The following is a 141389-nucleotide window of genomic DNA, read 5'->3' on the forward strand; positions in this document are numbered from 1 at the left end:
GATTTGAAGCATGTTTTTTTTTTGGGGGGGGGGGCAGAGCTTTGTGACGTCATATTTGAGGGGGGGGGTCTGACTTTTTGTGACGTCGCGTGACGAAGGGGGGGGGGGGAGTAAAAAACGTCAAAAATCGTCAAAAATCGCGTGACGTCATTTATGGACGGCCCCTTAGCACCTGTTTTGTTGCCAGAAAAAAGTGGAAAAACCCTATTCTCATTCAGCCCGTCAATGTAATCGCCGCAGTGTGCACGTGACCCACAATGCCCACAAAGCACGAGGCCGCTTGCATGCCCAGGAGCACACACGCACACACGCAATGTTGGCTCTGTGTGTGTGTGTAACTTTACCTATGTGTGTGTGTAACTTTACCTGTGTGTGTGTGTAACTTTACCTGTGTGTGTGTGTAACTTTACCTAGTGTGGGTGTAACTTACCTGTGTGTGTGTGTGTGTAACTTTACCTATGTGTTGTGTAACTTTACCTGTGTGTGTGTGTAACTTTACCTATGTGTGTGTGTGTAACGTAACTTTACCTGTGTGTGTGTAACTTTACCTGTGTGTGTGTGTAACTTTACCTATGTGTGTGTGTAACTTTACCTGTGTGTGTGTGTAACTTTACCTGTGTGTGTGTAACTTTACCTGTGTGTGTGTGTAACTTTACCTGTGTGTGTGTGTAACTTTACCTGTGTGTGTGTGTAACTTTACCTATGTGTGTGTGTAACTTTACCTGTGTGGTGTAACTTTACCTGTGTGTGTGTGTAACTTTACCTATGTGTGTGTGTAACTTTACCTGTGTGTGTGTGTAACTTTACCTATGTGTGGTGTGTAACTTTACCTGTGTGTGTGGTAACTTTACCTGTGTGTGTGTGTAACTTTACCTATGTGTGTGTGTAACTTTACCTGTGTGGTGTGTAACTTTACCTGTGTGTGTGTGTAACTTTACCTATGTGTGTGGTAACTTTACCTGTGTGTGTGTAACTTTACCTGTGTGTGTGTGTGTAACTTTACCTGTGTGTGTGTGTAACTTTACCTGTGTGTGTGTGTGTAACTTTACCTGTGTGTGTGTGTAACTTTACCTGTGTGTGTGTGTAACTTTACCTGTGTGTGTGTGTAACTTACCCCTGTGTGTGTGTGTGTGTAACTTTACCTGCGTGTGTGTGTGTAACTTTACCTGTGGTGTGTGTGTAACTTTACCTATGTGTGTGTGTAACTTACCTGTGTGTGTGTGTAACTTTACCTGTGTGTGTGTGTAACTTTACCTGTGTGTGTGTGTAACTTTACCTGTGTGTGTGTGTGTGTAACTTACCGGTGTGTGTGTGTGTAACTTTACCTGTGTGTGTGTAACTTTACCTGTGTGTGTGTGTAACTTTACCTGTGTGTGTGTGTAACTTTACCTGTGTGTGTGTGTAACTTTACCTGTGTGTGTGTGTAACTTACCCCTGTGTGTGTGTGTGTGTAACTTTACCTGCGTGTGTGTGTGTAACTTTACCTGTGTGTGTGTGTAACTTTACCTATGTGTGTGTGTAACTTTACCTGTGTGTGTGTAACTTTACCTGTGTGTGTGTGTAACTTTACCTATGTGTGTGTGTGTAACTTTACCTGTGTGTGTGTGTAACTTTACCTATGTGTGTGTGTAACTTTACCTGTGTGTGTGTGTAACTTTACCTGTGTGTGTGTGTAACTTTACCTATGTGTGTGTGTAACTTTACCTGTGTGTGTGTGTAACTTTACCTGTGTGTGTGTGTAACTTTACCTATGTGTGTGTGTAACTTTACCTGTGTGTGTGTGTAACTTTACCTGTGTGTGTGTGTGTAACTTTACCTGTGTGTGTGTGTAACTTTACCTGTGTGTGTGTGTGTAACTTTACCTGTGTGTGTGTGTAACTTTACCTGTGTGTGTGTGTAACTTTACCTGTGTGTGTGTGTAACTTACCCCTGTGTGTGTGTGTGTGTAACTTTACCTGCGTGTGTGTGTGTAACTTTACCTGTGTGTGTGTGTAACTTTACCTATGTGTGTGTGTAACTTTACCTGTGTGTGTGTGTAACTTTACCTGTGTGTGTGTGTAACTTTACCTGTGTGTGTGTGTAACTTTACCTGTGTGTGTGTGTGTGTGTAACTTTACCTGTGTGTGTGTGTGTAACTTTACCTGTGTGTGTGTGTAACTTTACCTGTGTGTGTGTGTAACTTTACCTGTGTGTGTGTAACTTTACCTATGTGTGTGTGTAACTTTACCTGTGTGTGTGTGTGTGTAACTTTACCTATGTGTGTGTGTAACTTTACCTGTGTGTGTGTGTGTGTGTAACTTTACCTGTGTGTGACAGTTACCTGCCCAGTAGCACACACGCACACACGCAATGTTGGCTCTGTGTGTGTGTGTAACTTTACCTGTGTGTGTGTGTGTAACTTTACCTGTGTGTGACAGTTACCTGCCCGGTAGCGCGCGCACACTGTTTTACATAAACTCAATTTCTTTACAAGTGCGTTGTCGTGCGTTTCGTTTGTTGTCCTCGGCCCGCACCTCTGATTTTGCACGGTTGGCGACGTACGGTGCGAAAGAAGTTCAACATAGATACAGTCGGTACAAAGACAGAGATCCCCCGTGTAGCCTGTAACAGACTGTTGGGGCAAGTGCTGTTAGCGAGCACATGAAGGCCGGCACGGCGCACGAGGGGGTGGGTGGCCAGCACCACGCCTGGCCGCCTTTCTACACACCGCACCAGGTACCAATTTGAGGCTGAGTCGACCTAGGGGAGGCCCAGGACCGGTTCAGATAATCGTCACCGGTGTCAGCCCTGAGCAGGATACGAACCCGGGTCGCCGGGTTTGTAGCGCAGCGTAGCGCTAACCGCGACACCACCGCTCCACACACACAGTACGCACACACAGTACACACGGTACACACACACAGTACACACGGTACACACACACAGTACACACACAGTACACACACACAGTACACACACAGTACACACTGACAGTACACACACACAGTACACACAGTACACACACACAGTACACACACACAGTACACACAGTACACACACACAGTACACACAGTACACACTGACAGTACACACACAGTACACACAGTACACACACACAGTACACACAGTACACACACAGTACACACACAGTACACACACACACACAGTACACACACACACAGTACACACACAGTACACACACAGTACACAATGTTGTTGGATAAATCGTCACCGAGGGAGTATGAATCCAGCAGTGGATCGACCACGGTTATCGATGACAGTGATTGTTCGCGACGTGGATTTTCCGTGTGTGATTATTTTTTTTTGCTATTTTAATATTACTTTCTGAAATGTTTGTTTTTTGCTTTTCGGTCAAATCTCGAAAAACCGGACACGCCTCTTGCCTCGGGGTGACACCGCGGATCTGACGGCACGAGGGAGGGGAGAGGTGGGGAGGGAGGGGAGGGGGAGGGGGGGAGGTGGGGGAGGGGAGGGGGGAGGTGGGGGAGGGGAGGGGGGTGGAGGAGGGGCTGGAGGGGGTGGAGGAGGGGGGTTGGGGTGGAGGAGGAGGGTTGGGGAGGGGGCTGGGGGGAGGTAGGGGAGAGGTAGGGGAGATGGGGGAGGGGGTATGGGGGAGGGGAGGGGGAGGGGGAGGGGAGGGGAGGTGGGGGAGGGGAGGGGGAGGTGGGGGAGGGGAGGGGGAGGGGGGGAGGTGGGGGAGGGGAGGGGGAGGGGGGGAGGTGGGTGAGGGGGGGAGGTGGGGGAGGGGAGGGGGGTGGAGGAGGGGGTTGGGGAGGGGGATGGGGAGGGGGGATGGGGGGGGGTGGGGGGATGAGGGGGTGGGGGGGGGATTTGCCGGCGCCCCGGGGCTGTCGATCTGACCCCGAAACTGGAGCCGGTAGGAAGGGAGGTGTTGACGGATCTGGTGGTGGCGGTTACAGCACCACCACCACCTACAACAACAACCGCCATTCGCCACTAAGTGGCGGTGACGTCACCACGACGCTTGTGCCAAGCCATGTGCACCTTGAGTCCACGTGAAGTGTCGAACGCCCGCTGGCAGGAGGTCACGGGGCAGACCCAGCAGGTGCCACGGGTCGACTGACCGAGATGACCGAGATGACTGGCTGATGCACCACCTGTGCCTCCGACTGTGCCAACTCGCTGTGCTTTAGCCACCCGGCGCTCACGCTCGTTGTTGTGAGCGTCGCTCCTCCGCCCTCCGTTGTTGCTGGAGGGCGACTGCCTCCAACTGCCTATTAGCGTCCTTCACGAGCCTCCTCCTCCACAACCACCACGACAGGAGAGGGCCCCCGAACCTACACGTGCCGTTCGCAAGGTGCGAGGCTTGCCACGGTGGCTAGGAGATGTCAACTCCCTCGCCTGGTGTGCAGGAGGTCGTGGATTCGATCCCGACCCTGAAGATGCCTGCTGCTGTATATTTGGAGTTTGCGGTGTCTCTCTCTCTCTCTCTCATCATCATCAATCATCATTACGGTGGATAGGAGATGTTAACTCCCTCGCCTGGTGTACAGGAGGTCGTGGGTTCGACCCCGACCCTGAAGACGCCTGCTGCTGTATATTTGGAGTTTGCGTCTCTCTCTCTCTCTCTCATCATCATCACGGTGGCTAGGAGATGTTAACTCCCTCGCCTGGTGTACAGGAGGTCGTGGGTTCGATCCCGACCCTGAAGACGCCTGCTGCTGTATATCTGTAGTTTGCGGGGTCTCTCTCTCTCTGTCTCCCCATGGTCGCCTGCAGGGGCGGTTTCTTCATTAGGGCGATTGGGCGACGCACCACCAATGTCATTCAACCACAGAGTTACACTAGCCGTTACTGTGCCTCTGGATATAGTCCAATCAGCGTCATGTCACGTTCTGTGGAGTACCGCCTCTTTTTGGGCGATTTCACTCTGGCTGAGAATCGCCCAGAGTGTTCCCATAGACTTACATTCAAAGATGTTTTTTTTCGAACGGCGGGCACTGCAATGCATTCTCTATGGCTTCCGGGAGGGCTCGCACTAACGTGCTTACGTCATCATACGTAAGCACGTTTCAGTCAACAATATTATTTGTCGCCACCTAGTGGAATCTTTAATAAAAGAAACTGAGTGGATTGTAATAATAGTGAGTATAGAAACAAACAGGATGTATTGTAAGAGTCACTATTTTCCATTAATATTAAAGAAGTGAAGTTGCCTTAACATGCTTAAGCTGTTAATTTATCCATTGCATGGGTGGACCTTATCCTTATCAATCATCCAGACATTTGCCCCCCCTGAGAGATTTTGCAGGAGCCGCCACTGGTCGCGTGGATTCTTCTCCGGGTCCTCCGGTTGTCAAACTCCGGCAAGACGCACGCGCGCGTGGCCTCGTCTGTATTCGAACCAGAGGTCGCAACCGGGTACCCGATACCCGGCTATCCCGATCGTCCGGGTACGGGTACCCGTTTGCGACCCTGGTGCGGCCGGGTACGGGTATGGGTAGGCCGTGAGTCACTGGTGAGTAACCGTTTGTCACTCATTTCCCAACGTCTTGTCTCTTCTCACAATTCAAGTTACTAGAATCAACCAACCCGCGCCTGCAACATGGCTTCATCCCAGAGGTCGCAATCGGGTACTCGTACCCTACCCGTACCCCGGCTGGGTACGGGTAGCCGGGTATCGGGTAGGGTACGGGTACCCGTTTGCGACCCTGGTGCGGCCGGGTACGGGTACGGGTAAAGAATCAAAACCCGTTTGCGACCTCTGATTCGAAGTGTCGTCTGATGCTTCGTGGTTTTTGCGACACCAGCAGGCGGCCAACTTCGCGAGCGAGCGAGCAAATACCGGGAACGAAGTTGCGGGGCGCTTCCTGCCAGCCGAGCGTGGAGACGACCTATTCATCTTCTTGGTTCTTTCGGTAAAGTCACGTAGAAGGGAAATAATAAAATAATAAAAATAAAACATAATAAAATAAAATAATTCTCACGACGTTTCGGCTACAACGCAAGCAGCCGTCTTCAGGTGAAGACGGCTGCGTCTTCAGGTGAAGACGGCTGCTTGCATTGTAGCCGAAACGTCGTGAGAATTATTTTATTTTATTATGTTTTATTTTTATTATTTTATTACTTCCCTTCTACGTGACTTTACCGAAAGAACCAAGAAGATGAATCCCTGCAGTCACGAAAGCTTTAAATCGAAAGCTCTATGATGGTTGTACCACTTGAGTATCCCCTCGTCCACGTGCTAGTTGCGTCATCCGACAGAGCATGGCCGTGTGGCTGATGGGATGGGGGGCTGAACGGGCGCGGCGCGGGCTGGTGAAGGTGATGGAGAGAGCTGCTTGTGGCACAGACGAATATGGAGCTGAGTGGACTTGCCGATGACCGCCGGTGTCGATACCGGCCTGTGGAGGAGGCTCGTGAAGGACGCTGCTGCTGCTGCTGCTGGGGCGTTTGGAGGCAGTCGCTCTCCCCTAGCAATAGCGGAGGGCGGAGGAGCGATCTCTCACAACATCATCATCATCCAACACACTGACTTCTGCAGACGTTTTGCACTGCAGGACGCACACATACACACACGCACACCTACCCGCACACACGCACACACACGCCTACACACACATGGCGAGTGGTGTTTGCACTGCAGGCTGACTCCCCTGTCATTACCTCCCGTGACCACTAGTCCCTTCACACTCACAGCTGACTCCCCTGTCATTACCTCCGTGGCCACTAGTCCCTTCACACTCACAACTGCCTCCCCTGTCATTACCTCCCGTGACCACTAGTCCATTCGCACTGCAGGCTCACTCCCCTGTCATTACCTCCCGTGGCCACTAGTGCATTTGCACTGCAGGCTGACTCCCCTGTCATTACCTCCCGTGGCCACTAGTCCCCTCACACCGCAGGGAGACTCTACTGTCATTACACGTGCATACTCTTGATGGGGTTTTACTTTGGATGTGCGCCTGTTGCATAAGTGGGGAGCGGCGGTACAGCGTTTAGCACGCTGCGCTACGAACCCGGCGACCCGCTCACGGACCAACACCCGTGACGTTGATCTGAACCGGTCCTAGGTCGATTCAGCCTCAAATACGTACCTGGTGGTATTTGCAAACACCGCCACTCGGGAGACAAAGGCGGCCGGGCGTGGTGCTGGCCACCCACTCCCCAGGTGCTGCTCGTTAACAGCACTCGCCCCTACAGTCTGATAATTTTTATTTTGACTGCAGAAGGAATCCGATGACCAGTGAAGCTCTTTTTCCACACGTGTCCAGAAGGACACCTGTCTGTGAAGGCTATAAGGGTGACCTTTGTCTTTTGTGTGTGCGTTGAGTGAACGTGTTACTGCGTGGGGGAGCGGTGGTGCAGTGATTAGCGCTGCACTGCGCTCCAGACATAAATCGGATCTGGAGCAGAAAATACCAGAACCCGTCACCCTGGGCGTTCCACCCCTAGAGCGACTCAGCCTTGAATGAGTACCTAGTGCGGTGTATGTCAGACATCAGCATCGGGGAGACAAAGGCGGTCGGGCGTGACGTTTGCCACCGGCCCCCTCGTGTGCCGGTGTTGGCTAACAGCACTTGCCCCGACAGTCTGTTAGGGCTATACGGGGAGCGGTGGCGCAACGGTTAGCACACTGCACAGCTGTACTCCCGAATTATATTCTCGGCCACGGCTAAGGGGCGCCTCGGTGGCTAGGAGATGTTGACTACTTCGCTGGTTTACAGGAGGTCGTGGGTTCGATCCCGATCCTGACGCCTGCTGCTGTATATTTGGAGTTTGTGGTGTCTCTCTCTCATCATCATCACGGTGGCTAGGAGATGTTAACTACCTCGCCTGGTATACAGGAGGTCGTGGGTTCGACCCCGACCCTGACGCCTGCTGCTGTATATTTGGACGTTGTGTGTCTCTCTCTCTCATCATCATCACGGTGGCTAGGAGATGTTAACTACCTCGCCTGGTATACAGGAGGTCGTGAGTTCGACCCCGACCCTGACGCCTGCTGCTGTATATTTGGACGTTGTGTGTCTCTCTCCCCGTGGTCGCGTGGATTATTCTCCGGGTCCTCCGGTTTTCCCCCTCCACATTTGCTACGTGTATATTTCCCCGCATGGTAAGCCATGCGGGGAAATGTATGTCGCCCAGGTCATTTGCGGCCAGTCGATTTCTACGAAAGAGTTACAGAGCTCACAATAGAGGTTTTTTTTGGGTTAGATCGCGTAAATATATAAATGTGCCGTTAAACCCGCCACAGCCAACTAGTGAGGTTTGTTACGTAAACAGAAGGTGGCCAATTCGTCACCAGTACAGCACCACACCGGTTGTGTTTTGGAGAGCCAAGCCACAACATTTACAATCCGAGTTCCGACGTTTCGCCAGTAATTACAACCAGCTTCATCAGGCGACAGCCAGATTTGTGGGCTTTACCTGGGTGAAAGGAAAGCAGCTCTGTTAGCGAGCGCCTATTAATGCCGGCACGGTACACGAGAGGGATGGGTGGGCAACCAACACCACTACGCCCGGCCGCCTTTGTCTCCCCAGTGCTGATGTTTAGACGCACCGCACCGGGTACTCGTTTCAAGTTGAGTCAACCGGTTTCGGATGATTCCCCGTCACTCAAATGTAGTTGGTCGCGAGCAGGGAGTCGAACTCGGGTGGCCGGGTTCGTAGCGCAGTGCGCTGAAGCGCTGCGCCACCGCTCCCCACAACACAAAGACAAAGATCCCCCGTAGAGCCCGAACGGACTGTTGGGGCAAGTGCTGTGAGCGAGTAGCAGCAACTATGAAGGCCGGCACTGTGGCGCACGAGGGGGAGAAGCGGGTTCGTTGGAGCAAGCGCAGCGCAACGCTAACCGCTGCGCCACCGCTCCCCATAAAAAGGAGTAGCTGCGTGCGTGTGTGTCTGGGCGTGCGTGCGTGTGTGTGTGTAGGCGTGTGTGCGTGTGTATAGGCGTGTGTGCGTGTGTGTATAGGCGTGTGTGCGCGTGTGGCTGGGTAGGCGTGCGTGTGTGTGTGTAGGTGTGTGCATGTGCGTGTGTGTAGGCGTGTGTGCGCGTGTGTGTAGGCGTGTGTGCGCGTGTGTGTCTGGGCGTGCGTGCGTGTGTGTAGGCGTGTGTGCGTGTGTGTATAGGCGTGTGTGCGCGTGTGGCTGGGTAGGCGTGCGTGTGTGTGTGTAGGTGTGTGTGTGTGTGCATGTGTGTGTATAGGCGTGTGTGTGTGTCTGGGTAGGCGTGCGTGTGTGTGTGTGCGTCCTGCGTGCAGGTATTTATGGCTGGGAGGGAGAGAGGCAACTGGGTAGAAGACGCAGAGAACTTCACGAAGGATGCAGGTGTTTCGAGTGCTGACGATGTCTCTCATCACTCAGGTAAGACTCAAACAAGTCAAAGGCTCACCATAATACATGGGGGGATTTTTTTGGGGGAGGGGGGCGGTTAAAACGCGTAAATATATCAATATTGCGTCGTTGAACTCGCCACCACCCGACACAGCCAGCTAGTGAGGGTTGTCACGTAAACAGAACGCGGCCAAATCGTCACTGGTACAGCGCCACCGGTTGCGTGTTGGAGAGCTAAGCCACAACATTTACAATCCGAATGCAACGAAGTCAAAGCTGCCCCGTATAGCCTCGGAACGGGTGCTCGGGGCAAGTGCTGTTTGCGAGCACCTATTGATTTGAGGTCGGCATGGCGCGCGAGGAGGCTGGGGGTTGGTTGGTGTGTAGCCGTAGCCGTAGCACGTGTCAGTGGTTGACAGCCGTGCAAGACCTGGGTTCGATCCCAGACTCGGGCGTCTAACGTTCTGTGTGCGTGGAGTGGAGTTTGTATGTTCACTCTCTCCCATATAATGGTTGGATCGCGTAAATAGAAATGTTGTGCCGTTAAACCAGCCACCACCCGACACAGTGAATCAGCAAGGTTTGTCACGTAACAAAAAAACACCGTGCCGATGATTGACTCGTTCAGCACACCGCTGTGATGGAGAGTAAACCCACTACTAACATTCACAATTCTAGTACCGTGACGTTTTCGCCGGTGGCGAGTGGTGGCGGGTTTAAAGACACATTTATATCTTAATTTGAAGCTTTCGTGACTGCAGGAATCCATACTCTTTGGTTCTTTCAGTAAAGTCACGTGGGTAGACAATAATAATAGATCACGAACGTTTCGATCGCAACGCAAGCGATCGTCATCCACCTGCTTGCGTTGCGATCGAAACGTCGTGATCAAATATTGTTTTCTACCCACGTGACTTTACCGAAATAACCAAAGGGTTCGGACACATTAATAGCACCGGTCAACACACTTTTTCTGGCATAAGGTATTCCAACGGGTTTAATGTAATTTTGGGGTGCTGATTCCAAATCTGGCATCGGTTTTTGTCTATCACATCAGGTTTTTGAGATATCAAATATTGCATTTTCAATAAAAACTGCAGAACTAAAAATATTCATTAAATGTGGATATCTACATAAAATGATATTATAAACACACTATCCTAAAAATACAGCACCATATTTCAACACTAAAGCAGTCACTGACTCGCAACAACTTGCAATTATAAGTGACGGAGTTATTTAGGGTAAAATCAATGAAATGGGGTATGCCGATAGCATAAAAATGAGATGTGATAGAGCAAACCTGAGATCAGATTTGGAATCGGCACCCTGAAATTAGTCTAAAACAGCTGCAAAAGTCCAGGCCAGAAAAAAATGTTTTGTTGTTGTTGTTGACCAGTGTAGTTTAGAGGAGCGAACATTACGGTCGTTCTGTTCGCTCCTCCCGCAGCTAAAGCAACACTCACGGCGTGCAAAGTCATTTGGGCGTTGGCGAAACATCCTTCTGAAAATTTAAATCAGATTTTTTTTTCTTAAATAAAAAAAAGATTTTAACTCCCGCGTGCCGATGTTCAACAACGCTGCAACCGGCGCACTGCATTTGTTTTGTTTTTTAAAGGCCGAGTTGATCTAGATGGAGGCACGGAATCTGTTTCAGACCTTTGAACTCGCTATTCATATTAAGCCGTGCTCGGGAATCGAACTCGGGGAAATCGTCGGTTAATGGTGCAGGGAGTTGAACCGCCACTCCGGCGCTCTCCATACGCTCTGTGTGTGTATGCAACTAAGCCAAAGATTCCACGTGTATCATGGGATCTCCCTTGTCACTATCAAAATACAAGGCCGTAATTATAATATATATTAAGGGACACACACATCCCCCCAAATTTTCAAATATGGTTAGAATGTCCCCCCTAATATATTTCTATAAAATAGATTTCTGTTTATATGATTGTGGTTATGGCTGTACTTTATTAATCCCTAATCTCTGCCATTACATACAATGAAACAAGAAAAGGTAAAAAATAAAAAAACAGGGCAATGTAATACAATACACTCTTAGACATTATTGTAACAAATTAATAAAAAGTCAATCCTACGTGTTAGTGAATTTTTTAATATTTTAGGCAGGAAATTCGTTTTCAAATTTAGATTTTTTTTCTGGGGGGGGGACCCCTAGACCCCCTGGAAGATTTGGTCCCCCCCAAAGTTGACCCCATGGCTAGTAATTGATTTGACAGCCGCAATGAAGACCGTGACTTTAATTAAATTTGGTTAGGGCAGTAAGAAAAAAATGTGTCGCCGAAATGACATTTCTTTCCACTTGGCAGGTGAGGACGTTCATTTAGCCACACCGACCCAGCCCCCTCGGGGAGGAGGGAGGGGGGTGCTGGGTGGAGAGAGGGGGACGTGGCTTTCACCAATTCTGGGCACATTGAGTGCTTTGTTTAAGTGATGGGAGGAGCCCTCGTCAATACTGTTCAACAATTAGTTTTTTTTTCTTTCTGGGTAGTAAGTGTTATTTAGTAATTGTGTATGCCTCAAAAGTACAGAAAATAGCTATTATTACACACAAACTTTGCTTTTGTGACTAGGACAGTAGAAATTTCGAAATGTACCTATATTCAATGAGAAAACGGGCGAATTTGTGTCATTCCTTCTCATTAAGTCCTGGTCACAAAAGCTTTGTGGGGAATAATAGCTTATTTCTGTACTTTTGAGTGATAAGCCATTTAAAAAAATAACACTTAGTACCCAGGAACAAAAATTGTGTGACATAGTGAATTATCGAACCCAGGGTTTCTTGCGTAACTGTGCTCCTGAGAATGCATGATATAGAGAAAAAAAACATCATCATCATCATCTTTTGATTTAAAGCTATCGTGACTGCAGGGATTCATATTATTGGTTCTTTCGGTAAAGTCACGTAGAAGGGAAACAATAAAATAATAAAAAATTTGAAACGATAAAATTCTCACGACGTTTCGACTGCAACACAAACAATCATATTGTTTCCCTTCTACGTGACTTTACCGAAATAACCAAGAATATCATCATCATCACGATCCACGTTAGGTGTCCACTGGACATTTCGTCATTTTGTTGTTTCCACTTTCCTCTCTGTCTTTCTCGCACCAATCTCTTCTCATGTCGTCGTCAAAACCGTCCGTTTAACATTTGACCTGAGTCTGTTTAACGTTAATAATACATGTGTAGTGACATAAGAGGGGAGGGGCTGCTGGGGGCTCTGGGACTCCAGGCAACCCAGACGCTTAAGCCCCTTGGCGCCACCAACGCGGGGGGCTGTGTGTGCTCTGTGGGATATCTGGGGGTGCACACAACCCCACCCCTCGTTGGGGACGAGGCATAAAAGGGCAGCTCCTTGGCCGATCAGGGCCAGTCGTAGCTCAAGACCCAAGACCCAAGACCAGCCATCTCAGGACCCTGGGAGGCTGTGAGGACCAGTGGTGGGACTCTGGAACTCCCGGCTCGACGTCCTTGTGAGGGCGAGTTCCAGAGCGTAGCCAGAGTAGTGTATCTAGGCTGTGTACCTAGGCTGTGTACCTAGGCTGTAACAGAGTATCAGGACTGTTGGAGTGTTGGATTGTAATAAAGAAGTTACCTCTACAAGTGTCTCCGGAACCCATTACACATGCAAACAAAAAAGATGAAAATTCCAGACAAACAATAATGAATGCGTATAACTTCAATTTGTATAACACCGCTATACATCGGAGACTGAACAGGTGGTGATGCACGGCGTATGTCTTTGGCTGCTATAAATATCCACATGATAAGCCACTTCTTCGTTCAGCTTATCATTTGTGGCCAGGCTGGTAAAAAATAAATGAAAAGTGTAACGTGCATATGTTGAACTTCTTTCGCGCCGTACGCACCAACCCGTGCTATAAACCCCCCAGAATCATCATCCTCGTTACTAACTAACTAACTATTAACAAATTACTTTTATTTTAAAAGGTAAAGCTCACTAAGCCATTCGGTTTATTTCAGAAGCGACATGGCCACAAATGAAAGCACAGCGAAATGGCTTATCATCGTGTGTAAATGTTTAGCAGCCAAAATAATTTAGACCAATGGTTCTTAACTTTAACTGCAGTATTGCACCCACGTTGGTTCTCAAACGTAAAAAAAATGTAAGAATGTTAATAAAAACTGCTCTAGAGGATCTTCTTGGTTCTTTCGGTAAAGTCACGTAGAAGGGAAGTAATAAAATAATAAAAATAAAACATAATAAAATAATTCTCACAACGTTTCGGCCACAACGCAAGCAGCCGTCCTCAGGTGAAGACCAGGTTTGTCGGGGAGACGCTGTGTTGTGGCCGAAACGTCGTGAGAATTATTTTATTATGTTTTATTTTTATTATTTTATTACTTCCCTTCTACGCGACTTTACCGAAAGAACCAAGAAGATGAATCCCTGCAGTCACGAAAGCTTTAAATCGAAATTTAATGCTCTAGAGGAGTTGTACACCCCGAGCTGCCACTGCTATTCAGTGGCCTGAAATCAAATGTTTCGTTCCGAATGACCGCTGCAAAGTATGATCTTGAGTTTTGATTATAGTGTGCTGATCTTAAAGGTGCTTTGAAAAAAATTGATACTCCTACTGATACTCCTGCTGTTATGGAGTGACTCATGCAGCCAGCTATGGCTGCAAAGTTTGGTAGTACATGTTTACGTATATCGTTTATTGTAAAATTAAATCACAGTTTCTATGATCACTGTTACATTGATTTTATAGCTTTATTTTGGTGATTTCGAAAACGTTTTGGTTTAGCCATATTTGTTTGTTGTAGTACAGAGTAAGACTGATAACTTTAATCTAAATTGTTTTATGGATGTTATTGTTTGACTTGCACCCCACTGGGATTTTTGCACACAGCATTAATATACGGTGCTTTATTCTGGAAGATTTTGCTGTTTTTTCCTGGACTTTTTTGTTTGCGTGTAGTCACTTTCAGATGTTTTTTGTTCATGTTTTTGTTTGTTGCGGTTGCACCCGATTCAAGAGCCGAATGGCTCACAGGGCGATACCAAATAAATGAAACTGAAAACTGAAATAGAGTTTGATGAAACAAAGTAGTTGTACTTAACGTGCCCGTTCAAAATTTGTGTTTCCGATTATTTACCTGCTAAAAAAAATCTGCCTATGTCTCGCATCGTGCAACCCCAGGTTAAGAACCACTGCGGCTACACTATACATTACACTATACACTACACCACGACACTACACTATACACTACACTACTAAGTTTCAAGTTTCATTTATTGGGTATAGCCCTGTGAGCCATGCGGCTCTTAAGTCGGGTGCAACCGCAACAAACAAAATATGAACAAAGAACATCTTAAAGCGACGACGCGCAACAGAAACATCCTGGAATAACCCAGCAAATCTTCCAAAAAAACCCACCGTATTTCAACGCTGTGTGCAAAAATCCCAGTGTGATGCAAGTCAAACAATAACAACCATAAGACAATTTAGATTAACCATATGTTATCGAAATCACCAAAATAAAGCTATAAAAACAATGTAACAACAGAAATCATAGAAACTGTGATTCAAATTTAACAATAAACGATATACATAACACGTACGACCAAACTTCTTGGTTCTTTCGGTAAAGTGACGTAGAAGGGAAATAATAAAATAATAAAAACTAAACATAATAAAATAATTCTCACGACGTTTCGGCCACAACGCAAACAGCTGTCCTTGCGTTGTGGCCGAAACGTCATGAGATTTCTTTTATTATGTTTTATTTTTATTATTTTATTATTTCCCTTCTACGTGACTTTACCGAAAGAACCAAGAAGATGAATCCCTGCAGTCACGAAAGCTTTAAATTGAAATGTTAGACCAAACTTGCAGTCATAGCTGGCAGCATGACACTCCCAGTGTATCATGTGTGAGTGAGTCAGTGGTAGTGTGAGTGAGTGAGTGTATGATGTGTGAGTGAGCGTATGATGAGTGAGTCAGTGTATGATGTGTGAGTGAGTCAGTGGTAGTGTGAGTGAGTGTTTGATGTGTGAGTGAGCGTATGATCAGTGAGTCAGTGTATGATGTGTGAGTGAGTCAGTGGTAGTGTGAGTGAGTGAGTGTATGATGTGTGAGTGAGTCAACGTATGATGAGTGAGTGTATGATGAGTGAATTAGTATATGATGAGTGAATGGGTCAGTGGTTGTGTGAGTGAGTATATGATGTGTGAGTGAGTCAGTGTATGATGTGTGAGTGAGTCAGTGTATTATGTGTGAGTGAGTCAGTGTAAGATGAGTGAGTGTAACCACTACACTATACACTACATTTTAAACTACACTACTACACTACTAGACACTACACTATGCACTATGCTATACACTATTACACTATACACTACTACACTATACACTACTACGCTATACACTACTACGCTATACACTACACTACAACACTACACTACTAGACACTACACTATACACTACACTATGCACTATGCTATACACTATTACACGATACATTACACTACGTTATACACTACTACACTATACACTACTACGCTATACACTACTACACTACTATACACTGCACTATGCACTATGCTATACACTATTACAATATAAATTACACTACGTTATACACCACTACACTATACACTACTACACTGTACACTACTACGCTATACACTACACTATACACTACACTACAACACTACACTACTAGACACTACACTATACACTACACTATGCACTAAGCTATACACTATTACACTATACATTAAACTACGCTATACACTACTACGCTACACTACTACGCTATACCAGTGGTGTTTTTAACCTTTACAGCAGCCGTGCACCCCTATGGTTCTCAATTCTAATTATAGATCTACTTTTACACTGCTAATAAACACACAGGGTTTGATGAAGGTGCCCGTGCTTAATTTGTCATGTTGATGATTTACCTTCTAAAAACAACATAAATCATCGGGCCCCGTCTCGCACAACCCCCACAAAGGGCATCTGACACCCCCAGGGAGATGCGTTCACCCCAGGTTAAGAAGAACCACTGGTTTATATAAGAGCCACCGGATTATATAAGAACCACTGCTCTAGACTGGTCTAAACGCACGTTGGAGGGAAAATTTGGAGGAACTCTAGAAAAAAATCCACAAGACCACGGGGGAAGGGAGGGGATAAGAGAGAGAGAGAAACTCTAAATATACAGCAGCAGGCGTCAGTCAGAGTCGGGATAAAACCCACGACCTCCTGTATTCCAGGCGAGGTAGTTAACATCTCCTAGCCATCGTGATGATGATGATGAGAAAGAGAGACACGCAAACTCCAAATATACAGTAGCAGGCGTCAGGGTCGGGACCGAACCCACGTCCTCCTGTATTCCAGGCGAGGTAGTTAACATCTCCTAGCCACCGTGATGATGATGATGAGAGAGAGAGACACGCAAACTCCAAATATACAGTAGCAGGCGTCTTCAGGGTCGGGACCGAACCCACGACATCCTGTACACCAGGCGAGGTAGTTAACATCTCCTAGCCACCGTGATGATGAGAGAGAGAGACACGCAAACGCCAAATATACAGCGGCAGGTGTCAGGGTCGGGACCGAACCCACGACCTCCTGTATACCAGGCGAGGTAGTTAACATCTCCTAGCCACCGTGATGATGATGATGATGAGAGAGAGACACGCAAACTCCAAATACACAGCGGCAGGTGTCAGGGTCGGGACCGAACCCACGACCTCCTGCATACCAGGCGAGGTAGTTAACATCTCCTAGCCACCGTGATGATGATGATGAGAGAGAGACACGCAAACTCCAAATACACAGCGGCAGGTGTCAGGGTCGGGACCGAACCCACGACCTCCTGCATACCAGGCGAGGTAGTTAACATCTCTTAGCCACCGCAACAGTTTTGTTGGTCACTCGTGAAGAATGACCTTGGGGGGTTGGAGGGAAGGGGTGGTGGGTTACCAGGTGGGAGAAATGTCGGGGAGTGGGGGGAGGGGTGTGCCAAATGGGGGGAGGTTGGTGGACAGGAGATTATGACGGGAGGCCTTGGGGCTGAACAAACGGTGGGGTGTGGAGCGAGCCGCCGTCTTGTGACCGAGCGTTTTTGCCCGCGGCGCTGCTGTCGAGCGCAAGGGAATGTGCGTCCGTTATTGTAGAGACCGCCGCCACCACCACCACCCATCCTACCTCGTCCACCCACCCCCACCTCGTCCTCCTCTCGGGAAAAGGTCTTGGCGATTCACTGTGCGGTCAGAACACCGGCAGATGTAGTCGCGATAATTTTAGCTCGGGTTCGCAATTAGTTCAAGTTCATTTATTAGGTATAGCCCTGTGAGCCATTCGGCTCTTGAATCGGGTGCAACCGCAACAAACAACAAACAAAAACATGAACAAAAAAACATCTTAAAGTGAATATGTGACTGAGTGCAAACAGAAAATACAAGAAAAGACAGTAAAATATTGCAGAAAAAAACACCGTACACCAACGCTTTGTGCAAAAATCCCAGTGGGATGCAAGTCAAACAACCAAAAACAACCACAAGACAACTTAGATTAAGGCCATCAGTCTAACTATGTGCTACAACAAACAAACATGGCTAAACCAATACACTTTTCGAAATCACCAAAATAAAGCCACGAAAGCAATGAAACAGCAGTGATCATAGGAACTGTGACGGAATTTTCACAGTAGCAGCAGCAGTACCTGCGTCGAAGCAGTCACCGATCGACACGTTTTCGTTTGCGTGACAGACATTACTAGCCGGCTGTGTCGGGTGGTGACAGGTCCAACGACACATTCGTCATTGCGCTTTATAACGGATGAAATCGGTCGCGAAAGCCTCATCCTCCCCTGCTACTACTGCTACTACTGCGACAACGACGACGCGCGGACAGATTTTCTTTAAACAAGATCACCTTTTGGCGTCCAAAGGTCTTTAACACCGTTTGAGACGAGGCTCAAAAGAAAGCTGTCTCTGGTTATGACCAATCAGTTTCAAAGACAATGCATTTATTATCAGAGTACGTTTTTTTTGTTTTCATTTTAACCACAAGCATTGTGGTTAATGCAGACATGATTCCTTGTAAAAGGTTTCAGTTTGGTGTTTAAACAACCGAACACCTGTTTTGTTGCCAGATGAAAGTGGAAACCCCTTTTCTCAAGATCAATGGGCTCGCATAATGTGCGTTGATTCATTAGCCAAATGTTGTCATCACATCTACGACGCCTCTATTTAACGAACGTAACAGGTGGACTTCTACACAAATCTGGCTGCCGCCTGATGAAGCTGGTTGTAATTACAGGCGAAACGTCGTACTCGGATTGTAAATGTTGTGGCTTGGCTCTCCAACACACAACCGGTGTAGTGCTGGAATAATTTCGATTTAAAGCTTTCGTGACCGCAGTCACGTAGAAGGGAAATAATAAAAGAATAAATATAAAACATAATAAAATACAATTCTCACGACGTTTCGGCCACAACGCAAGTAGCCGTCCTCATGTGAAGAACAGGGCTGTTGTAAAGACAGCGTCTGAAGTCTTTCCGACAGCCCTGTTCTTCGCCTGAGGACGGCTGCTTGCGTTGTGGCCGAAACGTCATGAGAATTGTATTTTATTATGTTTTATATTTATTCTTTTATTATTTCCCTTCGACGTGACTTTACCGAAAGAACCAAGAAGATAGTGCTGGACTAGTGACGAATTGGACACGTTCTGTTTACGTGACAACCCTCACTAGTTGGCTGTGTCGGGTGGTGGCGGGTTTAACGACACGTTTATATATTTACGCGATCTAACCCCAAAAAAACACCTCTATTATGGATTCCTTTAAACTGTTCACCGCGACTCCACCCGGCCAAAACAATGGCCAAACCCGCAACGGTCTGAGCGGTGGTATTAACCGGGGCGGCCCCGCCCCCACGGTGGATGCGAACCGCGACCCTCACGAAATCGGTGGCGAACAGCCCCCTGTCATTGGGCGCCCACGTGCTCGGCGATTTGGGTCTCAGGGACTCGCCCCCCCCCCCCCCCCCGTGTGTCCAGGCGGGCTGAGGCTTGCCCACCCCCTCGTTGTGTAATCGTGGGGGGGTCTCATACCGGGTTTATTGGGGGGCGTGGGCTGGTAGTCGCCCACCCCCTGCAGTCACAAGGATTTAATGAGCTACGCTCGCGTTAAATGCAGTGACGTGGTGGTGGTGTGTGTTGGGTGTGTGTGTTGTGTGTGTTGTGTGTGTTGGGTGTGTGTGTGGTTTTTATGGTGTGTGTGTGTGTGTGTGTGTGTGTGTGTGGTTTTTATGGTGTGTGTGTTGGGTGTGTGTGTGTGTTGGGTGTGTGTGTGGTGTTTTATGGTGTGTGTGTGTTGGGTGTGTGTGTGGTGTTTTATGGTGTGTGTGTGTGTTGGGTGTGTGTTGGGTGTGTGTGTGTGTGATGCATCTGCCAGTCATCTCAGTCAGTCAACTCACGGCACCTGGGTCTGTCCCGTGGCCTCCTGTTAGCACGGCTAGTGCGAAAGAAGTTCAAGTACACGCATACTTCACCTGGCCTCGCACAAAGCGAATCGCGGCTGTTGTTGTTGTTGCTGCTGTTGGTGATGTACGGCGTGAGCGTGAAGTGGTGGTATGGCCAGGTGGTGGTGGTGGTGGTGGTATCATCGCCACGAGGTGGACTGAGCACAACCAAGCTGCCATACCCAATTGTGGCCGTGCATCCGCGCGTGACATATTAATCATTGGGATTAGGGTTGAGAGGCCCTTTCGGTCACGGTGGTGATGCAAAAGACTTAGGGGCTCTCAACCGGCCCTCGGACTCATCGGGAACTCTAAGAGTTCTCAGCTGGTTCGACAAAAGCCAACTCGGAACTAAACTTGAATTTCTCTAAACCCACGTGTGCGCGTGCGTGCGCGTGTGCACGTCTTGAGGCAACGGCGTCACGTCTCGAGTTCTGTGGGCGCAATGACTGCAAGCAGCAGCGCTAACAGAGTGACAAGAGGACTCTGAGCTTAGGGTCATCACTGCGTGCCTGTGCGGGGAGCGGTGGCGCAGCGGTTGGCGCGCTGCGCGACAAACTCGGCACGACCTCGGTTCGATTCCCGCTCGCGGCCAACATTAGGTGACGAATATCCTGGTTGACTGAGCCTTAGCTGCGTATCCGATGCGGCGTGTAAACATCAGCACGGGGGAGACAAAGGCGGCCGGGCGTGGTGATGGTCACCCATTCCCTCGTGCGCCGTGCCAGCCTTCATAGGTGCTACTCGCCAACAGCACTTGCCCCAACAGCCATTGAAGGCTACCCGGTGAACCTTTGTATTTTTGGAGCGGTGGCGCATCTTTAGAGGCGACTACGTGCGGGGGGACCTTTGTCTGTGTGAGTGCAGCTGGTGGCGTCAGGTGAGAGGCATCGCAGAGGCTGGAAGGCGCCGTCTCCGTTCGTTGTTGAAAACGAACCTGGTCCCTTCCCCGCGTACGTCACAACGGTAGGTGTCGTTGTGTGTGTGTGCGTGTGTGGGTGTGTGTGCGTGTGTGTGCGTGTGAGGTGACTGGCAGTCAGTGTGCGTGTGGGTGTAGGTGGGTCGACTCAGCCTCAAATGAGTACCTGGTGCGGTGTGTAAACATTGCCACTAGGGAGATAAAGGCGGTCGGGCGTGGTGCTGGCCACCCACCCCCTCGTGTAACCGTTCCGGCCTTTATAGGTGCTCGCTAACAGCACTTGCCCCTACAGTCTGTTAAGGTTATATGGGTGATCTTTGTAGGTGGCGGTGGTGTGTCACTCCCCCCCCCCCCCCGTAATGAACATCTACGCCGGTTAGAAACATTGAGGCTGGCCTGCCTGCAATCTATCCTGGGTTTAACCAGGCTGGATTGTGTGAGGAGCTCACAAATCCTTGAAGGTTCTGACAAAGCCCCATGGGTGAGCTCCTCCGGCAGGCAAGGCTGCGTTGGCTGGGTCATGTAGCCCGCATGCCCAGCCACCGCATGCCTAAACAGCTTTTGTTCGGCCGGATAGAGGGGGCCAAACGGGCGCGGCACGGGCTAGAGAAGAGATGGAGTGATGTGGTACAGGAGGACGTGGAGCTGAGTGGACTTGCTGATGACTGGTACCAGCGGTGTCAAGATCGGCCTCTGTGGAGGAGGCTCGTGAAGGACGCTGCTGAGCAAGTTGGAGGCAGTCGCCCTCCAGCAACAACGCAGGTCGGAGGAGCGACGCTCACAACAACGAGCGGAGCACGGGGCGGTTAAAACACAGCAAGTTGGCACACTAGGGGGCACAGCTGATACATCTGCAAGTCATCTCAGTCAGTCAACCCATGGCACCTGCTGGTCTGTCCCGTGACCTCCTGGTAGCGGGCGTTCGACACTTCACGTGGCCTTAATGTGCACCTAGCCTGGCACAGGCGCCGTGGTGACGTCGCCGCTACTTAGTGGCGAATGGCGATTGTGGTTGTTGTTGGCGGTGTTGTGGGGAGCGGTGGTGCAGCGGTTAGCGCTACGAACCTGGCGACCCGAGTTCCATTCCCGCTCACGGGCCAACGCCAGTGACGATCATCTGAAACCGGTCTTGGACCTCCCCTAGGTAGACTCAGCCGCAAATGAGTACCTGGTGCGGTGTGTAGTAAACACACCCTCGTGTGCAGTGCCGGCCTTCGTAGGTGGTGCTACTCCCAAACAGCACTTGCCCAAAAAGTCTGTCGGAGCTAAACGGGGGATCTTTGTCTGCCTGTTATGCGTGCGTTTACCTGTGTGCATGCACATTCCAATGTGTATGTGTTGACCTGTGTACGTGTGTGCGCGTGTGTTTGTCTGTTCGTGCCGAACCCAACCGATAAAGTTTGAGTCAGACCGGGTTAAAGGTCGGACGGTGAGCTACAAGTTGACAGGCCCAGGGGCAGACGAACCTCCCATGGGACGTTTCTCCATCAATGACAAGGGCGTCATTCAAGTGTGTCAGGCTCTGGACAGAGAGGAGATCGCCATATACAAGGTGTGTGATTGTGTGTGTATGTCAACTACCTCGCCTGGTGTGCAGGAGGTCGTTTTGTACAATCCTGACCCTGACGCCTGCTGCTGTATATTTGGAGTTTGCGTGTCTCTCTCTCTCATCATCACCGTGGCTAGGAGATGTTAACTACCTCGCCTGATATACAGGAAGTCGTGGGCTCGATCCCGACCCTGACGCCTGCTGCTGTATATTTGGAGTTTTCGTGTCTCTCTCGCTTCCCCGTGGTCGCGTGGAGTTTTCTCCGGGTCCTCCGGTTTTCCACTCTGCACTTAATAATCAACATTCGGCTGCTTTAAATGTCCACGTGATGAGACACTTTCGTCGAGCTATCACTTGTGATGTCGACTGTCGAGGTCGCTACGGAAAAAAGAGCTTTGCAGTTTAATGGGGCCTTACCTGGTAAAATAAAAAGTTTATCTTCTTGGTTCTTTCGGTAAAGTCACGTAGAAGGTAAATAATAAAATAATAAAAATAAAACAGCCCTGTTCTTCACCTGGGGACGGCTGCTTGCGTTGTGGCCGAAACGTCGTGAGAATTGTATTATTTTATTATGTTTTATTTTTATTATTTTATTATTTCCCTTCTACGTGACTTTACCGAAAGAACCAAAAAGATGAATCCCTGCAGTCACGAAAGCTTTAATCTACAAATAAAAAGTTTAGTTAGAATATCCACGTGTGTGTGTCAATGTGTGGGGAGCGGTAGCGCAGTGGTTAGCGCGTTACGCTACGAATCTGACACTGCCCCCCTCCCCCCCACTTCCTCCTCACCCCCCTCACCCCGCCCCTTCCCCCCCACGGGTCAGATGTTCGTGCACGCGCTCATCAACGGGGTCGAGGTGGAGAACGCGGCGGAGATGGTCGTGAGGGTTCACGACGACAACGACAACGCCCCCGACTTCGGCCCCGGGACCATGCGGGCATCGGTCACGGAGGGCAGTGCCCCTGGTCAGTGCAGGTTAATAATAGGAGCTCTCTAACTGGTTAATAGGGGCTCCATAACCGGTTAATAGGGGCTCCATAACCGGTTAATAGGGGCTCCCTAATCCGGTTAATAGGGGCTCCCTAACCCGTTAATAGGCGCTCCATAACCCGTTAATAGGGGCTCTCTAACCCGTTAATAGGGGCTCCATAACCCGTTAATAGGGGCTCCCTAACCCGTTAATAGGGGCTCCCTAACCGGTTAATAGGGGCTCCCTAACCCGTAAATAGGGGCTCCATAACCTATTAATAGGGGATCCCTAACCCATTAATAGGGGCTCCCTAACTGGTTAATAGGGGCTCCCTAATCCGTTAATAGGGGCTCCCTAACTGGTTAATAGGGGCTCCCTAACCCGTTAATAGGGGCTCCCTAACCGGTTAATAGGGGCTCCATAACCGGTTAATAGGGGCTCCCTAACCGGTTAATAGGGGCTCCCTAACCCGTTAATAGGGGCTCCATAACCAGTTAATAGGGGCTCCATAACCGGTTAATAGGGGCTCCCTAACCGGTTAATAGGGGCTCTATAACCCGTTAATAGGGGCTCCCTAACCGGTTAATAGGGGCTCCCTAACCCGTTAATAGGGGCTCTCTAACCGGTTAATAGGGGCTCCCTAACCCGTTAATAGGGGCTCCCTAACCTGTTAATAGGGGCTCTCTAACCGGTTAATAGGGGCTCCCTAACCCGTTAATAGGGGCTCCATAACCGGTTAATAGGGGCTCCCTAACCCGTTAATAGGGGCTCCCTAACCCGTTAATAGGGGTTCCCTAACCGGTTAATAGGGGCTCCCTAACCCGTTAATAGGGTTTTCCCTAACCCGTTAATAGGGGCTCCCTAACCTGTTAATAGGGGCTCTCTAACCCGTTAATAGGGTTTTCTCTAACCCGTTAATAGGGGCTCCCTAACCCATTAATAGGGGCTCCCTAACCCGTTAATAGGGGCTCCCTAACCGGTTAATAGGGGCTCTCTAACCGGTTAATAGGGGCTCCCTAACCCGTTAATAGGGGCTCCATAACCGGTTAATAGGGGCTCCCTAACCCGTTAATAGGGGCTCCCTAACCCGTTAATAGGGGCTCCCTAACCGGTTAATAGGGGCTCCCTAACCCGTTAATAGGGTTTTCCCTAACCCGTTAATAGGGGCTCCCTAACCTGTTAATAGGGGCTCTCTAACCCGTTAATAGGGTTTTCTCTAACCCGTTAATAGGGGCTCCCTAACCCGTTAATAGGGGCTCCCTAACCCGTTAATAGGGGCTCCCTAACCTGTTAATAGGGGCTCCCTAACCCGTTAATAGGGGCTCCCTAACCGGTTAATAGGGGCTCCCTAACCCGTTAATAGGGGCTCCCTAACCCGTTAATAGGGGCTCCCTAACCCGTTAATAGGGGCTCCCTAACCCGTTAATAGGGGCTCCCTAACCCGTTAATAGGGGCTCCCTAACCCGTTAATAGGGGCTCCCTAACCCGTTAATAGGGGCTCCCTAACCCGTTAATAGGGGCTCCCTAACCGGTTAATAGGGGCTCCCTAACCGGTTAATAGGGGCTCCCTAACCCGTTAATAGGGGCTCCCTAACCGGTTAATAGGGGCTCCCTAACCCATTAATAGGGGCTCCCTAACCCGTTAATAGGGTTTTCCCTAACCCGTTAATAGGGGCTCCCTAACCTGTTAATAGGGGCTCTCTAACCCGTTAATAGGGTTTTCTCTAACCCGTTAATAGGGGCTCCCTAACCCGTTAATAGGGGCTCCCTAACCCGTTAATAGGGGCTCCCTAACCTGTTAATAGGGGCTCCCTAACCGGTTAATAGGGGCTCCCTAACCTGTTAATAGGGGCTCCCTAACCCGTTAAAAGGGGCTCCCTAACCTGTTAATAGGGGCTCCCTAACCGGTTAATAGGGGCTCCCTAACCCGTTAATAGGGGCTCCCTAACCCGTTAATAGGGGCTCCCTAACCTGTTAATAGGGGCTCCCTAACCCGTTAATAGGGGCTCCCTAACCGGTAAATAGGGGCTCCCTAACCCGTTAATAGGGGCTCCCTAACCGGTTAATAGGGGCTCCCTAACCGGTTAATAGGGGCTCCCTAACCCGTTAATAGGGGCTCCCTAACCGGTAAATAGGGGCTCCCTAACCGGTTAATAGGGGCTCCCTAACCCGTTAATAGGGGCTCCCTAACCCGTTAATAGGGGCTCCCTAACCCGTTAATAGGGGCTCCCTAACCCATTAATAGGGGCTCCCTAACCGCCGCTGCTGTTATCGCCATCATCGTCGTAGCACCTCCGATTAGCGCGGACGGCGACGTACCGGTGCGAAAGAAGTTCAACGTAGGTACAAATCTAAATTGGAAGCTCATTTCTTTAGGACTGGCTTCTTGTAGTCGTGTTTAGTCGTCTGGTGTCCTTCCCACGCGCCTCCGATTAGCGCTGTCGGCTACGTAACCGGTGCCGAATAAGCTGAACGTGCGGACGTCACATCGGGGATCCGCGGATGAAACGCGCCATTTTTTTTTTTACAAAATGTCAATAGGGGCCGTTTATAAATGACGTCACGCACCGAGGGGGGGGGGGTTCAGACATTTGTGACAATGTGTGACGAGGGGGGGGGGGGGGGTTGAGAAATGTGACGTCACGTAATAATGCGCAAATTTAAATAAATAGAGTTTTACTTAATTAAATAGACTTTTTAATAAATGTTTTCTCATACAACATCAGAGTGCAGCGCCACATTAAATACGCACTACGATGACAATAGTTTAAAGCGATTTGAAGCATGTTTAATTTTTTAAATGGAAATATGGTTGGGGGGGGGGGCAGAGCTTTGTGACGTCATATTTGAGGGCGGGTTGACTTTCTGTGACGCCGTGTGACGAGGGAGGGGGGGGGGTCAAAAACCGCCCAAAATCGCGTGACGCCATTTACGGATGCCCCCATAGCAAAATATCCTCATTTTTGTTTGCTCATGTGGCCGCGTGGCCCGTGTTGGCACGCGTTGGTTCGCGTAGGCTCCCTGGTGGCGAGGCTCTCGGCCTCGGACCGAGACGACCCCGGCACGGAGCACACGGCCCTCGTCTACCGCCTCGAAGCACAGGAGCCGCCCCAGCCACCCGACGCATTCTCCGTGGACCGGCTCACCGGGGAGGTCACAGCCAACGTGCGGCTCGACCGAGAGGTGCCGGCAACCACCACCACCACCCCCCACCCCGAACCCCCCCCCCGCCCACCATCGCAGACACCAACGGCGATTTCCGATTCGTTCAGAGCCTCTAGAGAGGCCCCGTCTCCAGTGAGCCGGATCGGAGCTTGACTTGCGCTGGGCCCTGAGTCGTTTGCAGAACGTGGAGGTAGAAGGGGGTGGGTGGGGGTCGGGGTACATGGGGGTGGGTGGGGGTCAGGGTCTGGGTAGAAGGGGGTGGGTGGGGGTCAGGGTCTGGGTAGAAAGGGGTGGGTGGGGTCGGGGTACATGGGGGTGGGTTAGAAAGGGGTGGGGGTCAGGGTGGAAGGGGGTGGGTGGGTGGGGGTCAGGGTCGGGGTAGAAGGGTGTGGGTGGGGGTCGGGATACATGGGGGTGGGTGGGGGTAGAAAGGGGTGGGGACAACAACAACAACCACAATACCTAGAACCACAGCAGCAACAACCCTGACATCCAACAACAACCACGACTTCCCATCACCAAATATCATCATCATCATCGCCATGCCATAGCATCCCCACTAACCCCGCACCCCCACCCTTAAAGTGTTTTTGGGGGGACCTACCCCATGGGTTGAGAACCGCCGCTTCCCCACTGGGGAGACAAAGGCGGCCGAGAGCGTGGCGCTGGCCACCCAAGCCCTCTGGCGTGTGGCCATGCCGCCCCAAAATCCCATCGAGGCTGTACGGGGGTGGTGGTGGTGGTGGTGGCGGCTGGCCACCGTTGTGTTTGCGCGCGCGTGGTGCCGCGCAGGCCGTGAGCGAGTTCCGGCTGACGGTGGTGGCCACGGACTGCAACGGGGCCCCCAGCGGCCTGAGCGGCACGGGGACCTTGGCGGTGCGAGTCGCGGACGTGAACGACAACGTGCCGACGTTCATCACCACCACGGTGAGGACCGGCAAACCCAGCGCGCCCGCCCTTGGGCCCAGGTTGGGCTCTGGCTCAAGGCGATGCGCTCACGTCAGGGCCGGCTCCGAGCGCGGGGTTCCTCCGGCCGCGCTCGGGATATCCACGAGGCCCCAAACCTAAGCTGAGCCACGGCCGAGCCGCTCGACTCACTCGTGTGTTTGATTTTTTTAATCTGGTGAGTGGCTCAAGCCTGAACCGAGCATGAACCTTAGGCCCAGCCTGAGCCGAGCCACAGCCGAGCCGCTCGCTCATTTGCTCACCCGAGCGTCTTTGGAAGTCTCTGAGCGGCTCAAGCCTGAGCCGAGCCTGCGCGTTCGAGGCTGAGCCAGAGCCAGAACCGAGCCGTTGGCGCAATGGCAGAGGGCAGTCAAGTTGGTTTTGTTTAACCAGGTGGGCAACTCAAGAGCCCAGGCATATAGAGCCATGGCGCGCGGAGCTGATATCGCTTGAAGGGCTTCTCAGAGGTCACTCGAAGGGCTTCTCGGAGGTAGCTCCGTGGTGTACGCTTCCATGTGTCACCGCCACCGCCGTCTCTCTCACGGAAGTCGCTTGAAGGGCTTCTTAAAGGTCGCCCGAAGGGCTTCTTGGAGGTCACTCGAATGGTTTCTCAGAGGTAGCTCCGTGGTGTCCGCTTCCACGTGCCACCGCCACCGCCGTCTCTCTCACGGAGGTCGCTTGAAGGGCTTCTTGAAGGTCGCTCGAAGGGCTTCTTGAAGGTCACTCGAATGGTTTCTCGGAGGTAGCTCCGTGGTGTCCGCTTCCACGCCACCGCCGTCTCTCTCACGCGCGCGACCGCCGGCCGCGCAGGTGTCGGCGAGCGTCGCCGAGAACGAGCTGGTGGACCCGCTCGTCTTCCTCTTCGTCTCGGACCGTGACGAGGTGGGCACCGACGGCTGGCGCGCCGTCTACTCCATCGTGGGCGGAAACGACGGGGCGAGCTTCCGCGTCCGCACGGACCACAACAGCAACGCCGCCGTGGTCTCCGTTGTCAAGGTGGGCGATCGTCGCGCGAGGTCGCTGGGACGGAGTCATCGAGAAGGCCTGGAGCGATGGCTCCGCGCTCTGATTGGTTAAGGGGTCGTCCATAAATGACGTCACGCACCTGGGGGGCGGGAGGGGGTCAGACATTTGTGACGATGTGTGATGGGGGGGCGGGGTTTGAGAAATGTGACGTCACATCAAAATGCGCAACTTTAAAAAAATATAGACAACACGTTCTACTTAATTAAATAGACTTTTTAATAAATGTTTTCTCCTACAACATCAGAGTGCAGCGCCACATTAAATACGCACTACAATGACAATAGTTTAAAGCGATTTGAAGCGTGTTTTATATTTGAGGGGGGGGGGGGCAGAGCTTTGTGACGTCATATTTGAAGGGGGGGGCAGACTTTTTGTGACGGCGTGTGACAAGGAGGAGGGGGGGATGTCAAAAATCGTCAGAAATCGCATGACGTCATTTATGGACGGGCCCCCCACTAACCCCCCCCCAACCCCCCGTTCCCCCGTTAGCCGCTGGACTACGAGCGACAGAGCTCGCTGGAGCTGCTCGTCGCCGTGGCTAACCGGGCCCTGCTGGTGACGTCGGCCGGGCAGCCCCCCGCGGCCTCCACGGCCACGGTGCTGGTGAGCGTGCGTGACGTGCCCGAGGGGGCCGCGTTCGAGCCGCCCCTCCTGGTGCTGAGCGCGCCGGAGGAGGCGGCCCCTGGCAGCGCCCTGGGGGAGTTCCGAGCGCGGGACCCCGACTCGCAGCATCACGGCGGAGAGATCCGGTGAGGAAGGAGGGGGGTGGGGGAGGTGAGGGGGGGGGGGAGAGGGGGGGAGCAGGAAAGGGAGGAGCAGGAGGGGCAGGAGGGGTAGGAGGTGGAGGAGGTGGAGGATAAGGAGGGGGGAAGAGGAGGGGGAGGAGGAGGTGAGGGAGGAGGAGAGGGAGGAATAGGAGGTGGAGGAGGGGGAGCAGGAGGGGAAGGAGGTGAAGGTGGGGAGAGGAGGAGAGGAGATGGGGGGGAGGAGGTGGGGGGAGGAGGAGGGGGAGAGGATGAGGTGAGAGAGAGGATGTGGGGGGGAGGAGGTGGGGGGTGAGGAGGTGGGGGGTGAGGAGGTGGGGGGGGAGAGGAGGTGGGGAGGAGCTGGGGGGAGGAGGAGGTGTTCCATAACTTTATGAACTGGACGTCTCTGAAAGAAGAAGCTGAAGAACTTCTGTAGCTCATGGGATGTCTCCTCTGATCCAGTTGGAATGGCGTGTGGCCAAGTGCTTCTGTCGTTGTTGACCTTATAGCATTCTTTGCGTGTGGGATTAAAATAATTACAGGGTGTTATAAGATTATTCAATGGGACGAAAAGCGTTATGTGTTACCTCCCGTGGCCACTAGTCCGTTCGCACTCACAGCTGACTCCCCTGTCATTACCTCCTGTGGCTACCAGTCTCTTCGCACTCACAGCTGACTCCCCTGTCATTACCTCCCGTGGCCACTAGTCCCTTCGCACTCACAGCTGACTTCCCTATCATTACCTCCCGTGGCCACTAGTGCATTCGCACTGCAGGCTGACTCCCCTGTCATTACCTCCCGTGGCCAGTAATCCACTCACAGCTCATTTCGGCTCTACTGTCATTGCAAACGTAGAGGATATTTTTTTATGGGATTAAAAGTGTTATAACGTGTTATAGGGTTTTTATGGGCTTAAACGCATTATAGTGTGCTATAGGATTTTAAAAAATGGGATTCACAGCAAAGACCAGTGGCACCACACATTTTAAAAGCGCTTGCCACCATATTCCAGTCGGAATGGCGTGGGGTTTCCTGCTTTCGTTGGTTGGGAACGTCAAACGAGTATCAAGCGTCTCCAACCGACTTTCCTTCGCTAGACTGCCGTGGGATTATATTATTTTTATTGGAAGCGCCCGGAAAGTAAGACCCATCCCCGCTACTGCTCACTGTGAGACTACGTGGGTGCCTCTGAGACCTCCGTGTCTCTGTCTCTCCCCTGCCTCTGTCCCGTCCCTTTCTCCGCGTCTACCGCCGTGGTGTAGCTACGCTCTGGGGGACGATCCCGCGGCCTGGATCCAGGTGGACCCCCGCACAGCCGTCATCTCCACGGTCGGCGCCATCGACCGGGAGTCGCCGTTCGTCCACAACGGCCTCTACACCTTCACCGTGCTCGCCCTGCAGGACGGTGGGTTCCACTCCGCGGACGCCGCGGTGGTGGCGGTGGTGACGGTGGTGGTGGTGACGGTGGTGGCGGGGAGTGGAGGTGGTGGTGAAGGTGGTGGTGGAAAATGGAGGTGGTGGTGGAGATGGTAGAGGTGGTGGTGAAAGGGAGCGGTGGTTACGGTGGAGGTGGTGATGGTGGTGGAGGTGGTGAGAGGGAGCGGTGGTGACAGTGGAGGTGGTGACGGTGGTGACGATGGTGGTGAGAGGGAGTGGTGGTGACGGTGCGGTGTGTAAACATCAGCATTGGGCAGACAAAGGCAGTCGGGCATTGTCCGACACATCCCGCACCCCCCACTCCACCCCCACCACCGCCACTTGACCCCTACCCCCCCCACCCCCACCAGGACCCCCTCCCCGCACGGCCACGGGCACCATCGAGCTGCACATCCTGGACGTGAACGACCACGCCCCGGTGCTCACGGGGGCCCTGCGGCGCGCGGGGCCCTCCCTGCCGCGCCTCTGCCTGGGCCGCCCCTCCGAGGGCCTCCCCCTCACGGCCTCCGACGCCGACTCGCCCGCCCACGGGCCCCCCTTCGCCTTCTCTCTGGTCGACGAGCCCGCCGGCACCGCCGCGCTCTGGGAGGTCGTGATCCTCAATGGTGAGCGAGTGGGGGGGAGGCGGGGGGGGGGGGCGGGGGCGGCTGCCACTTCTACCCTCGCGACCGCTACCACCACTGTGGCCCCCCAAATGACCGAAACCCCCCCCCACCTCTCAGAAACGAGCGCGCGACTGCAGGCCCGCGTGAACACCTACGGCGGCGGGGGTCCTCCGCTCGGAGTTCACCGCCTCTCCGTGATGCTCGCGGACCGGGGCGGCCACGGGGAGGCGAGGAGCGTGGCCGTGCGCGTGTGCCGCTGTTGGGGGGGGGCGCCCCCCGGATACCACGGCGACGAGGAGGAGGAGGAGACGTGCTTCCCCGCTAAGGTCCGGCGGCCGGGGCTGGGGGCCGGCGCCACCGCAGCCATCATCATCTCCCTGCTCGTCGTGGCGCTCGTAGGTGCGGTCACATCAGGGTGGTGGGGTCAAGGTGGTGGGGTCAGGGTGGAGGGGTCAGGGTGGAGGGGTCAGGGTGGAGGGGTCAGGGTGGAGGGGTCAGGGTGGAGGGGTCAGGGTGGTGGGGTCAAGGTGGTGGGGTCAGGGTGGAGGGGTCAGGGTGGTGGGGTCAGGGTGGAGGGGTCAGGGTGGAGGGGTCAGGGTGGTGGGGTCAGGGTGGAGGGGTCAGGGTGGAGGGGTCAGGGTGGAGGGGTCAGGGTGGAGGGGTCAGGGTGGAGGGGTCAGGGTGAGGGGTCAGGGTGGAGGGGTCAGGGTGGAGGGGTCAGGGTGGAGGGGTCAGGGTGGCGGGGTCAGGGTGGTGGGGTCAGGGTGGTGGGGTCAAGGTGGTGGGGTCAGGGTGGAGGGGTCAGGGTGGTGGGGTCAGGGTGGAGGGGTCAAGGTGGTGGGGTCAGGGTGGAGGGGTCAGGGTGGAGGGGTCAGGGTGGAGGGGTCAGGGTGGAGGGGTCAGGGTGGAGGGGTCAGGGTGGTGGGGTCAAGGTGGTGGGGTCAGGGTGGAGGGGTCAGGGTGGTGGGGTCAGGGTGGAGGGGTCAGGGTGGAGGGGTCAGGGTGGTGGGGTCAGGGTGGAGGGGTCAGGGTGGAGGGGTCAGGGTGGAGGGGTCAGGGTGGAGGGGTCAGGGTGGAGGGGTCAGGGTGGAGGGGTCAGGGTGGAGGGGTCAGGGTGGAGGGGTCAGGGTGGCGGGGTCAGGGTGGTGGGGTCAGGGTGGTGGGGTCAAGGTGGTGGGGTCAGGGTGGAGGGGTCAGGGTGGTGGGGTCAGGGTGGAGGGGTCAGGGTGGAGGGGTCAGGGTGGAGGGGTCAGGGTGGCGGGGTCAGGGTGGCGGGGTCAGGGTGGTGGGGTCAGGGTGGTGGGGTCAGGACGGCTGTGCTGGTGCAGCGGTTGGCGACGCTCACCTTGGCCTCACAGCAACAGGGTTCCTGGGCGCCTTGCTACGTGTGGAGTTTGTTGTGTATGTTGCGTAAGTGGAACTTCTTTCGCACCGTACGTAGCCAATCGGAGGTGCGGGGGAAGGCCAACAAACTGAACACAAAAAGCAGTTCTAAAGAAATGGGTTTTCAATCGAGATGGTGATTTAAAAGTTCATAGCTGTAGTGGCTTCCGAATATCGGAAGAGTGTTCCAGACGGCCGCAAGAAGTGCATCTGAAAGCGCCGCGCGATGCGGTGACCGTCTTCGTTCGACGGTTAGCCAAAGCCTCTGCTGCGAGGACGACCGGAGTTTGCGTGATGATGGTTTATGCTCCTTGACGAGATGAGCAAGGCATTGCGGTTCATTTGTGACCAGCATTTTGTGTGTGACGAGTGCGACCTTAAAATGCAACCATCAGTAAGACCCCGGTTTAATCACTGGCGGTGGCTAAAAACCTGGATCGGAATCCCAGGATCTCGGCAGTGCCGGCTCGGTGTCTCTGACCTCCACCTCTGGCTTTGACTTGAACCTTCCTCTCTGCCCGCGGCCCTGACCCATCCGCCCCCATCGCTCCCTCCCCTAGGCCTCGTCGCCTTCCTGCTACCTCGCCCCAAGAGGCCGCTGCGGGTTTTTCACGACGGCGTCCCGCGCGGATCTCTCGTCCGGTACAACGACGAGGGCGGCAAGGAGGAGGACAAGGTTCGTAGGCGACGCTGCTGCCGGGGCGTGTGGTGAATGTGCCGCACGTCGCGGAGGCTAGCGGTTCCGAATCCGACAGGCCGCCCCCCTCCCTCCCCCACCGGTTAACGCCGTGGTGACCAGCTCGCCGTAAAAAGCCAAAAAAAATTCTAATAAGAATGATATTTTTTTGGTTTATATCAAAGTAATACTAAAAATTATTTTAAAAATATTCAAATTTTTTAAAACCTAACGCGCCTTCTGCTTCACTCACCGGCGGACGTCAAGGCGGTCCCGCCACGTCATTCCGAGCGAACGCTCGAGGCCGCTGCGCGCCAGCGGCGTCGAGAGCTCCACGTCCCGTAAAGTTTCACGACGCAAATCACTCGGCCCGGAATCACGGCAGCGATCGTCGTCCACTCCTTCGGTGATCGTGCCCACCGAGCTGCGTGCAGGCGCCACGCCCGTATCAGGGGCAGTCGTTGGCGAAGTGCGCCCCGATGGTTTTTGCGCCTCGATGCGTTACTCGCAGGTTCCCCGATTGTTCCGTTTGCGGAGTGGAAGACCACATGGGGGGCCGGTCTTGCGGCGAAGCTGCTAAAGTGCCGTCCTGGCGTGGCTTGGGCTTGTTGCGGCCTCTTGCTGCACACGGAGCGCTGGGGAGTAAGCGTAAAAAAATATCCACCACACCTTGGTCTTGTGGGGTTGGGAACGCGGTTGAGAGCGATCCGAACTCTCGAGAGATGCCAAGGAGATATCAACATTCACGTGAAAGGGTCAATTGTCATCGTTAACATCGACTTTGCTGCCGCCCTCCCAGATTCCAATGCCACCGTCCCCGATGAGCATCACGATGGAACTGCTGTCCTCGGATTCTATCGTCAACAGCCCCACGCTGTCCAGCCCGAGCTGGTCCATCACAAACGCCTCGGCGCCCCTCATGCGATAGTAGGGCGAGGTGCAAGACCACGCACGCAGACACGCACGCAGACACGCACGCAAAAGGACAAAGACTCCCCCCCACCCCGTACAGCCTTAACAAGCTGTTGGGGCAAGTGCTGCTATTAGCGCCTATGAAGGCCGGCACAACACACGAGGGGGTGGGTGGCCAACACCACGCCCAGACGCCTTTGTCTCCCCAGTGGCAATGTTTACACACCGCACCAGGTACTCATTTGAGGCCGTGTCAACCTAGGGGAGGCCCAGGACCGGTTCAGATAATCGTCACTGGTGCTGGCCGTGAGTGGGAATCGAACCCGGGTCGCCAGGTTCATAGCGCAGCGTAGCGCTAACCGCTACACGACGCGTGCACGCAGATATTCAGCAAGAGCCGCCATTCGTATGTGTGCGTGTTGAACTCGCACCGTACGTAGCCAACCGTGCCAATCGGAGGTGCCACCCAGCGGCGGTGATGTCACCACTGCGCTTGTGCCAGCCGAGGTGTACCTTGAGGCCACGTGAAGTGTGGAAGGATCGCTGCTGGCACAAGGTGAAGGAGCTGTTTCGGGTCGACCGAGATATGCAATTACACTGAACGTAGCGTTGCTTTTCACTGCGAAGGTGGATTTCCTGAAAGTGCCCTTCCATCCTGCTGTTTCGTTTTAATCAATTAGATCACGGACCACCTTCAATAACGGTCCCCCCCCCCCCCCCGTGTTGTTTTTATTATGGCTATGACGATGATGCTTGCTTGGGGAAAGCCTCGGTGGCAAGTGAGTCTCAATGCTTCGTAGAGGAGGGGTCGTGCCCAGTGTTATGCTGGCGGGGGGAAGATGTTGATACGCGTAAGAGATGCCCTTCTTCTTCTTGGTTCTTTCGGTAAAGTCACGTAGAAGGGAAATAATAAAATAATAAAAATAAAACATAATAAAATAATTCTCACGACGTTTCGGTTACAACGCAAGCAGCCGTCCTCAGGTCACCTGGGGACGGCTGCTACGTGACTTTACATGAAAAGAACCAAGAAGATGAATCCCTGCAGTCACGAAAGCTTAAAAGCGAAAGATGCTCTTCTGTGTATGTTGAACTTCTATCTGGCCAATTGAGTTCATCCCGATTTCGGCGAGGCTTTCCTGGCTAAACGAGTAAAATCACGAGAATAATACTGTAGTAGTCGTAATAATAATAAACTATAAACGAAATTCTTGGTTCTTTCGGTAAAGTCACGTAGAAGGGAAATAATAAAATCATATAATATAAAATAAAAAATTCTCACGTTTCGACTGCAACACAAGCAATCATCACACCTGATGATTGCTTGTGTTGCAGTTGAAACGTCGTTGGAATTTTTTTATTGTTTTATATTTATATTATTTTATTATTTCCCTTCTACGTGACTTTACCGAAAGAACCAAGAATATGAATCCCTGCAGTCACGAAAGCTTTAAATCAAAACTATAAACTCTATTTGACTAGGAAAGGCCCACTGAGCTAAATGGCTCTTTTTGAGAAGCGAGCTGGCCACAAAAGATAGCTCAACGAATTGGCTTATCGCGTGGAAATGCCTAAGCAGCCAACCAGAGGTAAAAAAAAACCCACGCAACCACGGAGAGACGTGCAAACTCCAACTATATAGCAGGCGTCGGGGTCGGGATCGAATCCACGACCTCCTGCACACCGGGCGAGGTAGTTAACATCTCCTGGCCACCGTGGCGCCCCAACCGAAATGCAAGGGGGCATCAACTGCAAGAGAAACACCGGCGCCGGACCGATTTGACGCGGTGCATCGCAAGAATGTTCTGCGTGTGCCCTCTTGCGCTGGGTGATCTTCAGACCAGCGTATCGTGCGTCCCAGGCCCAGCGTATCTGCTGCCCCCCTTTCAGCGATCAAAACGTTTAGGGTCGCTCCGAACGCGAACTTTACATTTTCAACTCTGAACGCCTTAAATTTCCATTTAAAGCTTTCGTGACTGCAGGGATTCATCCTCTTAGTTCTTTCGGTAAAGTTACGTAGAAGGGAAATAATAAAATAATAAAAATAAACATAATAAAATACAATTCTCACGACGTTTCGGCCACAACGCAAGCAGCCGTCCTCAGGTGAAGAACAGGTCTGTCGGAAAGACAGCGTCTGAATGAGAAATCTGAACGCCTTCCAATTGCTTCCCCCAACTTTGTTTCCACGACCGATTCCACCTTTTCACCGTTTGTTTGGAGACCCAAGGACCATCAAAGTACCCAACGAGGGGGGTGGGGGGGGGCACTGCACATCACCGCGTGGCTCCACCCCCACGCATAATGCTCTGTGCGATCGCTATCCGGTCGCACGGTGCAGCCGATTGCTTGTGCATGGAACATCCAAGCCCTGTCCCCCCCCCCCCCCCCCCCCCCCCAACATATCCCCGTTGATTTCTCAAAGACGCAGGACTCGTTTCGCTCATTCGAATTACCGTTTTATTGTTTAAATAAAGTTTATAAAACGTGGTTTGATAATCGTGACGACGGTGCCCTTCGCCCAGGTAAAAGAGCCCCCCCCCCCCGCGGAATGTCAAAAGAATGCTTTCCCGGGAGGTCCCTGCTACACCGCTGCAATTGGGATGCTCGTCCCAAGTCTGTTTTTAAGATGAGCGCGAATTGCCTGCGAAAAACCGAACTCTTCGTACGCGCGCACGCGTGCGTTCACGAACCCGCTCGCTGTACTGCTCTATCTTTGGAAAACCAACTCCCGAGTACACAAGCCTCATGGGAATTTCATTTTGTTTTTAAAAACCGCATGTGCCTGGGTCACAGGCAAAATCCAGGGCAGTGTGAAGCAGAGGTCACAACCGGGTACCCGATATCCATACCCTACCCGATACCCGGCTACCCGTACCCGGCCGGGTACGGGTACCCGTTTGCAACCCTGGTGCGGCCGGGTACGGGTACGGGTAGGCCGTGAGTCACTGGTGAGTAACCGTTTGTCACTCATTTCGGGTAGGGTACGGGTACGGGTAGGGAACGGGTACCTGTACCTGGCCGAGTACGGTTACCCATTTGCGACCCTGGTGCGGCCGGGTACGGGTACGGGTAAGGAATCAAAACCCGTTTGCGACCTCTGGTGTGAAGTTATTACCGCGCCGGAGAACTCTCGCTCACATCACACATTCACGCGCTCTCGCACATACAAAACAATCTCCCCCCAGATTTGAAGCTTTCGTGACTGCAAGGATTCATATTCTTAGGTTTTTTCGGTAAAGTCACGTAGGTAAAAAATGTAAATTAATAAAAGTAAAAAAAATAAAAAATAAAATCACGACATTTCGGAGGCAACACAAGCTTCCGTCTTCAGGTGGAACCGTCACAGCACGCTTGCTGTATCCAGCAAGCGTACTTTTATTAATTTAATTTTTTACCTACGTGACTTTACCGAAAAAACCTAAGAATATAATCTCCCCCCATATCCTTTAACAGACTGCCAGGGGCAAGTGTTTTTAGCGAGCACCTATTAAGCCCAAAACGGCACACGAGGGGGTGGGTGGCCAGCACCACGCCCGGCCGCCTTTTATCTTCCCAGTGCTGATGGTGATCAAGCATCGCACCAGGTACTACTCATTTAAGGCTGAGTTGACCTCGGAGAGGCCCAGGACCAGTTCAGATAATCGTCACTGGTGCTGGCGGCCGTGAGCAGGAATCGAACTCGGGCCGTCGTGTTTGCAGCGAAGTGCGCTAACCCTTTACACTGCCCAACCCAATCTTTGTCCTTTTAAATTTGTACGAGTGCACGCGTGGGTAGTGTTGCCTAATGCTGTCCAAACCTCTTTAAGAAGTAATAACGCCGCTGCCATTGTTTGTATCTCAACGCAAGTTTTGATTGTGTTTTCATTTTCTCTTTGATATAACCCGGATGACGTTGCAGAAAAGAGTGTAGCCCATTGGCCTGCTGTCTCAATCCAATCACCCCCAAGACCCTCGAGAGCATCCAGTCTCGCGAATAACATTTTTAGCGGCCAAAAAGGGGACTCGGCCTATCTCCACCACCACCATCATCATCATCATCCTTCCGGGGTCGATAAAATTTCTACCAATTTGTGTGGGGGAAGATAACAAAGGATAGATCTGGTCTCCTGCCATAGGCACGTGGAGTTTCCACCACTGCAGGGCTGATGAGCATCGACGCTCACGTTTTAGGAGGAAAATCGCTTGCTACTTTTTGACTGGGAGAGACAAATGGGAGGTCCAAGCTCATCAATACACCGCATCGCTCTCACCTCCAAAGCGCCCCAGGGTGTCCTGAGACAATGACTCTCCAGGCTGGGCCACAGGTAGGGCTCAGGTATGGATCAGGCCCGATTCCAGTGAGCCAGCTCAAACCCACGTGTTCAACTTGAGCCGGCTCCGAGCGTGGGTCCCAGCCGTGCTCGGTATATCCGTGAGCTGAGCCCGAGACGAGCCACAGCTGAGCACGCTCGCCCGCTCGCTCACCCATCTTTGGAAGCAACTGAGCGGCTCAAGCTTGCGCTGAGCCTAAGCTTAGCCTGAGCCTGAGCTGAGCCTGAGAGCTGAGCCTGAGCTAAGCCTGAGAGCTGAGCCTGAGCTAAGCCTAATCATTAGAGGCCCAGCCAGGGCCAAGCCGAGACTCTGAACACGGCCCTCATAAGCTGTACCGGGAGCCTTCCACCTCCCGGCGTTCCCCCACACCCCCTCCCTCTATCCCCTCCCCCGACCCCCCCCCACACCCCCCACGCTCTCAGATGACGACGGAATTGCAGGCCTGTGTGGGCGAGCCACTGGCCGCCTGAAGGGGGTTGGTGGGCAGCACGGTGATGGGCAGGTCCCAGCTGAGCGTGTCGGCCTGCACGCGCTCGGCCCCCCGCCACAGGCTGCCCTCGGACGCCTCCATGGCGAGCGTGGGGGTGGCCTCCGGCTCGCACGCCACCAGGAACTGGAAATGCAGTCGCCACTTGAGGGTCACTGCAACGGGGGGGGGGGGGGGGGTGCGGTGGATGGGGTGGTGAAGGAGGGCGAAGAAAACGGGGCAGCTGTCAGCGGGGCGGCGGTGGTGGCGGTGACGGCAGAGCTGAGGCTGAGTTAGTGTGTTCTCTCGCTCTCCACCTGTTCTGAAAGAGTTTTCTCCTCTTCTTGGTTCTTTCAGTAAAGTCACGTAGAATGGAAATAATAAAATAATAAAAAAGAAAACATTTAATATTGAATTTTTATCATTTTATTATTTCCATTCTACGCGACATTTGCCGAAAGAACCGAGTAAGATGAATCCCTGCAGTCACGAAAACTTTAAATCGGGTTTTCCCCGGTTTCCTCACATGTCTAAAAACTCCCACAATGCAACCGAATAGCTGACGGCCGAGTGGGGGAGGGCGGGGGTGGGTGAGCGTGGGGGGACGTGGGGGGGTGAGCAGGGGGGGTGCGGACGTCCTCACCCACGTGGGTGCTGAAGCTGGGCGTGGCGTGCAACGGCACGGGCAGCGCGGCGTGCGTGCGCGCCGTGTGGAGACACAGCTCGTGGTGGCGCGCGTGCGTCGCCACGGCGGGCGCCTGGGAGGGGCGCCGCCGCAGCGCCGGCGCCACGCTCTCCTCGGCCTGCAGGAGCACGGTGACGCGCAGGCAGCGCACGTCGCCCGCCGAGAAGTCGAAGCTGCAGACGGCGTCCTCGCCCAGGCGGAAGGCGGAGCGCGCCACGCTCAGGCGCCCCACCTTGCCCCACGGGCTCGTGATGTTGAACACGCCTGCGACGGCAACGAGACGATGGTTCACCCCGCCGTGGAGCCTGGGGCGAGTGCCTTTGGCGAGCGGCTGCGGGAGGGCGCGGGCGGGCGGGCGGCACCGTGCCCACGCCGCCTTTACCTCCCTATTGGCGACGTTTACACGGGTACTCATTTGACGCACGAGTCGACCTAGGGGCGACCCCGGTACCGGTTCAAATATTCAACACCGTTATCAGCCGTGAGTAGGGTCGCCGGGTGCGTCGTGCAGCGCGCTAACAACTCCACTGCCGCCGCTCCCCTACTCTGACGATGCACACACACGTGCTGCATCGGTGACAGTATGTGCAGCTCACACCTGTGCTTGTTTTTAATTTACGCTTGTTGACCCAGGAAAGCCCCACCGAGTCTCTACGACTCTTCTTCACGAGGTTCCATCATCAGCATCACGTGCTTGTTTCAGCACGCTCACTGAAAGTGCACCTGGCCTGGCACAGGCGCCGTGGTGACGTCACCGTCACTTAGTGGCGAATGGCGGGTGTTGGTGTGCCGGCGCATGTGTGTTGGTGTGAATCGGTGTGTGCCTGCGTATGTAGGTGTGTGTCCGTGCGTGTAAACATGTACGTCTGTGTCAGCGTGTGTCAGCGTGTGTGCCTGCATTGGTGCCTGCGCGTGCCTGCGCGTGTGTCCTCGTGAACGTCCGCGTGCGTGTGCACGTGTGCACGTCCGTGTGCGTGTCTCACTCTGGTTGCGCTGCGCCGTGGCGACCGTGATCATGTCCGCGGCGAGGTCCAGCAGCCGCCCCTCGCCCCTCTCGCCCGATTCCTGGCCCCCACCTTCCCCGTCCGCCTCGTTGCCGTCGTCGCTGTCCGTGTCGTCGTCGTCGTCGTCCAGGAAGGGGTTTGCTGGGGCCACGGTGTCGTCATCCGGCGACAGGTGGTACTCGGAGAGACCTACGGGCAGGATGTCTGGAGGGTTACGCGCATCGCTCAAAACGCATCTTATTATTAATATTATTTCCCAGTTTATTCCGAGCATGCTATCGGCATCGCGCCGTCAAGACATCTGGTCCAACACCATGTGAAACTAGGCTCTAAGGAAAGCTGTCTCGGGTGTGGACCAATCAACTTCAAGGACAGTGCATACACTATCAGAGTTATGTTTTTTGTTTGCGTTACGACTGCAGGCATTGTGGTCTATGCAAACATGACTCCTCGTAAAAAAGGTGTCAGTTTTGTTGCCAGATAAAAGGGTAAAAAAAACAATTATCAAGCTGGCGAGCATCGAGTCGGCCGGGCGAGCGGGGCAGGTCTCGTACCTTGCAGCACGAGCACGCGGAAGGGCACACGCAGCAGCTTGATGGGCGAGTTGACGCGCTGACAGCCGACCGTCAGCTTGTAGGCGTACTTCACGGCCTGCCCGCGGAACGACGGCGGAGCGTCCAGCGGGATCGTCTCGCTGTACGTGTCTGCGGACGGGACGGGGAGGAGGGGTGGGCCACGGTGGCGAGATGTTAACTGCTTCGCCTGCTTCTTGGTTCTTTCGGTAAAGTCACGTAGAAGGGAAATAATACAATTATAAAAATAAAACATAATAAAATCATTCTCACGACGTTTTCGGCCACAACGCAAGCAGCCGTCCTCGGGTGAAGAACAGGTCTGTCGGAAAGACAGCGTCTGAATGGGCACCACCAGGCTTGGCAGCGTATATTTAAGCTGTACATGAGGTCACGGGGTCGATTCCGACCCTCGCCTGTGTATGTTCGGAGTTTGCGTGTTCTCCACGTGGTCGAGTGGATTGTTTTTCGCGGTTTTTCCCCTCCACGTTTAGAAACGTGCGTTTCGAATATTTGGCCGCTATAAATGTCAACATGATAAGCCACTTCATTGGGCTACCATTTGTGGCCAGGTCGCTTTTAAAAAAAAGAGCTGTACAGTCGATCATCGATTATCTGGCGGCTTCGGGGAGAAGGGGGTGCCGGATTTTCATAAATGCCGATATAATCACGAATCATTGTTCTTAAAATAGCTTATTTTTGCGCATTCTTCCATGACACTATGTTTTAGGTGTTGTTATGTTTTTTGTGTATTTTAAGTGTTTACTCTGTGAAATTGGCATACATAACCATACAAATACACAAAAATAAATACTATACTTTAAAAAGTTACTGAATTTACAGTGCCATACTTACCACTCCAATGTCGAAGACTCTGCATGGGGTGATGTACATACGTGCGGTAGTTTCTTTAAGTTGTTGTATGTAGTGTATAATGCATTGTGTATAATATTTAACACTAAAATCAAGCACGTGGTGCCAATACCCAGACTGGTTGCAGCCTTTGGAGCGGTTTCGCCGGATCGGCCCGTGACCGCCGAATAATGTTGGAATCCGAATAATCGCGCCCGATAATCAATAATCGATTAGCAACTGTATAGTGCAGTGGGGCCTTACTTGGTGAAATAAAAAACGAACTATATTTCAACGCGGGGTTCAGTAAGGGGACCGCGAGCGACGTCAACGACGGCTCGGCTCCTGCAGTGGAAAAACCAACCCGGCTCCTCCCGGGACGTGCAGTGGGCAGGAAAAAAAATCCACAATGAGGCAGCGCCCGACGTTTGAAATGTCTCCTGCGCGTTACTCCGCGCGAGCAGCCTGTGCCCCGCCGGCGGAGGAGGGCTGGCGGTGCAGCCACCCCAATCATTCTATCGCGTCGGCGTCGAGTACTCACAGGCCTTGCTGTCACCGGGGGCGAGCTGCAGGTCGCAGAAGAGGATCTTGGGAGTTGTGGAGAGGACGCATTGGCCCCTCTCGCCTGCAACAAACGGCACCGGCAGTAGCATCAGCACCGTCGACTCGCAAAGCTCACTCGACTCTCCACCGCGTGTTTAATGATTTCAATGTGACTGTGCTCCCCAGGGAAGTCTCATCGTGTTGAATGGGAATTGCTGTTTGTGCCTGCATATGGGGTTTATTGCGTGCGCGTGTGGGTGTGTATGGGCAGAGGTAGTGTCGCGGTTGGTGCGCTGCGCTACGAACTTGGCAACCCGAGTTCTATTCCTGCTAAAGGTACCAACACAAGTGACGATTATCTAAACCGGTCCTGGGCCTCCCCTAGGTCGACTCAGTCTCATGTGAGTACTTGGTGCGGTATGTATATATATCAGCGCTGGGTAGACAAAGGCGGTTCGGGTGTGGCGCTGGCAGTTCCACCCCCTGGTGTGCCGTGTTGGCCTTCATAGGTGCTCGCTAATAGCACTTGCCCCAACAGTCTGTTAAAGCTATACGGGGGATCTTTGTCTTTGTACACGTGCGTTCATATATATGGGGTAGCAGGAGTGTAGCGGTTAGCGGCGCTGCGATACGAACCCAGCGACCCGAGTTCGATTCCCGCTCATGGCTTACTGACCTGGTGCTGGGTCTCTATTAGGTCGACTCAACCTTAACTTAGCCCCTTGTGTGGTGTGTAAACGTCACCGCTTTGCGAGTGTGTGCGCACACGTGGCTGACCTCGGTTGGGCACGAAGACCGTGTCGCTCTCGGCCTGCACGTCTGGTCCCGCTGTCGGCGTCGGTGGCAGCGCCACGCGGCTCTCGCTGGCGTGGAACTGGCAGTGGATCTGAGCGCTGGCCCACGCCAGTGTCTCGCTGGGCAAAGGCGGCAGCAGCAGCACAGGCAAACGCAACCATTACCAGGGGGAAGCCTCGGCCACGGGAGGGAAACAACGAGCTTGAGGTTCCAGGTTCGTTGAACCTGTGTTCAGAAACCTGTGTTCAGATTATATGCCAGCTGGGGCACTTACTCATCATCTGAATCTCTCACCAGCTAAATATTTCATTCACCAGCTGGGTGGTCTCTCACTCACAAGCTGAGTCTCACACTCACCAGATGAATCTCGAACCCACCAGCTGGGGCTCTTACTCATCATCTGAATCTCTCACCAGCTAAATCTTTCATTCACCAGCTGGGTGGTCTCTCACTCACAAGCTGAGTCTCACACTCACCAGATGAATCTCGAACCCACCAACTGGGGCTCTTACTCATCATCTGAATCTCTCACCAGCTAAATCTTCATTCGCCAGCTGGATGGTCTCTCACTCACAAGCTGAGTCTCACATTCACCAGGTGAATCTCGAACCCACCAACTGGGGCTCTTACTCATCATCTGAATCTCTTACCAGCTAAATATTTCATTCACCAGCTGGGAGGTCTCTCACTCACAAGCTGAGTCTCACACTCACCAGGTGAATCTCGAACCCACCAGCTGGGGCTCTTACTCATCATCTGAATCTCTCACCAGCTAAATCTTTCATTCACCAGCTGGGAGGTCTCTCACTCACAAGCTGAGTCTCACACTCAACAGGTGAATCTCGAACCCACCAGCTGGGGCTCTTACTCATCATCTGAATTTCTCACCAGCTAAATATTTCATTCACCAGCTGGGTGGTCTCTCACTCACAAGCTGAGTCTCACACTCACCAGATGAATCTCGAACCCACCAGCTGGGGCTCTTACTCATCATCTGAATCTCTCACCAGCTAAATCTTTCATTCACCAGCTGGGAGGTCTCTCACTCACAAGCTGAGTCTCACACTCACCAGGTGAATCTCGAACCCACCAGCTGGGGCTCTTACTCATCATCTGAATTTCTCACCAGCTAAATATTTCATTCACCAGCTGGGTGGTCTCTCACTCACAAGCTGAGTCTCACACTCACCAGATGAATCTCGAACCCACCAGCTGGGGCTCTTACTCATCATCTGAATCTCTCACCAGCTAAATATTTCATTCACCAGCTGGGAGGTCTCTCACTCACAAGCTGAGTCTCACACTCACCAGGTGAATCTCGAACCCACCAGCTGGGGCTCTTACTCATCATCTGAATTTCTCACCAGCTAAATATTTCATTCACCAGCTGGGTGGTCTCTCACTCACAAGCTGAGTCTCACACTCACCAGATGAATCTCGAACCCACCAACTGGGGCTCTTACTCACCATCTGAATCTCTCACCAGCTAAATCTTTCATTCACCAGCTGGGAGGTCTCTCACTCACAAGCTGAGTCTCACACTCACCAGGTGAATCTCGAACCCACCAACTGGGGCTCTTACTCATCATCTGAATCTCTCACCAGCTAAATCTTTCATTCACCAGCTGGGAGGTCTCTCACTCACAAGCTGAGTCTCACACTCACCAGGTGAATCTCGAACCCACCAACTGGGGCTCTTACTCATCATCTGAATCTCTCACCAGCTAAATCTTTAATTCGCCAGCTGGATGGTCTCTCACTCACAAGCTGAGTCTCACATTCACCAGGTGAATCTCGAACCCACCAACTGGGGCTCTTACTCATCATCTGAATCTCTCACCAGCTAAATATTTCATTCACCAGCTGGATGGTCTCTCACTCACAAGCTGAGTCTCACACTCACCAGATGAATCTCGAACCCACCAACTGGGGCTCTTACTCATCATCTGAATCTCTCACCAGCTAAATCTTTCATTCGCCAGCTGGATGGTCTCTCACTCACAAGCTGAGTCTCACATTCACCAGGTGAATCTCGAACCCACCAGCTGGGGCTCTTACTCACAATCTGAATCTCTCACCAGCTAAATCTTTCATTCGCCAGCTGGATGGTCTCTCACTCACAAGCTGAGTCTCACATTCACCAGGTGAATCTCGAACCCACCAGTTGATCCACTCACCAGCTGGCAGAGGTGGCGTGAGGCCCCATGGGGTTGGTGAAGGTGACAAGGCACTCCAGCGTCTCCCCGGCCAGGAACACGGGCCCGCGTGTAATCTTCGCCACCACCTCGATCATCGTCTCAGCCTGACACACAGTGCACACAATTACTCGCCCCGTGTCCAATCGGCGACACTGAAGCTACGCTAGATGCGTATATTAGCTTCCGTGCTACGGCTGCCTTTAAACTATACTCTTTGGTTCTTTCGGTAAAGTCACGTAGGTAGAAAAAATAATAGATCGCAACAAGAAAACTGCCTAATTCAGCAGTTATTTCTTGCTGTAGTTGTCTCACTTGATGACGATTGCTTGTGTTGCGATCGAAACGTCGTGATCTGTTCGTTTTTCTACCGACGTGACTTTACCGAAAGAACCAAAGAGTATGGGTTCCTGCAGTCACGAAAGCTTCAAATCACGATCGCCTTTAAACTCTACGGGGAAGTTCGACCTCTTTATGCCCCGGGCCCCTTGCTACTGATCAAAGTTGTCTTGTGGTTGTTGTTGTTGTTTGACTTGCATCCCACTGGGATTTTTGCACACAGCGTTGGTGTACGGTGTTTTTTCTGCAATATTTTGCTGTCTTTTCTTGGATTTTCTGTTTGCACTCAGTCACATATTCACTTTAAGATGTTTTTTTGTTCATGTTTTTGTTTTTCGTTTGTTGCGGTTGCACCCGATTCAAGAGCCGAATGGCTCACAGGGCTACACCTAATACTTGAACTTGAATTTGACACACCCCCCAACCGCTTCTGCCTTTCATCTCTCGCGCCTTTCCTTTTTAAGCCCCGCCCCTTCTTCCGTAGGCCCCTCCCCTTCGTCATGAGCCCCCACCTCCCCCCCGGCTTCCGGATTCACACGAGAATATCAGTTTGAAATCCCATTCTTTGGTTCTTTCGGTAAAGTCACGTAGTTAGAAATGAAATAAATTACGACGTTTCGATCTCAACACAAGCGGTCGTCATCATTGCCTGATGATGACCATCATCTATGTGAGTCAGTGTGTCTGTGTGAGTGTGTCTGTGTGAGTCAGTGTGACTGTGTGAGTCAGTGTGTCTGTGTGAGTGTGTCTGTGTGAGTCAGTGTGTCTATGTGAGTCAGTGTGTCTGTGTGAGTCAGTATGTCTATGTGAGTCAGTGTGTCTATGTGAGTCAGTGTGTCTGTGTGAGTCAGTGTGTCTATGTGAGTGTGTCTATGTGAGTGTGTCTATGTGATTGTGTCTGTGTGATTGTGTCTGTGTGAGTCAGCGTGTATGTGTGATTGTGTCTGTGTGAGTCAGTGTGTCTGTGTGAGTCAGTGTGTCTGTGTGAGTCAGTGTGTCTGTGTGAGTCAGTGTGTCTGTGTGAGTCAGTGTGTCTATGTGAGTCAGTGTGTCTGTATGAGTGTGTCTGTGTGAGTCGGTGTGTCTGTGTGAGTCAGTGTGTCTGTGTGAGTCAGTGTGTCTATGTGAGTCAGTGTGTCTGTGTGTCTATGTGAGTGTGTCTGTGTGAGTCAGTGTGTCTATGTGAGTCAGTGTGTCTGTGTGAGTCAGTGTGTCTATGTGAGTCAGTGCGTCTGTGTGAGTCAAGTGTGTCTATGTGAGTCAGTGTGTCTATGTCAGTGTGTCTATGTGTGTCAGTGTGTCTATGTCAGTGTGTCTATGTCAGTGTGTCTGTGTGAGTCAGCGTGTCTGTGTGAGTGTGTCTGTGTGAGTCAGTGTGTCTATGTGAGTCAGTGTGTCTGTGTGAGTCAGTATGTCTATGTGAGTCAGTGTGTCTATGTGAGTCAGTGTGTCTGTCTGTGTGAGTCAGTGTGTCTATGTGAGTGTGTCTATGTGAGTGTGTCTATGTGATTGTGTCTGTGTGATTGTGTCTGTGTGAGTCAGCGTGTATGTGTGATTGTGTCTGTGTGAGTCAGTGTATCTGTGTGAGTCAGTGTGTCTATGTGAGTCAGTGCGTCTATGTGAGTCAGTGTGTCTATGTGAGTCAGTGTGTCTATGTCAGTGTGTCTATGTCAGTGTGTCTGTGTGAGTCAGTGTGTCTATGTCAGTGTGTCTATGTGTGTCAGTGTGTCTATGTCAGTGTGTCTATGTCATTGTGTCTGTGTGAGTCAGCGTGTCTGTGTGAGTGTGTCTGTGTGAGTCAGTGTGTCTATGTGAGTCAGTGTGTCTGTGTGAGTCAGTATGTCTATGTGAGTCAGTGTGTCTATGTGAGTCAGTGTGTCTGTCTGTGTGAGTCAGTGTGTCTATGTGAGTGTGTCTATGTGAGTGTGTCTATGTGATTGTGTCTGTGTGATTGTGTCTGTGTGAGTCAGCGTGTCTGTGTGATTGTGTCTGTGTGACTCAGTGTATCTGTGTGAGTCAGTGTGTCTATGTGAGTCAGTGTGTCTATGTGAGTCAGTGTGTCTATGTGAGTCAGTGTGTCTATGTCAGTGTGTCTATGTCAGTGTGTCTGTGTGAGTCAGTGTGTCTGTGTGAGTCAGTGTGTCTGTGTGAGTCAGTGTGTCTGTGTGAGTGTGTCTGTGTGAGTCGGTGTGTCTGTGTGAGTCAGTGTGTCTGTGTGAGTCAGTGTGTCTGTGTGAGTCAGTGTGTCTATGTGAGTCAGTGTGTCTGTGTGTCTATGTGAGTGTGTCTGTGTGAGTCAGTGTGTCTGTGTGAGTCAGTGTGTCTATGTGAGTCAGTGTGTCTGTGTGAGTCAGTGTGTCTATGTGAGTCAGTGTGTCTGTGTGAGTCAGTGTGTCTGTGTGAGTCAGTGTGTCTATGTGAGTCAGTGTGTCTATGTCAGTGTGTCTATGTGTGTCAGTGTGTCTATGTCAGTGTGTCTATGTCAGTGTGTCTGTGTGAGTCAGCGTGTCTGTGTGAGTGTGTCTGTGTGAGTCAGTGTGTCTATGTGAGTCAGTGTGATTGTGTGAGTCAGTATGTCTATGTGAGTCAGTGTGTCTATGTGAGTCAGTGTGTATGTCTGTGTGAGTCAGTGTGTCTATGTGAGTCAGTGTGTCTGTGTGAGTCAGTGTGTCTATGTGAGTCAGTGTGAGTCAGTGTGTCTGTGTGAGTCAGTGCTGTGTGAGTCAGTGTGGTGTGAGTCAGTGTGAGTCAGTGTGGTGTGAGTCAGTGTGAGTCAGTGTGTCTGTGTGAGTCAGTGTGTCTATGTGAGTCAGTGTGTCTATGTGAGTCAGTGTGTCTGTGTGAGTCAGTGTGTCTATGTGAGTCAGTGAGTCTGTGTGAGTCAGTGTGTCTGTGTGAGTCAGTGTGTCTGTGTGAGTCAGTGTGTCTATGTGAGTCAGTGAGTCTGTGTGAGTCAGTGTGTCTGTGTGAGTCAGTGTGTCTGTGTGAATCAGTGTGTCTGTGTGAGTCAGTGTGTCTATGTGAGTCAGTGTGTCTGTGTGAGTCAGTGTGTCTGTGTGAGTCAGTGTGTCTATGTGAGTCAGTGAGTCTGTGTGAGTCAGTGTGTCTGTGTGAGTCAGTGTGTCTGTGTGAGTCAGTGTGTCTATGTGAGTCAGTGAGTCTGTGTGAGTCAGTGTGTCTGTGTGAGTCAGTGTGTCTCTGTGAATCAGTGTGACTGTGAGTCAGTGAGTCGATTCGTGTACAGTACAAGTCAGTGTCTTCTATGCGAGCTAAGCGAGTGCTGTATAAGTTCGTGCCGAGCCCTGCTCACCCAAAAGTGGCCCCCGCAATGCGGACAGAAGCAGCGGCTGACAGAATCCGGCGTAAACCAAAACAACAACAACCAAACAACAATAAACAACAACAAACAACAACAGCAGCGTGAGTACAGCCAAAGGCCGCCGCCACCGCCGTCTCCTTCTGACGCGGTAGCAAATTGCCCGCGCGGGTGGTCCCCGGTTACCAAGGCGACTTCCTACGACGTCATCAAAATCCTAGCCTCTGATTGGCTGAACCCTTCCAGATTGCCCAGTTGGAGAGGAGGGGGGGGCGTGGAGACTCAGGGGACCGCGGACATTTGCCCGGTTTTGAAACGACGGCGGTCGCCGCGATACGATATCGCGATACGATATCGCGATATCACGTCATAGCGATATCGCGTCATAGCGATATCGCGATATCGTATCGCGATACAGCGATATCGCGATACGGCGATATGGCGCCCTGTCACGATACGAGGCCACGATAATCGTTTCACTAAAATATCCCGGGTTGTTCTATTTGATGAGCGCTGTTCATTTTTAAATCCTTTATATTAAGTTCACTTGCTTGCTTGCGCGCTTACGACCGTGCAAATCTTTCGGTCGTTTTTTAACCCACTTCCCGTGATCCAATCGAGCTGACATTTTGCACACAGACTCGTTGTGCGTGACAATTAATGTTCGTGAATTTTTTTCTCCAAAATTTTAAACTGTTTATGGAAAACAAATTAAATATTTAATTACCAATTGTTTAATACTGCAGACAATCATCTGACCCATAGGTGGCAGCCATCTCAAGCCAGAGGACGAGAGGACTCTAGCCGCCACGCATATAAAGGATTTAGAGTGAAAAACTTTGTTTTTACGGGTTAATTTTTTACGATGTTTTTTTTTGTGGTTGTTGCGTTTCAACGCATTTGCAAGCTGCCAATAAGGGGCCGTCCATAAATGACGTCACGCGATTTTTGAAGATGTTTTACCCCCCTTCGTCACACGACGTCACAAAAACTCAGACCCCCCCCCTCAAATATGACGTCACAAAGCTCTGCCCCCCCCCCCAAAAAAAAACATGCTTCAAATCGCTTTAAACTATTGTCATTGTAGTGCGTATTCAACGTGGCGCTGCACTCTGATGTTGTAGGAGAAAACATTAATCAAAAAGTCTATTTAATTAAGTAGAACGTGTTGTCTATATTTATTTAAAGTTGCGCATTTTGATGTGACGTCACATTTCTCACCCCCCCTCCCTGTCGTCACACATCGTCACAAATGTCTGACCCCCCCCCCCCCCACAGGTGCGTGACGTCATTTATGGACGGCCCCTAAGCTTAATTGGGGGATTGTGTGCCACTCCACACGATGTTCGTTTTGGCGATGTGAAGCATGGTGTACATTTAAAATATTCACGATAAAAAATAAAATGGTCATCTGTCGAGGCGGTTTAAATGAATTGGCTGAACGTCAAAATCGCGTTAACATCACACACTCGAAGGAGACATTATCTTCAGAAAAAGTTTTTTTTATTCGATTGATCCAAAACGCCCACAAACCCACAATCATTTGCCAACTCAACGAAATTTCAAGTTGATTCTCAAGGTTTCAATCAACCTTACGCTTGCGACACTCCCCCCGGGTTCATGAAAATTCCACACCACAAAACTACGCTGCGACTTATATTAAAGGTTTCGTCAGAGACGAGCGACGTAAAAAATCGTTGCTTGGCTCGAAATTACAAAGCTAGCCGATTCAAATGCTGGCCCAAGGAACACTCATTGTCGATTTGTAGCCTCCACCACAGAAATGTGCTATGTTGATGACTGGTCGAGCACCAATTGGGTCGATAGAAAGCCGTCCCTTGGTGTGGACCAATCAGTTTCAAGGACAATGCATGTATTATCATAATGTGTTTTTGTTTGCATTTCGACTGCAAGTATTGTGGTTAATGCAGACATGAATCCTCGTAAAAAAGGTTTCAGTTTTGTTGCCATAAAAAAGGGGAAAACCCCTATTATTATATTTTGGTACTGGCAAAGGAGGTCTAATGATGGTTCAGGACTCCTTTAACTTGAATAGATGTTTAGAAAATGCACAAAAAACTGTTTGGGAGATGACGTTTCGTCTGAAAATGTCTGGATATTTATTAGGAGTATTATGACCGCCCCGCATTTTGGGCCTTAAGATGCTTGACGCAGTTTCAAGCGAAACGTCGACCCCGAATCTAACCTCGCCGTTGCCAGATGGGGCCAAGACGATTGTCCACGGCGGCGGGTGCGGAAACGATCGCAACAATCGGCGCGTCGTTCAGATCGCACTCATCACACACACGCACGGCGCTTGTCACGAATCAAACGCAACACCTTGGGGGCTCATCTCGCACAAGAAGCGAAAACCGTCATCACGCGAACTCCAGTCATTCCTCGTAGCTGGCGGCGTTTGGCCAACGGTCGAACAGAGACGGTGGTCAGCGCAACGCGCGGCGCTTTCAGGCGTGCTTCTGCGGCCGTCTGGAACGCTCTTCCTTCCGATGTTAGGAGGCCACTGCAGCTGTGCACTTTCAAATCGAAATTGAAAACTCACTTCTTTAGAACTGCTTTTTTGGTGACGGAAGCTGCGAAAGAAGTTCAACAAACATACATTGAAGAATTTAAAGCTTTCGTGACTGCAGGGATTCATATTCTTGTTTCTTTCAGTAAAGTCACGAAGAAGGGAAACAATAAAATAATAAAAATTAAACAATTCTCACGAAGTTTCGATTGCAACACAAGTAATCATCATCAGGTGTGAAAACCACAGCAAGACATTTTTTGAAAAAAGTGGCGGTTTTTTTTGCTGTGGTTTTCACACCTGATGATGATTGCTTGTGTTGCAATCGAAACGTCGTGAGAATTTAATCGTTTGATTTTTATTATTTTATTATTTCCCCTCTACATTACTTTACCGAAAGAACCAAGAATATACATTGAACACTTGTGCACCACGTGACAATGTAATGCTTGGCCGTGTCGGGTGGTGGAGGGTCTTAACAACAACAAAAAATCGGTCACATCATCACGTAGCCTAACCCGAAAATGAATAATGAATTGTAATTATGGCTGCGAAAACCTGACACTTCTTAGACCCGTCACAGGTGGAGCTCTTAATAAATATTACAGCTATAAGCAACAGGGCCAGAATGCTGTTGGATTATGGCAGGCAGAGATCCTTTAATCTTGACGAGTCTCTCCCTTGCCTGGTTCAGGGTGCTCTCTTTCACAAATTTGTCATCGAAAAGATTGAGGCAGCGCTCTCCGTGGGTAATGTTGCTGGGCACTTTCGCTTTCTCCGCCAGGCTCGATGGATTCCCGATAAAGAAGTGGTTGAGTTCCCTTCTCTGCATGCACTCAATGAGGAAGTCCATCAGCTGGTGCAGGTGCTCGAGCAGGCCCTCTGGTGTGTCCGGCCTCTGCGCGAGCTGGTGGAGGGAGGCCGTCTTCAGGTGGTACGAGCAGATTCCACTCGCGAACTGCGACGTCTCCTCCAGCCGAGTGTCGTGCTCCCGCAGGTACTTGAGGATCTTCAGGGCCTTCAGGTGGCAGGAGCTTTGATGCTGGCTGAGGATCTTTTTCTCGAAGACCGATAACGACAGCCTCCAGAGATGTGGGTCTGGGGATGTCTTCAAGGGTTTGGCCACCACGTAGAGATCTCTGTCAATGCAGATCGCTGGGACCAGGTCCACGCAGATATCAACACCGGGGCTAATGTTTAAAATGAGTGTACGGGCTGGCAAGTTGCCTACAAACTTTCTAACAAATTTAGACTTGTTTTGATTGACTGCTTTGTCTGCTAATGACTGAAACCACTTATATATTTCTGATGGTATCAGGTATCCATCGCTGGTAAAGTCATATTGAAATGAGTGAGGGGGACTTGATGATGTCCATTTTTTTGAAGATTGCATTTCAGATTGTAGTTGTTCCTGCTGAAATTTTATTTTACAATAGCCGCTGTAATCTGAGGTGACGGGGATAAAGATGAATTTCGGGTGAAAGAGAACGATCATAAAATCCAGCTCCATTTTCCCCTTCACCTTGAGTCCTTCGTACGAGCTGCCGGTCTGAACGATGAGTTCTTCAATCGAGGGATCTATGTTTTTCCGCAGAATGCTTCTCATCCCCGCCAGGAGTGTATGAACCTCGCGTTCAGCAGTTTTGATGTGCGAAGCAAGCAGCGGAGATGGAAATTCAACCTCTCTGCTGTAGAACTGTTCGAGTTCAATGTTGGACGCCATCATTGGAGTTCACTGCAAACACAAAGAATGTTATAATCACAGCGGACTTTTACTTTTGGTGATGTTTACTGCCACGAAGCATTTCATATCATCGTGCTTGTCTACCCAGGGAAAAACCCTCACGACATTATTTCAGGAGGGTCCTGCCTTCTTTTTTTACAGTAGAGTGTGTAGTTGCTGCTGTGTGTAATCTTAATTGAGTAATCTGCAGGCAATTTTGTTTTGCATTGGGATGCTGAAACAATACTTAGATAAAAAAAGTTCAAAATTGTTTTTTTTTAGAACAAAAAAGATATATATTTATAACAAAAATGTTTAGTTCTGCGTGACTTTACCGAAAGACCCCTTGAATATGAATTCCTGCAGTCACGAAAGCTTTAAGTCAATACGAGGTACATTGCATGCGGCCTTTTTTGTTTGTTTTCGCCGTGGGAGGAAACCGGAAAACTTGGAGCAAACCCACCAGCTCGACACACCGATGGCAAGGCATCATCAAGTCCGTATTGACCGCACGTGCTAGTGGCAAAAACATGCAAACTAACATCTATATATATAAAATCGCGAATCTGTCTGTCTGACTGTCTGTGTGTGTGTGTGTCCCCGGACCATACGCACTTTCATTGGACGCCGGTTGCCCCTGGCAACGGCTAGCGACGCCTTCGCCGCTTTCATTGGACGGCGGTTGCCTCTGCCAACGGGTAGCGACGCCTTAGCCGCGGGCTGCAGTTTCATTGGACGGCGGTTGCCCCTGGCAACGGGTAGCCATGCCTTCGCCGCTTTCATTGGACGGCGGTTGCCCCTGCCAACGGGTAGCCACGCCTTCCCAGCAGCGGGGTGGACGCCATATTTTTTATTCCCGTTAAAAATAGGCGCACGCATTAACACGCGACTCTGACGTAAATTCATCAAAGTTTCACGTCCTCTTCACTCCCCCCCCACCACAATGTGTGCAATTACTATTATAGGCTCTGTTGATTATAAAATTATAGCGATTACACAGTATTATTGTAGCGCGGGAGGGGGGGGGGGGAACGCCACCCGTACCCAACGTCAGCCGGGTGGGAAAATCAGGCGAGGCCGGAGGCTCTGCACGGTGCTAGGCCTCGACACCCACCACGCAACTCTGAGGTAAATTCATCAAAGTTTCACGTCCGCTTCACTCCCCCCCCACCACAATGTGTGCAATTACTATTATAGGGTCGGTACATAATAAAATTATAGCAATTAGACAGTTGGATTAGCCATGTTTGTTTGTTGTAGTACAGACTTAGCCTCATAACTTTAATCTAAATTGTCTTATGGTTGTTATTCTTTGACTTGCATCCTACTGGGATTTTTGCACACAGCGTTGAAATACGCTGTTTTTTTCTGGAAGACTGCTGTTATTTCCTCCAATTTTCTCTTGCGGGTAATCTCTTTAAGATGTTTCGTGTTCTTTTTTTATTTGTTGCGGTTGTACCCCAGTCAAGAGCCGCATGACTCTCAGGGTTATCTATATAGATAAAAAGGAAATTTGTGAATGTGTGTCTGTTACAAATGTTTAACGTACATCCCCACATGCAACACACTTCAAATTTGCCATGTGGGTACCTTCATAAGTGTACACCATGCTAAAATTCAAAAAACTGACTTTTTATTTTTATTTGGGGTGGGGGGAGCACAATAATGCATATATTTTGCACGGCAAGTGAGCTGTCACGTCACATCTCTGTCATGTCAGCCGCGCATGTGGAAGCGTAACGCAGTGTGCCTGCTCATCTCACCACCCCCCACCAACCCTCCGCGGCATGGGTACAGTGCCATACAAATGTCTTCCAGGTCTAAGGCGTTGTTCGCAAAGCATTGCTTTATTATTTCAGTCGTTTACTGCCGTACGCACCCTGAAAGTTGTGTGTCTGCTGCAAGCGCGTGTATGTGTACCTATGGACGCGTGCGCGTATGTGTGTGTGGGGGGGGAGCGGAACCCGGCGACCCAAATTCGATTCCCGCTCATGGCCACCACCGGTGAGCATTATTTTAACCGCTCCTGGGCCTCCCCTAGGGCGACTCAGCCTCAAACGAGTAACCGGTGTGGTGTGTGAACATCGCCACTGGGAAGACAAAGGCGGCCGGGCGTGGTGAATCCAAGACCCGGGCGAAGCCGGGTAGTAAAGCTAGTACTCTGATAATAACCCACGCATTGTCTTTGAAACTGAATGGCCTACACCAGAGGAAGCCTTCTTCATGGCCTTTGTCTCACCACCAGCGTGAGACCAGAGAACAACGTCAAAGGGCGAAAACTCCAAGGCCAATGCAAATATATGCAAGCACGAATAGCTGGGGTTTAGCACTGATGAGCAGTTACACAAACCCCACGACTGCATAACCAATGAGCGTCATATATGAGGCATTGCATCTCATCCTCGCACGTTTTAGTTGTACATTTTAGGCAGCATCTGTTGTTGGAAAGACGGGATGGACCCCATCGCAGGAATGTGGAATGTCCACTGGCACTTGTTCAACAACGAACACCGCCCTAAACCCCACGCATCCACTGCAGAGCATGGCAAATCTGCTCCCTGGTCAATGGATGAACGTGTCCTTAGGGGCCGTCCATAAATGACGTTACGCGATTTTTGACGATTTTTGACCCCCCCCCCTCGTCACACGGCGTCACAAAAAGTCAGACCCCCCCCCTCAAATATGACGTCACAAAGCTCTGCCCCCCCCCCCAAAAAAAAAAACATGCTTAAAATCTTGACGTAAAGCTTTCGTGACTCCAGGGATTCGTATTCTTGGTTCTTTCGGTAAAGTCACGTATAAGGGAAATAAAAAAATAAAAATATCTTTGTTTAATTTCCCTTCTATTGTGCCTTTACCGAGAGAACCAAGAATATGCTTAAAATCGTTTATTTTTTTTTTATTGTAGTGCGTATTTCTGTTGTAGAAGAAAACATTTATTAAAGTAAAATTTAAAAATACTTGTTTTAAAAACACGCTTTAATGAAATGTACCGTACGAGTAATGGCATAACGCCACAGCTTGGCATAAAGTAAGGTTTCCGTGGTGATTTACAGCCAACGTCAGTTGAGCGTGGACAATTAGACCCAAGCCGAAACATAACATACTAAACAGAATGTAAAAAAATGTTTTTTATTTTTCATGATAGAATATGGTATTGTCATCAGTATGACTTAAGTATACCAAGTTTGCAGTCGATACCACATTGGGAAATGGGTAAAAATTGAGATTTGAGGATACAACTACGACAACAACAGAGTGAGTTAATAGAAAGCGTGTAAAAATATCGTTTAAAAATATTTGTATTTATTTTTGATGATATAATATAGTATTGTCATCAGTAAGACATAAGTATACCAAGTTTGCAGTCGATACCACATTGGGAAGTGAGTAAATAAATGAGATTTGAGGGTACGACAACAACAACAGCCAGAGTTATATAAAAGCGTGTAATAAAAATATTAATAAAAGTACCAACCTCGGTCGTCCAGTCTGTCCAGTCGGGGCACACGGGAGGATGTTTTACTCGGTGATTGATGTCGGTGGTGGCAGGGCAGGAGTCTTAAACACACACAAAGACAAAGATTCCCCGTGTAGCCTTAACAGACTGTAGGGGCAAGTGCTGTTAGCGAGCACCTATGAAGGCCGGCACGGCAACACGAGGGGGGTGGGTGGCCAACACCACGCCCGGCCGCCTTTGTCTCCCTAGTGACGATGTTTACAGATCGCACCAGGTACTCATTTGAGTCCGAGTGACACGTACACATACACAAAGATCCCCCGTGTAGCCTTAACAGACTGTAGGGGCAAGTGCTGTTAGCGAGCACCTATGAAGGCCGGCACGACAACACTAAAAAGTGGGTGGCCAACACCACGCCCGGCCGCCTTTGTCTCCCCAGCGACGATGTTTACTACACACCGCACCAGGTACACATTTGAGGCTGAGTCGACACGTACACGCACAGCGAGAGACATCCACCGCTGGATATTCTGTCGGTGACTGGGAAGCAACTCACCTCGTGTCGTCGCACCTGAAACCACGTGGAGGCTGTGACGCGACCCCCAGGACGTCGCTGCTTTATAACCAGGCCGCGTCGTGCTGCGTCACGTGACGGGGTCACTTCCAGGCAACGTCAGCAACTGTTGCTCGGAAATCTGTCACTTGACGTGCAGAACGCGACGCGCCCATTGGGTGAAAGCCACGTGTTTGCGTGTGAACGGCGATGGGGGTGACTGACTTTCACGTTCAGTGAACGCGTGGTGAAGTCATAGGGGCCGTCCGTGAATGACGTCACGCACCTCCGGGGGGGGAGGGGTCAGACATTTGTGACGATGTGTGACGAGGGGGGAGGGGTTTGAGAAATGTGAAGTCACATCAAAATAGCTAAATAAATATAGACAACACGTTCTACTTAAATAGACTTTTTTATAAATGTTTTCTCCTACAACATCAGAGTGCAGCGCCACATTAAATACGCACTACAATGACGATAGTTAATAGCGATTTGAAGCATGTTTTATTTTTTGGGGGGGGGGGGGGCAGAGCTTTGTGACGTCTATTTGAGGGGGGGTCTGACTTTTTGTGACGCCGTGTGACGAGGGGGGGGGGGGGGGAGTCAAAAATCGTCCAAAATCGCGTGACGTCATTTATGGACGGCCCCATAGGTGCAGCTGTGCCGATTAACCCCGTTGCAAGGTACGGTCTAATGCAGGTCACTCCGTGTGTCTCTGTGTGTCTGTGTGTTGTTGCAACTCCGTGTGTCTGTGTGGTGCAACTCTGTGTCTGTCTGTGTCTGTGTGGCGCAACTCCGTGTGTCTGTCTCTGTGTGTCTGTTCCAACTCCGTGTGTCTGTCTCTGTGTGTCTGTTGCAACTCCATCTGTGTCTGTGTGTTGCAACTCCATGTGTGTCTGTGTATTGCAAATCCGTGTGTCTCTGTGTCTGTGTGTAGCGGGTAATGCTCCGCTCCGCTACTGAACCCGGCAACCCGAGTTCGATTCCTGCTTACGGCCACCAACACCAGTGACGATTATCTGAATCGGTCCTGGGGCTTCCCCTAGGTCGACTCAGCCTCAAATGAGTAACCTGGCGCGGTGTGTGAACATCGCCACTGGGGAGACAAAGCCGGCCGGGCGTGGTGCTGGCCACACAAACGTCCAGCCTTCATAGCTGCTCGCTAACAGCACTTGCCCAGACAGTCTGTTACAGGCTACACGGGGTGTTCTGCCTCACGGCAGGTGTTGTGCTCCGTGGGAGGAGTGGGGGTGTGCGTACACAGGAATGTCCTGTTTTGAGGTTGAGTTTGGTCACATGACCAGGAAGTTCCGATTTGACAGTCTTTCAGCCACGAGGCTGGAGGCAGCCATTACACAAGAATTCAAGATGGCGGCACAAATCGCGTCCCAGTGAAGACAGCTGTAATCGTCCATTGTGGGACTTTAAGAAGTTTGTTTATGTTCTTATAATACTTGGAAAGCTGTTATGTTAGAATGGCCGTTATAATGCTGTAAATGCCTTTATAATGCTGTTAAATTGTTATCATAAATATGAGGCCTAGTTAACAACGAAGCCTGCAACTTGCCTTATTGTGAATGTTACTTGTAATCGAATTCGTCGAGTCAAACTTGTACCCAAGTAACTATATTGCGATCTTGAGAGCAAGGATGACAAAATGTCTCATCCACAGTTAAGTGTTATATGTAGTGCGGTACATTTGGGGTGCAGTGTGATGAATAAACGACGTGCCTTTATGTAACACAGCAGCTTATGCTCTTATAGCTATTCAGTGGTAATGTAGGTGCCCGGTCTATCCAGGATCTATTGTTGAGAAACATGTTATCTAAGATAATGTTATGATGCTGTGGTGTTCATTCATTGTGTTGGTGTTTCCTGGTATTAACAGATGCTGTATCTGTGCTGTTTTCTTACCAGTTTTACCTCGTTAAATTCAATAAATAACGTTTGGAGTGGGATGTTCACCCTGGATCTGAGGGTTTATTGGATGCGAGGTTAACTACTCAGCTAGCGGTGCAACGTAGCGCACAGCGAGTCCGAGACACGGGGGATCTTTGTCTTTGTGTTGCAAATCCACTTTTTTCACCTCAATACTCCTCCCCATGATAATGTGCCCATACACTCCCGTGGTAGCCTTCAGCAAGGAAAGTCACGATTTTTTTTTTCACACGAACGATGCATTCACGCAAAAAAATGAAACATCTTTCAATTGTATTATGTTTCGAATTAGATTTTTTTTAATTTCTTCATTAAAAGCTTATATCATTTTACATCTGGAAGACTTCATTGAAAATTACATTTCGTCTGAATTTTATCTCGTGGTTAAGTAGATGGCCTTGCGAGGGGTTCGGTTCGATGCGGACTTTCACCTGGTTGGGATTGAGGGGTGGAGATAAGGCGACATAGAGCTGCTGGCCATGCGAGAAGACCGCTGTCTGCAGATCGATTCTAACGTAATCGTTCATGCAGGGGGAGCGCGTAGGTTTGCAGCGCCCCCTGCATGAAAACGACAGGAAGTGCAGCGTTCATCATATTCATCACAGATAAAGTTGGCGTTTATATTATTAAAATAAAATACCCGGGTTCAGTTCCCGACTCGGGGTGCCTATCTGCGTGGAGTCTTCGTGTGCTCACCCCTCCCTTTAAAATTCAGGGGTGGGGAACCTTTTTTCTGCCAAGGGCCATTTGTATATTTATAACATCATTCGCGGACCATACAAAATTAAATTTACGTTGCTCTGAAAAAAGCTCCTAGATTTATTGAATTTCGAGTCGTGCGGTTGCCTTGGCAGGGCCAGAACGAATGATTTTCCGGGCCTTTTACGGCCCGCGGGCCGGACGTTCCCCCCTCCAGGTTATGCAGCTTTCAGGTATAGGTTAAAACTCACACAACGTAACCTGGTGTTGATTGTCCAATTCCCTGCAAATGACTCAGTTGGGAATCGCACGCAGCAGGAACATCGCCTACCTTCTGCAAAAAAAACCGTGGTAGTTCACTTGCTGGGTAAACAGGCAACATACTCCATAATACAGGTTTTTTGGGGTTATATCGCGTAAAATATATAAATGTGTCGTTAAACCACGACACCACCAGACGCAGCCAAATGGTAAGAATTGTCCCGTAAACAGAGCGTGCCAATTCGTTACTAGTACAGCACACCGACATTTACAATCCATCTACAATCATTGTAACTATTGTGGCTTTGCTCTTCTACACACCGATGTGCTATACGAGCAACGAATTGGCACGATGAGGACTTTCCAACAGTTGGTGCTGCTGCTGCCCTGTGTTACTACCGCCACCGCTGTCACTCGCTAAAGCTGATAAAAAAAACTGTCTTCAATCAACCATGGGACAACGACGCCGCCTTGTCTTCCCTTGCCCTCGATATACGGAACACAGGTTCCTGAAAAAGCTGTCCGCAAGGCGACATTCCGTGTGCTGAGCCCTGTTTTCCCATTGACTTCGATGATCGAATTGGAGATGCGATCCAACGGAGAAAATGTCGGGCCCAAGATGTAATAAAATAACTGTACACTTAAGCATGCTGCAAACCTCTTTTTTAAAGCATATGCATATATATCACTTAAAGTTGAAAGTTTTTAATTATAAAATACAAATTCTTAAAATAAATTGCGAAAAAAAAGACTAATCAAGAGAAACTACGGTGTTCGCCGAGTAAATTTAACACAACGTACCTATAGCATTCGTGCACGGGTTTATAAGTCGTGTTACAAGCGAACTTCCATACACTGGGATGCATGTCTGGAAGACTTAATTGAAAACGACATTTCGTGTGAATTTTCTCTCGTCGTTAAGTAGATGGCCTTGCTGGGGGTTCGGTTCGATGAGGACTTTCACCTGTTTGAGATTGCGAGATCGAGATAAGGCGACATAGAGCTGATGGCCATGCGAGAAGACCGCCGTCTGCAGATCGATTCCTATGTAATCGAACGTCTGTCCCTGCGCCTCCGTCGTTCATGCAGGGGGCGCGTAGGTTTGCAGCGCCCCCTGCATGAAAATAACAGGAAGTGCAGCGTTCATAATATTCATCACAGATAAAGTTGGGCATTTATATTATTAAAATAAAATACCTGGGTTCAGTTACTGACTTGGGTACCTATCTGCGTGGAGTCGTCGGGTTCTCAAACCTCCTATTAAAATTCAGGGGTGGGGAACCTTTTTTCTGCCAAGGGCCATTAAATATTTATAACATCATTCGCGGGCCATACAAAATCAAATTCACGTTGCTATGCAAAAAGCTCCTAGATTTATTGAATTTCGAGTCGTGCGGTTGCCTTGGCAGGGCCAGACCAAATTATTTCGTGGGACTTATACGGCCCGCAGGCCGGACGTTCCCCACCTCTGATGGGTGATGCAGATGTTCTCTCTATTCCCAAGTCGAGGCTTATGTCTATGGGTGACCCAGATTTGTCCCCGTGTAGCCTCCCCCAGGCTATTGTGGAACGCTCTTCCACGAGACATAAGGGATATCTCTCTCTAGAGTCTGTGGACGTTTTAAAAAATGCATCTTAAAACCTATTTATACGCTTAAGCTTATTAAACGTTTAGTTTATTTAGCAAATTAGATTTCAAAATGTATGTATAATATTCTTTTTATGCTGAGTGTCTGCTGCTGCTGTATCCTGTACAGCCCTTTGAAATCCTTGATGAAAAAATGAAATATATGCGATTCTATCAGTGAGTGTGCCTACGTGTTATTCAGTCTATGAGTCAGTGTCTGTGAGTCTATAAGTCAGTGTGTCTGTGTGAGTCAGTGTGTCTATGTGAGTGTGTGTCTATGAGTAAGTGTGTCTATGTGAGTGAGTGTGTCTACGTGAGTCAGTGTGTCTGTCAGTGTGTCTATGTGAGTCAGTGTGTCTATGTGAGTCAGTGTGTCTATGTGAGTCAGTGTCTTCTATGCGAGCTAAGCGAGTACTGTATAAGTTCGTGTCGAGCCCTGCTCACCAAAAAGTGGCCCCCGCAGTACTGACAGAATTAGCGGTTGACAGAATCCAGAGTAAACCAAAACAACAAACAACAACAATAAACAACAACAAACAACAGCAGCAATGTGAGTACAGCCGAAGGCCGCCGCCGCCGCCTCCTTCTGACGTGGCAGCAAATTGCCCGCGCGGGGGGTCCCCGGTTACCATGGCGGCTTTCTGTGACGTCACCAAAGTCCTTGCCTCTGATTGGCTGAACCCTCCCAGATTGCCCACCTGGAGGGGTTGAGGAGGGGGGACGTGGAGGCTCAGGGGACCGCGGACATTTTCCCGGTTTTGAAACGACGGCTGTCGCCGCAATACGATATCGCCGTGATGCGATATTGCGACATCGTTATATCGTGATATCGCTATATCGTTATATCGCGGCGACCGCCCTGGTGCCAGGCCAGAATGCTGTTGGATTACAGCAGGCAAAGATCGTTTAATCCTGATGAGTCTCTCCCTCGCCTGGTTCAGGGTGCTCCAATTCATAAATGTGCTACCGAAGAGATTGAGGCAGCACTCTCTGTGGGTAATGCTGCTGGGCACTTGCGCGTTCCTCGCCAGGCTCGATGGATTCCCCGTAAAAAAGTGGTTGAGTTCCCTTTTCTGCATGCACTCAAGGAGGAAGTCCATCAGCTGGTGCAGGCACTCGTGCAGGCCCTCCGGCGTGTCCGGCCTCTGCGCGAGCAGGTGGAGGGAGGCCGTCTTCAGGTGGTACGAGCAGATTCCACTCGCGAACTGAGACGTCTCCTCCAGCCGAGGGTCGTGCTCCCGCAGGTACTTGAGGATCTTCAGGGCATTCAGGTGGAAGGAGCTTTGATGCTGCCTGAGGATCTTTTTCTCGAAGACCGAGAACGACAGCCTCCAGAGGTGCAGTTCTGGGGATGTCTTCAAGGGTTTGGCCACCGCGTAGAGATCTCCCTCGATTTTGATCGCTGGGACGAGGTCCACGTAGATATCAACACCGGGGCTAATATTTAAAATGAGCGTACGGGCTGGATAGTTGCCTACAAACTTTGTAAAAAAATTTAACTTGTTTTCTTTGACTGCTCTGTCTGCTAATGACTGGAACCACTGATATATTTTTGATGGTATCAGGTATCCATTGCTGGTAAAGTCCTTTTCAAATGAGTGAAAGGGACTTTCTGATTTCCAAAAACCTGTTGCTTGCAGTTGAGTAAGTGGTTGTCGCTCAGCTTCTATTTTACGATAGCCACTGTAATGTGAGGTCATGGGGATAAACTTGAATTCCGGGTGAGAGATAACGATCATAACATCCAGCTCCATTTTCCCCTTCACCTTGAGTCCTTCGTAGGAGCTGCCGGTATAAACGATGTCTTCAATCAAGGGATCTATGTCTGGCCGCAGAATGCTTCCCATCCCGTCAAGTAGTGTACCAACCTCGCTTTCGGCAGTTTTGATGTGCGAAGTGAGCAGCCGAGGTGGAAACTCAACCTCTTCGCTGTAGAACCGATCGAGTTCAATGCTGGACGCCATCATTGGAGTTCACTGCAAACACAAGCAACGTTCAAATCACAGCGGACTTTTACCTTTCGTGATGTTTACTGCCACGAAGCATTTCATATCATCGTGCTTGTCTACCCAGGGGAAAAGCCTCACGACATTATTTCAGGAGCGTCCTGCCATCTTTTTTTTACAGTAGGGTGTGTAGTTGCTGCTGTGTGTAATCTTAATTGAGTAATCTGCAGGCAATTTTGTTTTGCATTGGGATGCTGAAACAATACTTAGATAAAAAAACAAATTTGTTAAAAAAAAAAATTTTTGAGAACAAAAAATATATATATTTATAAAAAACAATGTTTAGTTCTGCGTGACTTTACCGAAAGACCCCTTGAATATGAATTCCTGCAATCACGAAAGCTTTAAGTCAATACGAGGTACATTGCATGCGGCCTTTTTTGTTTGTTTTCGCCGTGGGAGGAAACCGGAAAACTTGGAGCAAACCCACCAGCTCGACACACCGATTGCAAGGCATCATCAAGTCCACATTGACCGCACGTGCTCGTAGCAAAAACATGCAAACTAACATGCTCTGATAATAACCCACGCATTGTCTTTGAAACTGAATGGCCTACACCAGAGGCGGCCTTCTTTATGGCCTTGGTCTCACCACCAGCGTGAGACCAGAGAACAACGTCAAAGGGCGAAAACTCCAAGGCCAATGCAAATATCAAAGCACGAATAGCTGGGGTTTAGCAATGATAAGCAGTTACACAAACCCCATGACTGTATAACCGATGAGCGTAATATATATGAGGCATTGAATCTCATCCTCGCACGTTTTAGTTGCACATTTTAGGCAGCATCTGTTGTTGGAAAGACGGGATGGACCCAATCGCAGGAATGTGGAATGTCCACTGGCACTTGTTCAACGACGAACACCGCCCTAAACCCCACGCACCCACTGCAGAGCATGGCAGGTCTGCCCCCTGGTCAATGGATGAACGTGTCCTTAGGGGCCGTCCATAAATGACGTTACGCGATTTTTGACGATTTTTGACCCCCCCCCCCCCGCTCGTCAGGCGGCGTCACAAAAAGTCAGACCCCGCCTCAAATATGACGTCACAAAGCTCTGCCCCCCCCCCCCAAATAAAACCTGCTTAAAATCTTGATTTAAAGCTTTCGTGACTGCTGGGATTCATATTCTTGGTTCTTTCGGTAAAATATCTTTGTTTAATTTCCCTTCTATGTGCCTTTACCGAGAGAACCAAAAATATGCTTAAAATCTTTTAAACAATTTTAATTGTAGTGCGTATTTCTGTTGTAGGAGAAAACATTTATTGTAAGTAATATTTAAAAATACTTGTTTTAAAAACACGCTTTAATGAAATGTACCGTACGAGTAATGGCAGAACTCCACGGCTTGGCATAAAGTAAGGTTGCAGTGGTGATTTACAGCCAGCGTCAGTTGAGCGTGGACAATTAGACCCAAGCCGAAACATAACATAGAAAAAAGAATGTTTAAAAATATGGTATTGTCATCAAGTTTGCAGTCGATACCACATTGGGAAGTGGGTAAAACATTGAGTTACAAGATATGGGGATACGACAACAACAGAGTGAGTTAATAGAAAGCGTGTAAAAAGATCGTTTAAAAATATATTATTTATTTTTCATGATAGAATATAGTATTATCAGTATGACATAAGTATACGAAATTTTCAGTCGAAACCACATTTGAAGTGGGTAAAAAAATTGAGATTTGAGGATACAACAACAGACAGAGTGAGTTAAATAAAAGCGTGTAATAAAAATAATAAAAGAAGTAAAAACCTTGGTCGTCCAGTCTGTCCAGTCGGGGCACACGGGAGTATGTTTTACTCGGCGTTTGATGTCGGTTTTGGAAGCACAGGCGTCTTAAGCACACACAAAGACAAAGATCCCCCGTGTAGCCTTAACATACTGTAGGGGCAAGTGCTGTTAGCGAGCACCTATGAAGGCCGGCACGACAACACGAAAAAGTAGGTGGCCAACACCACGCCCGGCCGCCTTTGTCTCCCCAGTGGCGATGTTTACTACACACCGCACCAGGTACACATTTGAGGCTGAGTCGACACGTACACGCACAGCGAGAGACATCCACCGCTGGATATTCTGTCGGTGACTGGGAAGCAACTCACCTCGTGTCGCCGCACCTGAAACCACGTGGAGGCTGTGACGCGCCCCCCAGGACGTCGCTGCTTTATAACCCGGCCACGTCGTGCTGCGTCACGTGACGGGGTCACTTCCAGGCAACGTCAGCAACTGTTGCTCGGAATTCGGTCACTTGACGTGCAGAACGCGACGCGCCCATTGGGTGAAAGCCACGTGTTTGCGTGTGAACGGCGATGGGGGGTGACTGACGTTCACGTTCAGTGAACGCGTGGTGAAGTCATAGGGGCCGTCCGTGAATGACGTCACGCACTTCCGGGGGGGGAGGGGTCAGACATTTGTGACGATGTGTGACGAGGGGGGAGGGGTTGAGAAATGTGACGTCACATCAAAATGCGCGACTTTAAATAAATAAATATAGACAACACGTACTACTTAAATAGACTTTTTAATAAAAAAATTATCCTACATCAGAGTGCAGCGGCACATTAAATACGCGCTACAATGACAATAGTATAAAGCGATTTGCAGCTTGTTTCATATATTTTTTTGGGGGGGGGTGGGCAGAGCTTTGTGACGTAATATTTGAGGGGGTCAAAAATCGTCCAAAATCGCATGACGTCGTTTATGGAAGGCCCCATAGGCGCAGCTGTGCCGAATAACCCCGTTGCAAGGCATGGTCTAATGCAGATCACTCCGTGTGTCTCTGTGTCTGTGTGTTCCAACTCCGTGTGTGTCTTTGTCTGTGTGTTGCAACTCCGCGTGGCTCTGTGTCTGTGTGTCTGTTGCAACTCCATGTGTGTCTGAGTGTTGCAAATCCGTGTGTCTCTGTCTGTGTGTAGCGGGTAGCGCTACTGAACCCGGCAACCCGAGTTCGATTCCCACTCACGGCCACCAACACCGGGTGGGGTCGCGCCGTTGATATGTCCACACTTCCCGGTTGAAGACCTTCTTTGCCCCTCGCGTCGGTTCGTTATCCCCTAAAGTTTCCTTATCGGTGTCTGATGTGTCCGGCGTGCCGTTCCCCTTGCCTGTTCAACCTCTGAAGGCGCCTGTTGTGCCTCCCACAGGCTCGGCGACCTTGAGCCAACCTGACGCAAGGGATCCTGCACCGAACGGGCCTCCACCAGCGGCGAGGGATTTCGATCCCACGGCTCTTCCAACCCCGCCGGGATTGCAGTCAGCGAGGGCCCCTATTCTCGAGAAGGATGGGTCGGCGTCCCGTACCAGATCCAAGTCCCTTCCCTTCCGTTATTGCTACCGTTTTTATTGTTGTATATTGTTCTTTATTCCGATTGTCTGTTATGGTGTTACTGTTGCTCGCATTGTTGTCTCGTCTTGATTTAGCCGGGACGGCTAGTCTTTTACACCGGGGGGGGGGGGGGGGGGGGGGGTGTGATGTAATGAGAGCGTATGTGGGGTTTTGCTGCCCCAGCCCCTAAGCCAATCAGGTGACACAAAGCATCGGGGGCAGGGTCTAAGGGCGGAGCCGGGTGGCATTAAGGGGGGGGTATTATCTGGAAGGTTCTTAAGGGGTGTGGCGAAGGGCGGAGTCTGGGTGACGTGGAAGGGGGATATAAGGGGGAGCCGGAAGGGGCTCGGGGTCAGTTGGTGAGAGCTGGAAGCTGGGCCACGTCGGGAGTCTCCGCGAGCCATCGGCCACGTGGCGACGCAGAGACGGCTCCCAGCGCGCCATCTGCCAGCGGTGCACGGGAGCGGTACGTCAGATCTGCGACGTGCCACGGAGTGATCGAAGAAATAAAGAGACGGAGACACATTCCTTTGTCTTCGAACTGTTTTTATTACACAAGTATATAACAATGTCGACTCACTACCAAGTTTATAACAATGTTGACTCACAACCAAGGGGCCGTCCATAAATGACGTCACGCAATTTTGGACGATTTTAGAACCCCCCGCCTCCCTTCGTCACACGGCATCACAAAAAGTCAGACCCCCCCTCAAATATGATGTCACAAAACATGCTTCAAATCGCTTTAAACTATTGTCATTGTAGTGCGTATTTAATGTGGCGCGGCACTCTGATGTTGTAGGAGAAAATATTTATCAAAAAGTATATTTTATTAAGTAGAACGTGTTGTCTATATTTATTTAAAGTTGCGCATTCTGATGTGACGTCACATTTCTCAACCCCCCTCCCCCCTCAGGTGCGTGACGTCATTTATGGACGGCCCCCAAGTATATAAGAATGTTGACTCACTACCAAGTTTATAAAACTCGGGTTTGTCCGGGGGCGCCTGCGGGACTCCTCACAACCATTTACGGCCGTCGGCCAGGAAAGTCACGAAAATGTTTTCACATGAACGACGCATTCACGCAAGCACCCAATGCTCCGTTTTGAAGTTTTAAAATGAAACATCTTTGAATTGTATTACGCTTTGAATTAGATACTTTTTTAATTATTCATTAAAAGCTTATATCATTTTATATCTGGAAGACTTCATTGAAAAGGACATTTCGTGTGAATTTGATCTCATCGTTAAGTAGATGGCCTTGCTGGGGGTTCGGTTCGATGCGGACTTTCACCTGTTTGGGATTGCGAGATCAAGATAAGGCGACATAGAGCTGCTGGCCATGCGAGAAGACTGCCGTCTGCAGATCAATTCCAACGTAATCGAACGTCTGTCCCTGTGCCTCCGTCGTTCATGCAGGGGGAGCGCGTAGGTTTGCAGCGCCCCCTGCATGAAAACGACAGGAAGTGCAGCGTTCATCATATTCATCACAGATAAAGTTGGGCGTTTATATTATTAAAATAAAATACCCGGGTTCAGTTACTGACTCTGGGTACCTATTAAAATTCAGGGGTGTGGAACCTTTTTTTCTGCCAAGTGCCATTAAATATTTATAACATCATTCGCGGGCCACACAAAATCAAATTCACGTTGCTATGCAAAAAGCTCCTAGACTTATTGAATTTTATTGAATTTCGAGTCGTGCGGTTGCCTTGGCAGGGCCAGACCAAATTATTTCGTGGGACTTATACGGCCCGCGGGCCGGACGTTCCCCACCCCTGATGGGGGATGCAGATGTTCTCTTTATTCCCAAGTCGAGGCTTCCACAGTGGGGACAGAAGGAGCGGTTGACAGAATCCACAGTAAACCAAAACAAAAACAACCAACCAAACAACAACAACAAACAACCAAACAACAACAGCGGTGCGAGTACAGCCAAAGGCCGCTGCCGCCATCTCCTTCTGACGCGGTAGCAAATTGCCCGCGGACATTTGACCAGTTTTGAAACGACGGCGGTCGCCGCGATACGAAATCGTCGTGATGCAATATCTCGTTATAGTGATATACTGGTGCCACAATTATGGCACCAGGGCCAGCATGCTGTTGGATTACGGCAGGCAGAGAGCGTTTAATCCTGATGAGTCTCTCCCTCGCCTGGCTCAGGGTGCTCCGATTCATAAATGTGTCCCCGAAGAGATTGAGGTGGCACTCTCCTTGGGTAATGCTGTTGGGCACTTGCACGTCCCTCACCAGGCTCGATGGATTCCCCATAAAGAAGTGGTTGAGTTCCCTTTTCTGCATGCACTTAATGAGGAAGTCCATCAGCTGGTGCAGGTGCTCGTGCAGGCCCTCCGGCGTGTCCGGCCTCTGCGCGAGCAGGTGGAGGGAGGCCGTCTTCAGGTGGTACGAACAGATTCCACTCGCGAACTGAGACGTCTCCTCCAGCCGAGTGTCGTGCTCCCTCAGGTACTTGAGGATCTTCAGGGCCTTCAGGTGGCAGGAGGAGCTTAGAAGCTGGCGGAGGATCTTTTTCTCGAAGACCGAGAACGACAGCCTCCAGAGGAGCAGGTTTGGGGATGTCTTCAAGGGTTTGGCCACCACGAAGAGACGTTTGCCAATGTAGATCGCTGGGACCAGGTCCACGCAGATTTCAACATCGGGCGAAATGTTTAAAATGAGTGTACGGGCTGGAAAGTTGCCTACAAGCTTTTTAACAAATTTAGACTTGTTATGATTGACTGCTCTGTCTGCTAATGACTGAAACCACTGATATATTTTTAATGGTGTCAGGTATCCATTGCTGGTAAAGTTCTTTTCAAATGAGTGAGAGGGACTTGATGATCCCCAACTTGTTGCAGCTTGCAGTTGAAATTGTGGTTGTCGCTGTTCAGCTTTTATTTTACGATAGCCATTGTAATATGAGGTGATGGGGATAAACTTGAATTCCGGGTGAGAGAGAATGATCATAAAATCCAGCTCCATATCCCCCCTCACCTTGAGTCCTTCGTATGAGCTGCCGGTTGGAACGATGTGATATTGAATCGAGGGATCTATGTTTGGCCGCTGAATGCTTCTCATCCCCGCCAGGAGTGTATCAACCTCGCTTTTGGCAGTGTTGATGTACGAAGCGAGCAGCCGAGGTGGAAACTCAACCTCTTCGCTGTAGAACCGATCGAGTTCAATGCTGGACGCCATCATTGGAGTTCACTGCAAACACAAGGAACGTTAAAATCATAGCGGACTTTTACTTTTGGTGAAGTTTACTGCCACGAAACATTTCATATCATCGTGCTTGTCTACTCAGGGAAAAAGCCTCACGACATGATTTCAGGAGGGTCCTGCCATCTTTTTTTACAGTAGGGTGTGTAGTTGCTGCTGTGTGTAATCTTAATTGAGTAATCTGCAGGTAATTTTGTTTTGGCATTGGGATGCTGAAACAATACGTAGAACAAAAAAAAGATATTTTTAAAAATATATATTTTTTTGTTTTACGTGACTTTACCGAAAGACTCATTGAATATGAATTCCTGCAGTCACGAAAGCTTTAAGTCAATACCAGGTACATTGCATGCGGCCTTTTTTGTTTGTTTTCGCCGTGGGAGGAAACCGCAAAACTTGGAGCAAACCCACCAGCTCGACACACCGATTGCAAGGCATCATAAAGTCCGCATTGACCGCACGTGCTCGTGGCAAAAACATGCAAACAAACATGCTCTGATAATAACCAACGCACTGACTTTGAAACTGAATGGCTTACACCAGAGGCAGCCTTCTTCGTGGCCTTTGTCTCATCACCAGCGTGAGGCCAGAGAACAACGTCAAAGGCGAAAACTCCCAAGGCCAATGCAAATATCAAAGCACGAATAGCTGGGGTTGAGCAGTGATAAGCAGTTACACAAACTCCACGACTGTATAACCAATGAGCGTCATATATGAGGCATTGCATCTCATCCTCGCACGTTTTAGTTGCACATTTTAGGCAGCATCTGTTGTTGGAAAAACGGGATGGACCCCATCGCAGGAATGTGGAATGTCCACTGGCACTTGTTCAAAAACGAATACCGCCCTAAACCCCACGCACCCACTGCAGAGCATGGCAAATCTGCCCCCTGGTCAATGGATGAACGTGTCCTTAGGGGCCATCCATAAATGACGTTACGCGATTTTATACGATTTTTGACCCCCCCCCCCTCGTCACACGGCGTCACAAAAAGTCAGACCCCCCCCCTCAAATATGACGTCACAAAGCTCTGCCCCCCCCCCCCCCCCAAAAAAAACATGCTTAAAATCTTGACTTAAAGCTTTCGTGACTGCAGGGATTCATATTCTTGGTTCTTTCGGTAAAGTCACGTAGAAGGAAAATAATAAAATAATATTTTTAAAAATATTTTTTTCATTTCACTTCGATTTTAAGCATATTCTTGGTTCTTTCGGTAAAGTCACGTATTAGGGAAATAAAAAAATAATTACAAAAATATCTTTGTTTAATTTCCCTTCTATGTGCATTTACCGAGAGAACCAAGAATATGCTTATAATAGTTTTAAACAATTTTAATTGTAGTGCGTATTTAATGTGCCGCTGCATTCTGTTGTAGGAGAAAACATTTATTAAAGTAATATTTAAAAATACTTGTTTTAAAAATACGCTTTAATGAAATGCACCGTACGAGTAATGGCAGAACTCCACGACTCCAGGAAGTGGCCCCGAGGCTTGGCATAACGTAAGGTTTCCGTGGTGATTTACAGCCAACGTCAGATGAGCGTGGACAATTAGACCCAAGCGGAAACATAACATACAAAAAATCATGTTTAATTATTTTTTTTCATGATAGAATATAGTATTGTCATCAGTAAGACTTAAGTATACCAAGTTTGCACGATTACCACATTGAGAAGTGGGTTAAACTTGAGTTACAAGAATTGAGGACACGACAACAACAGAGTGAGTTAATAGAAAGCGTGTAGAAATATCGTTTAAAAAGATTATTTTTAATTTTTTATGATATAATATAGTATTGTCATCAGTAAGACATAAGTATACCAAGTTTGCAGTCGATACCACATTGGGAAGTGGGTTAAAATAGAGATTTGAGGATACAACGACGACAACAACAGACAGAGTTAATAGAAAGCGTGTAAAAATATCGTTAAAAAATATAGTTTTATGATAGAATATAGTATTGTCATCAGTATAACATAAGTATACCAAGTTTGCAGTCGATACCACATTGGGAAGTGGGTAGAATACGACAACAGGGACGACAACAACAGAGTGAGTTAAATAAAAGCGTGTAATAAAAATAATAATAAAATAAGTACAAACCTCGGTCGTCCAGTCTCTCCAGTCGGGGCACACGGGAGGATGTTTTACTCGGTGATTGATGTCGGTGGTGGCAGGGCAGGAGTCTTAAACACACACAAAGACAAAGATCCACCGTGTAGCCTTAACAGACTGTCGGGGCAAGTGCTGTTAGCGAGCAGCTATGAAGGCCAGCACGGCAACACGAAAAAGTGGGTGGCCAACACCACGCCCGGCCGCCTTTGTCTCCCCAGTGGCGATGTTTACTACACACCGCACCAGGTACACATTTGAGGCTGAGTCGACACGTACACGCACAGCGAGAGACATCCACCGCTGGATATTCTGTCGGTGACTGGGAAGCAACTCACCTCGTGTCGTCGCACCTGAAACCACGTGGAGGCTGTGACGCGACCCCCAGTACGTCGCTGCTTTATAACCCGGGCGCGTCGTGCTGCGTCACGTGACGGGGTCACTTACAGGTAACGTCAGCAACTGTTGCTCGGAAATCGGTCACTTGACGTGCAGAACGCGACGCGCCCATCGGGTGAAAGCCACGGGTTTGCGTGTGAACGGCGATGGGGGTGACTGACGTTCAGTGAACGCGTGGTGAAGTCATAGGGGCCGTCCGTGAATGACGTCACGCACCTCCGGGGGGGGAGGGGTCAGACATTTGTGACGATGTGTGACGAGGGGGGAGGGGTTGAGAAGTGTGACGTCACATCAAAATGCGCAACTTTAAATAAATATAGACAATTTCTGCTTAATTAAATATACTTTTTGATAAATGTTTTCTCCTACAACATCAGAGTGCAGCGCCACATTAAATACACACTACAATGACAATAGTTTAAAGCGATTTGAAGCTTGTTTTATATTTTTTTCGGGGGGGAGGCAGAGCTTTGTGATGTCATATTTGAGGGGGGGGGGGGTCAAAAATCATCCAAAATCGCGTGACGTCATTTATGGATGGCCCCATAGGCGCAGGTGCGCCGAATAACCCCGTTGCAAGGCACGGTCTAATGCAGGTCACTCCGTGTGTCTCTGTGTCTCTGTGATGCAACTCCGTGTGTCTGTCTCTGTATGTGTGTTCCAACTCCGTGTGTCTGTCTCTGTGTGTCTGTTGCAACTCCATCTGTGTCTGTGTGTTGCAACTCCATGTGTGTCTGTGTATTGCAAATCCGTGTGTCTCTGTGTCTGTGTGTAGCGGGTAACGCTCCACTCCGCTACTGAACCCGGCAACCCGAGTTCGATTCCCGCTCACGGCCACCAACACCAGTGACGATTATCTGAACCGGTCCTGGGGCTTCCCCTAGGTCGACTCAGCCTCAAATGAGTAACCTGGTGCGGTGTATAAACATCGCCACTGGGGAGACAAAGGCGGCCGCGTGTGGTGCTGGCCACACATATGTTCCGGCCTTTATAGCTGCTCGCTAACAGCACTTGCCCCGACAGTCTGTTACAGTCTACACAGGGTGTTCTGCCTCACGGCAGGTGTTGTGCTCCGTGGGAGGAGTGCGTGTGTGCGTACACAGGAATTTTCTGTTTTGAGGTTGAGTTTGGTCACGTGACCAGGAAGTTCCGATTTGACAGTCTTTCAGCCACGAGGCTGGAGGCAGCCATTACACAGAATTTAAGATGGCGGCACAAATCGCGTCCCAGTGAAGACAGCTGTAATTGTCCATTGTGGGACTTTAAGAAGCATTGTCTGTAAGTTTGTTTATGTTCTTATAATTCTGGGAAAGCTGTTATAATGTTGTAAATGCCTTTATAATGCTGTTAAATTGTTATGATAAATACGAGGCCTAGTTAACAACGAAGCCTGCAACTTGCCTTATTGTGAATGTTACTTGTAATCGAATAATCGAATAAGTCGAGTCAAACTTGTACCCAACTAACTATATTGCGATCTTGAGAGCAAGGATGACAAAATGTCTCATCCACAGTTAAGTGTTATATGTAGTGCGGTACATTTGGGGTGCAGTGTGATGAATACACGACGTGCCTTTATGTAACACAGCAGCTTATGCTCTTGTATAGCTATTCAGTGGTAATGTAGGTGCCTGGTCTATCCAGGATCTATTGTTAAGAAACATGTTATCTAAGATAATGTTATGATGCTGTGGTGTTCATTCATTGTGTTGGTGTTTCCAGGTATTAACAGATGCTGTCCCTGTGCTGTTTTCTTACCAGTTTTACCTCGTTCAATTCAATAAATGACGTTTGGAGTCGGATGTTCACCCTGACTCTGAGGGTTTATTGAATGCGAGGTTAACTACTCAGCTAGCGGTGCAACGCAGCGCACAGCGAGGCCGAGACACGGGGGATCTTTGTCTTTGTGTTTTGAAATCCACATCTTTCACCTCAATACTCCTCCCCATGATAATGTGCCCATACCCTCCCGTGGTGGCCTTCAGCAAGGAAAGTCACGATTTTTTTTTTCACACGAACGATGCATTCACGGAAAAAAATGAAACATCTTTGAATTGTATTATGCTTCGAATTAGATATTTTTTTTATTTCTTCATTAAAAGCTTATATCATTTTACATCTGGAAGACTTAATTGAAAAGGACATTTTGTGTGAATTTGATCTCGTTGTTAAGTAGATGGCCTTACAAGGTGTTCGGTTCGATGCGGACTTTCACCTGGTTGGGATTGCGGGATTGAGAGAAGACCGCCGTCTGCAGATCGATTCTAACATAATCGAACGTCTGTCCCTGCGCCTCCGTCGTTCATGCAGGGGGAGCATGTAGGTTTGCAGCGCCCCCTGCATGAAAACGACAGGAAGTGCAGCGTTCATCATATTCATCACAGATAAAGTTGGCGTTTATATTATTAAAATAAAATACCCGGGTTCAGTTACTGACTCTGGGTACCTCTCTGCGTGGAGTCTGCGTGTTCTCACCCCTCCCTTTTTAATTCAGGGGTGGGGAACCTTTTTTCTGCCAATGGCCATTTGGATATTTATAACATCATTCGCGGGCCATGCAAAATAAATTTACCTTGCTATGAAAAGAGCTCCTAGATTTATTGAATTTCGAGTCGTACTGTTGCCTTGGCAGGGCCAGACCAAATGATTTTGCAGGCCTTTTACGGCCCGTGGGCCGGACGTTCCACCCTCCAGGTTATGCAGCTTTCAGGTTTAGGTTAAAACTCACACAACGTAACCTGGTGTTGATTGTCCAATTCCCTGCAAATGACTCAGTTGGGAATCACACGCAGCAGGAACATCGTCTGCCTTCTGCAAAAAAAACCGTGTAATTCGCTTGCTGGGTAAACAGGCGACATACTCCATAATACAGGTTTTTTTGGGGTTATATCACGTAAATATATAAATGTGTCGTTAAACCCGCCACCACCCGACGCAGCCAAATGGTAAGAATTGTCACGTAAACAGAGCGTGCCAATTCGTTACTAGTACAGCACACCGGCATTTACAATCAATCTATAATCATTGTAACTGTTGTGGCTTTGCTCTCCTATACACCGGTGTGCTGTACGAGCAACGAATTGGCACGATGAGGACTTTCCAACAGTTGGTGCTGCTGCTGCCCTGTGTTACTACCGCCACCACTGTCACTCGCTAAAGCTGATAAAAAAACTGTCTTCAATCAACCATGGGACAACGACGCCGCCTTGTCTTCCCTTGCCCTCGATATACGGAACACAGGTTCCTGAAAAAGCTGTCCGCAAGGCGACATTCCGTGTGCTGAGCCCTGTTTTCCCATTGACTTCGATGATCGAATTGGAGATGCGATCCAACGGAGAAAATGTCGGGCCCAAGATGTAATAAAATAACTGTACACTTAAGCATGCTGCAAACCTCTTTTTTAAAGCATATGCATATATATCACTTAAAGTTGAAAGTTTTGAATTATAAAATACAAATTCTTAAAATAAATTGCGAAAAAAAAGACTAATCAAGAGAAACTACGGTGTTCGCCGAGTAAATTTAACACAACGTACCTATAGCATTCGTGCACGGGTTTATAAGTCGTGTTACAAGCGAACTTCCATACACTGGGATGCATGTCTGGAAGACTTAATTGAAAACGACATTTCGTGTGAATTTTCTCTCGTCGTTAAGTAGATGGCCTTGCTGGGGGTTCGGTTCGATGAGGACTTTCACCTGTTTGAGATTGCGAGATCGAGATAAGGCGACATAGAGCTGATGGCCATGCGAGAAGACCGCCGTCTGCAGATCGATTCCTATGTAATCGAACGTCTGTCCCTGCGCCTCCGTCGTTCATGCAGGGGGCGCGTAGGTTTGCAGCGCCCCCTGCATGAAAATAACAGGAAGTGCAGCGTTCATAATATTCATCACAGATAAAGTTGGGCATTTATATTATTAAAATAAAATACCTGGGTTCAGTTACTGACTTGGGTACCTATCTGCGTGGAGTCGTCGGGTTCTCAAACCTCCTATTAAAATTCAGGGGTGGGGAACCTTTTTTCTGCCAAGGGCCATTAAATATTTATAACATCATTCGCGGGCCATACAAAATCAAATTCACGTTGCTATGCAAAAAGCTCCTAGATTTATTGAATTTCGAGTCGTGCGGTTGCCTTGGCAGGGCCAGACCAAATTATTTCGTGGGACTTATACGGCCCGCAGGCCGGACGTTCCCCACCTCTGATGGGTGATGCAGATGTTCTCTCTATTCCCAAGTCGAGGCTTATGTCTATGGGTGACCCAGATTTGTCCCCGTGTAGCCTCCCCCAGGCTATTGTGGAACGCTCTTCCACGAGACATAAGGGATATCTCTCTCTAGAGTCTGTGGACGTTTTAAAAAATGCATCTTAAAACCTATTTATACGCTTAAGCTTATTAAACGTTTAGTTTATTTAGCAAATTAGATTTCAAAATGTATGTATAATATTCTTTTTATGCTGAGTGTCTGCTGCTGCTGTATCCTGTACAGCCCTTTGAAATCCTTGATGAAAAAATGAAATATATGCGATTCTATCAGTGAGTGTGCCTACGTGTTATTCAGTCTATGAGTCAGTGTCTGTGAGTCTATAAGTCAGTGTGTCTGTGTGAGTCAGTGTGTCTATGTGAGTGTGTGTCTATGAGTAAGTGTGTCTATGTGAGTGAGTGTGTCTACGTGAGTCAGTGTGTCTGTCAGTGTGTCTATGTGAGTCAGTGTGTCTATGTGAGTCAGTGTGTCTATGTGAGTCAGTGTCTTCTATGCGAGCTAAGCGAGTACTGTATAAGTTCGTGTCGAGCCCTGCTCACCAAAAAGTGGCCCCCGCAGTACTGACAGAATTAGCGGTTGACAGAATCCAGAGTAAACCAAAACAACAAACAACAACAATAAACAACAACAAACAACAACAGCAATGTGAGTACAGCCGAAGGCCGCCGCCGCCGCCTCCTTCTGACGTGGCAGCAAATTGCCCGCGCGGGGGGTCCCCGGTTACCATGGCGGCTTTCTGTGACGTCACCAAAGTCCTTGCCTCTGATTGGCTGAACCCTCCCAGATTGCCCACCTGGAGGGGTTGAGGAGGGGGGACGTGGAGGCTCAGGGGACCGCGGACATTTTCCCGGTTTTGAAACGACGGCTGTCGCCGCAATACGATATCGCCGTGATGCGATATTGCGACATCGTTATATCGTGATATCGCTATATCGTTATATCGCGGCGACCGCCCTGGTGCCAGGCCAGAATGCTGTTGGATTACAGCAGGCAAAGATCGTTTAATCCTGATGAGTCTCTCCCTCGCCTGGTTCAGGGTGCTCCAATTCATAAATGTGCTACCGAAGAGATTGAGGCAGCACTCTCTGTGGGTAATGCTGCTGGGCACTTGCGCGTTCCTCGCCAGGCTCGATGGATTCCCCGTAAAAAAGTGGTTGAGTTCCCTTTTCTGCATGCACTCAAGGAGGAAGTCCATCAGCTGGTGCAGGCACTCGTGCAGGCCCTCCGGCGTGTCCGGCCTCTGCGCGAGCAGGTGGAGGGAGGCCGTCTTCAGGTGGTACGAGCAGATTCCACTCGCGAACTGAGACGTCTCCTCCAGCCGAGGGTCGTGCTCCCGCAGGTACTTGAGGATCTTCAGGGCATTCAGGTGGAAGGAGCTTTGATGCTGCCTGAGGATCTTTTTCTCGAAGACCGAGAACGACAGCCTCCAGAGGTGCAATTCTGGGGATGTCTTCAAGGGTTTGGCCACCGCGTAGAGATCTCCCTCGATTTTGATCGCTGGGACGAGGTCCACGTAGATATCAACACCGGGGCTAATATTTAAAATGAGCGTACGGGCTGGATAGTTGCCTACAAACTTTGTAAAAAAATTTAACTTGTTTTCTTTGACTGCTCTGTCTGCTAATGACTGGAACCACTGATATATTTTTGATGGTATCAGGTATCCATTGCTGGTAAAGTCCTTTTCAAATGAGTGAAAGGGACTTTCTGATTTCCAAAAACCTGTTGCTTGCAGTTGAGTAAGTGGTTGTCGCTCAGCTTCTATTTTACGATAGCCACTGTAATGTGAGGTCATGGGGATAAACTTGAATTCCGGGTGAGAGATAACGATCATAACATCCAGCTCCATTTTCCCCTTCACCTTGAGTCCTTCGTAGGAGCTGCCGGTATAAACGATGTCTTCAATCAAGGGATCTATGTCTGGCCGCAGAATGCTTCCCATCCCGTCAAGTAGTGTACCAACCTCGCTTTCGGCAGTTTTGATGTGCGAAGTGAGCAGCCGAGGTGGAAACTCAACCTCTTCGCTGTAGAACCGATCGAGTTCAATGCTGGACGCCATCATTGGAGTTCACTGCAAACACAAGCAACGTTCAAATCACAGCGGACTTTTACCTTTCGTGATGTTTACTGCCACGAAGCATTTCATATCATCGTGCTTGTCTACCCAGGGAAAAAGCCTCACGACATTATTTCAGGAGGGTCCTGCCAACTTTTTTTACAGTAGGGTGTGTAGTTGCTGCTGTGTGTAATCTTAATTGAGTAATCTGCAGGTAATTTTGTTTTGGCATTGGGATGCTGAAACAATACGTAGAACAATAAATAAAAAAAAATTGTTACAAAAAATATATCTTTCACTTTACCGAAAGACCCAATGAATATTAATTCCTGCAGTCACGAAAGCTTTAAGTTAATACCAGATACATTGCATGCGGCCTTTTTTGTTTGTTTTCGCCGTGGGAGGAAACCGGAAAACTCGGAGCAAACCCACCAGCTCGACACACCGATTGCAAGGCATCATCAAGTCCGCATTGACCACTCGTGCTCGTGGCAAAAACATGCGAACAAACATGCTCTGATAATAACCCACGCATTGTCTTTGAAACTGAATGGCCTACACCAGAGGCAGCCTTCTTCGTGGCCTTTGTCTCACCACGAGCGTTAGACCAGAAAACAACGTCAAAGGGCGACAACTCCAAGGCCAATGCAAATATCAAAGCACTAATAGCCGGGGTTGAGCAGTGATAGGCAGTTACACAAACACCACTGGCAGAAAGGCGCCCTTGTCGGGAATCAAACCCAGGAACCTTTCCTGCTGTCAGGCACGAGTGTTACCACTGCGCCACGCCGCTACTCAAAAGGTACGACTGTATAACCAATGAGCGTCATATATGAGGCATTGCATCTCATCCTCGCACGTTTTAGTTGCACATTTTAGGCAGCATCTGTTGTTGGAAAGACGGAATGGACCCCATTGTAGAAATGTGGAATGTACACTGGCGCTTGTTCAAAAACAGACACCGCCCTAAACCACACGCACCCACTGCAGAGCATGGCAGGTCTGCCCCTGGTCAATGGATGAACTTGTCCTTAGCGATTCACATCACAAGCGGCCACCACAGCAAGAAACAATTGCTGTGGTTGTCCCAACTGATGACGGACGCTTGTGTTGCGCCCGAAACCTCGTGATTTAATTTATTTTATATTTTTTACCTACGTGACTTTACCGAAAGAACCAAAGGGTATGGATCCCTGCAGTCACGAAAACTTCAAATCGAGATTTAACCTTACCTAACCTTACCTGTACACCAGTCACGTGGTTAAATGGCGACTCGGTTGAAAATTGCTGTATGTGACGTAAGTGCTGTTGCATTTTACAGATTACCATAAATAAATGTGTCTGAACGCGATTTGGAGCACCTGCCCACGTCCTTCATTTCGAGTGTGCAACACATAGCAAGAGACATCCACTGCTGGATATTCTGTCGGTGACTGGGAAGCAACTCACCTTGGGTTGCCGAACCTCAAATCACGATGAAGCTGTGACCCCCCAGGACATCGCTGCTTTATACCCCGACTAAATCGTCCTGCGTCACCTGATGGGGTCACTTCCAGGCAACGGCCGTCAGTAACTTTTTCTCGTGAATTGGTCTCTGACGTGAAGAACGCGACGCGCCCAATGGGAGAAAGCCACGGGTTGTGTGCACAGCGATGGGGGTGACGATTAACCCCGTTGCAAGGCACGGTCTTATGCAGGTCACTCCGTGTGTCTCTGTGTCTGTGTGTTTCAAATCCGTGAATCTCTGTGTCTGTGTGTTGCAACCCCTTGTGTCTCTGTATTGCAAATTCTTGCGTCTCTGTGTCTGTGTGTTGCAACTCCGTGTGGTTCTATGTCTGTGTGTAGCGGTTAGCGCTACACTGCGCTACTGAACCCGGCAACCCGAGTTCGATTCCCGCTCACGGCCACGAACACCATTGACAATTATCTGAACCGGTCCTGGGGCTTCCCCCAGGTCGACTCGGCCTCAAATTAGTAACATGGTGCGGTGCGTAAACATCGCTACTGGGGAGACAAAGGCGGGCGGGCGTGGTGCTCGCCACCCATCCGTTCCGGCCTTCATAGCTGCTCTCTAACAGCACTTGCCCCGACAGTCTGTTACAGGCTACATGGGGGATCTTTGTCTTTGTGTTGCAAATCCACTTCTTTCACCTCAATACTCCTCCCCATGATGCTGTGCCCGTACACTCCCGTGGTGGCCTTCGGCCAGAAAGGTCACCAATTTTTTTTCACACGAACGACGCATTCACGCAAACACCCGATGCTCCGTTTTGAAGTTTTAAAATGAAACATCTTTGAATTGTATTATGTTTTGAATTAGATATTTTTTTATTTCTTCATTAAAAGCTTATATCATTTTACATCTGGAAGACTTCATTGAAAAGGACATTTCGTGTGAAATTTCTCTCGTCGTTAAGTAGATGGCCTTGCAGCGGGTTCAGTTCGACGCGGACTTTCACCTGTTTGGGATTGCCGGATCGAGATAAGGGGCCGTCCATAAATTACGTCACGCGATTTTGGACGATTTTTTACCCCCCCCCCCCTCGGCACATGGCGTCACAAAAAGTCAGCCCCCCCCTCAAATATGATGTCACAAAGCTCTGCCCGCACTCCAAAAATAATATAACATGCTTCAAATCGCTTTAAACTTTTGCCATTGTAGTGCGTATTTAGTGTGGCGCTGCACTCTCATGTTGTAGTAGAAAACATTTATAAAAAAGTATATTTTATTAAGTAGAACGTGTTGTCTATATTTATTTAAAGTTGCGCATTTTGACGTGACGTCACATTTCTAACCCCCCCCCCCCGTCACACATTGTTACAAATGTCTGACCCCCCCCCCCCTAGGTGCGTGACGTCATTTATGGAGGGCCCCTAAGGCGACATCGAGCTGGCCGTGCGAGAAGACCGCCGACTGCAGATCGATTCCAACGTAATCGAACGTCTGTTCCTGCGCCTCCGTCGTTCATACAGGGGACGCGTAGGTTTGTAGCGCCCCCTGCATGAAAACGACGGGAAGTGCAGCGTTCATCATATTCATCACAGAAAAAGTTGGCGTTTATATTATTAAAATAAAATACCCGGGTTCAGTTCCCGACTCGGGGTGCCTATTTGCGTGGAGTCTGCGTGTTCTCACCCCTCCCTTTAAATGCACGAGTTTCATCCAGGTTATGCAGCCTTCTGGTAGAGGTTAAAACTCAACGTAACCTGGTGTTGATTGTCCAATTCCCTGCAAATTACTCAGTTGGGAATCACACGCAGCAGGAACATCGCCTGCCTTGTGCAAAAAAAAACCGTGGTATTTCGCTTGCTGGGTAAACAGGCAACATACTCCATAATACAGTTTTTTTTTGGGTTATAGCGCGTAAATATATAAATGTGTCGTTTAACCCGCCACCACCCGACGCAGTCAAATGGTAAAGTTTGTCACGTAAACAGAACGTGCCAATTCGTTACTAGTGTGATGGGTTCCGGAGACACTTTGCAGAGGCAACTTCTTTATTACAACACACCACTCCAACAGTACTAATACAGCCTAGGGATACAGCCTACTTCTAGCGTGCCTGACACTGGCTACGCTCTCGGGTCTTCCGGCTATGATTACCCTCGGGGAGGCTACCTGACCTGACCCAGCCAAGGTGCAGGTCTCGACTCTGGCTTCCTTGGACCTCGCCCTTACAAGGGCGAAGAGCCGGGAGTCCCAAAGTCCCACCACTGGCCCACACAGTGCACCGGCCTTTACAAGGACAATAGGGCGAGGGGGTCCAGGGTCCTAAGCTGGCTGGTCTTGTTTCTTCAGCTGCGACTGGTCCCAATCGGCTGGGGAGGTGCCCTTTTGTGCCCCTTGCCCATCGAGGGGTGGAGTTGCTTTGGATTGTAGATCCCCCGCAGCCCCCCGTTGGTAGCGCCGAGGGGCTTAGCTGTCTGGGATCCTGAGCCCCCAGCAGCCCCTCCCCTCTTTGGCTGCCACAGCAGCCCCTCCCCTGGTCTGTGAGTTTGTGGAAGGCAAACCGGACCCCTTCTGGGGATCAACCGGCAACCGAGGTGGCCCATTGGACGCATCAGACCCCGGCTGGGTAGTTAATGGGGATGAGGGATCAACGCGCGGAGCAAAGAAGGGTTTCAACCGCGAAGTGTGGACATACCAGCGGCGCGAACCCGCCCGTATACGTACACATTGAGGACTGCGTACCTCTATCAAATCAACAAGCCCCTGCCATGGCTTGTGTAATTTGGGAGAAGTACCCACCGGTACCTCTCCTAGCCACCGTGATGATGATGAGAGAGAAAGACACGCAAACTCAATATACAGCAGCAGGCGTCAGGGTCGGGATCGAACGCACGACCTCCTGTATACCAGGTGATGGAGTTAACATCTCCTAGCCACCGCGGTGCCCCTTATGGTAAGAAAGTGTCCACAACGGGCCTGGTGGCAGGATAGACTGAGCGGCGAACTTCAGAAACCTTCCAATGGCTAAAAGTGCTCAGGTTCCGAAAAGTCCCCAGAAGATTGCCCACAGAGCTCTCGGCTTGGTCGGCTGAGCAGACGCTCTCGGTGGCCCTGTGGCTCCAATACGAAGTCTCTTCCTCAAGGTAGACAGGGAGCCTGCCTCAAGGCAGACACGGCGCCTGCCTCAAGGCAGACAGGCCGCCATCTCCGCCCCATGTTCCAGTCATGCCTGCCTGCCCGCCTGTCCGCCTACCTGGTCCACCTGCCTGCTCGCCTGCCTGCCTGTCCGCCTGCCTGCCCGCTGGCCCGCCTGCCTGCCCGCCTGCCTGCCCGCTGGCCCGCCTGCCTGCCCACCTGCCTGTCCGCCTGCCTGGCCCACCTGCCCGCCTGCCTGCCCGCCCGCCTGGCCCACCTGCCTGCCCGCCTGCCTGCTCGCCTGCCTGCCTGTCCGCCGGCCCGCCTGCCTGTCCGCCGGCCCGCCTGCCTGTCCGCCTGCCTGGCCCACCTGCTTGCCCGCCCGCCTGCCTGCCCGCCTGCCGGACAGACAAGACAAGTCATCTCGACGGAACCGGTGCTCTGGCACGCGCGCGAGTATTGACGCAGCTCCGAAGAGAAGGCGCTTCGACATCGACCCGAGTCGGGGGTGGGGGGGGGGGGGGCTGCCTGGGGCCGTGGGACGGCCACTCACCTCGGCGGCGGGGAGCAAATTTCATCGGCCGGGGAACGGAGGAGAGAGTCTCGTGCGAGTTGGGGAAAAGATCCGTCCGCCCTGCCGGGCTCGCGAGCACTCAAAGAAAAAAGATAGAGCGTGGAACTCGTAAAGCGATAGTAGTCTGGACTTCCTCCCACTTAACTTCCTCCAGCTCCTGACCTCTCGCTGCACTGGTACTGGCAGGAAATGAAAGGCGATGCTATGGTGATAAACGCCGGTGGTGGCTCTACCGAAAGTTCACGCCGACATTTTTCACGGGTGTTCGTCAAACAGCCCAATGCTCGAAAAAGTTACCTGCACATTTTCTCAATTGGGATCCACACGCAGCTGCAACATCACCCCCCCCCCCCTACTCTGAAACAGTGGCCCGATAGCTTTCCTGGGAAAACAAACACACCAATAATAATAATTCTGTAATAGTGACAGGAATGCAGCACAATGCAATGCCTAGGCTCTCCCAACTCTGCATGCTGAGTGGGGGTTACATAACTTAGTGAATGAGGAAATGGGTGAGTGGATGACTGGGTGAGTTGGTAAGTGGGTGAGTTGATGAATGAGGGAATGGATGAGTGGGTGACTGGGCGAGTTGGTGAGTGGGTGAGTTAGTAAATGATTAAATGGGCGAGTGGATGACTGGGTGAGTTGGTGAGTTAGCGAATGAGCAAATGGGCGAGTGGATTACTGGGTGAGTTGGTGAGTGGGTGAGTTAGTAAATGATTAAATGGGCGAGTGGATGACTGGGTGAATTGGTGAGTTAGTGAATGAGCAAATGGGCGAGTGGATGACTGGGTGAGTTGGTGAGTGGGTGAGTTAGTAAATGATTAAATGGGCAAGTGGATGACTGGGTGAGTTGGTGAGTTAGTGAATGAGCAAATGGGCGAGTGGATGACTGGGTGAGTGGGTGAGTTAGTAAATGATTAAATGGGTGAGTGGATGACTGGGTGAGTGGGTGCGTTAGTGAATGAGTTAATGGGCGAGTGGATGACTGGGTGAGTTGGTGAGTTAGCGAATGAGTAAATGGGCGAGTGGATGACTGGGTGAGTTGGTGAGTGGGTGAGTTAGTAAATGAGCAAATGGGCGAGTGGATGATTGGGTGAGTTGGTGAGTTAGTGAATGAGGAAATGGGCGAGTGGATGACTGGGTGAGTTCACAAGGGAAGAGTTATTGGATGGCTGCTGGCCGGGTTTGGTGTCTCCCAGCCGTCCCGACGAGTTGAAGCCATCACCGCTCACCGATCCGCTGGGCCGCACCTCGGTCAACCATGGCGTGTGTCTGTGTGGTGTGACAACGAGAATTTGTAATGATTGCTGGGGCGTTAAACAAAATAGCGAGACACATCTTTATTCCATTATCGTCACAAGCCGGGGTTCAACACAGCTCTGTACGCAGACGCACGCAACACCGTCGTATCAAGGGTACACTGCATCTTCTGTTATCAACGCTATTCCATTATCGCCACAAGCCGGGGTTGTGATAATCGCGCGTTGTTGCTGTCGTTGCTGTTGTTGCTGCATGCAGGCAACGTCGTCATTGTATCATGGTCGGCAGCTTCTCCTCCGTAGATCAAGCCCGTGATCGACGCTGTGCAGTTGACGGCGATGAATTCCATGAGAGCGGTCCCGGATCTCAGCCGCCAACCAAAGACGCCGATTCTGGAAACGGTGGTGACCTTGGATTGGGGTGGGTGATGGTCACTCCAGCTCATGGGGGGCCCTGGTGAGCGTCTCCACACCGCTGCTGGTGATGGCGACCGTGTGCTCCGCCTGCGCCGACCTGCGGGGTTCACGGTAGGAGGGGGGGCAGCGTGAGTCACGGGGAGGGGGGGGGGTTGCCTAATCAGCTGCCAAAGTAACAATAATGTCAACTCGTAACGCCGCGCCCTCGCCACCACCGCACGGTGTCGGCTCCTCGCTCTCGCAGAGATTTAGCGAGATGGGGGGGGGAAGAGGAGCCGCAGACGAGCGGGAAGGCGACAGCAGCAGCCACGCAATGGGCCGCCCGAGCTCTGCGGTCCTCCGTGCACGAAGATGGTTTTTGGCAACCGATGGAGTGTTCAGGCACGTGCGGGGAAGCAACCGGAGCGCACGGAGAAATCCCGCGCGAGTGCGAGGGATAAACGCTATCCTCGTGCGGACGCAACGGGTGCGGGGTCCGCATCTTTTTTTTGCCGGACCACTTCGCCCAGGCAAGCCGGGGGTGGGGGGGGGGGTATGGCTCCTTCTCGATGCAAACCCACCCACGGGGCAAGGGAGTTACGCAACATCTGTTGCGGTGATCCACCAATAGGCTACTCGCGTAGGGCCCACCGCCGCCGGCCGGCTTGGTCTGTGGCGTGGCACTGCCGCATCAGCTGCCCTTCTTCCGTAGTCGGTGAAGAGCGACGGTTATTTTTGGAATCCAGTTATTACACTGGACTTTTGCAGCTGTTTTAGATTAATTTCAGGGTGCGGATTCCAAATCTGGTCTCAGATTTGCTCTATCACATCTCATTTTTATGCTATCGGCATACCCCATTTTCATTGATTTTACCAGAAATTAACTCTGTCACTTATGATTGCAAGTTGTTGCGAGTCAGTGACTGCTTTAGTGTTAAAACACGGTGCTGTATTTTAGGATAGTGTGTTTATAATATAATTTTATGTAGATATCCACATTTATTTAATATTTTTCTTCTGCAGTTTTTATTGAAAATGCAAAAATATTTGATATCTCAAAAACATGATGTGATAGACAAAAACTGATACCAGATTTGGAATCAGCATCCCAAAATTACCTTAAACCCGTTAGAATACCTTATACCAGAAAAAGTGTGTTGACCAGTGTTATTCTTTTATTTTCTTATTTTCTTATTATGGTTCTGCGTGGTCACCCAGGCAAGGCTCCCTCCCCAGTCTCAAGACGTTTTTTAAAGGAGTCCTGGACATTTTCTCGCAGTAGGGGCTGCTGCTGCTGCTGCGTGTGAATCCAAATGATGGGGAGCGGCGGTGTAGCGGCTTTCCGCGCTGCGCTACGAACCCGGCGACCCGAGTTCGATTCCTGCTCGTGGCCAACACCGGTGACGATTATCTGAACTGGTTCTGGGCCTCGCCTAGGTCGACTCAGCCTCAAATGAGTACCTGATGCGGTGTGTAAATTTGGCCACTGGGGAGACAAAGGCGGTGAGTCATAGTGCTGGCCACCCACCCCCTCGTGTGCCGTGCTGGCCTTAATAGGTGCTCGCCGACAGCACGTTCCCCAACAGTCTGTTAAGGTTATACGGGGGATCTTTGTCTTTGTGCGAGGGTGAGTATGGGGGAGCGGTAGCGTCGACATTCGTTCGCATCGTGCGTAAGCAACCGCAATAATCGGAGGTGCAGTACGGTAGCGCTAGCCGCTACCTTAACCCTCCGCACGGACACAAAGACAAACAGCCGCATGCACACAGAAACGGGCAGTCAAGGACAAAGATGCTACACGGTGCCATGTACCTGCTGTGATCCAGCGTGACCACGGTCCATCCGTCTGCGAGCGTTCTGACCTCCGGCGAGCCCTCCATCAGGATTGGTTCTGGAGGGAGAAAGTCAACTCGTGTTTTTGTTGTTGATTGCAAGGCCGTAATGATAATAAATATTAGGGGGGGGGACACATCCCCCCCCCCGCCCCCAATATTCAAATATGCTCAAAATGTCCCCCCCCCCAATATATTGCTATAAAATAGATTTGGTCCCCCCCAATGTTGACTCCATGGCTACGGCCTTGGTTGTTTGTATGCCACTTGTTAACCACGGGAAGCCGAATCTTAAGGCTTTTTTTTCAGGAGGGTCCTGCCAGGTTTTACAATACCTCGCCGATCTCATCAAGGAGCATAAACCTTCACGTAAATTCCGGTCATCCTCGCATCAGCGGATTTTGGTTAGCGTCCGAATTCAGACGCTGTCTTTCTGACAGACAAGAACAGGTCTGTTCAGACACGGTCTTTTCCGACAGACCTGTTTTTCACCTGAGGACAGCTGCATGCGTTGTGGTCAAAACGTCGTGAAAATTGTATTTTATTATGTTTTATTTTTATTATTTTATTATTTCCCTTCTACGTGACTTTACCGAAAGAACCAAGAAGAAAAAAAAGGGTAGTAAACATCACGAAAGGTAAAAGTCCGCTGTGATTATAACGTTCCTTCTGTTTGCAGTGAACTCCAATGATGGCGTCCAGCATTGAACTAGATTGGTTCTACACCAGAAAGGTTGAATTTCTACCTTGGCTGCTCGATTCCCACATCAAAACTGCCGAATGCGAGGTTCGTACACTACTGGACGGGATGGGAAGTATTATGCAGAAAAACATAGATCCCTCGATTGAAGAAATCGTTTATACCGGCAGCTCGTACGAAGGACTCAAGGTGAAGGGGAAAATGGAGCTTGATGTTATGATCGTTATTTCTCAGCCGAAATTCAAGTTTATCCCCAAGACCTCAGATTACAGTGGCTTTCGTAAAATAAAAGCTATGTGACTTTACCGAAAGAACCAAGAAGATGAATCCCTGCAGTCACGAAAGCTTAAATTAGAAATATTTACGCATCACAGATTCGCCCCGATTACTTCCTCTCGCCTATTGCTATTCACCCCCATCTTCACCGTGACACAACTTACGTACCCCCCAATTCTTGTTGTCCTTCCCCTGCAGCTCCGATTAGCACGATTGGCTACGTACGGCGCAAAAGAAATTCCACTAACTGTGGTGAAGTGCATCGGTCGAGGCGATTTATAAATCACGTTAAGATAGGAAGCACACGAAGATGAGTTTGAGAGCACTACAAGTCGCCCACCCCCCATCACAACGCGTCTCCATGGTCCACCCACCGATGGTGAAGACCATCCCCTCCTCCATCAGCAGGTCGACGTCGTTCTCTGCAGAGAGGCCAGAGGCGACAGCGAGGCGTCACAACGCGTCGTGTGGCCGCCCTGGGCTGAGCGGCCGGTGCACGAGCGCCACACACACGCGATCGAAGCGCAACGCAGTTGCCGGCAATGCTGCACTGTTTGTCTTTTGCTTGGTTTTTTGTGTGTGTGTGCGCAAATGAACAATACAATACGTACAAAGATGACGAGAGAGAGACGGTGGGGTCACGTTGATAATGATGTTAATGATGATGTTAATGATGATGATGTTAATGATGATGATCCATAATATAGGTTTTTCTTGGGGTTAGATTGTGTAAATATATAAATGTGTTGTTAAACCCGACACCACCCGACACAGCCAACCAGTAAGGTTTGTCACGTAAACAGAACGTGCCAATTCTAGATTTAAAGCTTTCGTGACTGCAAGGATTCATACTCTTAGGAGGTTTTTTTCGGTAAAGTCACGTAGGTAGAAAAATTAAAATGAAAAATAATAGAAGTAATATTAGAAATAAAATAATTATTATAATTATGATTTTATTTCTATTAATAGAAGTAATAATAGAAATAAAATAATTATTATAATTATGATTTTATTTCTATTAATAGAAGTAATAATAGAAATAAAATAATAATTATAAAATTTATTTTATATCTATTATTAGAAGTAATAATAGAAATAAAATAATAATTATAATAATTATTTTATTTCTATTATTAGAAGTAATAATAGAAATAAAATAATAATCATAATAATTATTTTATTTCTATTATTACATGTATTATTTTTTTATTTAAATAATTTCCATAATTATTATTTTATTTCTATTATTACTTCTAATAATAGAAATAAAATAATTATTATATTTATTATTTTATTTCTATTATTACTTCTATTATTTTTTATTAAAATTTTTCTACCTACGTGACTTTACCGAAAAAACCTAAGAGTAAGAACGTGCCAATTCGTCACTAGTACAGCACACCGGTGTGTTGGAGAGCCAAGCCACAACATTTACAATCTGAGTACGACGTTTCGCCAGTAATTACAACCAGCTTCATCAGGCGACAGCCAGATTTTAGTAAGGAATTGGCATGTTCTGTTTACGTGACAAACCTTACTAATTGGCTGTCGGGTGTGGTGTCGGGTTTAACGACACATTTAGGTATTTACGCGATCTAACCCGCGCAAAAAAACCTGTATTACGGATGATATTGGTCGCGAAAGCCTCCGTGTTAAGATGATGATGTTAATGATGACGACGACGACCAAGTTGATGGAGGTGCTGCCGCAGGACTCACCGTGGTGCCAGACCTCGGGGTGGCCGTGGAAGTAAGAGCCGATGCCGTGTCCCACGAAGTAGGGACACACGGAGAAGCCACCGTCACGGGCAAGCCGGCTGCAGCGCAGGTGAGCGCAGGTGAACAGAGGATGAACACAGGCTGTAGGACAAGGCTCACAGCCGTGTTCTGAAGTCATGGCTTGCCTCTGGCTTGGCCTCTAGACGAACGCTGCCTCGTGCGCCGAGCTGAGGCCGTGCCTAAAGATCACCCGCATCCGAGCTGCTGTTTGCGTTTAGTTTGCTATCGGCTGTAGCAGAGAGGCGAGGGATTTCTGACCACGGCGCTTGTGCCAGGTTCGGTGGCCTTTGGGGCCGTCAATGTGAAGTGCGGAAGGCCCTCGCTGGCAGGAGGTCACGGGACAGGCTAAATTGAGCGTGCAGGCTTTAGCGACCCATGTTATGAGTCGAAATTTCTTTCTTTTTTGGGTCGGATTGCCGCGTAACCGCAATACCTCACTGATCTCGTCAAGGAGCATAAACCTTCACGGAAATTCCGGTCATCCTCGCATCAGCGGATTTTGGCTAGCCTTCGAGCAAAGATGGTCACTTTATCGCCCGCATTCAGATACGCTTCTGTGGCCGTCTGGAACGCTCTTATGATGTTAGAAAGCAACTGGAGCTGTGCCCTTTTAAATCTAGATTGAAAACTCATTTCTTTAGAAATGCTTTTTCTGTTCAGTTTGCTCTCCTTTCCCCGCACCTCCGATTAGCACGGTTGGCTACATACGGTGCGAAAGAAGTTCAACACACACACACATAGTAATAGGCTTCAACTGATACAAAAAACTGACACCTTTATACAAGGCATCATGTTTGCAATAACCACAACACAAGCAGTCAAAATGCAAACAAAAATAAACAACTCTGATAATGATATGCCCTGTCCATGAAGTTGATTGATCCACACCCGAGACAGCTTTTCTTAGAGCCTAGTCTCCATTGGTGTTGGACCAGATGACGCCAAAAGGCATACAACCCAAAAACAGCGCACTATCAGAGTATTGAGAGCTCGGGGTAAGCATTCACACTATGAGACCACCTTTACCAGTGGCAAAATATAGTAATAGGCTTTTACCCTTTCAACTGGTACAAAAAACTGTGCATATCATTATCATTATCAGAGACGTTTATTTTTGTTTGCATTTTGACTGCTTGTGTTGTGGTTATTGCAAACATGATGCCTTGTATAAAGGTGTCAGTTTTTTGTACCAATTGAAACGGTAAAAGCCTATTACTATATTTTGCCACTGGTAAAGGAGGTTTCATAGTGTGAACACACACACATGACGCAGTCACCCGAGCCGAACGTCGATGACGAATCGTGGCTCCGTCTCACTGCCGCTCTCACACCTGATGGTGTTGCCGATGATGCACAGAGGCTGGCCCGGGCCGCAGGCGGCGATGGCGGCGTCACGGCAACGCCGCGCCGCCTCCACGAGACGCCGGCCGGCCGCGTCCACGTCGCCCACCAGCACGGTCTCCGAAGTGTCGCCGTGGAAACCCTTGTGGTACACCTGCTCGCTCGCACGCGCACGACACTAGCTCGGTGAGACGCCGAACGCCGTTAACTCGGCTGCTGGGATTTTCCACGCGGCGATAAGCCGCTTTGTTGAGCTGTTATCATTTGCGGTCAGGTCGCAAATGATAATACACTACACATTGGGCTCTGTGGAGGCCCGTCATTAAGCGATTAGTCATTAACAGGGGTGGTCGTTAAGAGGGGTTCCACTGTATATGTTTTTCATGCTTGTGGTACTAGATTAACGTACGACCTTGCCATTCTGAATTCCTTACCTCGCGCTATTGATTTGAAAGTTGTTTTGTTACGTTATTTTGCTGTAACCATGTTCCTGTTGCGTGACCAGGTCCTCATCGACGATGTGAATTCCTTCGCCAAAGCGTGTTTTACGGGTGCCAAAAATAAACGAGCGCATTAAAAGTAACAGAAAAGGCGTCCTACCGTGACGTCAACGTTGACGATGTCTCCGTTCTGCAGAGGTCGGCTGCAAAGGGGAGAAACGCGCGCCGGTTTAAACGCCGATTTGCGGCACTGCAGGCTGCACGTGTGGGAGAACACGCAAACTCCACAGACGGAGTCACGGGTTCGATAGCTGGCGATAAGTTCACTTGACGCGTTGAAAATTATTTTTGCTTTGCGGATTTTGCTAACTGCTTCCCCCCCCCCCCCCCACCGTTTCCCCCGTCTTTTCCCCATTAATAATGATAATTTCATTTCACCTAGCATCATTCATGCAATTGCATCCCACAACGCTGCACATCAATTAGCCAGTCACTTACGCAGATGGTACCAAAAATAAAACCCCTCCACTTAGCGCATCAAAAACAAACACAAATGAATGCAAAAATAACGAGAGAGAGAAAACAAATGCACGTAACGATAAAATGATCATCACAGAGAAAATGAAATGAAATTAATAAACCCGTTCAGTTTCCGGCGCCCCAGACCACAATCCCAACATTTCGCCGGATTTAGGAGAACCTTCACAGGAAGGGGTGGTGGAGTGCCCAAAAAGTGATGAGCCAGTTGGACTATAAAATTTCCATTCTCTCCCCATGCCGCCCCCCCCACCTCACCTTTCCCTCCCTCCCCCTTCCCCACCCCCATTTTTATCCCCTTATTTTTGTCATCCTTCCCCTATCCTTCCCGCCCCAAATGAATGTTCGTGAACCTCGCTCACCGTCCCCCTACCTGACCGGTGGCAGTGAGCACCAATATCTCTCCCACTATACTCTCCTGATGACGGACGCTTGAATATTGTGTCATCACCTGATGACGGACGCTTGTGTTGCGCCCGAAACGTCGTGATTTATTTCATTTTCTACCTACGTGACTTTACCGAAAGAACCAAAGAGTATGGATTCCTGCAGCCACGAAAGCTTCAAATCAAGATTCTCTCCCACCGCTTCCTTAAACGCCAGAGGAGCAATGCACTTGGGCATTTGTCCGCGGAGTTTCTGTGCGTACCCCACCCTCCATCCTTCTCCTCCTCCCCCGCAGTGACACCTGCATCGGCCCTCACCTGTCGGGGATGCCGTGGCACGCCACGTTGTTGACGGAGGTGCACACCGACTTGGGGAAGCCGCGGTAGCCGAGCGGCGACGGGTAGGCGCCGTGCGCCACCGTCTCGCGGTGCGCCACGCCGTCGATCTCCTCCGTCGTCGTGCCCACCTGCACCACCCGCACCACCCGCCGGCGCCACGGTGGCGAGGATGTGAACTACCTCGCCTGATATACAGGAAGTTGTGGGTTTTGATCCCGACACTGACACCTGCTGTATAGTTGGAGTTTGCATCTCTCATCATCATCACGGTGGCGAGGATGTGAATTACCTTGCCTGGTATACAGGAGGTCGTGGGTTTTTGATCACGACACTGACGCCTGCTGTATAGTTGGAGTTTGCGTTTCTCATCATCATCACGGTGGCGAGGATGTGAACTACCTTGCCTGGTATACAAGAGGTCGTGGGGTCGATCCCGACCCTGACGCCTGTGGTATAATTGGAGTTTGCGTGTCTCTCTCTCTCATCATCATCACGGTTATTTTACTTTCATTAATTTTAATTTTTTACCTACGTGACTTTACCGAAAAAACCTAAGAATATGAATCCTTGCAGTCACGAAAGCTTCAAATCTAGAATAAATGTTAACTACTTCGACTGGTGTACAGGAGGTCGTGGGTTTTGACCCCGACCCTGATGCCTGTGGTATATTTGTAGTTTGCGGTGTCTCTCTCCCCGTAGTCGCGTGGATTTTTCTCCGGGTCCTCCGGTTTTTCCCTCCACATTTAGAATCGACATCACGCGTTTAGAGTATTTGGCTGCTTTACATTTCCACGCGATGATAAGCCACTTGGTTGAGCTATAATTTGCGGACAGGCTAGCTTATGAAAAATAGCTACATAGCTCAGTAGGCCTTAACTAGTCAATTTCTTTCGAACTGCTTTTTGTGTTCAGTTTGTTGTCCTTCCCCCGCACCTCCTGTTTTTAGTGGACGTGGTGGTGGTGGTGGCGGTAGTTGTTGTTTTGTTTGTTTCACAACTGAAGATGTTACTGTAGTTATTGAGTTTGTAGTATCTGTGGTTGTTGTTACTATTGTTGTGTATGCAGTGGTAGTCGTTACTGTTGTTTGTAGTAATAGCTGAGGTCGTTATTATTGCGGTTGTTCTGTTTGTGGGAGTAGTTGTGGTTACTGCTGTATTTGTAGGACTAGTTGTGTCTATTATATGTATGTTGAACTTCTATCGCACCACACGTTCAAGTTCAAGTTCATGTATTAGGTATAGCCCTGTGAGCCATTCGGCTCTTGAATCGGGTGCAACCGCAACAAACAAAAACATGAACAAAAAAACATTTTAAAGTGAATATGTGACTGAGTGCAAACAGAAAATCCAAGACAGCAAAATATTGCAACCGTGCTAATCGTGGGCGTTCGCTGCAGTCATAGCTGCTGCTGCTGCTGTGGATGGAGGCCGTCACCTGAATGCGCGAGGCCGTGTGCAGGAGGATGTGGCGCGCCAGCTGGCACGCGGCCCGCACGCCCGCCAGCTCCTCCGGGCCCTTGAGCTCGATGTAGTCGCCCCACTCCGGCACGGCCCCCGACAGCACGTAGTCCGGCCGCTCGATGTGCTGCACACACACCAGAGTTCGCAAACGGGTTTTGATTCCTTACCCGTACCCGGCCGCACCAGGGTCGCAAATGGCTACCCGTACCCGGCCAGGTACGGGTAGCCGTTCCCTTACCCGTACCCTACCCGAAATGAGTGAGAAACGGCTACTCACCAGTGACTCGCGGCCTACCCGTACCCGTACTCGGCTGCACCAGGGTCGCAAACGGCTACCCGTACCCGTACCCGGCCGGGTACGGGTAGCCGGGTATCGGATAGGGTACGGATATCGGGTACCCGGTTGCGACCTCTGGCGCACACGCATCACGCGGCCGAGGCCGAGGGTCTGCAGTTCGCTGTCCTTAGGGGCCGTCCATAAATGACGTCACACGATTTTGGACGATTGTTGACCCCCCCCCCTCGTCACACGGCGTCACAAAAAGTCAGACCCCCCCCTCAAATATGACGTCACAAAGCTCTGCCTCCCCCCCCCCAAAACCATATTTCCATTTTGAAAATAAAACATGCTTCAAATCGCTTTAAACTATTGTCATTGTAGTGCGTATTTAATGTGGCGCTGCACTCTAATGTTGGAGGAGAAAACATTTATTACAAAGTCTATTTAATTAAGTAGAACGTGTTGTCTATATTTATTTAGAGTTGTGCATTTTGATGTGACGTCACGTTTCTCAAACACCCCCCCCCCACCTCGTCACACATCGTCACAAATGTCTGCCCCCCCCCCCAGGTGTGTGACGTCATTTATGGACGGCCCCTTATCCATGCCTCTGATCTCCGATTAGCAGAGTTGACTATGTAGGGTGTGGAAGAAGTATAACGTGCATACATTGCCATCATTATTACGATTGTTACGTCAGGTGGACCCACAGACGAGCATGAAGGCTGCAGTAGCAACAACACGGTGAGTCTGCGCCAACAATTGCCACCCTCACCCCAAGCTCTACGGTCCTATATATATAAAGGTGTTCAAACTTGATTTGGAGCTTTCGTGACCGCAGGAATTACTCTTTGGTTCTTTCGGTAAAGCCACGTAGAAAGAAAAACTAAATTAAATATTTGTACCTGATTGCTTGATTGCTTGTGTTGCAATCGAAACGTCGCATGCTATTATTTAATTTATTTTTTCTTTCTACGTGACTTTACCGAAAGAACCAAAGAGTTTTTTAAGCTGTTATCGGTCAGGTGAATGTTCATGCGATGTGGGAGGGGCAGTGGTCGCAACCGGGTACCCGATACCCGTACCCTACCCGATACCCGGCTACCCGTACCCGACCAGGTACGGGTACCCGTTTGCGACCCTGGTGTGGCCGTGTACGGGTAGACCGTGAGTCACTGGTGAGTCACCGTTTGTCACTCATTTCCCAACGTCTTGTCTCTTCTCACAATTCAAGTTCCTAGAATCAACCCACCCGCGCCTGCAACATGGCTTCATCCCAGAAGTCGCAATCGGGTACCCGTACCCTACCCGATACCCGGCCGAGTACGGGTAGCCGGGTATCGGGTAGGGTACGGGTACCCGTTTGTGACCCTGGTGCGGCCGGGTACGGGTAAGGAATCAAAACCCGTTTGCGACCTCTGAGCTACGGGCGCTCTACCTTGGGCACGTCGTGGGCTGGCCCCACCAGGGCCGGCTCCACCACCGCGTAGGCCCTCCTCCTCCACAGTCCCCCGCCAAACACCGACCGGAGCTGCGTGCGCGGAAGCAGACGCAGGGGGGGCCGGCGCCCCCCACGGAGTGCTGACACGGCCGCTCGGGACGCGTTGAGTGCCATCATCGCAGCTGCCCCGACACGCCGAAGGGAAAAAGAGGGGAGAAAGAGGGGAGTGATAAGACAACTGTTGTCAGCACTGCGCTCGTTCACCCAAGGAATGTTTTTCAGGAGGGTCCTGCCAGGGTGTTTTGTCGGGAATCGAACCCCACGCGCTCCTTGCTGTGAAGCGTTATGTGGGTACCACTGGGTCAACCACCACCTTGCTACCCTAGCATCGCTCACAAGCATCACTCACAAACATCGCTCACAAACACCACTCACCAACATCACTCACAAACTTCACCCACCAACATCACTCACAAACACTTATCAGCAAACAATGCAACACGCTACAAATCACACCACGCAGCACACCGCGCCGTCCAGCACACCATGCAACACGCAACACAACACACCACGCAGCACAACACACCGTGCAACACAACACACCAAAGCAGGTGATTTATCACGCAGCCCAACACGCACACGTTCTTCGGGACTTTCGGTAAAGCGACGTCGATAGGTTCACAGAAAATAACAAAACACGCACACCCTCAAGTGGCAGTGACTTCCCTACAGAACTTGTGCCAGGCTAGGTGCACGTCGAGGCCACGATGTGAAGCGTGCTGGCAGGTCACGGGAAGGAGCCGGGTGTTTACGGGTCGACTAGCTTGAGATGACAGGCAGTGGGCGTCTCGTGACATCGCCACGAGGTGGGGTTGCTGTTGCGAGTGGCCCTCTGAAAAGTCGGTGTTCAAATGAAGAAAAACCTCGTCATGTTATTATTGGCCTTCCCGTGAAAGTGTGACAATGGGTAGGCATTTGCAAACAATACAACAAAACGCTCAAATGATGTCCCCATGACCCTCAAAAGTCCACGTCACTAAATTCCCCCTTCTAAATATTCAAAAATAAACAAATAAACACTTTCCTGCGGGAATGTTGGGTTGCTCGGTCAATGGTCAGGGTCAACGGCGGCGTGGTGTATTCCGCAAATATGCCCGACTGTGAGGGCGGGCACAAGCCGGCGTGAGTAGGTTAAACATTGAGTTTTATAAGGACACCACGGGGTGACCAGCCCCTCCCCACCCAGCCCCACCCAGCTCCACCCTCCCCACCCAGCCCCTCCCCACCTTCTCCACAAGCCGGCGTGAGTAGGTTAAACGTTGAGTTTTATAAGGACACCACGGGGTGACCAGCCCCTCCCCACCCAGCCCCACCCAGCTCCACCCTCCCCACCCAGCCCCTCCCCACCTTCTCCACAAGCCGGCGTGAGTAGGTTAAACGTTGAGTTTTATAAGGGCACCACGGGGTGACCAGCCCCTCCCCACCCAGCCCCACCCAGCTCCACCCTCCCCATCCAGCCCCTCCCCACCCTTCCCACAAGCCGGCGGGAGTAGGTTAAACGTTGAGTTTTATAAGGGCACCACAGGGTGACCAGCCCCTCCCCACCCAGCTCCACCCTCCCCACCCAGCCCCTCCCCACCCAGCCCCACCCTCCCCTCCCTGCACGACAGACTGGACGGACACAATAATCCCCCCATATTCATCCGAATATTTAGAAGTGGCTCCAAAATGTTCCTTGCTAATTCTTCGTTTGCTGCACGTGCTGCACGTGCAGCCATCGTCCTTGCTGCTGTGTCCTTCTGTAGACCGTGAGCTGCTGCGTTTCGACGGTGCGACCCAGAGTTGCGACTTCGTCTCACGACGGCCACGGGCCCCTTTTTTCACCGCCCTGAATGGGTCTCATAGCGGTGTGGCCGCTACAATGCCGAGGAGCTCATCGCGACGGACAGGAGGGGACATCTCTCACTGGGAGGACGCCTTCTTCACGACCGCCGTTTCTAATACGAACGACTTAAATGTTATCTTCGTTAGGCAATTCACGTCGAAAGAATCCTCATTATACTTACTTTTTTTTTGAAACACAACAAAATTATTGATAGAAAAGTATTTTTTTAACGATAAAATAAACACATTTCTGCGGAGGGAGCTGGTAGGAACGTTGGGTTGCTCGGTCAATGGCCAGGGTCAACGGCGGCGTGGTGTATTCCGCAAATATGCCCAACTGTGAGAGCGGGCACAAGCCGGCGTGAGTAGGTTAAACGTTGAGTTTTATAAGGGCACCACAGGGTGACCAGCCCCTCCCCACCCAGCCCCACCCCGCCCACCCAGCCCCTCCTCACCCTCCTCACCCAACCCCTCCCGACACAGCCCCTCCCTCCCCATCCTCCCCACCCAGCACCTCCCCACCCAACCCCTCCCCACCCAGCCCCTCCCCACCCTCCCCTCCCTCCCTCCCCACCCACCCAGCCCCTCCCCACCCAACCCCTCCCCACCCTCCCCTCCCTCCCCACCCACCCAGCCACTCCCTCCCCACCAAGCCCCTCCCTTCACAACGGACGGACGGACACAATAATCCCCTGTGGGTTGGTGGAACCAGGAGGTTCCTACCAGTATCATTTCACATCTTAGTCGGGTGGCGCCCCTATACGACCCCTCGTGACCGAACCGCGCCTGCTGACCGCCTGTGCATCGCCGCCTGTGCCAACTCACAGGCCAACAACACTCGCACACACCACACAAAGACCCCCCCCCCCCCCCCCCCCCCGTGTGACATGACAGACTTTTTGGGGCTGTGAGTGAGTGGCAGCGGCTTTGAAGACCGGCACTGCCGCACACGATAGGGGTGGGTCGTCAGCAACCACGCCCGGCCGCCTTTGTCTCCCCCAGTGGCGATGTTTACTAAACACCGCGCCGGGTACTCATTTGAGGCTGAGTCGACCTAGGAGAGGCCCAGGACCGGTGCGGATGATCGTCACCGGTTTTGGTGGCCGCGAGCGGGAGTCGAACTCGGGTGGCCGGGTTCGTGGCGCAGAGCGCTGACCACTACACTCGAACAACCCAGATACACACACACAACCTACTACACACACAACCTACTACACACACAACCTGCTACACACACACACACCCTGCCACACACACACCCTGCCACACACACACAACCTACTACACACACAACCTACTACACACACAACCTGCTACACACACACACACCCTGCCACACACACACCCTGCCACACACACACAACCTACTACACACACAACCTACTACACACACACGCCCTGCCACACACACACCCTGCCACACACACAACCTGCCACACACACCCTGCCACACACACACAACCTACTACACACACGCCCTGCCACACCACACACCCTGCCACCACAACAACCGGCCACCACAACACCCTGCCACACACACACAACCGATGACACACAACGCCATGACACCACACACACACAACCTGCCACACACACACCCAGCCACACACACACCCTATCACACACCCTGCCACACACACACCCTATCACACACACACACACTATCACACACACCCTGCCACACACACACCCTATCACACACACACACACTATCACAAACACACACACCCTGCCACACACACACTCCCTATCACACACACACACCCTATCACACACACACCCTATCACACACCCTGCCACACACACACACACCCTATCACAGACACACCCTATCACACACACCCTATCACACACACCCTATCACACACCCTGCCACACACACACCCTATCACACACACACACCACGTGAGGTCACGGGGCAGACCCGGTGTTAGGGGTCGACTGGCTGGGATGACTGACAGATGCATTGCCCACTGTATCAACTCGCGCCCCACACTCACACCCATCACGCACACCCTGACAACACACACACACAAACCCTGACAACACACACACACACACACCCTGACAACACGCACACACCCTGCGTCAACACATCCTGCAACAACACACCGCATGGGCAGATGATGATAGCCGCGGTCCCTCGACGTCGCCGCCGGTGACGCGTGGGGGGGGGGGCGGTCCTAGGGACCGCGGTGAAGCGCAGCGCGCCCTCGCTATTGGCTACAGCTCCACTCCCCCCCAGGGAGCCGCCCCCCCCCCCGCATGCCCCTCCCCGTTCCCATAGCGACGACGCGGGGCTACAGGGGGTGGTGGAGTGGTGGTGGTGGTGGGAAGGTGGTGGAGTGGTGGTTGTGTGGTGGTGGTTGCGTCCTGGACGACTCGTGGCGATCATCGGCGGCGGTGAGAGCCCCAAATCCCCGTGCTGCTGGGACCGACCTCCCCTTAGGTCGACTCAGCCTTGAACGCGTGTGCCCTGGTCGCGTCGTCATGCCCGTGTCAACCCCATTCCATACAGGGTCCATACGGCGTGATGGGACTTTGTATGCGAGTCTATGAGTCAGTGTGTCTATGTGTGAGTCAGCCAATGAGTCAGTGTGTCTATGTGTGAGTCAGCCAATGAGTCAGTGTGTCTATGTGTGTCTATGTGTGAGTCAGTGTGTCTATGTGTGAGTCAGTCTATGTGTGAGTCAGTGTGTCTATGTGTGAGTCAGTGTGTCTATGTGTGAGTCAGCCTATGTGTGCGTCAGTGTGTCTATGTGTGTCTATGTGTGAGTCAGTGTGTCTATGTGTGAGTCAGTGTGTCTATGTGTGTCTATGTGTGAGTCAGTGTCTCTATGTGTGAGTCAGCCAATGAGTCAGTGTGTCTATATGTGAGTCAGTCTATGAGTCAGTGTGTCTTTGTATGAGTCTATTAGTCTATGTGTGAGTCAGTTAGTCTATGAGTCAGTGTGTTTATGTGTGTCTATGTGTGAGTCAGTTAGTCTATGAATCAGTGTGTCTATGTGTGAGTCAGTCAGTATATGAGTCAGTGTGTCTATGTGTGTCTATGTGTGAGTCAGTGTGTCTATGTGTGAATCAGTGTGTCTATGTGTGTCTATGTGTGAGTCAGTGTGTCTATGTGTGAGTCAGTGTGTCTATGTGTGTCTATGTGTGAGTCAGTGTGTCTATGTGTGAGTCAGTGTGTCTATGTGTGAGTCAGTCTATGAGTCAGTGTGTCTATGTGTGAGTCAGTGTCTCTATGTGTGAGTCTATGAGTCAGTGTGTCTATGTGTGAGTCAGTGTCTCTATGTGTGAGTCAGCCAATGAGTCAGTGTGTCTATATGTGAGTCAGTCTATGAGTCAGTGTGTCTTTGTATGAGTCTATTAGTCTATGTGTGAGTCAGTTAGTCTATGAGTCAGTGTGTTTATGTGTGTCTTTGTGTGAGTCAGTCTATGAATCAGTGTGTCTATGTGTGAGTCAGTTGGTCTCTGTATCAGTGTGTCTATGTGTGTCTATGTGTGAGTCAGTCAGTATATGAGTCAGTGTGTCTATGTGTGTCTATGTGTGAGTCAGTGTGTCTATGTGTGAGTCAGTATATGAGTCAGTGTGTCTATGTGTGTCTATGTGTGAGTTAGTCTATGCGTCAGTATGCTTGTGTGTGTCTATGTGTGAGTCAGTCTATGAGTCAGTGTGTCTATGTGTGAGTCAGTCTCTGTATCAGTGTGTGACCTTTGCGTACGGACTTCATTGAAGTTCTTGGCACGACACAACATGCACACTCGTAGGAAGCCTTCTCATCATGTGCTAGGGCAGGGGTCGGCAACCAATATAACAAGAAGAGCCATTGATAATTGTTTTTTTACCCTTTTATCTGGCAACAAAACTGACAACTTTTTTACGAGGAATCATGTTTGCATAGACCACAATACCTGCAGTCATAATGCAAACAAAAAACATAATTCTGATAATGTATGCACTGTCCTTGAAGTTGATTGGGCCACACCGGAGACAGATTTCCTTATAGCCTAGTCTCACATGGTGTTGATAGTGTATGCACTGTCCTTGAAATTGATTGGTCCACACCCGAGACAGCTTTCCTTAGAGCCTAGTCTCACATGGTGTTGGACCAGATGACGGCTAAAGGCGCACAACTCAAAGACAATGCACCATCAGAGTATGAGAGCTCGGGGTAAGCATTTACACCATTGGAACCTCATTTGCCAGTAACAAAATATGATAATTTTTTTTTACCCTTTTATCTGGCAACAAAACTGACACCTTTTTTACGAGGAGTCATGTTTGCATAGACCACAATACCTGCAGTCATAATGCAAACAAAAAACATAATTCTGATAATGTATACACTGTCCTTGAAGTTGATTGGTCCACACCCGAGACAGCTTTCCTTAGAGCCTAGTCTCACATGGTGTTGGACCAGATGACGCCAAAAGGTGTCAGTTTTGTCGCCAGATAAAAGGGTAAAAAAAAACAATTATAATATTTTTTACTGGCAAATGAGGTTCCAATGGTGTAAGAAGAGCCATTCTTTCGAATTCGGTGCAAAAACTCTATATTTATAGAGCCGCAATGACGTGAATACACACGTACACGCATGCATTACGCCACGAAGCAGTCCGTAAAGAGGCACATTCATCTCCGGAGCCGCAAGTTGTTGACCCCTGTGCTAGGGCATACATCACACACCCCTTTACATACTCTCTGCCCCCCACTTCTCTCCCCCCCCCCCCCCACGATGTCCTCACGTCGCCCTAATGTGTCCCAACACGACCCTTTCATCAGGGATCTCAAAGCGCTGTGCAAGACACAGCAGCAACAACAGACACTTTGATGGCAACTCCTGAAACTAAACACGGCAACACAATAAAATAAACACTAAACACCAATTGCTGAATTAACTAGAAGTTGAATACACCTACGTGTATAGATACGTTTTAAGACGTGAATTTGAAAATATGATGAATGCCGAGTGTGTGTATGTGTGCTGAGAATGTCATAGCAATCCTCAGAATCACTTCTGTGCCCAGGACCCCGATGATCGCCGCGCTCCGTCTCCGCAGCGGAACGACCTCGGCGCATTCCCTCTCCTTCACCCTCGCCGTCACCGCCGCTCCCTTCCGCCGCTCTCGCGGGTCCGCGCCACCGTCGATCCATGGAATCGCCGGCAGTGCCGCTGACATTGCCGGACTGCCGCCGCCGCTCTCGGCGCCGCCTCTGCCGCGCGGCCGGGGCGGCCAACGGGTCCGTGAGCGGGCCGCTCGGCGCCGGCGCTGCGCTGGCTGTCGCGGGTGCCCTGGCGGACACCGTGGGACGCTGCCTGGGCCCCGCATGCGGGAGCCTCCTGTTTGCCCGTGACACCGGCGACGTGCTCCTGATGGCAGACGGGAGTCGCGCGCTCGCAGCGCTCCGGCTAGAGCACCCCGTGGCCCGGTAACGTGACCCTCGCTGCTCGGCCAGAACAGCGGCGCGGTGGTAACATTCGGGTCCCGTAGCAAGATGGGCCCTCGGTGTGAATCCCGACATGTGCGGCTTTCTGTGAGAAGTTGGGCATTCTCCCTCTCTTCTGGGTTTCCTCCGGGTTCCGTCAATATCCTCCCGTGGTTAAATAACCCACGGGCAATGTATATGGTATTTGCTAAACATCCAGATGCAAAAAAATGTCCTGTAATTTACTCGATCGGGATCACACACAGCAGCAACATCGCCCCCGACTGTAAAGCTACTGCAGACTGTGATGATTGCCTTGTGCTATAAGAATGACACGAATACCAAATTTACTCATTATTATCCTGTGGTGCATTCATAATCCAGACACCGTGCATTTTTTGTGCCCCGGTGGTTCGACGCAGCATGGTGGTGGAATGCGTGTTGGCACACTGCGCCGTCACGGGCGACGGTGCCAAGTCCTTCGTTCTGCTGCTGGCGTCGCTGCTGCGCAGCGCCGGCCTCGGCCCGGGAGCGGCGGTGACAGCATGCTGCGGCAGCCACCCCCCCACTGGTCCCGCCGCTCACGAGCGCAGGGAAACCTCCTCTTGCCGGGCCTTCGCCGGCCAGGTGCCCGCGCTGCAAACCGACGTGCTGGATGGGATCGTGGGAGAAAGAATGAGGCGGCACATGACCCTAGCGAACCTGGAGTTGGAGCGAGACCTCAGGGATTCCACGGAGGGCATCGTGAGGACCTCCTTGTCCTGCAACCTGGGCGCTGCTGCGGCGGAGGCCCTCGTGCCGGCGGTGCTCGGCCTCGTCTTCCCGCACGGCATCGACGTCCCGCGCGGCACCGACGTCCCGCGCTTCGGGGAGCGCGTGAGCTTCATCCTCGGCAACTTTCCAGAGATGTGCACAGAGGTGAGCGGCGCGCCCGTTAGCCGCAGCTGCTGCCTGGACGGCGTGCTGCTGCGCCGGGATTTCACGGTGCGCCCCTCCGGCGAGGACGTCGACGGCGACGTCCGCTTCGTCGCCGTGACGGGGCGGGTGCGGCCGCTGTCTTCGGAGAGCCTGGGCGTCACCTGGCAATACGGGACGGGCTCTGAATTTCAGCAAGCACAGCTGTGGGCCGACAGGTACGTGGAGAGGTTCATGGAGACGCTGGCGAGGGATGGCGTCGGAGTTTTGTTCTCCTGCCGTGAAGCAGAGCGACTGTCCTCCTGCACTACGCGCGGCGCGGCGGCCTGGCGGTGGTGGAGTGCGTTCCCGCGGAGGAGCTGGCTTTCCTGTGCGACGTCGCGGCTTGCGAGGCCCCGCCGACTGCATGCGGCGACACTGTCGCCCGGCTCGCGGGCTCGCTGACGTTTTGCCGCAGGCTGGAGTTGGGGGGCGGCCGTGCCTGCGTGCACGCGGGAGTGCGGCGAGCGCTGAGCTCCCTCGTGGTTTGCTCACCGGTCCAGGGCGTCGCGTCCCAGTACGTGGCGGCTGTGAGCGGTGCTCTGAAGACGCTACGGATGTGGGCTACGGATGTGGGCCGTTCTGCCGACTGCTCCGACGGTTCGGTCGTGGTGCCGGCCGGGGCCGTCCTCCCGGCCGGAGGGACGTTTCGAGTTCCTCCTCCACCATTTCCTGTGCGAGGTGGCCGACGGGAAACATGAACCGGTTCCGACGCCGCCCCTGCGGCAGGCGTGCGCCGTGCTGGCCGAGGCGCTGCTCGAGATCCCGCGGCGGCTTCACCGCAATCTCCGCCCCGACCGCCGGTTCGTGACGCTGCTGAGCGCGGTGAGCGCCGGCCTGAGGACACGGGGAGAGCTGGACGGGCGTCTGCTCAGCATCGGGGGCGGTGTGGAGCCGGTGGCGGCCAAGTTGCAGCTCGTGGGCGCCGTGCTCCAGTGTCTGCAGAGGCTGCTACGCGTTGACGCGGTGGTGAGGGTCACCGGGCGGCTGCTGGATGGCGCGCGCGGGCACCACGGTGACTCGGAGGACGACTCGTGAATGCAAGAAGTTTACCTGGGCTCGGTTGACGAGTTTGTTTTTCACCTGTTCTGCACCTGTTCTGCACCTGTTCTGCATTGGTTCTGCACACCACAAGTGAGGGCAGCCCTGCACATTGGTATTTGCACAAGAGAGTGTATATTTGCAACGTGGAGCATGTGGGTTGATATAATCCAGGGATGTTGGGCTGAATCACAACTTGCCGATAAGTAAAATTTCCCACTATCCGACACCTGAGGTGTGGTTGCTTGACTTTTGTTATTTTTATTTTGATAACTCAACCCACTCCACCACTCATTCATCAATTCACTCATCCACTCATCTTGAGATGGGTCTTGGCAAGTTTTCTCAGGAGGGTGGAGCCAATATTTCTGCTATGTATAATTCCAACTGAATACATTTTCAGCATTGGGGATCTTTGGGGCCGTCCATAAATGACGTCACGCACCTAGGGGGGGGGGGGGTCAGACATTTGTGACGATGTGTGAGAAGGGGGAGGGGGTTTGAGAAATGTGACGTCACATCAAAATGCGCAACTTTAAATAAATATAGACAACACGTTCTACTTAATTAAATAGACTTTGTAATAAATGTTTTCTCCTACAACATCAGAGTGCAGAGCCACATTAAATATGCACTACAATGACAATAGTTTAAAGCAATTTGAAGCATGTTTTATTTTGGGGGGGGGGGTGCAGAGCTTTGTGACGTCATATTTGAGGGGGGGGGTCTGACTTTTTGTGACGCCGTGTGACGAAGGGAGGGGGGGAATCGTCCAAAATCGCGTGACGTCATTTATGGACGGCCCCTTTGGCTAATACCAGTTTCAATGCATGTGGATTTCTCTTTATTGAACAAGAGCCCGGTACAGAGCGTGAGCGGTGAGGAGGTGAAGGGGGGTTAGTGTCACAGTTGGTGTTAAAATAATTTGCGATGACCAGGTATTATTTTTCGAGATATCTGGGCATGACCAAAAGGCGTTTAGGTTAGTCTGAACCATGCCTGGCGGGCATCTTCAGACAGTCCGGGGAAGCGTCAGTGAATTTGGGGACGGGGGGGGGGGGGAGAGATCAGAGAGCAATCGGTCAAGATACAGATGAAATTGGAGGATAGCAGTACAGAACCGAATTTCCCCGTGACTCTAAGCCTTGCAAAGCATACGTTTTGTCGAAGCGCCAAATTCGTGGTCTCAGCATGTACATTGTACAAGAACTTCTTCAGGAGGATCTTGCCAAGTTTGCAGTAGGGGGCGATGCTGCTGCTGCTGTGTGTGTCATGCCAATAGAGTCATTTGCAGATTCTTTTTCAGCATTGGCAATGTTTGTGGCCCATACCAGTTACATTGCACGCGTTTTTTAAAATGTATCTACGGGAGGAAACCGAAGAACCCGGAGGAAACCAACGGTCAACAGCGGGAGAATATACAAAATTCCAACACACGCGCTGCAGAACAGGGTAATAACACACAAAGTCTACACAGAAATGCGCCCACGGCCGGGAAACGAACACACACTTCTTGATGTGAGTAACGAGTATTACCACTGCTCCGCCACGCTTTCACCCAAGCCCTGTGAAGTCGCGATAACAAGACAAAGTTAAGGGAAAATTGGCCCCAACTGTTAATCATTGTTGACTTAGAGCTTTCGTGACTGCAGAAATTCATATTCTTTGGGTGTTTCGGTAAAGTCACGTAGATAGGTTCAAAGAAAATAACAAAAAATAACAAATAATAAAAAAATTTTGGGTTATTTTCTTTGAACTTATCTACGTGACTTTACCGAAAGACCCAAAGGATATGTTATCATTGTTGCTCCCAGAGCTCTGGATATGACATCTTTTGACACATTTTCAGAGGCATGTTTCTTTTGAAACGCAACTGATTGTGTGCCTCTGTGTCACGTGTTCGTTTCAGATAAGACTGGCATTCCGCCGTCCGCGAATGAAGATGAGATCGAAACCACAGACTAGCAATGGGATTGGTAAACAACTCCATTTTTTCAGGTTTCACGTATCACGTACGCCAAGCCTGTTTTTTTTGTCGACAAGCAGATTCCTTCCTGCCAAGACAAACTGATGACCGGCCGAGTTGCCCCGGGCCAGGATTGGAACATGACCAGCAGAGCGGGAGCACAGTCGTGATGCTTCAGCCTCAAGATCAGCAAGGGCCTGGGTTCGAATCCTGACTCGGGCACCATTAGTGCATGAAGTGCATATGTTCTCCCTCCTTTCTGTATGGGTTTCTTCTGGGTTCTCTGGTTACCTCCGCTGGCTAAATAAACTCGCCCTGTGTAATTGTTATTGGCCAAACATCCCAGTACTGTTAAACTACCTGCAAATTACTCAATTAGGATCACACTCCAGAGTACAACTTTGTGGGACATCAGCAATTGGCCATCCATTTGGATAGCCTGCTGCGTGCCATAGGAATGTGGAGTGTCCATTACTTGGTGTGGAAATGCAGACGTCTCCCCAGTGCCCCTTATGAAAAGAGGAGAGTGGATTTACTGGCCTGCGGTTGGTGGCTTGAGCCCCTTGTTGAACAGAGAAGCGACTACCAAAGGCTATCCAAGATTCCAGGAGGGTCCTGCACTTCAGAAGCCAGTTTAATTTTTCGGAAGACGCGCTCTCCGCTGTGTCAACGTTCCATATTCTAGGCACGCGGCTAAATTAGTCATGGCTAGGACCATATAAAAACTCGTATGGACTATATATTTTATTTAAAGCTTTCGTGACTTCAGGGATTCATATTCTTGGTTATTTCGGTAAAGTCACGTAGAAGGGAAATAAGAAAATAATAAAAATATAAAACAATAACAATTATCACGACGTTTCGACTGCAACACAAGCAATCATCATCAGATGATGATGGTATGGACTAGTTGTGAGTCAATAGATTAGTGAGTGTGCAGGTGGGTGAGTGTCCAAGTGAGTGTACAGGTAAGTGAAAGTATAGGTGAATGTACAGGTGAGTATGCTAGTGAGTGTACAAGTGAGTGTACAACTGAGTGTACAGGTGAGTGTATAAGAGAGTGTACAGGTGAGTGTACAAGCCAGTGCAAAAGCGAGTGTACATGTGAGTAAAAGTACAGGTGAGTGTACAGGTGATTATACTGGTGAGTGAGTGTACAAGTGTGTACAGGTTAGTGTAAAAGCGAGTATACAGATGAGTGAAGATGGAAAAGAACTTCACAAAACAGGGCATGGATTTAATCTCATTTTGGATCAACAGTGCACATCGTTAACAAACACATCAGAGTGAAATGTCTCAGAATACACCGCCACTGTTCACATCACCCACTTCTTCCTCTTCACACGCCAACCCTAAAAATGTTTGTGAAAGTCACCGTCCATACTTCTCGTTTAGTCACTTATGCGAACTGGATGAATGTCTTAAGCTACCATCAATTGAGACAATAATCATCAACGGGAGAAGACGAGTTGCCCGGAGCTGTGGCAGATCTCATTCATAAACCTCTCGCGCACATTTTCAACCTCTCACCGAAGGTGCATTTCCGCTCGAGTGAAAGTCCATTCTTATTCGTCAAGTATATAAAAATTACTCCGAAATAAGACCCTATTTAGCCGACATGCCCCGTCGTCACGATCACGGGAGGAGAGGGACTGGGGGGAGGGGGTGCAGCTACACTTATTTATGAGAAACCAAAAACATTTTCCGAGAAACTCGGCCTCAAATTACTTTTAATAATGGTTTGTGCAATGCGCTGCTTTCATAAGTTCACGTGTCGAACGTGGAATTTGGACATACCAAGTTATTCCGGTAAATGTACCCAAATACCCGGTGCAGTGTGGTAACAGGATGGTGATGGTCGCATTCCATGCCTGCCTTAACACGTGCTCACTAACAGCACTGGCTCTCGCCATTTAACACATTCCTGCGGAGGGAGCTGGGAGGAAGGTTGGGTTGCTCGGTCAATGGCCAGGGTCAATAGCGGCGTGGTGTATTCCACAAATATGCCCGACTGTGAGGGCGGGCACAAGCCGGCGTGAGTAGCTTAAACGTTGAGTTTTATAAGGGCACCACGGGGTGACCAGCCCCTCCCCACCCAGCCCCAGCCCTCCCACCCCCACCCAGCCCCACCTTTCCCACCCAGCCCCTCCCCATCCTCCCCACCCAGCCCCTCCCTCCCCACCCAGCCCCTCCCTGTACGACTGACACAATAATCCCCTGTGGGCTGGTGAAACCAGGAGGTTCCTACCAGTAAAAGGCCTTGTGTTAACACGTGAGCAGCAAGACGTTTCATGGGTTCGACCTCCTACCCGGGCACCTTCTTGCGTGTGGAGTTTGCATGCTCTCCCTCTGGTTTCATCCTAAAGCTAACCCCCCCACCTCCCCCGTACAATGTAACTGGTGTTGGTCAAATTTTCCAAATAAAAACATTTAACTGCAAATTGCTTAATTCGGATTCCACACCAGAAACATCGTCCCCTACTGCAGACTATCTAAACCACCGCGCGGAGTTGTTCCGAGTCTATGCGCAATGTATAACTTCTGTCCCACCATACACAGGCAACTGTGCTTATCAGAGGTGCGATATTAGTCTGGACATTTTAGTCTAACTTATTATTTCGTACTAGCTTGTTTGCCCGTCCAAGGACGGGTGTATATTGCAATAAATGTGAAATATTCAATAGAAAAATTGTTCAGCTCATGATTATTAATGAGGAGGGGGGAGGGTGTTGCCCCATGTGGAGTGACGTCACCCGGTAATGGTTATTGTGGAGGGGTGCGGCAATTATCAGTATTCTTCTTCTTAGTTCTTTTGGTAAAGTCACGTAGAAGGGAAATAAATAATAAATAAATAAACATTATAAAATACAATTCTCACGACGTTTCGGCCACAACGCAAGCAGCCGTCCTCAGGTGAAGAACAGGTCTGTCGTAAAAGATGATCAGTATTGCCAGCGAGGCGAGCTTGTGTCTAATGTGGAGTTTCTTGTTCTCGTCGATTGGCTTATCTTTCGGCATTCTCTCTCAGAATTCTGTCCAAAGTTTCTTGGCTCTGGCGAGCTCTCCATCTCTGCTTTCTTTCTCTTTGCAAACGCCGTTTCTTAGCTGCAGTATCTTCGTCCTCCATGATGGTTGGCAATCCTGGACTGACGTATTTAGATCTTATGACACTTTACGTGTACCAGGAGCTGGAACTGCGAATAAGGTTGGCTCTCGCGTTTTTGACAGTGTATATGGACATTGAGATCGCCAGACACGCCAAATTTTGCTAAAAAAGAGCAAAAAGCATTAAAATTGGTGAATGATTTGAGCACGGTCTCTTCTGTATCTTGTGCAATTTTCAAAGGCAAACAATATCTGTTACAAAATAATTTGAATAAACACTTCACGTAACTTTAGCACTGCTTTCAACTCACCTGAAGCTTTGAACGGACAGATTTTTCTTCCGCGATGGACGATCGATAGCGAAGAGTGAAGAAAGTAGACTGCTGATACTTTAAATAAAAAATAGACCAAACATAACCATTAAAATCTTGATTTGAAGCTTTCGTGACTGCAGGAATCCATACTCTTTGGTTTTTTCGGTAAAGTCACGTCGGTAGAAAAATAATAGATCACGACGTTTCGATCGCAGCACAAGCGACCGGCATCAGTCTCGTGCTGTATCTCTTCCACCTGATGACGGTTGCTTGTGATCGAAACGTCTTGATCTATTATTTTTCTACCTACGTGACTTTACCGAAAGAACCAAAGAGTATATAACCATTAAAGTTACGAAAAAGTTGACCAGAGTATTATTGTATCCTGTGTCAATTTAATGGCAGTGATTCTTGCACAAAACTACATCATAAAACACCTCACTTCATGTCACTGTATCACTGTATTTAACTCACCTTCAATTAGTTCAAAATCACTGCTCTGATACTTTATTTTCTTCTGCTTTCGCTCGCTGGGGTTGTAATCAAATTGAATTCGATACAGTATCTGGAAAATCACGGAGAAATGTATTTAGTTAATCATAATTTAGAAGCAAAAATTAGACCTACCTTTTGTTTCAAGTGCTGAAGAAATAACTAAAGACACCAAAAACACTTTGTTGCTGCGTAGAGTTATTTATTTGATTAACTTTTTCAATAAAGAAATGTCAAATTTAAAGCGAATTTGCGTAAAAAGATTTATTTACGCTCGACCTTCTTGCGGGAGTGTAAAAATCCACCCGCTCATGATTATTAATGAGGGGGGGGGGGTGGGCCTCATGTGGAGTGACGTCACGAGGGGGGGGGCTCATGTGGAGTGACGTCACGCGCGGGACACACGTTCCTGGCTTATAGTAGTAATGACTGGTGTAGCCACAGAGCAACAACTACAAATTCAGGTGGTCAAGCCAGATAACCAACGTCAGAAGTAGCAAAGTTGATCATTCTGATGTTTCCTTCGTATATTTATGGATCGCGCATTGCATCGTTATATGTTGTATGGTCTGTTCTGGATGACCACAGTCACACACTGGATAGTTTTAAAATGTCTATTTGTGCATCAGGTATCCACATTTTCTATGGTTTGTGTAGTGGATGCAGTTTAGGGGGTGGACCATGAGCGGCTTCGTGGAAGATCAAACCTATGGATCTTCTGCATTGGGTTTTTCACAAGGAGTTTGTCAAGGCGCCCTTCCCCCCTTCCAACCCAGCTTAAATATACGCTCCAAGCATGGTGGTGTTTCATTCAGACGCTGTCTCCCCGACAGACCTGGTCTTCACCTGAGAACGGCTGTTTGCGTTGTGGCCGAAACGTCGTGAGAATTATTTTATTATGTTTTATTTTTATTATTTTATTATTTCCCTTCTACGTGACTTTACCGAAAGAACCAAGAAGACGTTTGAATTCAATTCAGCTCTCCAAGCTTCATTCGGGTTGAACTCCCATTGTTGAAGGTTAAGCGCATGGCTCTAAAAGGACTTGCATGACTTCAGGCGATGACAAGCGACGTTATAGAGGTCCTGATGATTGGGAAGGTGGCTGTTTTTCTAGATTTCCAGGACTTCCCGGAGGGTTGTAGCGTTGTGGCGGATTGGTGGGAGTGAGATGTGTGGACAGAACGGGCAGCCATGTTGTTGGAGTCGACTTGAGGGTTCCAGTTGTAATGAGAGCGCCGTTGCCTGGATATCACTGGTCAACAACAACATTTTTTTTTTCTGGCCTGGACTTTTGCAGCTGTTCCAGACTAATTTCAGGGTGCTGATTCCAAATCTGCTCTCAGATTTGCTCAATCACATCTCATTTTATGCTATCGGCATACCACATTTTCATTGATTTTACCCGAAATTAACTCTGTCGCTTATGATTGCAAGTTGTTGCGAGTCAGTGACTGCTTTAGTGTTAAAATATAGTGCTGTATTTTTAGGATATTGTGTTTATAATATCATTTTATGTAGATATCCACATTTTTTAAATATTTTTCTTCTGCAGTTTTTATTGAAAATGCAATATTTGCTATCTCAAAAACCTGATGTGATAGACAAAAACAGATTTGGAATCAGCACACCAAAATTACCTTAAAACCGTTGGAATACCTTATGCCAGAAAAAGTGTGTTGACCAGTGTTATCAGGGGGGAATATAATTACCTTACAGGCCCAGGCTTATCTCAATAGTGGGGTTTCTATCTAGGTGAAAGGCGGGTCCACCAGGGAAGCCTCGAGAACATTCGGGAAGGTTCCAGGAGGGGCGTGGCCAGAGGCGGGGCTGGGCCCCGGGAGGTGGATATAAGCGGGACCCCGAGCAACGCAAGGGGTCGTTGATACAGCTATCGTGCTGTGACGGTTCCACCTGAAGACGGAAGCTTGTGTTGCCTCCGAAACGTCGTGATTTTAATTTTATTTTAATTTTCTACCTACGTAACTTTACCGAAAAAAACCTAAGAATATGAATCCTTGCAGTCACGAAAGCTTCAAATCTAGAAGCAAGGGGTCGGTGCGCGAAGTCTGACGAGGAGCCCCGCCATCTCCACCGACCACGTGGCGGCTCGTTCTCCGGCCGCTCACTCGTTCCCTGGCGCACCGTCAGCCAGCGGTGTGTCAAAGAGCAAGTGAGCGCCACGTGGCGCGGGGCAGCGTAGCCACCCGAAGGTGGAGTCCGTATAAAGAAGGAGACGGAGACTGTGGATGTACCAAGCTTTATTTGAAATGAACCTACGAAGTACTTGCCGTGTCCGAGACCACTCATTACACAGTGATACACCGCATTGCAGTATTCAGTTGCACATCAACAAGTCGAGTGTGACTACTGGTTCATACTGGTGCACAATACCCGGCTACAGAATACACCGTCGTTGATGTCCATAGCATTGGTGCTGATGCACCAGTGCTACCAGTTTCTGGACCAGTTTGACCCTTGTTTTGGTCTTGGCAGCTACCTTTCTTTAGGTGGTTGTGGAATGTTAGCATATGGTCGTTTCGCACAGTGTTGCCGCAGATGGTTACTTTCATAGTGTGCCTGGCGCTCCTATTATCAAGATGAAATGCATCGACTGTTGTCTTGTTTGGATTTGGTTTGAGCCTCTATTTCCGGAAATATTCCCCCCATGGTGTTTAGGTCTGCTTCAGAGTGAATTCGATGTTGTTGAAAGTGGAAAGGTCATCCGCATATACAAATTTTGCGTGATCCTGTTGGTGACATGTCGCTCGTATAGACATTGAAGAGCATCGGCGTGAGTCCACTGAACCTTGTGGCAATCCATTGTTGAAGAACCAGAGTGAGTTGTATTTCTTGCCCTTTATAGACTCGCAGCCGCTGATTGGTCAACATCGGAGGTGTTGGAGATACCACAGAGAAGCGCTTGAGAGATGCTGCCCGAACCGGCGCCACCAAATTTTTGCCAATTTTTATGGTCCTACATCGCGAAGTTTGGCCAACTTCATTAATGAGTGTTGATACACGTGTGAAGAAACCAGAGTACTTGTAGAAAACCCACACGTCTGAGATGGGGGTAACACTTAATCCCCATACAGATGGAGTACAGTTGGAAATTAAACCCACGTGCTGTACAGCCATGATAGCCTGTATATCAGTTCAACTTTCGTGCCTTTTTCCTTCAGCTATTCGGGATTTGGCAACATCGCATGCACGGGGAGGGGCATTTGAGCAGTAGAGTCGCAGTGTTTTCTTTTCAGTCATGGGATCGAAGCGTCGAGTGAGTGGAGGAAGTGAGAGCAAGAGCCAAAGGAGGAAAAAAACTTCGCGTGGCTCAAAAGTAGATGTTTTGGATAGACTTGCTCGTGGTGATGGTGCATCTGCTGACCACCACCACCATCATCATCACACCCCTATCATCATAAGCATCCAAGGAAAACAAAACTTCCAAAGCTACAGTATCATTGATGTTTTATTGTCATTTCCTGATTATATTTTGTTGTATTTGTGTGATTTATTTGTACATTGTTGTACAATTTAAGTACAAAACCCCGATTTGCGGCAGTAATGCGTTCCTGAAAGTTGCGATGACGAATATCGAAACGACGTAAATGAAACAAATTTGCAGGGTAGGTGGTGGGGGCAGAGGCCAAGGTGATAGATAACGAGAGAGGATGGATGATGCTGTCAGCAACGTTAGCGTGGGTTAAAGCGCCGTGAATCAGGTATCGGTATTAATTGACAAGGTATTTGTGAAATGAAGCGAAAGGGGTAGATGTAAAAGTGGAAATTACAGTACAGGCTTAATGCTACGAAATATTATGTTCTCTGGTACATTCAATCAGAGACAGGAACCTATCTCCAATCCCCCACCACCCGACCACCCCACCCATATAAACGTAGTGTCTACATTCGCAAATTCTACTTCGGTGCAGATTTTCAAGAACCTAACCCTCCCGGATATCGAGGCCTTATCATACCTGAACATGACTCCGTTTGAATTCAGAATCGGAATCGTTATTTATCCTGGAGAAATCCAATGAGCTATGCAGATCCTTTTCACAGATGTCCATTTGGGGTGGTCGGAAAGTTACAACAAACGATACACAAAACGATAGTACAAAGTGCAGTATAGGAAAGATAATAACATTTTAAAAAATATTAGATAAAGTATATAAGTTAAAATTGCATAAGTACATAGAGCAGCAAAATCGTCCCGCTACTGTGAAGACCTGGCAGGGCCCTCCTGAAAAAAGTCTTGACACTCGGTGAGTCTTCCCAGGGAAAGCAAGCATCAACAATACAGAAATTAATTCCTCACAATGGAACACCTCTCGGCTCTGCCGACTCTGCATATACAGTGCGTGAATTGGCAAATGGGTGACTGTGATTTGTACAAGTTTTTTTTTTTAAACAAAATGTTAAGCGGCCACATCTGAGATGTCAACAGGGGTTTTTTTTTAATTGCACAAGAGCTTGTGGTGCAGTCTGTTACCCTAGATTATATCGACCCACACACTCCTTTAGCCAGCCCGCCCTGTCCCGCTTTTCCCGTGAATTATAACCAAGGGAGAGATCGGCTAAATAGACAACAATAAAACATAATAAAGGTCGGAGACGATCAGTAGATACTCAGCGTTGTGTTTTGTCCACCAGAGAAGTGGGTGACACCACAACTTTGGAGCACCAGAGGTCTTTGAAACGGCAAAGCGTTATTTCAAAGTGTTTTTCCGAGGGGCATTTTAATATCTGCAACAAAGACACACCCTTATCACCCTCCACATCACACAACATCTCAGCTCAGTCCCTTATCACGGAATCCACCCCAAATGTAAATGATAACAGCAGCTTATATCGAATAACATTGAACATACGTATTATTTAACAAGAAACATGTTTATATTTTACATAAAACATGTAATGCCTCCTACATTTCCTAGTTCCTGAGAGTCCTTCTAAAACGAAACAATGCGTACAATGATACGCGCGATTCATCAAAGGTAAGCTCACACTGGCTACAATCCACAGTCCAAACGCTTGCCCACACATAATAGCTCAAGGGCAAGGCTGACATCACGTGAACTGTGAAAACGTGGGAGGATATGAGGAAGTGTATTGCTAACCATGGCGAGAAAAGTCAAACCCTCCTCCTCCCCATCACGTCCGTGTGGATTCCTGGTGGACTGGACGAATATAAACGTGTGATCACAAAGTTTTCGGACTTACTTTGCCGATCGCCACCATCGGCCCTGTCTTCGTCCACACAGAGGAAGCACTCGAGACGCCCTTGACCGGTGGAGGTGAGTAGATGTGTTTGCTCAGGGTCAGTGGTGAGTACTCGGGGTGGTGGTAGTGAGGGTGATGAAGGTTGTGGTGAGTACTCACTGCAACGTACTGAATTTCGATTGAAAGCTTTCGTGACTGCAGGGATTCATCTTCTTGGTTCTTTCGGTAAAGTCACATAGAAGGGAAATAATAAAAATTAGAAAAATAAAACATAATAAAATAAAATTCTCACGACCTTTCGTTTCATTCTATTATTTCCATTCTACGTGACTTTACCGAAAGAACCAAGAAGATAACAACACATTGTTCTTTATAATGTATTATTTATTGTAGTGATTATTTTAAAACGTTTACCAAAATAAAGCATGATAATCGACACAGTGTTTAACGCCCGTACACCGCGTGACGATTTCATTTGTTTTTCCGCATCGGGTGGCGAAGGGGTCTTAACGGTCAGATCACTGTGTACGTGGCCTCACGCTATACAAAATCTTATAAATTGGTGACACTCCGTAGGTGACACGCCATGGACAACATCCCCAAAACGACAATCTCGTTGGAGTATGAGCTCTTCTCTGCTCAAGATCTGGGAGCCTCCGTGCTAAAGCTGGAGGCCGTGACCCTGCACAAGGTTGGAGCAGAGTCGCCCACTTTCCATGGGGTGATGAAGGCGTCGGAAGAACCCGAGCGGTGGACGAGGTGAGGACGGCTCGGTCCGTGCACTTTCCACGTCGCTCGCTTCACGCAAAGGAGATGCTCCCAGTCCCACGCTTCCACGTGGGGCAGCAGGGCAATGGTGGTGGCTGTGCAGTGGTGACGCTGGTGCATCACAGCAAGTAGGGGCCTGGGTTTGATTCCCAACTCGGACCACCTTTCTACATGTTTTGAGTTTGTATGTTATCCCCCATGTTTTGCATGGGGCTCTCTGGTTGCCTCCCATAGCTAAAGAAAAGCCCACAGTGTAAACGGTACTGGCCAAAACCACATCCCAATGCTCTAAGATTACCCGCAATTTACCAATTTTAGATCTCACACACAGCAGCAACATTGTGCCCCTCCTGAGAAAACTTGGCAGAACTCTCCTGAGAAAGTCTTGAGACTTGGTGAGGCTTTCCTGGCTAGTAACAATAATAAGTGAGATGAGGGTGCTGTATTGGGTGAGATGAGGGTTCAAGAGCAGATGAAACAGGTGATCGAGTCATCAGCTTCACAAGCAAGACATCTAGAGGGTACGAGCCCATCAGTAGGAGGAATGGCCAGTGGGGAATTATTCCGGTACAAGGAGACGGATAAGGGAGTGATAGAGGGGGAGATGCGAGTAAGGAAATAGATCAGGATCACAGAAGAGTGGCAGGGCTTGTGCAAAACACACCGGATAAAATATCACCGGCGAGTTTGTGTTCTAATGCCAGAACGTGGATCGTCGATGGATATCTTTGAAGTTGTTTTCCATGTGGGCCCCCTCCCACCTCCCCTCGGCCACTACTCGGCGTCGCAGAGTGTTCACGGAGCATGACGAGGGCACGGCGCGGGAACTGGCGGAACGACTGGACGCGTCCCTCCGCCCGTTCACGAGCTGTCCGCGGGAGGACGACGACCAGCAGAGACGACGCAAGCTCCTGGCCGTCGCCCGGTGCCTCCAGGAGCGGCCGAAGTGGACGCTGGCGCACGTGGCGGCCTACTGCGGCCTTCACCAGGCCCTGTCTCATGCCGAGGTCTGCAGGTGGGTGCGGCGGGGAGGCCGCTGGACACAAGCTGAAGCGAGGCCACATCCCATCACATACGAGTTTAATCCATGACAAACATTTTTTATGTTGCATTTGGCTGGGTCATTCCTAGCAGCGTGCTTCAGCCGCACCGAACCTCACAAAAATAATATTCAGGGCCTATCCTTGGCTCCTCCCACCCTCAACCAGTATATATACAAGGACTGTTTTCTTGGAATTTCTCTTACTTGATACAGCTATCGTGCTGTGACTGTTCCACCTGAAGACGGAAGCTTGTGTTGCCCCGAAACGTCGTGATTTTTATTTTATTTTTATTTACTTTTATTAATTTTAATTTTTTACCTACATGACTTTACCGAAAAAACCTAAGAATATGGCTGGGTCACGTAGCCCACATGCCCAGCCACCACATGACCAAGCAGCTCCTGTTTGACCCATAAAGGGGTCTCAATGGGCATGGCACAGGCTGGAGAAATAATAGAATGATACGGTACAGGAGGATGTGGAGCTGAGTGGACTTGCCGATGACGGTTACCAGCGATGTCAAGATCGGCCTGTGGAGGAGGCTGGTCAAGGACACTGCTGGGCAGTTGGAGGCAGTTCGCACGCGTTCAATTGCCACTCATAGCCAAAAAAAGTACGAGGTCCTGGGGAGGCAAAGTGACCAGGCATTGTCATAGCCACTTCACCAGGTGCTCGCTAACAGCACTTGCCGCAAGTCTGTTAAAAGCTTTATGGGGGAACTTTGTTTTTGAGTCTAGCGTGAGTTGGCACAATGGGCGGTGCATCTCTCAGTCATCTCAGCCATAACACCCGGGTCTGTCCCGTGACCTCACCCACGAAGTGTGTGACATGTTTATGCCTGTGTAGCGGTCAGCACGCTACACTACGAACCCAGCGACTCGAGTTCCATTCCTACTCACGGCCGTCAACACCAGTGGCGAATATCAGAACCGGTCCTGGGACTCTCCTAGGCCGACTCAAGCCTCAAATGAGTACCTGGTGCGGTGTGTAAACATCACCACTGGGGAGTCAAAGAATGCCGGGCATGGTCCTGGCCACCCACCCCCTCGTGTGTCTTCAAAAGTGCTACTCCTGAACAGCATTTGCCTCAAGAAGTCTGTTAAGGCTATACAAGGGACTTTTCGATTTAAAGCTTTCGTGACTGCAGGGATTCATCTTCTTGGTTCTTTCGGTAAAGTCACGTAGAAGGGAAGTAATAAAATAATAAAAATAAAACATAATAAAATAATTATCACGACGTTTCGGCCACAACGCAAGCAGCCGTCCTCAGGTGTGGCCGAAACGTCGTGAGAATTATTTTATTATGTTTTATTTTTATTATTTTATTACTTCCCTTCTACGTGACTTTACCGAAAGAACCATCGACGAGCCGGAGAGCGACTACGGCTGCACCCCGCTGATGATGGCTGTGGAGGCGAAGCAGGTGGCGTGCGCACGTGGGCTGCTGGGTCTGGGCGCGCGCGCGGAAGTGGCGGACAAGCAGGGGAACATCGCGGCGCACTACATGGCCTCGCAGGTCAACGACGACGTCGCCATGGTAACGCAGCATCTCCATCACGACACCTGACGACCAAGGCGTTGTTACTGCGCTTGTTTGCTTGCCCTGGAAAGCCTCGCCGAGTCTCAAGACTCTTTTCAGGAGGGTGCTGCCACGTGTTTTTGCGGTGGTGGGGGGGAGGTGATGTTGCTGTGCAATTGTTGAACCTATCGTTCTACAACTTTTTGACTACTCTGACGCTGCTTAGAGATCATCCCCAATGATGAAAAATCACCGACAAATTACTCGATTGGGATTGCAAAGACAAACATCCCCCAGTAAAGCCTTCAAAGACTTTTGGGGCAAGTGCTGTTAGCATGTAGGACCTATGAAAGCAAGGTCAGCCCAAAACAACACCAGGGCCTTCACCACCGTGCACAGATTCTGAAAGCGCAAAGCAACACACCCCGCACACCAAAGACTGTTGGGGCAAGTGCTGTTAGCGAGTATCTATGAAGGCCGGCACGGCACAAGAAGGGGTGGGTGTCCAGCACCACGCCCGGCCGCCTTTGTTTCCCCAGTAGTGATGTTCACAAACACACTGCACCAGGTACTCATTTGAGTCTGAGTCGACCTCGGGGAGGCCCAGGACCGGTTCAGATAATCGTCACTGGTGTTGGTAGACGTGAGTGGGCATCAAACTCTGGTCTCTGCCAGGTTTGTCACGCACACACACTCACACTTTGGGGCCGTCCATGAATGACGTCACGCATCTGGGGGGGGGGGGTCAGACATTTGTGACGATGTGTGACGAGGGGGGGTTTGAAAAATGTGACGTCACATCAAAATGCACAACTTTAAATAAATATAGACAACACGTTCTACTTAATTAAATCGACTTTTTAATAAATGTTTCTCCTACAACATCAGAGTGCAGAGCCACATTAAATACGCACTACAATGACAATAGTTTAAAGCGATTTGAAGCGTGTTTTATATTTTTTTTGGGGGGGGGGGGCAGAGCTTTGTGACGTCATATTTGACGGGGGGGGGTCTGACTTTTTGTGACGCCGTGTGACGAGGGGGGGGGTCAAAAATCGTCCAAAATCGCGTGACGTCATTCATGGACGGCCCCTTTGTGCCTCGTCCCCTCGGCGGCGTCAGCTGATCTACGACCTGGCGGAGGGCGGCGTTGAATGGCTGGGTGCACGCAATGGCGCCGGCAGCACGCCGCTGCACGTGGCCGCGCGTGCCGGGGCGCTCTCCGCCATGATCGCGCTGCTGGCCAATGGCGCCGACTTCGACGCGAGAGACGAGGCCCACGGAGACACGCCCCTGCACGTGACCATCAAGGTGAGACATCCACCTCCTCCTAGACCCCTCCCGCTAGTTGCGTCACGAGCGGCGGGGGTGGGGCGCACCTTGCCCCGCCCCCCGGCGAGTACTACCAAAACTTTGGCTTCTGTGTGTTTATTTCTAGATTTGAAGCTTTCGTGACAGCAAGGATTCATATTCTTAGGTTTTTTCGGTAAAGTCACGTAGGTAAAATTTTTAAATTAATAAAAGTAAAATAAAATAAAAATCACGACGTTTCGGAGGCAACACAAGTTTCCGTCTTCAGGTGGAACCGTCACAGCACGAGAGCTGTATCAAGTGAGAGAGATTCCAAGAAAACAGTCCTTGTATCTGTGTGTTTGTGTGTGAGCGCGGTGGTCTGTGTGTATGCAGTGGGTGTCCATCTAGGACCCCGTTCAAACCCAAAGTCGGCCCTGTCTCTCTCCTCCCGTCATAAAATCTAACGAAGAGGACAGGTCGGCTAAATAGTCTATATATATAAAAGGGAAATTTGTGAATGTGTGTCTGTTCGAAATGTTTAGCATACTTCCCAACATGCAACAAACTTGAAATTTTGCATGTGGGTAGCTTCCAGACTGTACACAATGCAAAAAGTATCAAAATATACTTTTGGGGGGGGGGGGGGGGGCGCAATAATGGATATATTTTGCACGGCAAGTGAGCGGTGACATCACATCTGTGATGTCACCCGCATGCGGCACGCAGTGTGCCTGCTGACGTCACGCACCCCCCCCAAACCCTCCGCGTAGGCCGTGTGTTAATCCAAGACAAGAATCCAAGTCTCTGGCAAAGCCGGGTAGTAAAGCTAATCAACAATGAAAATAATAAAGTTCAGAGACGATGAGTAGGTGCTACTCGTTGTGTTTTGTCCTCTGGATAAGTGGGCGACTCCGCAGCAGCTGTGCACTAGAGGTTTGTGGAATGGCTAAACTTTATTTCAAATTGTTCTTCCGAAGGGCATTTGTGTATCTGCAATAGCGACCAAACACACCCTCCACATCACAGCACCACGGCTCAATTCCTCAGTACGGGATCCACCAAAATCTCAAATGGGGGAGTGCCCCGTACTCTATAGCGCACGTGGGGCTCGGGGTCGTTTCCAGGGTCACAATTGCATTCCCTTAATGTAAAAAAACAAAACGAACCTGGCTACTCGTAGCTGTTAACAGCGCACAATAATGCGTGTGATTAATAACAGGCGAGCTGACACCACTTAAAATTGCAGCTGGGGTTGGCATCGTCTCCACGCCTCCTGATGCCGAGGGGAAATGGGTGAAGTTCAGGACTGTGGCTCATACAGCTGCAACAGCTGCATTGGGTATGCGTTGCAGACCTCCCTAAAGACCCTGGCTGAAGGATGAGGTGTTCCGGTTGGTTGAGAGAAAACAACAGTCAACCCATGGCATTCATCACTTCACGTGGCCTTAAAGTGCACGTAGCCCGACACAAGCGCCGTAGTGACATCATCGCCACGTATTGGTGAATGGCAGTTATTGTTGTTGTGTGTAATAATTTGCGTGTAGATATTTTGTGCGATGATGCTCCATGTCTTTGCAGAGGATCGTGCAAAGCATGCGCGACAGCTGCAGCTCAAGCGGCGTCGGTGAGGGTGAGCATGTACAGGTGAGATCCACGTCTGCGTGTCTATGTCATATGGCTCCAGCGGACGCCTCTCATGCAAGAGCCGCCAGGTGAGTGCAGGCGAGGTCTGCGTGCTCTCGTCTGTGAAACGGCACTAGTGGATGCCTCTCGCGCGTGAAAAGCCAGGTGCGTGCAGGTGAGTACCTGGGCGGTGTGTGAACATTGCCACCCGGGAGACAAATTCGGCCGGGAATGGTGTTGGCCACCCACCCCTTCGTGTGCCGTGCCGGCCTTCATAGGTATTCACTAACAGCACTTGCCCAAACAGTCTTTGGTGTGCGGGGTGTTTTGCTTTGCACTTTCAGAATCTGTGCACGGTGGTGAAGGCCCTGGTGTTGTTTCGGGCTGACCTGACGGTGGAGAATAAAGATGGACATTCGGTGTGGGACCTTGCCGCAGACGTGCACGCCGGGGGTGAGAGACCGGGACACGGCCCGCTTCACCGCACGCATCACCGCATAAACAACTACAACAGCCGCCATACACCACTAATTCGCAGTGATGTTACCATGGCGCTTGTGCCAAGCTAAGTGCACTTTGAGACCGTGTGAAGTGTCGAAGGTTCGCTGGCACAGGTGGTCACGGGATAGACCCCGGTGCCATGGGTTGACTGACAGATGACTGGCAGATTCACCAGCTGTGCCATATGCTGTGCCAACTTGCTGAATTTTATCCGCCCGGCGCTCTGCTCATTTTTGTGAGCGTCGCTCGTCTGCCGTTCGCTGTTGTTGGAGACGAAATAGCCTCCATACGAGTGAAATTGTATGTTTTGTATGAACTAATGGAGAGAAAGTAAAAACTCCACCCAGAGATTTGGGAATCGAACCCAGGAACCTTAACGCTGTGAGGCGAACAAATACTTTATTAGGTCGCACTCCTTACACACAAAGTGCTTGCCACAAATGAACCACAATCTTGCTGACCTCGTCAAGGAGCATAAACCATCACGCAAATTCTGGTAATCCCTCGCAGCAGCGGCTTTTATCTAGTCATCAAAAGAAAGATGGCCACTGCATCACGCGCATTAAGATATATTAGGAAGCCACTGGACCTATGCACTTTTAAATCTAGATAGAAAACGTATTTCTTTAGAACTGATATTGTGTTTAGTTTGTTGCCCTTTGTCGGCACCTCTGATTATCGCGGTTGCCTACGTACAGTGCGAAATAAGTTCAACATCCATAATTACAATACCCTCCCCCTCTCCGCCTCAAATCACTGCACCTGAATGAATTACATGATGGCGTCACCCTGCTGCTGCTCGTTTTAAGACCGGGAGCTAGAGGGGAGCATCACTATTCTGGAAAATTGCCCGATAAAGCTGGATGTAATTACCAGAGAAACGTCGTACTCAATTTTTTAATGATGTTGATTCACTCTTCAACACACCGGTGGGCTAAAGTAGTGAACTATTTGTCCTTTGTAAACGTGACACATTTTTTACTGTTTGGCCGTGTCGGGTGGTGGAGGGTTACGACACATTTATAAATAACGCGATCTAACCCAAAAACCTTTATTACGAGGCAGGAGTGTTGTCACCACTGGACGGCCGCCTTGTGACGATGTTTGTTGTCGTTGTGCAGGCGTGAAGGACCAGGTGTTGTCGCTGCTGCGACACGGAGAGGCCTACGCACGAGCATCAGCTCCAACTCCAGTCTCAGGTGTGAGTCGCCACCTGATTATTTCATGAAGGTGATATGAATTTCAACATGTGTAAGATGTTGTGTCATGCACCCTCCACTCCACCCGGCACGGCCAGAGCCATGATCTTCGGAACTAATAACTGCTTAATGTATCTTGATTTGAAGCTTTCTGCAGGAATCCATACTCTTTGGTTCTTTCGGTAAAGTCACGTAGTTATAAATAAAATGAAACAAATCACGACGTTTCGATCGCATTATTTCTAACTACGTGACTTTACCGAAAGAACCAAAAGAGTATGCGTAATGTATGTATGTTCAACTTCTTTCGTGCCGTACAAAGCCGACCGTGCTAATTGGAGGTACGGGGGGGGGGGGGGGGGACAAACTAAACACAAAAAGCAGTTCTAAAGAAATTAGTTTTCAAGCTAGATGATTTAAAAGTGCATAGCTTTGGGGCTTCCTAATGTCGGAAGAGCATTTCAGACAGCGACAGAACTTAAGCCACTTCGTTGAGCTATCATTTGTGATAGCCAAGTCGCTTCTGAAGAAATAGCTATTAGCTCAGTGGGCTTTACCTGGTCAAATGTTTCGTTTGTTTATTTCGTGATTTGCTTACCTTTCCTATACTTTAAACTTGTATTGTCTGCTCTGTACCTCTTCTCCCTGCAAATCTTAAATGGGGGAGGGCAGGTCAGCGAAAGACATAAATAGAGTTCGCAGTCGACGAGTAAGTAACTCTCCGTTGTGCTCTGTCCTCCGGAGAAGTTGGCGAAACTATTTCAAAGGTCGAAACTATTTAAAAGTGTTCCTCAGGCCAATTGTGTTTCTGCAATGGCGATCAGAAAAATTCTGTCACAAAACCACATATCAATTTCTCAGCATGAAATCCGCCCAAATCTCCATTATGATAACAGCTGTAGTGTGTCAGAAACCAGGGGAGACACGAGTTGAGGCAACACGATATTTATGAACACTCTTTCTACAGGGCCCTAACACAAAGGGGTAGCGGTCCCTTTCACCCGATACCTGGGGAGCTATGGCCTCCGGACTACACGGGCCAGAATACTGGGACCACGCTAATTCCCAGTCCTCTGGCTAGGGGCCCTAGGGGAGGCTATGCTGAGCCAACCATGCCAGGGTCTTCGGGTCCTGAACACTGGCCTCACTCAGCTTCGGCCCTTAGAAAGACGACAGAGCTTGGGTCCAGGGTCGTATCCTCAGCCCAGGTCTTCGGTCTTCAGCTTGGAAGTGACTCTCTCGATCGTTCAGAGGTCCGTGTCTTGCTCCGCCCCGGCCCCGCCTTCCTTCCAGAACCTTCCACCGGGTCCTGGAAGGGTGACGTCATCCCCCAGTCCCCCCTCCCGGGGTTTGGGGATTGTGTCCCAGGATCCGTTATCCCAGAGATCAACGTTGGCCCCTTTGGCCATAGTCCTGTAACGTAGGTGTAGTCACTCTTCCGCCCCCTGTTGACCCAATAGTGATGCTACCCGCTGACAATATGGGGAGTGCGGACTAACGCCTCTACATATGCAACAACTATTCTTTCTTACATAATGTAACCTCTGCAAAAAAGATTCCGCTCACCCCATGAGCTCAATGTTAAAATCAGGGTCTAAGTCAGCAATTTTGTGCCGTTCCCATGAACAGCACAATGCTACACAATAACACAAAATGTTGTTAACTATCACAACTTGTATTTTCAACACCAAAACACTCGAATAATCTTCCAGCTCCATCAAAGATGTTGATTCGAGTTGAATTTTATAAAAATAAACAAGTTTTATGAAAATAAACAAGCTCTAGGGTATAATTAAATAACGAATCACGCGGCCGATTTCCAGCGCAAAAAAAACATTCAACTAAAAAAATCAGTGAACATCTCGTACCTGCAAGTGATCAGAAACATCCTCCAAGTTCACAATACCGCAGTTGAATCCGTCTGTTAATTGGATTGAGCGCTGGTTTTAATATCCTCGACCGAATTATTTTAACTATTTAAATATTGAAATCAACTATAACATCAAAGTATAAATTCGTGCATATCTTCATTGCCACCAAAAACGAATCAACAGTCAATTAACATTCTTAATTTGAAGCTTTCGTGACTGCAGGAATTGCTCTTTGGTTCTTTCGGTAAAGTCACGTATCTTTATACGTGACTTTACCGAAAGAACCAAAGAGTAGTCAATTAACATTACGGAGTTCCTGTCAGGCGATTGACATTCAAGTAAGCTATACATTATTACATACCTATCAACCCCTTATCAGTGCATATCTTATTGCAGACCAATTCAGACCTTATTGGTCACCCCGTGCCCTTATAAATGTCAACGTTCATCCTACAAAGTCCCATCACAAGGGAGAAACACAAAAAATATATTTTTGTTGCCCATATTGAAACGGCTGTACGCTGTATGGACCTGAAAACTCAATTTCACTGTACAAGAACACGGGGTAAACAGTATTGGTTTGACATGTACAGTGAGGGAAAAAAGTATTTGATCCCCTGCTGATTTTGTACGTTAGCCCACTGACAAAGAAATGAACAGTCTATAATTTTAATGGTAGGTTTATTTGAATAGTGAGAGACAGAATTGCAACAACAAAATCCAAAAAAACGCAAGTCAAAAATGTTATAAATTGATTGGCATTTTAATGAGGGAAATAAGTATTTGACCCCTCTGCAAAACATGAGAAGTGAGTTCCATGCACATTTCCACCATCGATGCTGAGTGAATCCAGACCGTGTTTGACGCTCGAACTACGGACGGTGGCATCAGACAGCTCACATTGATGATGATGCTACTACTGCACACAGCAGACAGAGAGAACCCACAGCACAGACCACATCACTGTTTATTTCTGTTATTATGGACCAGGACTCAATGACCCCAGTGCTGCTGCGGATGAAGACGGCAAAGAAAGGTATTTTGTTGGGATCTTGTCCTTTTAAAATCTGCTCTGTTTACTGAAATAATTTGTGACACTGCTTTTATTGATTGCAATCGCCTCCTCTGAGCCCAGCCGATCAAGGGCCAAGAATAGATTGGCACATCCTCACGCCATCGCAAGTCTCCCCCTCCTGTCCTCGTTACAAAATTCCTACCGGGTTTGGATACGGCTCGGGATGGCAGCCCTCATCATCCAGTAGTGTATTTAGAATAAGTATAACCAGTAAAAACAAAGTTTTTCACTATAAATCCTTTATATGCATGGCGGCTAGAGTCCTCTCGTCCTCTGGCTTGAGATGGCTGCCACCTATGGGTCAGATGATTGTCTGCAGTATTAAACAATTGGTAATTAAATATAATATTTTTGTCCTATAAAGTGTAACATTTTTGAAAAAAAATTTCACGAACATTAATTGTCACGCACAACGAGTCTGTGTGCAAAATGTCAATTCGATTGGATCATGGGAAGTGGGTTAAAAAACGACCGAAAGATTTACACGGTCGTAAGCAAGCAAGCACGCAAGCAAGCAAGCAAACTTAATATAAAGGATTTTAAAATGGCCGCGCTCAATCGTGATGTCGTATCATTGTGAAGCAGTAGCCTCACACGGAGCTCTGGCGACCACTGTGGTTGTATCGACTCGGGTTGTTAAATGACAAACGGTTATGTATGTGTTGAACCTCTTGCACTGTACGTAGCCAACCACGTTAATTAGAGGTGTGGGGGAAAGATAAACTAAATACAAAAACCAGTTTCATATAAATTTGTGTTCTATCGAGATGTAAAAGTGCAAAGCTCGATTGGCTTCCTAATATCGTAATGAAGAGCGTTCCAGATGGCCGCAGAAGCGCATGCGAAAGTGCGTGTTGAGGTGACCGTCTTTGTTCAATGGCTAGCCAAAAGCCGCTCCCGCGAGGATATCCGGAAAACTGGGAACCATTCAGCCAACTTGACGTCACCTCGTTTGTGCATTGAGTTTTTGAGCCAGGCCAGAATTGGGCAAAGACGGGACAACCACTAGTCATGATGATGTATATATAGTTTAACACTTGTGCTTTTGCGGCCAATATCATCCTTAACAGGTTATGGGTTAGATCACGTAAATATATAAATGTGTCATTAAACCCGCCACCACCCGATACAGCCATATTTGTGATCTGGCTGTCGCCCGATGAAGCTAGTTGTAATTACTGGTGAAACGTCACTCAGATTGTAAATGTTGTGGCTTGGCTCTCCAACACACCGGTGTGCTGTATTAGTTTATTGATGTTAAATGGATCACTACAGCGTGTAGCGCCAAGTGCCGTTGAAACAGGCGCAGAGGCTAACACACCGTGCAGTACCATTCAGTGGGCCACTAGGGGCATGGTACTGGGTGCTAGCAAGAGAAAGCCTGATGAGTCCTACCGACAGAGTAGGGGATTGCAGCCTCCACCAGCGCCGCAAGGAATTAACACAGAGTGGGCCACCGGGAGAGTGCAGTGGGGAGCGGCTGGTGGTAGGGGCCATGTGAGGACGAGTCACTCCGGCACGTGATGGGCCGGGGTGAGTAATGTGGGCCAAAGGTGAACGAGGGGGCACGGGGGGGTAGCTGAGAATGTCTAGAGAGTTCCCGAAAGAGGCGTGGTTAAGAGCGGAGTCAGAGAGGGAACAGGTGTGGTTTAGCGGGAATATTCTGGATGTAGGGCGCGGCCGAAGGTGGAGCCAGGCCGAGCCGAGAGAGATAAAAGGGAAGCCCCGATCACAGATCCGGGCTGTCTGCAAGTGAAGTGGAACCCAGGTGCTACGTCTTCGACATCGTGGATCAGGCAGCACGTTGGCTGCTCTGACCCGATTATAGTTATCCCGTATGCAAGAGAAATAGGTGTATTATGGTCCTATGCGTAACAAGAGTAAGAATAGGTGTGGAGTGTGATGGACGGAGGCAACACGTTTATTTAACAACTCCCTCTTCGTCCCCCTTGGTACCCTGTCTAGGTCACGTGCCTTCTCGAGTTCACACAGAGTAGCACGCCCTCACTTGCTCTCCTCCAACCCCCACCAGAACCATGCCCCCCTATGTCCAGCTTCCATGTCAACCTATGGTCTGGTGGCAGAGAGGACTCCCGAAGTGCGTTTCCACTCCTGCGACAGTAGCAGGTGCCATAGTGACACCCATAACCTCACGACAGGTGTATTTAGTCCCGTGTGCAACGGCGTTGCGTAAAGTGTAGAATAAACGTTGTTGCCTCCAAAATAGTGTCTCTGAACGACTCGCTACACTAGTAACAAATTGGCATGTTTTGTTTACGTGACAAACCTTGCGAATTGGATGTGTTGGGTGTTGGCGGGTTTAACGACATTTATATGTTTATGCGATTTAACCCCAAAAAATACCTGTATTATGGATATATAAACAATAAACTATAATTAATTATACATCAATGCAGGGGATGCGCTGCAGACAATTGAAAATTAAATACAAGCCACAATACTTCGATTGTGGCCATGCAAGACAAATTATGGAGTAGCCAGTGGCGAGATGTTAACTACCTCGCCTGGTATGAAGGAGGTCGTGGGTTCGATCCCGACCCTGACGCCTTCATATTTAGAGGTTGCATGTTCTCCATCGTCCAAATGTTGAAACATGCGTTGAGATTATTTGGCTGCTGTAAATTTCCACGTGATAAGCCACTTTGTTGGGCTAACATTTGTGACCAGGTCGCTTCTGAAAAACAGCTATATAGCTCAGTGGGTTTTACCTGGTAAAATAAAAGTTACCCCGACCCTCGTGGTGACTCGGTGACTATCTCTGTGCACTCGTTGCAGCGTCACGGGCGGCAGTGGTGATGGTGGTGGCGCAGCACCTGTGCTCGGTGGGGGAGGCCGCGTGCTCTGCATGGACGGCGGTGGCATTCGGGGCCTGGTGCTCGCTCGCATCCTTGATTTCCTCTGGCGAAAGAACAATCAGCGGAGCTTGGCTGAGCTCTTTGACTGGGTGGCCGGTACCAGCACGGGCGGCATCCTGGCAATCGGCATAGGCCTTGGTAAGTCCTCGTCTTCCCTTATCATCATCATCACCACCATCATCAAACTCTAGCAGAGCAGTGTGTTACACCGTGTTATTAGAGAACGGCCTACGGAACCGGATATCAGAGCTACCTCTGAGATCCCCTTCTTAAAAGGATCCTCTGGTTTACAAGGAAAACTTGCCCTTTGAAAGTGCTTTTTGGTTTTTTTATAACGTTGCTTGGTTTGTTTCAGGATTTCAACCACCGAAAATAATAGAGACGTACTTCCAATTGAAGGACAAAGTGTTCCGAGGAGCCAAGCCACATTCCACCATAAAGCTGAAAGAGGCCATGCAATTTATATTTAAGAAAGTTAATCTTGGATCCATCACACACCCAAGGTATCAGCATCTCAACTAACCTCATGCATTACGCGTCATCATAAACACCTAATTCGAGATCCCTACGTGACTTTACCGAAAAAACCTAAGAGTATGAATCCTTGCAGTCACGAAAGCTTCAAATCTAGACCTAATTCGAGACTCAAATATCACACCACCTCCTGGCTTTTACATTGCTCCTCGAAGACACTGGTGGTGTAAGCATCAACCGCATCAAAACATTAACAGACCAATGCGCACCATATCTCCTTCATAAATTGAAAATTTAAGGACACAAACCACAGTAGTGTGATTGTGGCCATTCAGCCCAAACTATCGACCATGGTAATAGAGCCACTGTCGTCTGTGCTCCCTCAACGCAAGAATAGCAAAACTATATTAATTCTCTCTCTCTCCTGCAGGTTTGTCGTCAATCACAAAACAATCAACCAGCTCGCATCACCCCGAAAGTTATCCAACCACGCAATAAAGTATTGACTCTGGTACTCTTCCAGCCTCATGCCAGAGCAGCTTACAGCCTCAAGACTCATGGGCTCTGATGCAGTGAGCAGCTTGCAGCCCCCTGAGCCAGACTCAGGAGCAGCATGCAGCCTCAGACTCCCAGCCTCCGTACTCTGCGGTACTGCAGACGACGAACGCCCGAACGCCCATAGCTCACAAGTTGCAGAAATGTGTAGGCATGGGAGGTTCATCAACAGCAAACGCTCCCTCCTTGAAATCGGATGGCAAATGCAGGGCACGGTCACCAACCCAGACACCATGATGGCTGAGATTGGCCGAAATACGCTACTTCCTGAAACACCAGAACCTATTTATGAAGATTTACTATTTCAAACGCACTGATTGAAACACTGAATCTGTCGATACAATTCCTGTATCACCCTGCCTGAAACACTGAACCTGTTAATATAATTCCTATATCAAACAATCTACTTCAAATCTCAGCTCCAAGACTCTCTCTCTGCCTGAATGATTCTGAAACCACCTGTGAATAATATTTATCCCGGGCTATCTCCCTGCCTGAAAACTGAAAACCGAATATATGATCACGATCATGTACCCAACCTGTACTTTTAAAATGGACATCCTCAGGAATCACTTTACCAAGGCTACACCTGTTGAAAGGGATGGGGGGGGGGGGGCTCGCAAAGGCAGCTACACAGCACTAAAGCATTGGTTACCCCAGCATGTAGTGTTCTTCTGGGACACTTGCACGAAAGCCCAAATACACACACACAGTACTTCAAACACTCATACACCGCGTTACAATTACATTTGTTTTGGGCTGCGTAGGGTGGTGGAGGGCTCTTAACGACACAACTTTGGTCAGATCGTGTGACCTAACTTACTCCGTGTCGAGTTGCTGCATTCAATACATCCCAGACACTGCTGAGTGAACCTGGGCGGGCGCTGCAGTGGTGAGATGTTACCTACCTCGTCTGGTATACAAAATGGCGTGGTTCGATCCCGAGACCGATGCCTGTATATTTGGAGTTTGCATGTTCTCCCTGTGGTCATGTGGATTTTTATCCGAGTCCTCCGGTTTTTCCTTCAGATAAAAAAACATGCGTTTCGAGTCTTTGGCTGCAATACATTTCCACTCGCTTCTCAAAAAGAGCTACACAGCTCAGTGGGCCTTGCCTGGTCACATAAAAATAGTTAAATAGAGTTTCGTGTAGTTTAGAACCTGCACAGCCAAAAGCTATGAGATGCCTAAGCGAGAGATGGCCATGCTTAGCATTTCTATAGATGTTAGCTCAAGTCCCATGAGTGTCTCACAGTCGCACATGGCTCTCCGCGTGACAGGGTGATGGTGACGTCCACCAAGGTGGATATTTTACCGGTGGACCTGATGTTGTTCACGAACTACAAACATCCTGATGCAGAGACGTGCGGAGACTCCCCCGGTCTTCCAGGTGACGGAACATCACGCAGCTCTGCATTCAGATTCACAATTCTTAACATCTGTATATTAACCAGTTACGTAACATGCAATCATCGCTAAGAATCCTGTATTATTGATATTGGGTCGGCTTATGCCTGGCTCTGGCTCAAGTAAGCCAGCTCAAACCCACCGCTCTTAATTCAGGTCGACTCCAGCCGTGCTCAGGATTTCCATGAGCAGAGCCTGAGCCGAGCCACAGGTGAAGCCGCCCACTCGCTTGCTGGCTCGTCTTTGGAAGTGTAGCGCTGTAAATGGGCTGCACTTACCTGCAGTAGCAGACAGGGCCCACCAGGGGCAGTGCCGCGTACCGGCATGGGGGTCGCTACTAGGGGTCGGCACGGTTTGAACCGACTCAAACTGGTTTCAAATTGAGAAAACCAAACCAAACCAGCGACGACTGAACCAAACCAAACCAAAACCAAACCAAACTAAGCTAAACCAAACCTCTTGAGTTGGCTTGAACCGAAAAGATGCGCGGCAAACAATATTCGCATTCAATACAAATATCAAGTGTATTAATCGCTAATTTCTACGCAGGCTTTCTTCATATTGAGATTCACTAGCAAGTACTGGACGACGATGTCGTCCACAGCCATCTCCTCAAGCTTGGCACGCCCAATGTCCTTGAACGCAGTGTGGTAGTTCAATGGCAGTGAAACCCCAACACTAGGCAACATCCGCGCCCACGAGCGCACACACATCTCGGCCTTGAACGTGCACTTGTGCAGGTTTGGTCGGTCGAGAAAGGAGCGCTTGGCGGCCGAGTTTGCTCTCTCGGAGGGCACGGACGACGCCGGGATAGGCAAATAGTCGAGGGCCACGCGTCGTAGGCGCGGGTACTTGCCGCCGTACAGCTTCCACCACTCGACAACGTCCATGCTCAGGTCCTGAGTCGGCTCAAGCAGGAAGCGGTCGACCTCGGAGGCGGCGCCGTCATGAGCGTTGGGCGCGTAGACCATGTCAAAGAGGATGTTAATGCCGCCACGCGGCGCCGCCTTCGGCGCCGCGTCCGTCGTCAACGCTGGGTAGCACTGGTTGAGAATGTCCGTCATCATGTCCTTGATATTGCTGTACTCGGCCTTTACAACCAACCAAACTAGTTTGAGCCGGTTCCACCCTGTCCGAGCCAAACCGAGTCGGTTTTCGTAGCCCCAAACCAAACCGAACCAGTTCAAACAGAGCCAAACCAAACCGATTTGGTTCGGTTCAAACCGCGGTTTGGTGGTTTGAGCCAAACCGTGCCGACCCCTAGTCACTACGTTCCGCAGCCCAAAAGCAGGAGGGGGCTACGGGGTGTTCTGGGTTTTACCTATGATTCCAGACTTATGAGCTACCCTGTATTAGAAGCAGTGGTTTAACACGACCACACTCCGAACTGGTTTCAACATTTTAGTGTCTCATCAGCACAATCGGGCCAGTAGAGCGAGCGGTGTGAGGAGTTCCTGGAACCCTCGCCGGAGGGGCTCCCTAGAACTCGCGCTGTTGTGATGGTCTTTCTCGTTGTACATGCAGATCCCATCTACCGTCGCATGTCGGACCTTCTCGCGTGGCAGGCGGCCACGTGGACCTGCTCGGCACCATTCTTATTCTCGCCGATCTATGACCTGGTGGACGGGGGCCTCCTGGCCAACAACCCCACCATGACCATGCTGGCGGAGGTCTACCACCACAGCAGAGGCTTGAAGTCCAAGGCAAGGCCTAAAACTAAACTGTTTCATTTTACTAGGTTAAAGCCCACTCAGCTGTAAGTTCTTTTTCAGAAGCAACTTGGCCACATTATAGCTCTAAGAAGTGGCTTATTGCGTGGAAATGTATCACAGCCAAATACTCTAAAAGCACGTTGATTTAAAATGTGGAGTGAAAAACCGGAGCACCCGGATAAATATCCACGTGATCACAGGGAGAACGCATAAACTCCAAATATACAGGTATCAGAGTCGGGACCGAACGCACGTCCTCGCCACCGTGGTGCCACTTCTGGCAGAGCTATTGACGTGCCAGACTACTCGTTAACGTACCAAAGCATTAGGCTGCCCAAGGGGGGGGGGGGGGGATACAGGATCAGAGCCGAGTGGTGACACTCGCGTCAAGCAACCAGAAGGGGCATGGGTTGCTTGATTTCTGACTCAGGAGCCTTCCTGTGTATGGAGTTTGTATTTTCTCCCCCCTGTTCACCGTTTCCCTCCCATAGCGATACAATAACGGACAAATTGTAACTGGTATTGGCTAAAACTATATTCATATGCTGAAAAGTTATCTGTACATTACTGAAATGGGAATTGCACACAGCAGTAGCAACATCGCCCCCTACTGCAAAACTTGGCAATCTCACCCACTTATGATATTACATTTTTATCACACTTGTTCACCCAGAAAAGCTTCACCGTCTCAAGGCCTTTTTAAGGAACGTCTTGCCACGTTTTTCCAGTAGGGGGCGATGTTCCTCGACACGGACATGTTTGTTGGTCTCGCAAACTAAACTAAAACTATTTTTTTTATTTTACCAGGGTAAGGCCCACTGAGCTTTATAGCGCTTTTTCAGAAGCAACTTAGCTATCACAAATTATAGCTGAACGAAGTGGCTTATCACGTGGAAATTTATAGCAGCCAAAATGTGGACGACCCGGAGAAAAATCTATGCGACCACGGGGAGAACATGCAAACTCCAAATATACAGGTGTCAGGGTTGGGATTGAACCCACGACCTCCTGTATACCAGGCAAGGTAGTTAACATCTCGGCATCGTGGTGCCCACGACGCTGTGTTCACGACCGCTGGTTTTCCCCGTGACGTTCCAGGAGCCGGGTCTGGACAAACCCTCGCTGAAGGTGGTGCTGTCGCTCGGCACTGGGAAAAAGCCCACGGTGGAGGTCGGGCCACCATTCCCGACCTGCTTGGGGGAATTGTTCTTTCCAAGTATGCTTGTAAAAGTGTTCAACTGCGTCATGTCTGTCGTAAGTATAACCCCCGAGCAGCTCGCACAATATACTCCGCTGCCGACGGGCGCATTGCAATGTGTGGCAAGGTGCACTTTAATCCTTTCCCGTTCTGAGACGTCTGCAATTTGCAGGGCGGGTGTCCCGTTCACCGCTGAATCTCGGAAAGTGCAAGCGGTTCAGCGTTTAATTGATTTAGAGAGGCGTAGCGCCACTGTTTTCCCAATACATTGTACTCACCGCAGAGAACTGTTTCGACACGACTGCACTCCATGATAGCTGGAATTTTACTTCTGATTCCGTTCAGAATCGATTTGATTCTGTTCAGAAATGATTCCTTTCCGATGATGTAAATGTACATAATTGTAATGGAATCGTAAGAAAGAAGTTTTGTCCCGTTTCGATGACTAACGTCATCTAACGTCACTGGAACGGGATATACGTATGTTGAACTTCTTTCGCACCATACGTAGCCAATTGCGCTAATCGGAGGTGCGGAGGAGGGACAACAAAAACAATACTAACAACGGTATTGCTACTGGCCGCCATCACTCCTCAAGGGCAGGGCGATCATCGCCAAGGAAGGCACCGCTGTGTTGAGCAGATACAGTCTGCAGTAGTTTCATGGTCGGGGTGGTGCTGCTGTTTGTTGTGATCGCAGTTGATTAATTGCGGTGCAATTCTTGAGTTTGGAAAATTTGAATAATTATTTCAGCACACAATGGCATACTCGTTCTGCATTCAGAATGACAGCAAGGATTTACAAGATTCACTGTGAAGGCAGGCGGAAAGTATATTACGTGCTAATACACACACCGCAGTAGAAACCAGGGCTGCCTGTCTGATTCAAACCACTACCCTCTGCAACGAGCAGCCAATGCGCCACATTGCGTGAAGCCACGGAAATCCAGAAAAGGCCTGCACATGCAGATATGCCGAGACATAGCCTGATCATAACCAGCCTGAAAACATATTTGAAAACGTCTTTGACAGTCTATATTAGTATCTGCTGCCTATAGTAGTATCTCCTGACCCTATAGTAGTCACTATCATAATAGTATCTACTGACTCTAAAGTAGTATCTAGCACTACAGTAGTACCTACTGACTCTATATTAGTACCCACTGACTCTACAGTAGTATTTACTGACTCTATAGTAGCATTTACAAACATAGGAATCAAGTTAAGTAAAACCGTTGAAAAAGTGTGATTTTCTTAGTTTACATTGGACCAAGGGCAAAAACAAATAGCGAGTTCTCGTCTGGGAGCTTAGTGTGTTGTATCTGTGTACTTGTTGAAACACACACCCAACAGTTTGTCAGTAAAAGTGTTACAAGGATAGGCGTGCACAAACAGACAAAAAATGACATTGATAGGTAAGACTATTTATTGTAGTCATTGTTATAGAACTTTTACCATTTACCCCCTGATGTTCACTCGTACCAGGAACATACCCCCATTTTTCCTTTTGGAACAAGGTTTCTGCATTCGCGAATTCTGAATTTGCGCGCGTTTTCAAGAACGTTACTACTCGTGGATAAAGAGGGTTCACTGCACGTGGCTAATTATTGGAGTGGTATTTTGTGAGGCTTTTCTGGGTAAACATGCGAAATAATAATATTAATAATAATTACCTACTGTGGCTCTCAAGAGCAAAGCAATGATGTGTTTGTTGAGGCTATACGGGGCGTCTTTGTCTTTGGGTATAGATGACCATCACAGAGGCACATCAGCTGAAGGCCGCTAAGGGATGGTGTCACAGCATCAACGTGCCTTTCTTCAGGTGAGATTCCTGCGGATCTAATGGGGACAATAACACGGAAGACAAATCACGCACACGCATGGCAGTGGAGTATTTGTGACAACACTCGTGCGTCACATTGAGAAGGGGCCTGGGTTCGATTTCAGACTTTGAGTGCCTTTCTGCGTGGATTTTGTGTTTTCTCTCCATTTGTTTTGCACGAGTATCCTCGGTGTTTTCCACTTACCTCCCCACAGCTAAAAAAACCCAACACAAATACATGTAAATAATTAAATTGGGGTCATACACAGCAGCAATATAGCCCCCTTGACTGACAACTTGTCTGGACCCTCCTGAAAAAAATCATGAGACTAAGGCATTGTCGAGTCAACAAGCGCACTGAACACATTCCTGCGGAGGGAGCTGGTAGGAACGTTGGGTTGCTCGGTCAATGGCCTGCAGGGTCAACGGCGGCGTGGTGTATTCCGCAAATATGCCCGACAGTGAGGGCTGGCACAAGCCGGCGTGAGTAGGTTAAACGTTGAGTTTTATAAGGGCACCACGGGGTGACCAGCCCCTCCCCACCCACCCCGCACCCAGCCCCTCCCCACCCTGCCCCTCCCCACCCCCTCCTCCCCACCCAGCCTCTCCCCACCTTCCCCTCCCAACCCAGCCCCTCCCTCCCCACCCAGCCCCTCCCTGCACGACGGACACAATAATCCCCTGTGGGCTGGTGTAACCAGGAGGTAAAATATATGTTTGCATTCAAAATAACAACCGTTGCCACTGCAGTTTCAGATTAGAGTGCGTCTGGCGTTTTCTGTAACTGCTCCCTCTTGTTGTGAAATGTATTTAAGGCGGTGGTTCTCAAAGTGTGGTCCGTGGAACCAGCAGTGGTCTGCGAAAGGTCCTCCAGGTGGTCCGCGCGGCTGTGATGCAAACGCAGGTCGATCCGGAAATATTGACAATGTTTCCACCATTTGTTTCGGACATTAATATTTAGTAATATTTAATAAAATAATTAAGTTCGGTAAACTACCCTTATTAAAGCATTCTAATCCTTATAGCTGCGTTTATTTTGTTTTTGTATGTTCCGGTAATACGAATCATTTTGTATTGCTGGTATTTAGATAGAGAAGTGAAATGCGGGTTGTCACCAGCGTTGGGGGGGTTGGTGGTGGTCCGCGGAAACGTTTGCATCGGCCGAGTGGTCCTCAAGCCAAGACAAGTTTGAAAGACACCGCATGAAGGTGAACAGCGTCGCTAAACTTTTTTGTGTTCCGTTGCAGGAAGAACCCCGAGTTCGAAGACCTTGTCAAGATTGATGAGACGGACAACACAAAGTTGCTGCAACTCATAAAGGAAGTGGATGACTATATACTCAGTGATTTGGATAACATGTCGCACATCGCAAAGCTGTTGTCACCCTCCGACGTGACGACTGGCTTTACTGCATAATCAAGCGGCAGCTACCAGTAAGGCCAGCACGTTTACTCACTTTGCGCCATCCGCCACTGTTAAACGTCATGGCGGGAATCCTGATTATGTTTGATCGTCGCCTCCCAGCGCTAATAATAAACTACGTTCAGCCATGAATACACGATAGCTCAATTATGTTTTAAGTCACAAGATCAATTTAATAATTTACATTGGGAGGCAGGTTTGGTGTCGGCAGCGCAGTGGTGATGCCCGTGCCTCACAGGAAGAAGGGTCCTGGGTTCGATTCCCAATTCAGGAATCTTTCTGAGTGGATTTTGTGTGTTCTCTCCGTCTATTCCGCATGGGTTTCCCCACTGGGTTCTTTCGTTTTCTCCCATGGTTAAAAACCCCACAATGTAACTGGTATTGACCATAAACATTCCGGTGCATCCCAATGCTGGGTGGGGAGGGTGGGGCTGGGTGGGGGGTGGGAGGGCTGGGGCTGGGTGGGGAGGGGCTGGTCACCCCGTGGATGCCCTTATAAAACTCAACGTTTAACCTACTCACGCCGGCTTGTGCCAGCCCTACAGGCGGGCATATTTGCGGAATACACCACGCCGCCGTTGACCCTGACCATTGACCGAGCAACCCAACGTTCCTACCAGCTCCCTCCACAGGAATGTGTTTATATAGTTATCATCTTAACAAATGGCATTATCGTTTGCTTTGCCACGGCCGTTCCGACGCACGGAGGCCAACGTGGTTATGCTGAAGTTGAGCCAGCAGCCGTGATCATAGATTTTCAATTAATGCCGAAATGTTTTCCCTATTTTGATTGCCATCTTCTAATTGTGATTATCGATATAAATGCTTCAAATTAAAGTTCTGAATCTGTGTACGTTAAACACTGTCTCACGATATGCACTGTTGTCCATATGCGTGTATTATAGCATTTCAGTCTACGTGTCTTACCGTCTTTCATGCAGCACAGTGCTTGATGATCCCAAATACCACAATTAAACGCCTTATACGTATCGTGTTGTTCTAAATGTAATTTCACGACTTTGCAATCGCCACGATGGTTCTTTTAATTGTAATAGCTGTGATGCGTGCTATTAACCTTTCATACCGTTGACTGTTGTTGTGTAGCAATTAGCATGCATTCATTTATCATATGGACAAGGGTTGACATAGGCACGCCATCATTGACATCTCTACAGGATCATAAAAAATATGTAAAAACCAAGATTTTCAATGCACACACTTTTATTTGCACACTAAAGTGCAACATACATTATTTTGACCCCAGAATGAATCACATTTTACGTGCTTAATAAATGTGGGTGGCTTGCATAAAGAAAATTAAACATCGAACGGATGCCAATCCACTTTTAATCAGCACATCAAATGTGATCAATTCTGGGGTCATAAAATAATGTATTTTGTACTTTTAGAGTGCAAATAAAAGTGTGTGCATTGAAAAGTTTGTTCTTTACCAATTTTTTCATATTATCGTGATTCTAGCCAAGTGGTAGAATGTTCCTGTAGATACACCTCGTCGATTGGACTTCAACCATGTATGCTGTGCTGCTGCAATTGATTAAATCGTTAAAGTTTATCATCTTAATTTTC

At 49.6% G+C, this 141389-nt stretch overlaps 8 protein-coding genes across 15 annotated transcripts; 3 read left to right on the plus strand and 5 right to left on the minus strand.

The window, feature by feature from the left end:
- The first annotated feature begins 9196 nt into the window (after positions 1-9196).
- On the plus strand, positions 9197-36522 carry LOC133357903 (cadherin-2-like). Its single transcript, XM_061576077.1, has 13 exons — positions 9197-9324; positions 20688-20786; positions 22139-22291; positions 23115-23256; positions 26278-26444; positions 27219-27353; positions 28182-28367; positions 28887-29146; positions 30406-30548; positions 30931-31185; positions 31303-31584; positions 33129-33244; positions 34044-36522. The coding sequence occupies exons 1-13, from the start codon at positions 9283-9285 to the stop codon at positions 34170-34172; spliced, it is 2109 nt and encodes a 702-aa protein (XP_061432061.1). The 5' UTR covers positions 9197-9282; the 3' UTR covers positions 34173-36522.
- A 2337-nt stretch (positions 36523-38859) lies between these two features.
- Positions 38860-49377, minus strand: LOC133357951 (RAB6A-GEF complex partner protein 2-like). Its single transcript, XM_061576157.1, has 8 exons — positions 49232-49377; positions 45565-45689; positions 43370-43506; positions 42591-42674; positions 41180-41329; positions 40605-40814; positions 39580-39885; positions 38860-39112 (listed from the first exon to the last, which is right to left on the minus strand). Exons 2-8 carry the CDS (start codon positions 45678-45680, stop codon positions 38889-38891), a joined length of 1227 nt encoding a protein of 408 aa, XP_061432141.1. The 5' UTR covers positions 45681-45689; positions 49232-49377; the 3' UTR covers positions 38860-38888.
- A 2671-nt stretch (positions 49378-52048) lies between these two features.
- On the minus strand, positions 52049-66236 carry LOC133357930 (inositol 1,4,5-trisphosphate receptor-interacting protein-like). 3 transcript variants are annotated; one of them, XR_009756998.1, is made up of 5 exons: positions 66134-66236; positions 65787-65869; positions 57504-64001; positions 56966-57048; positions 53524-54306 (listed from the first exon to the last, which is right to left on the minus strand). XR_009756998.1 is itself a non-coding variant. In XM_061576119.1 (3 exons), the coding sequence occupies exon 3, from the start codon at positions 53488-53490 to the stop codon at positions 52357-52359; it is 1134 nt and encodes a 377-aa protein (XP_061432103.1). In that variant the 5' UTR covers positions 53491-53499; positions 56966-57048; positions 57504-62448; the 3' UTR covers positions 52049-52356. The 3 variants fall into 3 exon arrangements, 1 of the variants encoding a protein (XP_061432103.1); XR_009756999.1 differs by lacking the exon at positions 65787-65869 and having other exon boundaries at positions 66134-66158; XM_061576119.1 differs by lacking the exons at positions 53524-54306; positions 65787-65869; positions 66134-66236 and adding an exon at positions 52049-53499 and having other exon boundaries at positions 57504-62448.
- A 1813-nt stretch (positions 66237-68049) lies between these two features.
- LOC133357940 (inositol 1,4,5-trisphosphate receptor-interacting protein-like) lies at positions 68050-79428 on the minus strand. 5 transcript variants are annotated; one of them, XM_061576136.1, is made up of 4 exons: positions 79319-79428; positions 75304-75425; positions 72025-72763; positions 68050-70564 (listed from the first exon to the last, which is right to left on the minus strand). In XM_061576136.1, the coding sequence occupies exon 4, from the start codon at positions 70553-70555 to the stop codon at positions 69161-69163; it is 1395 nt and encodes a 464-aa protein (XP_061432120.1). In that variant the 5' UTR covers positions 70556-70564; positions 72025-72763; positions 75304-75425; positions 79319-79428; the 3' UTR covers positions 68050-69160. The 5 variants fall into 5 exon arrangements, with proteins under 5 accessions (XP_061432120.1, XP_061432119.1, XP_061432122.1 ...); XM_061576135.1 differs by lacking the exons at positions 75304-75425; positions 79319-79428 and adding an exon at positions 73028-73977 and having other exon boundaries at positions 72025-72067; positions 72681-72763; XM_061576138.1 differs by lacking the exon at positions 75304-75425 and having other exon boundaries at positions 79319-79426.
- LOC133357929 (inositol 1,4,5-trisphosphate receptor-interacting protein-like) lies at positions 74144-80961 on the minus strand. The gene is made up of 2 exons (XM_061576118.1): positions 80861-80961; positions 74144-79426 (listed from the first exon to the last, which is right to left on the minus strand). The coding sequence occupies exon 2, from the start codon at positions 79415-79417 to the stop codon at positions 77891-77893; it is 1527 nt and encodes a 508-aa protein (XP_061432102.1). The 5' UTR covers positions 79418-79426; positions 80861-80961; the 3' UTR covers positions 74144-77890.
- A 4937-nt stretch (positions 80962-85898) lies between these two features.
- On the minus strand, positions 85899-101393 carry METAP1D (methionyl aminopeptidase type 1D, mitochondrial). Its single transcript, XM_061576196.1, has 10 exons — positions 101362-101393; positions 97036-97220; positions 95292-95441; positions 93837-93985; positions 92756-92798; positions 92146-92309; positions 90755-90852; positions 89411-89458; positions 88041-88119; positions 85899-86346 (listed from the first exon to the last, which is right to left on the minus strand). The coding sequence occupies exons 2-10, from the start codon at positions 97213-97215 to the stop codon at positions 86265-86267; spliced, it is 993 nt and encodes a 330-aa protein (XP_061432180.1). The 5' UTR covers positions 97216-97220; positions 101362-101393; the 3' UTR covers positions 85899-86264.
- On the plus strand, positions 101272-106751 carry BBS10 (Bardet-Biedl syndrome 10). The gene is given in 6 exon segments (XM_061576092.1): positions 101272-101325; positions 103984-104353; positions 104773-105541; positions 105543-105563; positions 105565-105951; positions 105953-106751. Coding segments are annotated over 5 exon segments (1845 nt in total). The 5' UTR covers positions 101272-101325; positions 103984-104075; the 3' UTR covers positions 106343-106751.
- A 10643-nt stretch (positions 106752-117394) lies between these two features.
- On the plus strand, positions 117395-140205 carry LOC133357902 (85/88 kDa calcium-independent phospholipase A2-like). 2 transcript variants are annotated; one of them, XM_061576076.1, is made up of 16 exons: positions 117395-117519; positions 118022-118204; positions 119004-119228; positions 120613-120793; positions 121898-122086; positions 123647-123712; positions 124036-124144; positions 125314-125391; positions 128253-128298; positions 131134-131351; positions 131569-131716; positions 133523-133632; positions 135174-135352; positions 136460-136615; positions 138307-138380; positions 139628-140205. In XM_061576076.1, the coding sequence occupies exons 2-16, from the start codon at positions 118032-118034 to the stop codon at positions 139794-139796; spliced, it is 2121 nt and encodes a 706-aa protein (XP_061432060.1). In that variant the 5' UTR covers positions 117395-117519; positions 118022-118031; the 3' UTR covers positions 139797-140205. The 2 variants fall into 2 exon arrangements, with proteins under 2 accessions (XP_061432060.1, XP_061432058.1); XM_061576074.1 differs by lacking the exon at positions 117395-117519 and having other exon boundaries at positions 117888-118204.
- The last annotated feature ends 1184 nt before the right edge of the window (positions 140206-141389 follow it).

This window comes from Lethenteron reissneri, chromosome 60 (assembly GCF_015708825.2).
Source record: "Lethenteron reissneri isolate LAM-NWPU_2019-01 chromosome 60, ASM1570882v1, whole genome shotgun sequence".
NCBI classification, from domain to species: Eukaryota; Metazoa; Chordata; class Hyperoartia; order Petromyzontiformes; family Petromyzontidae; genus Lethenteron; species Lethenteron reissneri.

Excerpts from the sequence above, each read along its gene's own strand:
- LOC133357903 (XM_061576077.1), top strand. The coding sequence starts at position 9,283 with ATGCAGGTGTTTCGAGTGCTGACGATGTCTCTCATCACTCAG. Across the intron at positions 9,325-20,687 it reads CGATGTCTCTCATCACTCAG|CTGGTGGCGTCAGGTGAGAG; the intron begins GTAAGACTCAAA and ends GTGTGAGTGCAG. Across the intron at positions 23,257-26,277 it reads CACGGAGGGCAGTGCCCCTG|GCTCCCTGGTGGCGAGGCTC; the intron begins GTCAGTGCAGGT and ends TGGTTCGCGTAG.
- LOC133357951 (XM_061576157.1), bottom strand. The coding sequence starts at position 45,680 with ATGATCGAGGTGGTGGCGAAGATTACACGCGGGCCCGTGTTCCTGGCC. Across the intron at positions 43,507-45,564 it reads CACGCCACCTCTGCCAGCTG|CGAGACACTGGCGTGGGCCA; the intron begins GTGAGTGGATCA and ends GCCTTTGCCCAG. Across the intron at positions 40,815-41,179 it reads CCGCGTGCTCGTGCTGCAAG|GTCTCTCCGAGTACCACCTG; the intron begins GTACGAGACCTG and ends TCCTGCCCGTAG.
- LOC133357930 (XM_061576119.1), bottom strand. The coding sequence starts at position 53,490 with ATGATGGCGTCCAACATTGAACTCGAACAGTTCTACAGCAGAGAGGTT.
- LOC133357940 (XM_061576136.1), bottom strand. The coding sequence starts at position 70,555 with ATGATGGCGTCCAGCATTGAACTCGATCGGTTCTACAGCGAAGAGGTT.
- LOC133357929 (XM_061576118.1), bottom strand. The coding sequence starts at position 79,417 with ATGATGGCGTCCAGCATTGAACTCGATCGGTTCTACAGCGAAGAGGTT.
- METAP1D (XM_061576196.1), bottom strand. The coding sequence starts at position 97,215 with ATGATGGCACTCAACGCGTCCCGAGCGGCCGTGTCAGCACTCCGTGGG. Across the intron at positions 90,853-92,145 it reads ATCATCGGCAACACCATCAG|CCGGCTTGCCCGTGACGGTG; the intron begins GTGTGAGAGCGG and ends CCTGCGCTGCAG. Across the intron at positions 89,459-90,754 it reads CCCCGAGGTCTGGCACCACG|AGAACGACGTCGACCTGCTG; the intron begins GTGAGTCCTGCG and ends GCCTCTCTGCAG.
- LOC133357902 (XM_061576076.1), top strand. The coding sequence starts at position 118,032 with ATGGACAACATCCCCAAAACGACAATCTCGTTGGAGTATGAGCTCTTC. Across the intron at positions 131,352-131,568 it reads GGCAATCGGCATAGGCCTTG|GATTTCAACCACCGAAAATA; the intron begins GTAAGTCCTCGT and ends GGTTTGTTTCAG. Across the intron at positions 136,616-138,306 it reads TCAACTGCGTCATGTCTGTC|ATGACCATCACAGAGGCACA; the intron begins GTAAGTATAACC and ends CTTTGGGTATAG.